General features: G+C 37.4%; 2 protein-coding genes and 1 long non-coding RNA gene across 9 annotated transcripts; 1 reads left to right on the forward strand and 2 right to left on the reverse strand.

Annotated features, from left to right (window-relative positions):
• Positions 1-18,716: 18,716 nt before the first annotated feature.
• LOC136240514 (uncharacterized) lies at positions 18,717-32,384 on the reverse strand. 3 transcript variants are annotated; one of them, XM_066031507.1, is made up of 7 exons: positions 32,332-32,384; positions 32,148-32,270; positions 31,991-32,094; positions 20,563-21,673; positions 19,815-20,368; positions 19,652-19,758; positions 18,717-19,585 (listed from the first exon to the last, which is right to left on the reverse strand). In XM_066031507.1, the coding sequence occupies exons 4-7, from the start codon at positions 21,660-21,662 to the stop codon at positions 18,863-18,865; spliced, it is 2,484 nt and encodes an 827-aa protein (XP_065887579.1). In that variant the 5' UTR covers positions 21,663-21,673; positions 31,991-32,094; positions 32,148-32,270; positions 32,332-32,384; the 3' UTR covers positions 18,717-18,862. The 3 variants fall into 3 exon arrangements, with proteins under 3 accessions (XP_065887579.1, XP_065887578.1, XP_065887577.1); XM_066031506.1 differs by lacking the exons at positions 31,991-32,094; positions 32,148-32,270; positions 32,332-32,384 and adding an exon at positions 21,980-23,272 and having other exon boundaries at positions 19,815-20,365; XM_066031505.1 differs by lacking the exons at positions 31,991-32,094; positions 32,148-32,270; positions 32,332-32,384 and adding an exon at positions 21,980-23,268.
• Positions 32,385-71,301: 38,917 nt separating this feature from the next.
• On the reverse strand, positions 71,302-117,793 carry LOC136240388 (uncharacterized). Of its 5 annotated transcripts, XM_066031352.1 has the most exons (13): positions 117,339-117,793; positions 108,833-108,887; positions 107,549-107,954; positions 87,356-87,520; positions 86,684-86,805; positions 82,432-82,545; positions 77,618-77,683; positions 77,501-77,569; positions 77,145-77,295; positions 73,408-73,501; positions 73,302-73,348; positions 73,145-73,246; positions 71,302-72,609 (listed from the first exon to the last, which is right to left on the reverse strand). In XM_066031352.1, exons 4-13 carry the CDS (start codon positions 87,468-87,470, stop codon positions 71,456-71,458), a joined length of 2,034 nt encoding a protein of 677 aa, XP_065887424.1. In that variant the 5' UTR covers positions 87,471-87,520; positions 107,549-107,954; positions 108,833-108,887; positions 117,339-117,793; the 3' UTR covers positions 71,302-71,455. The 5 variants fall into 5 exon arrangements, with proteins under 5 accessions (XP_065887424.1, XP_065887428.1, XP_065887425.1 ...); XM_066031356.1 differs by lacking the exons at positions 82,432-82,545; positions 117,339-117,793 and having other exon boundaries at positions 108,833-109,202; XM_066031353.1 differs by lacking the exons at positions 107,549-107,954; positions 108,833-108,887; positions 117,339-117,793 and adding an exon at positions 94,009-94,255.
• LOC136240389 (uncharacterized) lies at positions 78,896-81,301 on the forward strand. Its single transcript, XR_010693787.1, has 3 exons — positions 78,896-79,203; positions 80,434-80,504; positions 81,015-81,301. It is a non-coding gene; the product is annotated as an uncharacterized lncRNA (long non-coding RNA).
• Positions 117,794-121,896: the final 4,103 nt, after the last annotated feature.

A 121,896-nucleotide genomic window follows, 5' to 3' on the forward strand; every position in this document is an offset into this window, starting at 1 on the left:
TCTTGTAGAGAGTTCAGCTACAAAGAATCACCCTGCAAATAGTTCAGCTACAAACAAGTCATCCTGTAGAGAGATCAGCTAGAAGAAATGTAGAGAATTCAGCTACAAAGAAACCATCATGTGGAGAGTTCAGCTGCAAACAAATCACCCTGTAGAGAGGTCAGCTACGAACAGATCACCCTGTAGAGAGTTCAGATATAAACAATTCATGCTGTAGAGAGATCAGCTAGAAGAAGATACTGTATCTTGTAGAAAGTTCAGCTACAAACAGATTACTCTGTAGAGAGTTCAGCTATGAATAGATCACCCTATAAAGAGTTCAGCTACAAGCAATTCACCCTGTAGAGAGTTCAGCTACAAAGAAATCATCATGTAGAGAGTTCAGCTGCAAACAAATCACCCTGTAGAGTATTCAGCTACAAACAAACCGCCTTGTAGATAGACCAGCTAGAAACAAGTTACCCTGTAGATAGATCAGCTAGAAGAAGTTACCCTGTAGAGAGTTCAGCTGCAAACAAATCACCCTGTAAAGAGTTCAACTACAAACAGATAACCCTGTAGAGACTCCAGGTAGAGTCAAGTCACCCTGTAGAGAGAATCCTGTAAAGAGTTCATCTACGTACAAGCAAATCACCCTGTAGAGAGTTCAACTACATTTCAAGTCACCCACTAGAGAGATCAGCTGCAAATTATCCTGTGGGAATTAATTGACATGTAATAAATATATACATTATATACATAATTTGTACATTTACTGATCAAATCAGAATGAGTCAAAGTATTTATAAAATCTGCTTCATCTTTTTCTTTTTCCTGTGGTAAAGAAAAAAATGTATGTTAAAAAGCCCCAAAGCTGGCCATAGGCCGGCTTTGGGGTATACAAATACAAAAAGAAGTGAAATCTAATCGAAAACAGCCAAGTTGTAAAAAAAGGAGTGCGGCCCTTGAAAAGGCTATGGTGAAAAAAGATGTGATATCCAAGGTGGCGGCCAAGAAATGGCTGTGATGGTAGGTTAATGGTAAAAATTTTAAAACGACATTTCAGGTGAATTTGATGCCGCTTGGTCTTGGCACAAAATTCACCTGAATTGTCGTTGTTAAAATTTTTACCATTAACCTACTGTACCATCACAGCCATTTCTTGGCCGCCACCTTGGATTTCCCATTTTTTTTCACCATAGCCTTTTCAAGGGCCGCACTCCTTTCTTTACAGCTTGGCTGTTTTTGATTAGATTATATATACATAATGCATATATTTATTACATGTCCATTAATCCCCACAGTATAATTTGCAGCTGATCTCTCTACTGGGTGACTTGAAATGTAGCTGAACTCTCTACAGGGTGATTTGCTTGTACGTAGATGAACTCTTTACAGGATTCCCTCTACAGGGTGACTTGACTGACTCTAGCTGAACTCTCTGCAGGGTTATCCGTTTGTAGTTGAACTCTCTACAGGGTGATTTGTTTGCAGCTGAACTCTCTACAAGGTAACTTCTTCTAGCTGATCTGTCTACAGGGTGACTTGTTTCTAGCTGGTCTTTCTACAGGGTGATTTGTTTGTAGCTGAATTCTCTACAGAGTGATTTGTTTGCAGCTGAACTCTCTAAAAGGTGACTTCTTCTAGCTGAACTCTCTACAGGGTGATCTTTTCATAGCTGAACTCTCTACAGGATGATTTGTTTGCAGCTGAACTCTCTATAGAGTGATCTATTCATAGCTGCACTCTCTACAGAGTGATCTGCTTGTAGCTGAACTTTCTACAAGGTACAGTACCTTCTTCTAGCTGATCTCTCTCAGCATGAATTGTCTGTATCTGAACTCTCTACAGGGTGATCTTTTCATAGCTGACTTCTCTACAGGGTGATTTGTTTGCAGCTGAACTCTCTACATGATGGTTTCTTTGTAGCTGGACTCTACAAGGTAACTTCTTCTAGCTGATCTGTCTACAGGGTGACTTGTTTCTAACTGATCTGTCTACAGGGTTATTTGTTTGTAGCTGAACTCTCTACATGGTAGTTTCTTTGTAGCTGAACTCTCTACAAGGTGACTTCTTCTAGCTGAACTCTCTATAGGGTGATCTTTTCGTAGCTGAACTCTCTACAGGGTGATTTGTCTGCAGCTGAACTCTCTACATTTGGAGCTGAACTCTCTACATTTGGAGCTGAACTCTCTACAAGGCAAATTCTATTTTTTCTAGCTGATCTCTCTACAGGGTGATTTGTTTGCAGCTGAACTCTCTACATAGTGGTTTCTTTGTAGTTGAACTCTCTACAAGGCGACTTCTTCTAGTTGATCTCTCTACAGGGTGACTTGTTTCTAGCTGAATTGACTATAAGATTAACTGTTTGTAGCTGAACATCCTACAGAATAACTTGCAATGTAATATAATTCTTTAATGGAGTAAGTTATATACGTAGCTAAATGCTCTATTAGGGTGACTGTTCTATTAGAGTATCTCGATCTCGCATTTGCTACACGTAGTTGGCTTTCGAATCACAACTCAGTGGTTTGCAAACCGATTCTTCTGTACTACTACAAGGACGTTCTATGATGATTATTCCAGTTACACACCGATTTTCAGCTCATTGCTCGTAGCGGTTTACCCGGTAGACGTGAAAATTAATAGTGTTTTATTCGAAAAAATCGATTGCGTAATTATGACACAGGTTGAGTTTTGTGTCATATCTCTATGGTCTTTATTTCGATTCTTTTCAAACCACAAAAAGGCACTCCAACGATGGCTACTCCATCTACATAGCAATTTTCAGCTCATTCCTTCAAGGGGTTTACCCTGTGGGCGTGACAGACCTTCGACCTTATTTTACGAATAATCGATCATAACTCCGTGAATACTAATCGGATTCCTCCCAGAGTTTTTTATTTTTTTATTTTTTTTTACCCGGGCTTGATGGACTGCCCTTGCCTACCACCCCCAGCACATAAATGGCCTGTGCTGGACAAACCGGGACTTTCTTAGTCCACGGCAAACTGAGACTCTGCCCGAATCAGCTCCACAATTGGGGGAGTCTTAACATAGTGACCGATGGATGAGCGGGCTCCGCGGATGCATTGTATGGAGGACCGCAAGAGAGAAAAAGATAGACAGCACCTTAACCACCCCATGACAACAGAGTAATCATCGCCCCACTTGTTTGAAAGTTGATGAGCCAAGCGTTAATAAAAAACAGAAGCCTCATGAGCCAGACCACCAGAGGCAGACATTACCAGGGGGGTAAAAGAGGCATGCTCCTCCACACGAATTCTCTGAGCATACGCACGTTTCTTAATGTTCTCGTGCCTCCGATAACAGGAGGCCAGTGATGAGGACGCATTAGAAGCAGCCAGAGGGTTGAACACCCGCACATCCACAAAACATCTTTCACTTCTTCCACCCCAAAAACCATTCATGGCGATGTCAAGACGGGCACCATCTTGGATATTGGCAGAAGCAGGGTAGTCCTGCTGTGAAACCGGCTGGAGCTCTGGTTCAACAGCTACCTGAGAGCATACTTCAGTCAACAGGGTAGCAGTTAGATCTCTGATCTCATTGTGTCGGATAGAAGGTAAGCCACCCTTGGGACAGGATAAAGCATGCTCCACTGCAAAGGAAGTCCCACATGCACAGTGAGCAGGAGTCCGCTGAGGAGACCACCCATAACGTAGTGCCACGGCATCGTGAAACGCGAGTTGGTACTGAGATCAGCCTTAATGAGCCCTTCAAGTGTGCCAAATTTCAGCCCGATTGGAGCACACATTCGTGTTTTATGGCGGATTTTGCGAAGTGTGAGAAATGAAGAAGTAGAAGAAAAAAAACGAAGAAATTAAAACGAAATTTTGTTCGCTCGCATCTCGGAAATGGCCTGAGCGATTTTCTTCAAATTTGGTATGTAGACTCCCCTAACTGGCTGGCACCTCTCTAGCACATTTGGTTCCAATCGGATTTGGGATTAGGCCACTCCAAATAAATTCTCTGTTTCCCGTCCTAGACTCAAGCATATTTGCATGCGGGCGGGCGGTCCATTTCCATTATTTCATTATAAGATTGGCAGCTTTTCAAGCCAGTATTTGCCTGGTACAACCATAAAAAGCTGCATAAAAGCATGCTTAGGCTTGTTCCTTCCTTTTTAAATTGCAAAAATAACACAAACGTGAAGTTTGTGCTGACTTGATAGCACTGCTGACACGTGAGCTATATTGAGCCTGCCAGTATGCAAGAATAACCGGGAAATAATAGAAGAATACGGAATAATGGAATATTTAGAGCTGACAGTAATCAGATGCGGGCGGTGGACGGAAAACAGAGAATTTATTTGGAGTGGCCTTATAAAGTTACATAGGTGTGGAAATTGCGTTTTCTTTCTTCCTGTTAATATACTCACGGTGTGGCGCGCCGGCTTCTTGGGCCGCACGACATACTATCGTGTGTCTTGATATGCGCAGTGAATTTTCTCATAGCTGCACACTTACCCACATTGAACACTAATGCCGGTGACTGAAAAAACTGCAGCTAGCTAGCTATGTTGGGGTTTACTAACAGTGGTATGCAAGGTATAATAGAGTAACTCACCAAATACCGGACGGGCTCCAAAATCGGACGAGATTACTCGAGCTACAACAGGAATTTTTGAACAACTTATGTGTCTTTAGATAGTTCAAGGCTAGCTAGCTATCACGTAGCTGCTATAGCTAGATACTTGTCGGAATTGATGTTCGTGCCGGGGTTCTCAAAGGTGTTCAAGTTGATGTAGCTAGCAATCGGCTTCAAAGTCGAACCATGCACTCTCTAGACGAATCCTTTTTTCGTATATAGCTAGCGTCCATCAGGAGGTCAAGTTTATAAAGAGGAAATATCAGGAAATAAAACTTATCCTACAACTATGTAGTGACGTAACTGACTTTATATAGAATATGATGTAATCGTGATTGTAGTATCTACACGTGTATTGGTTGAAAGCGTCATTCCATCCAAGCCGTTTGCTGTAGTTGCACGATTGTTTATAGTTCAGTGACGGATGCAGGGGGTTGTAATGTTCGGTTGTAATGTTCAGCTGAAAACCCCCTCTGAAAATTAGGCTCGCGCCCGAAATCAGTTTACGGAGCAGGCGCGTTCCCAATATAATAGCTAACGACCTATTTTGATGCCATCCTAGCTAAGGGGCTCTTCATACGCTCCTAAAATATTATTGTTTTAATGGATTCTAAATGCATTTCTGGTGAGATTTAACAGTGAAACATTGCTGGAGAGTGATTATTTTGTAGCTAGCTACTACTGGGTACAGTTTTGAACCAAGTTGACTCTGTTCAGTATCTGGGTGTAATGATCCTACGTTATTGTGGTCTTTACACATTATCAATATAGGTCTATAGTTTCTAGAGTTAGATCCAGACTTTCATCCATCTTCTGTCAAGGAACATTGGCACCTACAATGCTTTGTCTGCTTTATTCAGCTTTTGTCTTAACATTGTTTGACTACGTATTGTGATGCTGTGTGGTGCCCCACTACAGCTAAGTTTACTGCGATGCTTGAAAGAGTGTACACTAAATTTGTTTAAAAATCACCATCATCGTATCATTGCAAGTTTTCTTTTACTTTGATGGAGTACTGCAAGTTTCATATATACAGCTGTACAGATTTTTAAATCTATTCATCGAAAATCACTTTCCTATCTTCATAACATCTTCTAGCAAGAGATATCACAAGTCACATTAGTCAATGGACTCTTTATTCCTAGAATAAATAACAATTTTGGAAAGTGAAGTTTCTTTTACAGAGGAGCTGTCATATGGAAGAGTTTAGCTACCACCAGCTGTGACTGAGGCAACCAACCTGTCGTCATTTAGGAAATTGTACTATGATAATGCTGATTTAATAATTGTGTAATGCATTTTGTACATACCCTTTTTATTGTCTGTGTGTTTGTCGCTTGTATGCAGGGCTCCACTGAAAATCAGTGTCTCACTGAGTGGAATCCCTGTTGATACATTGCAATTACAATTACAATTACTGAAGTAGCTATAGCTAGCTAGACTGAAGCTATGGGCAACCAGAGTGAAACCCTATCTTTGGAGTCTGGATCCGCCCCTGGTAACTATTCTGAAACATTCCCCAATACTTATTTCTATTGGTAGGCCTAGGAGAGCCTATGCCTATAACTCAGCCAATCCATAGTTGTCTGGATGCATGAAATCATACTATATATTAATTATAATATTATGCTGTACCCCACGCATTGCATAGCTATGTCATCAGTGGAGATTCATAACTGCCATTTCTTGAAACTGGTATTGAATAAAGAGCTTTCTTTCGACATGCATGATCACTTACAATGTCTGTTCAACAAAGTCAGCACCAAAATTAATAGGGTTAAAATGTCAAACGTTTCCTCTGTGTGTGGGAGGGAGGGGGGGCATTCAGTTAGTTTGTTAGCTTTGCCCTCTGAATGTCAGCTTTTAGAATTGCCACTGCTAGTGTTGGATAATAAAAATAACACCATTCAGAGTGTTTAAGTGTTACCAACTCCAATCTCAGAAGGATATAATTTTTCTAAATTTTCCTGTGGGAGTATGCCCCAGACCACCCTAGTTGGATAATGCTTTGCATGCTGTGAGTGATCCACTAAATGCTCACATAAAGATGTCTAGACCTGAAACTCTCTCTGAGAATTTCTAGATCCACCTCCTAGATCTGCCACTGTAGTTGATTATCAATCATTAATCTTTTTATTGTGAACTATATATACATGAGATACCACATTGGTGATGAGCATGGAATCCTGATGGCAGAAACCATCTAACCATGACTGTGACTATGAGTTTACCCTAGGAATGACTCAATTACAGCTTATGTTGAAAGAGTTAATCTCTATTTCACTGCCAATGAGATCGTTGAAGGGAAGAAGGTCAGTGTATTTTTTGAGTGTCATAGACCAAACACCTATTCTCCGGGGGACAAGGCTGACTAGCTATTTACAGTGGATATATTCCATGCTTAATGAAAAGCCTTTTACCATGCCAGGAGCTTGATACTGGTGCTACAGTCTTGATAATTTCAAATGCAACCGTTCAACAAGTTTTCCAAATGTTAATTTACAACCTTCTAGTGTAAAATTACATACTAAATTGGATAAGTTGCTGGGTCATCACAATGAGTTATTTGAACCAGCTGCAGGACATGGTAAGTTGAAAAACTTTTAAGCTAAAGTTTATGTGGATCCTCAAGACAAACCTAAATTTGTAAGGCTTGTTCTGTTCCCAATTCAATGAATGCCAAAATAGAGGAACAACTTTCACAATTGGAGAAAGATGATAATTATTTGATTGAACCTGCACAGTAATGTATGCAGCACCCATTGTGCCTGTCTCTTGATATTGCAATCTTATGAGTGCAGTGTCATTTTCCAATCAACCAGTATAATATAGGCAGGCCATCAAAGTAAGTGACACACTAAGACTTTCATCCTTGTAATCCTGGGATGACCACCATGCAATTCTGTCAAAACAGCACTTCATCCTTGAGGAAGGACGATGACATGGGCACCCCAGATAATACAACCAGCATGGGTAGAAATGTCATAATTTGTTTCAATAAGTTGTAAACTTACTCAGTGTCAATTTCATTTGGCCAGCCTAACAAACAATACAAGGTCTGTCTTGATCCAACTGACAATCTGAGTGGATGATACAGGAACATCATCTAATTTTCAATCAATAGGGGTGTTAATTCTGTTGGAACGGGTGTACTAACAGGTTTGTCAAGTAAATTAAGGTAAATGGCTCATTGCATCATCATTAGAATATGCTGGACAAGGATGTTGAAGATGTCATGAATCATTGTAATGACTTCAGCAGAACCGAGCCACACTGAGACACTTCATCTTTGGCATTGGCGCACACGCCCAAGACAGCACATTGATTTTGCTGGACCAATTTAAGGTTGTTAATTATCGTGGTGAAGCCTTTGCCATGGAGAAATGCTACCAGTACTGCTACCTTATAATTAGACAAGTTTTTGCTCTGTTTGGAATTTTTGAAACCATTGTATTGGACAATGTAACACACTTTGTTTCTGTAGAATTTCTGTCAACTGAATGGCCGCATCTGCCAAGTTTAAACAGCCCCATACTATCCATCATCTAATGGATTGGCCAAATGTGCTGTTCAAGTTGTAAAGCAAGGTAATTTGTAAGCAGACTTCTGAGTACATTGAATAATCATATATCCCGACTATTGTTTCAATATCTCATTACTCCCCACAGCACCACTGGGATATCTCCATGTGAATTGTTGATTGGTAGATGATTGAATTCCAGACTGAATCTCCTAAGCCTAATATAGAAGAGAGAGTTGTTGCCAAGCAACAGAAGCAAAAAGAGCTGTACGATAATATAGAGATTGTACTTTTCAGTGGAGAGAGTGTATGCCATGAAGAAGTGCCATTAGTAGTTCAAAGTTGTTAAGTCATTGCTAGCTATGTGGCTACATAACCTGCATTTGGTATAGCCTTTGGACACCATGTGGTGGTGGTGCTGCTATGTGGTAAACTATAAGGAAGCCTGATCTCATAGTCATCCATCAATATGTGGCATGATATAATTAAAGTCTCTGATTTCTTTTCAGCTGTAGGAAGTATGCACATGCGTGATATTTTCCAACAGATACCAGCCAAGAACTTGCTGACTTGGACTTTAGGGCATTTTTGTGTGCTTATGTATTTCATGTTGCACCTTTACCATATTTATCAGCCGGCTGTGCTCATGGTGGTTATGCACCTATCAATGTATTGCCCCACCACCCCCCCCCCCCCCCCCCCCCCCTACCTCGGGCGTAAGTGGGGCTTTACAGGGGGAATTGACACGAAACTGCTGCCCCACTATGGAGCATTTGACGATCGTTCAGTAAGTGCCCAAATATTTTTTGTTGTAACTTCCTTCGCTATGTCAAATCCCGAGTTAATCCCGCGTTGCAACTGGGGCCAACGGTGGGGATTTGACACGATAGGTTTGCCCTACTATGGGGCATTTGACATTCGGCTGTGTCAAATCCCCACTATAGCCCCATATATTCCCGAGGGGGGTAGTGGGGCAATACATTGATAGGTGCATTACAGCTACAAGACAGCTGACGTGCTAAGGTAGGGTCCGCAATCCGAAAATTCAACTTTTACAAATCGATCCCCCTACCATTGTGGGATGTTCATTGTGGTATCCCATTGCTAGATACACCATGAAACCGGAGGCACAATTGTTGTCTTCACAGAAATATCGATTTTAATATTTCGTGAGCCTAAAGCAAAAATTTTTTAAATTTCGTGCTCCACACAAAGAACAGGATAGAACTTGCTGCTTAGCTAGATATTATCTAGAGTTGATGTAGTTAAAAAGTACGCACAGTAATAAGCAAATAACTCACTGGGTTCCCGGTACAGGGTTGCTTTCTCTCAAAAAGCAGAAAACGAAACACAAACTTTCGAATTCAAACTGCCCTACCAGCCAAGACAAGAAAAGCCAACTCTTCCTCATAGTGATGTGATAAGGTTGGATGCATAGTCTGTCTGTGCTGTTAGTCTGAAAAGGATCTGAGACTTTATTTATTTATTTTTTAAAATTTATTTATTGATTAGCAAACACCCAACAGGGTTTTTACGCTAATGTACAAGGTACGTACACATAAGTGCCTAGTTTAAGTTACAATAACATAAGTGCCTATAATTTAGGTTACAGTAATGATTAGTACTAAGTTACAATAAGTGCTAGGCTACAATAGGTGCTAGGTTACAACTAGTGCTAAATTACAGTAAGTGGTAAGTTACAATAAGTGCTAGAATTACAATGAGTACTAAATTACAGTGAGTGCTAAGTTACAATAAATACAATAAGTGCTAAGCTACAGTTATAAAGTAGGAGTAGTTGATTGTTTAAATGTTTCAAGATCAATGGTAGATAGATTTGGGATACATAGATCGTTCCAATGGGGAATAGTTCTGGGTAGGAATGAATAGAGATACGTGTTTACTGAAGATTGTATACGATTACATTTCTGATCATGATGGGCTCTGGTAGCAGTTTGATTTAATGATGGCAGACAGCGATTTGGGACCAATAATAAATGATTAACTATCTTGTACAATAGGATGAGGCGTGCTTGCTTTCTGCGTTCTTGTAAAGATGGCCAATTTAGTTCATTTAACATGTCTGTGATACTGTCACGGTGGTGTCTGTTCCAAGGCTTATTTAAGACGAAACGAGCAGCTCGATGTTGAATCATTTCAAGTTTAGAAATGTCATTTTGGTGGTGTGGGTCCCAGATGGCACAACAATATTCGATAGATGGTAGCAGAAATTGTTTGTAGGCATATTCTTTGAAGTGTTTATGACAGGAATGTAAATTTCGCTTTAGGAAACCAAGTAATCGATTTGCTTTGTTGCATATGTAGTCAATGTGATCGTGCCATGAAAGTTTATTGTTCAAGTAAACTCCAAGATATTTAATCTTTTCTACTGATTTCAAGGGGCACTCCATTCATTAGTTATGTAAATGTTTTGGTGGTATGGTGTGTGGTAACTTGTAAGATGTTGCATTTAGATACATTAAAGTCCATCTGCCATTCATTTGCCCATTTTATAAGAGTAGTTAAGTCATCCTGCAGAATCTTCTGATCACTTGGTGAGTGTATAGGCCTATAAATTAAATTGTCATCTGCAAACAGTCGCAACTCGCTATGTATGTTTGTAGTTATGTCGTTGCTATATATTAGGAAAAGGGCAGGTCCAAGAACTGAGCCTTGGGGGACACCAGATGTTATGTCACAAGATATGGAATAACGGCCTTCTATTACTACTTGCTGTGTAGAAATGATTCAAACCATTCCAGCAAACTTCCTCTCACTCCATAATACTCCAGTTTGTTTAGAAGTCGAGCATGTGCAACCTTGTCAAAGGCCTTGGAGAAGTCTAGTACTGCCAAATCTACCTGTAGTTTATTGTTTATTGCTTTGGCTATATCATTGACAGTCACAAGCAGTTGTGATTCACAGGAGTGATGTTCTCTGAAGCCGAATTGATTTTCTGTTAAGATGTTGGTTGACTCTAGATGTTTCATTAATTGGCTGACAATGATGTGCTCCATGGTTTTGCAGATTACTGAAGTTAGTGATATTGGATGGTAGTTTTTGGGATCTGATTTGTCTCCTTTTTTATAAACTGGTGTGACATATGCATGCTTCCATTGAGTTGGTAATCTACTGTAGCTGAGAGACTGTTGGAAGATGTGGGTAAGCATAGGTAATATCTCTGCTGCTGTGGCTCTTGGGGCATAAGGGTGTAACTTGTCAGGACCTGGAGATTTGTTTGAATTACCTTCATTTAGTATATTGTAAACTCCTTGTGTGGTAATCTCAAAATGTGGCATAGATGGATACGGAGAATTGGACTTACGTAGAAGGAAAGTTATCAAATTGTTCTGTGGTAAATGTAGATTTAAAATGTTCATTTAAGATATTTGCTTTATCTATTGACTCTGTTATAGCTTCACCATCAGGACCTTTTAAGGTAGTAATTCCTGTAATATCTTGTTGTTTAGCTTTAATATATCTCCAGAACAATTTGTTATCGTTTGAGGATGAAATAATGTTAGTAATATAAGCCCTGTGCTTATGTCTTAACATTTGACGTACTTTACGTTGTAAATCTTTGTATTCTGACCAATCTGAGTCTCGCTTGTGAAGTTTAGCCCTCTTATATACTCGTTTCTTTTTTCTTATTAGGAGTGTGAGTTCGGCTGTCATCCAGGGCAGACGAGTATTTTTACGTAGTGTTTTAAAAGGGACATGATCATCTATAATGCTTTGGAAGTTTTCTTGAAAAAGGGACCAGTTTTCATCAACAGTTCTGACTGAGGTGCTGTTTAAATTAAAATATTCATATGACAGATCATATAGTCTACTTCGTATTATGTCCCAATTTGCTTATTTGTAAAGAGGTACTCTGTGTGGCTCTTGCTTTTGTTGATAAAATGAGACAGATAGACTGACCAATATGGCATCGTGGTCGCTAAAGCCAGGTATGGAGTTACAAGTGGAGATGATATTAGGGTGAGATGTAAAACACAGGTCTAGGATGTTTATGCCACGGGTTGGAAAGTTGACAATCTGGTTGAGATGAAAGTCTTGTAAAAATGTTAGAAGTTTTTCTCGGAGTAATCTAGATGTGTATGACTCTGCTGATAAGAAACCATGTTCCCAGTCTATTCCAGGACAATTGAAATCACCTCCAATAATAATCTTGGTGTGAGGATGTTTCTCCTTGATTTCACTAAAATTTTGCACTAAATCATCAAATACTGTTGGTGGAGAGTTTGGTGGACAGTAAAACGATCCAATTATAAGGTCATCTTAGTTTTTAATATGCACTTTGATCCAAACAATTTCCAAAGGCGACTCTAAAGTTATTTCTGAAGTTGAAAAAGTGTCTCTGATCAAGATAAATACACCACCACCATGCCTATTTCTATCCTTTCTGTATATATTGTAAGAATTTGGAAATATTTCACTATTTAGTATGGTGTTTTCAAGATGAGATTCTGATCCAAGCAGTATGTCAATATTATGTGTTGATAGGAAGGCTTCCAGTTCTGCCTGCTTATTGTAAACACTACAAAAGTTTGCAATCACTAGAGATATTTCATTACGATTTGAATGTTCTTGATTTGTTGCATTACAGTTGTGGTTAAGGTTAGTAGGTGCAGGATAATGATTTGGATTTGCTAGTCATGAGGTTTTTCCATTTTGATCCATTTCAGTTTCAACAGAAATGGATGATGCTGAGCTATTTTCAGTAGTGTTGACCTGTGGTCCATATCTTACAAAGTTTTGGTCGATGACTTTTCCATGAAGTAGTTTGCCCACAAAGATTTCATTTTTTCGAATAGTAATATATTTGCGATTTGTGCCTTGTTGTATAAGTCTCCAGCGTTCCTGTAAAAGCATGGATTCGATCTTTCTCTCATCCTTAGACATATCAGCTTTGATGATGACAGGTTTTTTAACTAGGTTTCTGTTTGATAAAATAGTACTGACATCAATCCTGCGAAGAAACTTCACTAAAATGGGTCTTGGTCGAGTTTGGCTTGGGTCAAATTTCCCCAGTCGATATAGATCTTTAATTGATGCATTCTGGATAGAAGAATCCACAGCATTTAGTACAGGAAGTAAGTTGAGTAGGTCATTTTTGGTTCTATCAGGCTTAGCGGTTTTAGGGGGAGATTCATTGATACCATACACAACAATATTCATGCTTCTGTCATCTACAGTTCTCTTTACTGGTATGTTAGTAGTGGCATCTGCTTCCTGAACAGATGTAGGAGTATATTTTGTGACAGAAGACTTTAATGATGTTATGGTTTCTGTCAGTGAAATGATGGCAGAGTTGAGAACCTTTATTATATTTGCGAGTTTGGATCCATCTGGGTGAAGAAGGTCAAAATTTTCGTGCGTCATTTCAAGGGATTCTCTCAATGGTACCAAAGTGCTTTCCAGTACTTCTGATGCCACACTGGTCACTTAATTTTGTTTAGAATGATGATAAATGATGGATCAAAACGTTTGGTAGTAGTAGTAGTTGGTGTTTCTGTGATTTCATATGATGCAGTATACCAGCAGTTCACCAGGAGCTCCACCCAGCTCGAATCAAAAATGAAAGATTTTGTGCTTTTTTCGGTTTGGTTTTGGATGTTTTGCAGCATAATGGTGATGTAGAATGATCTAGTAAAGATTTGAAGCTGCTGTGGAGTGTGAGAGGTGAAGTCAAATTTGGACGATTTTGCTGCCTCCTTGATGCATACCTTAGAGCGAAGCGTGGAAGCCGTGGATGAAATAATAATTGACAACTGCTGCTACCAAACGTTCAGGGACATCTTTTACCATAGTTTTAGTTTATAATTGATGGTTGCTGTGGCTGCAGAAGCGCTGGAAATGGCTAGAAAGCGCGGCATAATTCTTTGATGCTGCAGAAAATTTTGACGCTCGTCACCCAGATGGTGAGAAGTCTCAGATCTTTTCCAAACTAACAGCATAGACAGACTATGCACCCAACTGTATCAAAACACTATGAGGAAGAGTTGGCTTCTCTCGCCCTGGGTGGTAGGGCAGTTTGAATTCGAAACTTCGTATCTCTTTGTCTGTTTTTCAAAGAAAACAACCCTGTGCTGGGCACCCAGCAAATCATTTACTTATTTCTGTGCATACTTTTCAACTACATCATCTCTGGATACGATTTGGCTAAGTAGCAAGTTTCATCCGATCTTTTGTGTGGAGCACGAAATTTTAAAAATAAATTTTGCATCTTGCGAGATATTGAAAACAATCTTTCTGTGAAGACAACAATCGTGCCTCCGGTTTCATGGTGGATCAAGCAATGGGATACTACAATGAACATCCCACAATGGTAGGGGGATTGATTTGTAGAAGTTGATTTTTCGGATTGCGGACCCTAGCTAAGGTGAGTAATCCTCGCCAGCGTTAAAACCGGGTCACTACTGCTGACCCGGATGACCCACTGACCCGGATTAATAAAGGTACCTGCTAGGTACAGGGTAAAAGTCGCACTTATATTTCATTCAATTACAACAATATTTACAAATACATCGAAGGCTGCTTTAATTAGGGTAAATCTAGCCAAGAAGATGACATACAACGAGAGATTGTGCCGGTCATGCTGGGCGGATTAGCTACGCCAGTGTGGTGTGCCTGTGCGTCGGGATAACAATGGATTACCATGCGTGGACGATTAATCACGAAGGAAAACGTAAGCGAAACTAATTTGATGGACGATTAATCACGAAGGAAAACGTAAGCGAAACTAATTTGATGGTTGATGGGAAAAAGGAGGAATTTCACCCCTACCCACTCACTCCCAACTTACAGACACCATGTGTGTAGTTGCATGACTGTTTTTCAGGCTACAGAACTGTAGACCTTCAGCTTGTATGCTGTAAAACTTTAATAAATAAATAAAACTTTTACATTACGATAAAACACTGAACAGATCTGAGGGGCTTTAACAGGCCACAGTGGAATCTTTGTAGTGTTTTATTGATTGCAGTTGCTGCTTCAAGTGCCCTCTCCTATAACAAATTATGTGGTGCAATCAAGAGATTGATTTGTATTGCAAAAAAAAATAGTTTCACCCTATTTTAATCCTTGAAAATTTAATGCCACAAACATTTCTTGCCTTGTGGTACTTCTATTGGTAAGGTTATGTCAGCCATTGCTCAATAAATATGCATATTACATAGCAAACTGACAAAGTTGACCTTTTGTGGAGGACAAAATAGTAAAAATCAACTGTAAGAAACTACTGATCGGTGCTTCAAAAATGAACTAACAAGAGAATACCTTTTCTCCCCCAACCCTACAACTTTGCCTGTTAGTGTCCCTCTGCTTGCTAGAAAATACCGGACAGGCCTAAGGGAGTGTCTGTCACCCTTGTAAATACAACACTGGACAAGCCTTAAGGGAAATATGACACCACTCAATCGAGGCAATTGGATTTAGTAGAGATTAATGGCCACTCCATATTACCACTGCAATCGTGTGGTACTAAAGAACTGATGTATGGTATGGATGGTTCTCATGACTTGAGTAAGAATGGACAATAGTATTATGAAATATGACAACATTGATCATATTATGAGGGTAATAAAGAATATACTATAAATTTCTGGAGCCTACATATTTGATTTCATTACTATAATTCATTGGTCTTGTTAATAAGTCATGAAATACACCTAATATATTTGGGACCTGGCCCCTATAATATGGCACGTGGTTGTGAGGTCATGAAGTATGCCTTAGCTGCATATGTTTGGGACCTGGCTACTACATAGGTTCATTATAACATGTGCACATGGTCCTTGTAAAAGGGCAGTATGGCCACTAAGAAAGGTTTTACTCTAGCGAATCATATAAAATGCTTTAACCCCTTTCATTTTCCACAGTTTCCAATTGCCCTATTAATATATAATTCTATATCTAGGTTGATCACCTGATTTCAACCGACCATGTAGTTCAACATTGTTACATCTTAGTATTCAAAAGGACAGCCATGTCAGTGTGTCCCAGGGCTCATAACAGTACAATGTGCTGCTTTCCTAACTACTAAGCAAACTTTGACACCTGACACAATACTTGGTTTGCATAACCACATGTCTAGGGATGATGCATTACCAACCTCCTCCGGTATGTGCCACAAAGCACAATCAGTTTTAAAAGACTAAAATATTGGGCTCTTTACAAGGGGGTTTTATAGTGTATCCACTACCCATGCATGTGTCAAAGATTATGTGTAGGTTAGAGACTAGCACAAGGATCTTTAATTTGTGGATTTAGAAACCTAGACGAAGCCAAGGTTTTAAAAACATACATTCTAGGTACAGATTAAAGTTGTACTTATATATTGTGTACTTATTGCTACTGGTAATTCATATAGCCTTCCGTCCATGAATAAGTGACTCTGTAGCTAGCTAAGTCATTGGCAGGCAGGCCATTCTATAACCCAGTTTTCATCACAATCCCAGTGTCAACTTACATAGTCTCTCTCATGCATATAGCCATGCAGCTAATTAGTATAGCACTGCATTATAATTATGTAAATATGTAAAGTTAATTTTATTGACAACTTTTGTTGAATATTTATTATATATAATGATAAACTAAGTAATGTCTACATAACTTACAATCCCACTTAATACAGGGGTTGAATTACTACACATTCCAGTGCTTTGTAATACCACACAGTCATAGTGAGATCCATCCCAGTATAGCTCAAAGTGGTGTAGTATTGCAGCTCCAGGAAAGCCATCACCTTGGACATCACTTACAGATGGACATGTAAGGGGGTTTATTACCTCCCAGTGGTACAAGCTATCTTGCTTTCTACAGTAAAATACTGCAACGCTAAACATAGTAGCAACAGCTATAACTTCCACTTGTGTTGCCCAAGTATCAGGACGTTGCAGAAACCTAATGTGTTCTTGAAATGATGGCTTGTTGGCTGGTAGCATAAGAAATTTTGCCAACATATGTTCATTTCTTTGTTCAAATTTCAGTACTTCTGCTCGGACTGAGCAGTGCTTGTCTTCATCTCCAAGAATGTGAAATGATACTGCTCTGAAAAAGCAGTTGCCATCTGGTACAATCTGTTTGATGGTACGTCCAGACTTTTCAAGAAAGTTCAAAGGAGAGCTGTTGCTAACACTAGGTGTGGTTGGCTGTATATAGAATAAACATAAGACCTACATTATGCAATGTAGTTAACTGTACCTTACTATATAGTGTACTTCTATCATCTTTCATCACACATTTCCTTTTGCTACATCTCTGCTTTTTCTTTCCTGGGCCACCAAACTTAATCATGTCCTTACAAAATCTGTACAGGCCACAGTCAAGCAAGGAGCAGCCAGAACACTTGCACTTTCTGGAATTGACACCTATAGGTGTGCCAATTAAGTTTATGAGCATTTGTCACTATTTCTTTTGAGTATGTAAACAGTATATTATGTGACCAGGCCTGTGAAAATAGGACATGTGGGTACATAAAATTTCCCTACTTTTTCAAACTCCTTTTACACCTCATAACTTTATATCCCATTATGCTGTGGCCAGCATTTATTAAACATTTGGCTTTATAGATCAAGTTACAGAATGTAAATATTCTATCGTGTTTTTGAGATATGACCTGTTGCGGGATGAGGTGTAGTTTGTGCCAACATGCCCTAATTTTGCAGGCCCTGTTACATACTAGGCAGCTACTAACAAAGTAACAGACCTTTTCTGTTAGTGTCTTTTGTTTCTTTGTTCACACTATTCATCTAAAACAGAGCACAAGACAGTGACACCAGGCAAGGTAACTAACTACTGAATATAATACCTGACCAGAATATTGTTTTGTATAAGTGTCCCCTGTACAGTTCTCTTTACAATCCTATAATAAAATAAAGGTTCTATGAACACACAGCCATGTCCTTGATAACACTAATATAGACATGTATACAGTTCACCATACCCTCTTCGCCAAGATCTCTTTATCTTGAGTGGAGGTCTCCATTAAACTAGCCTTGATATCAAGCTGATGCTTTCTGATACTTAGAAGTGCCTCACTAGTTTCTTCACTAACTCGCATAGGAAAGTTCCACTTTTCTCTTCTTGGCCTCTTAAGTCTTGGGCGACCCAATGGATGTCTTTTGGTGGCCTCAAGGGAATCTTTCTTCATTGATTGGGGTTTGTTACCTATGCTTTGTAATGGTAATGCACTCTTCATCCCCACACATGTTCCACCCGTGTCAATGTCTGAAGATGTACTTCTGGGATTAATATCCGTCTGATCACTACCTTCTGTGCAATCCATCTGAGCATTGATATCAGTGTTTGCCTTTGTGTCGGCAGTTGAAACAAGTGGTAGAATATTTCCATTAAAACTTTGATCCTTGCTTAAAGGGTTAGATGGCTCTTTTACCTCCTTCTTTGAAGAAACACGTTGCTTCACTGGCTTGGTTTGACGACACAGTAATTTTGTTCGTTTCTTTGAGTTACTAGCAGAAGTCTGTGACAACACAGGAAAAATTGGCAAACTATTAGAGACATTTGATGAATCAGCAGATTCAACTAGCTCACGATAAATATTTTCAGCACTTTGAATGACACTTTCCAGAACTGAACAATCATCAGTCAGATAGCACACATCTTTACATTTGGTTAATATGGTGTGAGCATTCTTCTGAAGGATACGCAATCTGTGAGCTGATGTTTGTGCTGTTGGAATATGTTGAGCTGTTGCAGTAGTACTGCTGTCAGATTTTTCACCAATTTTCATTCTCTTCTCAAACTCCAGACAATCATCCAAAAAACACCACGGTCACCATCTAAGGTATCAGTCTCAAGTTCAAATGCAGCATCACTTTGTTGATCTTCAGTATTACCATCATCATTACTAGTAAATATTTCTTGTACCTGCACAATGGGAGTGACAGTATCTACTAAATCTTGCTCCAAAAGTGAAGTTTCTAAAGTCATGTAAGTACTGTCAGTCAACTGGCATGGAAGATCATACCAAGACCATTGGTCACAGAACAAAGCAAATATAGCAAACATATGCTTGCATGGTATCTTTGTTTTAATAAAGTATGGACATTCGCAACAGCCACCGGGAATGTCTACCAGATAAGACTTATCAGTGCTTTTCAAGGTAAACACTCCATTTCCATCTGTAGTAATATCAGAAGAAGCAAACTGCTTTGCTTTAGATATATTTGCCAAGCAAGCAGATTGCAAATTCCGTGGACGGTCAATCAGGTAACCTGGGATCTCATACCGTGGTCTACGATATCTCTCAGTTTGTTGAGCAACTGCAATTGTATACTCTTTTTGTTGCTCTGGAAACACAATGTTTAGCAATACTTCACACAGGTCTGTCACACTAGTATCTTGACGAAATTGCAAGTATCGAGACCTAAGTGTGTGGTTAAAAGCTTCTGTCAGATTATCTGTATCAATTTCAGCATGGAAGCTTTGGCGATACACATGTGACCAAAGCTACACAATAGAAGACAATAAATTATTAACACAAGTTCACATAAAGCATGTGTCAAGTCAACATACTGGTTTTGATGAAAGCCACTCTTCTCTAAGGTAATCTTGTAACAGTTTGTTACCAGTGTACCAAGGTTGAGACTGCATGTCAAGCAAAACTTCTTCAAACTTTTTATCTGAAATTGATGAAACACATGGCAAACATCCCTATCATTCATGCAGAATCACTTACCTGTTGATGCATATGCTAGCTTCTTGAAACAGTTTATCACAGTCTTCTTTGACTGGTTGGGAACTTCATGACATGACTTGTTCACCCACCTATCAAATGCTTGACTTCTGTGGAAGTCACATACAAACCGTATGCACGATGGAAAAACAATTCTAATTGCTTCAAGCTCTGCAGCACTCTTATCTGTCATAAAATACTGTGGCATCCACTGTGGATTCCAAGACTTGAGAATTTTAATGCCCTCAGATATCAAGTCTGCAGTTTCAAACTGGGGTATTATTGTCCCAACCACTCTTCCCACACCAATAGAGGTCTTCACAACTAAGAAAAAGCATGGAAATGCATATCTATTGGTTTTGTAAATGGCATCCATACACGTGACCACATTACCATACATTATGAGCCATTTTTGCTGCTGAGGTGTTTGAAATACCAAAAGAAATGGTTGGGAACTGACTTCAGGTGAAGATGATTCCAACAGAGAGTCACCTTCCAATGTACCAACTGCTTCATCAATTTGACCCATGAGCCCCTTTCCTTTTTGTTTCAAACTGCTAGAAGGGGAAGTACAACACAAATAAATGATTGATTGTTTATGACCACAAAACAGTTGGACAAAGCCACACTTCCCTGCCATAGGGACGGGCACACACACACACAACACACAGCAACATAAAGTACAACAAACAAACATACATAGAGATATATACTACGCAACAACCACAAATACATATTATATTTTCCTAACCAATCATTAGATGTGTTTGTCTTTAGACCTGACTGGCTGTACTGCTGAAGAGAATAATGCAGCCCACTGCATTTAGCTTGCTCTTTTAAGATTTTATTTAATGAATCTTGGTCAAACAAAGAATTCCTTCTTTTGACAATAGCACGGTGAGCTACATTGCGTAGATCTTTCTTTGTAGGAAAGTAAGCACGATTGTAAGGGTTAGGCAACTCATTTAAAATTCCATCTTGCAGTTGTTTTGGAATGAGTATTTTTGTTACCCAGTCATGCACAACAAGTTTTAAACTCACTAAGTTCAACCTTGTGTCCCTTACAAGTTCTTCGATTTTCTTCTCTATATCTTCAACAGGCTTGTTACAAAGCTGATCTGTAATTGACAGTGGATCATGATTTTTGTGGGCATTCCGCATCGGTAGCTGTACTTCTAAGATCTGTTGCTGAGTGCTCAGAGTTAAAAGGCGACAATAAATAGCTGCAGGGCATTCACAGCACCTGCTACCAGGTGCGCTTCGTCTCTTCAATGGATCATCCACTTCTGGTTTACATCGTCCATTCCCTGCTCTAATACAGTTGTACATCTGGGACCATTCAATTTTAAAGTTGTAACAATCTCCTTGAACTCGTATCATCCCATGTTGCTGTTTAGCGTTAATCTGTTTCCCAGTGTGAACAGAAAATCGTGTACTGGACTGCTGGCAAAATCTGTCAAGCCATTCTTCCCATTTGGAATCTGTGTATTCCATCAAAAATCCTGTAACAGAGGTAACATTCTCACTTCTTAAAACATTCATCTGAGTGGGCATATCAATAGGAGGTATGATATGCAAGCTCTCCAGTTGCAGACAGGACTTGGGAAGCTCCAATGAAGTACACGATATCATATGTTCAGAATCACAAATTCTAACTAAAACCATTTTGCTTCCATTTGGCTCCAAATGTTGCAGCTCCACTCTGCACTTAGATAAGCTGTAGTTGGCATTAAAACAGCTTAAGCAGCAAGAAGCTTTCCTCTCAGTGTGGGATTTTGCTACACGACAGTAGGTCACAGTCCTCTTGTTCCTCACACATCTACTGCATCTCCCAAGGATGCACACAGTCATAGAATCATCACCTGGCATTAATAACACCACTCAATTATTGCATGCATGTATGTTAGTACAGTAATCCATTATAAGATCCCTTTTTAAAAGTTTCACTCCCTAAAAGTTTATGTAAAACAGCCTATGTCTATTAAAAACTGAGTAACAAATTCATGGTAACAGTAAGCTGGTGTAACTATCTAGCCTTGCTTTATGTGGGGACTACCTCCTCTGACACGCCACAGTACTACTATCCCGTAACTATGGTTACGTACCCCTGAAATGAAGGCACAAGCACAACGCAAAGCAGCATTCATTTCATCCTATATAAGTCTTACTATCATCCATGCTTTCATCTTCTTTCTCAGCAAGTTCCGCTTCAAAATCCATGGTGAGTACGTTCGAAATTTCCAACCAACAGAAATTCCCGCCACCCGTGTGACTCCCCCGCACATATATGCACCTCACTAATTGCAGTAGCAACGTTAGCAAAACGTTATAACTAACAGCCATAATCGATACCACCGAGCTTCAATATAAAAGCAGCCAAGAAACGGTTATAACTATAATAGCCTATCAGGCTATAGGGCTCGCGCCTATGGAGGTCATAAGAAAGTCTCACGTGATCTCCGGATGCGACCTAGGATAGTGCGAAGTGACGTACTTTCCATCTTTGGTCGCATTATGGTGCGACTTTTACACTGTACCTAGCACGTACCATTAATAAAAGCCGAGGCGTGCGATAAGAGCTATATGTTTCAGCTAGCCTCAAGCGAGCGAGACTACGTTTTGAGCGTTCGATTCGTGTTGAGTAATATTGCAACTTCAGCCTAGCTGTAGGTTGAAGACCAAAAAAAAAAGGTCATCACCTACTGACAATAGCTACCCTTCACCATAGATACCCTCAGTTTCGTGCTACATACTACACTTACTAATAAATGGGCGTAGCTGAGCGTATGTTGGTAACGCGAAAAGTGGGCGTGGCTCACGAAAGAGCTACGCGATAGCGTTTATAAGTTTCCACGTCGTCAAATGAACAATTTCGTTTCTCACGTGATCCAATTCGGGTCAAACCCGGATAATTTGTAAACCGGGTCGTACCCGGATGACCCGGTTGACCCGACCCGGTTTCAACGCTGATCCTCACCTGAGAAGCCCAGCTACCGTTCTCCTCTTCCACACTGTTAATGGTAGCTACAGTATCCCAGTGCAACAAATCAGCATGTTTAGATGAGTACACCTTTGGCCATTGGAATGGTGTGCTAGATAATAGGAAGACAAGATCCCCCACTAAGTACCTATCTGTTTACAAGACTACTAGCTGGCTTGCCATCCGTCACTGGGCTTATGCTAACACCATGGGTAATGGCTACATGTTTTTCATACCATCAAATCATTGTAAAAATTGTTAAAGAAAGTAATTAATCAGGTGGTTGACCTCTGAACTTTGACCATAATTAGTTATGTCCTTTCATGTAGTGTCATTATTGTAGTTACCATAGTTGTGGATTGTTGCTGCCTTGTACTTGTCATTTGTCAAATGAGGCTTTAATCAACTATTCTGGATAATCGCTGTCAACAAAAGTAGACCATTAATGGATTCTGAGAATGGTAGCTATAAAACCCAACATATGTACCTAACCATAAAAGTACTGAAATAATTAAAGCAAATGCATGATGTAAGAGGGATATTTCACAGTCACATGCAAATTAATATAATTGTGTAGCTCAATTTTAAGAGCTGTAAAGGATGTAGCACATCCTTTACAGTTCTTACTACACCCTTTACAGCTCTTAAAATCTGAGCACTGTTAAAAGTATTATTATATCAATAGTTAAAAATACCAACTGCCATTGTTGGATAGAAATAAGGGAATTAATTGGAATAGTCATCATAATGTTGTGTTCACTTTAAAAGAAAAGACCATCTCAAATGGCATAAATTTCTCAGCTGTGAGGTAGCACATTCATATTCATTCCTCTCATTCTCAAATATCCGGCTTGTGCTTAGCATTATGACTCTATCACTCTTCTAGCTTAGTATGCCACATTGTTTCTGTCAATGGCGCTCTGTATATTATCTCTCTACAGCTAAATGCTATAAATGCGCAATAGCTGTATAATAAAAATGCTGATATATGAACATAAATGTACCGTGGTAACATGATACAGTATAATAGCTCTTTAAAGCCAGACTCTCCAATGCAATAGAAAAACCTCCATAACAGCTAGGGATTGGCAAATAGTTTGATCTCCATTGGTCTAGCAGTTACAGTACTAATGTTTACCCCCAAGAGAAAAACTAGTAAAAATTGGCCAAATTCGAAATTCTGTCTCATAGTGTCCATTGTAAAAAGGCTCAGAGCTACAGTACTTATGACACTCACACTGTAATCGTTAGTGAGATTAACACTCTACAAGCTATTGTAACCAACCACATTATGAGCCAAACGTATATGGGCAAGTTCAATCCACAGAAAGTTAACTATCTTAGTAAAACCACTGGCTGCAAAGAACCCCTCAGGAAAAAAAAATGAAAATAGATACTTACTCAAAGCTAAAAGGCTGGGTTTGGTAACATTTTAGTCACTAAAAACAACAGCAAATTTTACATTTTAGGTTTTTAGATCTGTCTTAAGGTATCTATCACAGGAAATTTTACATGTAATGGATTTTTATACTGCAAGATGAAATTTCAGACTCTCATACTGAATTGTAGACCATTTTTTGTGGACCATTTTTCTAGAAGGGGTCAGTTCTTCAGAGCCTAAAGAACCCCCCTGCCTACACTGTTAAAAATGAGGTGCTATATATAATTATGGTAGCACCTCTAGGTGCTATTTTTTGACTGGAGCAGTCAAAATTTAGCACATTTAGGTGCTACCATAGCACATCAGTTATAACAGTGATATGGGTCTGTAATAAGTGTTTTGATTTATTGTGCATGTGTCAAATTTCATTTGTAGTGTGTAGCTGTATACCAAACTAAAGTGGTTTACTGTACATACACATAATAATATTCAGTGTTGGGAGTAACGCATTACATAAGTAACGCTATAAAAATGGGTAATATAATGCAAGTTACTTTACTTACTAATGTAACACGTTACCTAAGTAATATATTTACTGTAACGAGTCTAATATTACGTAATAATATTACTACAAGTAACGAAGTTACTAATCTCGTTAGTTATCCTCTGAGTATCGCCTAGCCACAACAAAGTAACGAAGCACACTTATTCACCAGCTTCTTACTTATAACCAAGATTTGCACATTGTCCAACAACGCAATCATGTCACGTGATAAAGTGGTAGTTTCACACGTGACAACTTAAGGCTGTGGACACAAAGTAATATAATATGTAATAGTATTATAGTTACTTTATTTTATGGGTAACACTATGAAAAAAGAGGGATATAAGATGGTATTTCCAGTGGCTTATTGAATACAAAAAAGCTTGATATAATCTGTAGTATACTAACAATCTCATGTAAGGCTTTAGTTAATGTGTTAAACATACTGAACCATATATGTGATGGTATAGTGTGGGCATTATATTTGATATAAGCTATTTTAGGTATTGTGGTAAATAAACTGAAACCATATACCTAATAGTATAGTATGCATTATACTGAAGTATAACATGAGTATAATACAGGGTTTATATTAAGGCTTATTTGTATTCAATAAGCCACTGGAAATACCATCTTATATCCCACCTTTTTCACAGTGTAATATGTAACCAGCTGTAACTAAATAGTTGAGTTGCAAGTAATATGTAATATGTAACTAGTAGTTACTTTTACAAAGTAACTTGCCCAACACTGATAATATTCTCTGCCTCATAGCTAGTTGCTGTCACTAATGTAATCTGTGCACAATTCTGATTTCTATTGGCTACATACTATATCTATGCATGGTCTCTGGCTAACAACAAACCACTGCATGCTAGGAAGTACAAAAATTTGTGGATTTATAAATGTCACAAGTTTTATTATACAACCAAGTAGTAAGAATAATACGAAATGTGGTTAAAATTACGTCATTAATAATGATTGAATAATTATACAACCAAGTAGTAAGAATAATACGAAATGCGGTGGTCTCGCGGCGCCCGACCCTAAAAAGAGGGTCTGGTGAAACTGTGTACAAAAAGTTTGGCGCTGCTGGAATGTTGGAAGCTCCAATCAGATCGCTCCATTTCAAATTGATTATGTAATGCGTACATTTCAAAAGATCCGCGGCTTACGGTTAATTACATCCGGTGACTCTGCTGCTTAAACTCATTAATAATGAATGAAATAAATAAATAAATAAATAATAAATAATGTTTGAGAAAACTACGAGGCCTAGAGACATGAACTAAGCGGGGATAGATTCGCCTGTGAATGAAGGCACAACCGTATAATAAGTACGCCTGTTCGTGCTGATGACTTTACCGTATGTGTAATTCTATATAACGCCCGGCACCACGCCCTTGTTTAATTATGATTATGATTATGATTAAATACGGGTAAAGGCACAGCCTGCATACCCGATCAATGCAGTAATTATACAAAAATAACTCTCGAATCAATTAAATGACTTATACAAAAATAAACCTTGAATCAATTAAATGACTATCTAATATTAATAATGATTTAAAAGTGTTAATCGAAGAACTATTTACAACATAATTAGGCAAACTATTCCAATTGTTGGTGATTCTATTGATAAAGTAATTAGATCTACACAATAGTCTTGAGCGTTCCTTAAACAATTTGAATTGAAGCCCCCTGGTAATAGATCTTGAGTACGTATATATATCAGTAAAATCAAGAGTACATAATAAAAATAGGGAGGGAGAGTGTCTAACTAGGACACCTTCAGCCAAAATCACTGCGTATTATAGACAATCCACACATTGGTAGAGCAAAAGCTTTACATTATTCAACACTTATCAACAGCACTCAACACCTATCAACAGATCTCTATCATCAGTAAAAGTGTTAATTTGTTCAAAGATCATTGTCTATTCAATAATACGCAGTGATTTTGTACAGGCTGTATTGGCAGTTAGACACTCTCCCTCCTTATTTTTATTATGTACTCTTGGTAAAATCGGTGGTGAAATAATTGCTAAGAATTTTGAAAAGGAATATTAGATCACCTCTCAATCGTCTATAATGAAAAGATGGCAAATCTAGTTGTGTCAACCTCTCTGAGTAAGATTTGTCTTGAAGTTGTGGGATGAGACGAGTAGCCCTTCGTTGTATCTTCTTTACCTTTCTGTTGTCTAGAATGTAATGATTTACAGATTGCTCGAACGAGAAGATTAGTAAACGTCCGCGGAGAGGCCAGGCGCCACTTTACTGGTAAGCAACAACATTACAAGTATGTTTAAATGTTTGTAACTGTGTATTTTGTGTGCAGGATATGCGCTCCAGGCGTCATGCAGTGAAGGACTAGCTGATGACAAGTTGGGATACCAACTGATGACGCTCATAAACAACCAGCTGGAACAGCAAGGTAATGAGTAATGTAATACTTGTACCGGTAGTTGTATTATAGGTCTACATCTTCATCCTTCATCTGGCTTGCTAGCGGCTGGAATTATTTTCATTATACAGGCACCTTCATCTGGCTTGCTGGCGGCTGAAATTATTTTCCACTCGGCTTAACTACTAGTCTACTGCGAGTCTGTAATAGCTAAACAAGAAGCCGATGCAGTGCTGCATATACAACAATGTGTAACTATCTCCTGTATGTTGTGCATGGCTGTATGCATAATATTATAGACTGTGATCACTGTGCCAATGCCACACCGCTGATATACAGGTACATCACCAGTGGCCTCTAGTTACAACAGAGTCTGTTGTGCCATATTGGCTTGATTGAGATCAATTGCTAATTGTGCCTTCACCATATCCCTTATTCTGCATAGCCTCACTTCACTGCTGAGTCATCTTCAGAGACACGTCACACCTACAATATAATAGTTACTTTCAATATAGCTAACTTAACTTGGTTTTTTGTGTAGGTTGTGTTTTAGTATTGTGGTTTTCTGATGCCAGTTAAACTCCCTTGCCTGTGTACGTATGCATATGTATCATTTCCACAGGTACACGCACACTGCTCTGAGTGTTTCCTATGGCACTGTTTATACTTGCCCAATGGGTAGGTTGCAACGTTGGTGTATGTACTTGGTTGTATGTGACGCGGTCCTAGTAATAATAATAATAATAATAAAGAACTTTCTAAGAATATACATGCATATATATATATATATAGAAATACATACGATACATAAATGGGTTTGGTTATTTTTAGATCATCTGTTGGCACTAGCCCAACTGACACAAATATTAGTGCCCTCAAAATTAGTCAATCATGCACTTGTTCATAAAAGCATAAGGTTTTCTAGTACACCTCATGAAATGTATTTTTGTCATTGCAGATTTGACCTTTGGTGACCTTTGCGGCCACTTTTGTACAGAAATTTGACCATTTTTTGTTTTTATCTCCGTGAGGCATTACTTGACATGTTAAAACATGGTACCATAGTAAAAGTCGTGTTGAATGAAATAACTTGGTTTTTATTTGAAGTTAATAGGTAGTTCCATTTTGAAGTTATGATTGCTTTTATTATCTGCAAAATTCTTTGACTTTATTATTTATTATCTAATTTGTCTCAAAACATAGATACGGTTGCACCAAATTTATCTGCCCTTGGGGGTATAAATTACTCATGAGGAGGTAAATTATCATGGGTAATATCAAGAGCTTATAGGAGCGTCCATATCAGACAATTCAGTGTATTTTAATGTCATTCAGCTGCAGTATGAAAATGTACTGTTTGTTCAATTAGAATTTTAAAAATAAAACTGATTCTAAAAAAACCTGTTAATTTTAGCAACTTTTATATGCTCACCTGTATAGCACATATATCATATAGGGGGTGGGTGGGTAGGAGGGTGCGCAGGGGAGGGGTGGTGGGCCGCCCACGCACAAGAAGTGGTTGACAGTGAAAAAACAGTCTATAAGTATCATACAACTGTTTAAATATATACGTTCTTTGATATTGTATATGCATTAGTTTGCCAGTGATAGGTATAAACGGCGAAAAGAATGTAATGAATTGTCCGCCCACGCCCAATTTGCGCCTTCCTTAAAATGGCCTTGCTCAAAGACGATTAAATGTCTATGACAGTTTTCTGTATAAATACTTTGGTTTGTTTATCATGCTGTAATATTGTGCTGCTGTGTTATGCTATAATAATATTAATGCTTATATTATTTAATGATGTTTGTTTCTATTACTTTAGTGCACGGTGGGAGGTGGAAGCGTCCATGATGACGATTGGGCAATGTGCAAATAAGGTGAGTGTATGCTTTGTAAAAAGAAGCCCATGTAGCTGTGCAGGGCTCATCTTCTGTACAGATCAGCTTCTGTATAGTCTTTCATTATTTTATTTTTCCCGAGGGGTAGCCAACTCCCACGCAAAACACAGAAATGGTGTACCAGAGGGATTGCCAATGCCCACGCAAAGCACCCAAATGGTGTGTACGAGACTCCCAATCTTTATGTATTTTTAAAAGCATTTAGTGAGATTGCTAACTAGTAACTACCTGTACAGTTGTTGATCTACATCTTGTTCTAGTTATTCATGATCGATCATTGTCTACTTTCTCCATTATTTTTACATGATTTTGGATTTAGGATTTGGTTTCTAATATACTTGTGTATTTCTGATTGGATTTCTCACATAGCATACAAGAGTCCCAAGGCATTGGCTACCCCTCGCTTTTTACCAAAAGCCAGTTCATCTCTAGTTGACAAAGATAGTGTGACCATCTAATTATGATATTATTTCAATCTAAATTAAATTCTTGATCACAGATACACATTTCCCTTGTTGCTATATGTGGCGCACCACAAAATTAACCAATGTAAACAACCATTACCATACCTTGTAGTGTTTTATTTTTATGTGAATATGCATTGAAGTGTGTGTGTAGTGTGTATTTGTGTGTGTGTGTGTGTGTGTGTGTGTGTGTGTGTGTGTGTGTGTGTGTGTGTGTGTGTAGTGTGTGTGTGAGTGTGTGTAGTGTGTAGTGTGTGTGTGTAGTGTGTGTGTGTGTGTGAGTGTGTGTGTAGTGTGTGTGTGTGTGTGTGTGTAGTGTGTGTGAGTGTAGTGTGTGTGTGTGTGTGTAGTGTGTGTGTGAGTGTGTGTGTAGTGTGTGTGTGAGTGTGTGTGTAGTGTGTAGTGTGTGTGTGTGTGTGTGTGTGTGTGTGTGTGTGTGTGTGTGTAGTGTGTGTGTGTGTAGTGTGTGCGTGATAAAGATTTTTTAAATTCACTAATTTAAATGTGACTGTTTTTTCCACAGGTTTATATGTTGGAGAACTGCATGCAAACAACTAACTTGAAATTTTTATAATGACCATTTAAAAAAAATATTTATTTGATTACATGTACAAAATACAAAGATGTATCACGTGATCAAAACAGTTATTAGCATGATGTACAAGGACTATTGACCATTGAAAAGTTGATGAATTAAACATTCAAGAACGGAATGCTTCTCCATTGCAACTCGCCCACGCAATACAGCGCGCGCGTCACTAATAATCAGTGCTCAGCCTGGGTATGCGACTATTGGATTGAGATGGTGATTTTTATAAAATTATTTGTACCTTGTAAAACGTTCATCACGAACGGTATAGCTAGCTGAAGTATTCAAGAAAGGATAGCTCTAGCCTGGTATAACCTGGAATCGTTAAAAAGTTCGCGCCTGGATTGTTGGGGTGAGCAAATATTTTCATTGCCAATGGTTCTATGTGTAATGTTAAACCCCCTACTTTGTACCATGAAGAAGGCCGTATTAAGCTGTTACATTTTACGTGAAAGTAGATGTCAAGCTGGCCATTCCTGCTAGAACCTGGAAAAGGTTAAAAAGTTATCTGGCGCTCCATAACAGAGCCTTGAAAACCTGCTTCCAGTGTAGACGCGTGTTAGTCTGGCGGCGCCCGCCCCTTCGCATAGAGTAAGGGTCTGGTATGCTTAGTATCACCGAGTTGTTCTGGAAGAATTTAATTTGAATGTAATGACGTAACGAAAATGGCCTTAACGGAAGTGCCTCACCCAAAACTGTGGCAGAGATATTGAACTTTCTTCGCCTTTACACAGGCGAAAGTGGATTGGTCTACTTTTATAAGACACATGTCTCCCTACCTAGGAAATCAGAGCGTAACATGGTTTTTCGCATATCAAACAAGGCGAAAAGCCCTTCCCGATATAACACTTTCTTCTCTTTGTTCTTTATTAGCTAACTCCTTTTGTTTCTTCAGTACTGTTAGGGCATTTGATTCCTTCTTTTGACGTAACATACACAAAAATGCGCTGATTAAACGTGGAGCGTTCTGATTGGTTGCACCAGTTTTTGGTAATCCGGTACAACTCCACTATACTAAGCATACCAGACCCTTACTCTATGCGAAGGGGCGGGCGCCGCCAGACTAGACGCGTGTATCTTGTCAATAAAAATTTTTTTATTAAAAGTCGCTTAATTGTTTGATATGCATACTAGTGGTTCCAACATTTGAACCTCAGTCCATGTAGGGCATTCATCCTATATTCACTGCTGCTTAGTGGTTTATTGCATCATCACCGTCAAGCTGTTTATCTTCAAAGGAAGCCATGATGAGTCTACGTACTTGTGTGCTATTTGTAAACTAAAAGAGACTGAACAACTCTTAATAATGAACTAAGTAGCCATATGTTTTGTAAGCTCTCTGTGCTGTACTGAGGATCAGAAACAGAGCTGTGTTGAAATAATTCTTTTAATTACCCTACCAGTCACTACCAGATACAGTACATGAAATTTCCATGAAAATAACCATGAAATACCCATGAAAATACCTATGGTTTATCTCATGAATTTTAATGTTTCATGGGTACTGCACCCATGAAATCTCTGCAACACCATGAAAGTACCATGATAATCTGATCTGGAAACGCATTTCATGGTCCATGAAACAACCCATGGTATACCATGAATTGACTTTCATGGTACATTTCATAGGGGAAATTTAACATTTCATGAAAAAACCATAGATGTTTCATGGCATACTTCTCTGGTAGTGAGTATTACTGACACTCTATGGCTGCATATTAACTGCTAGCACCTGTTATCATAACCAAGCACAGCCCAGGAAATTACTGCTCTCTTTATAATATAGTTATACAACGGCCACGAGTGCTCTGCCTGATATAAACGCACGAGCCTGAGGGCCGTCAGGCCTGAAGGCAAGTGCGTTTATACAGGCAGAGCACGAGTGCACGTTGTATAACTGTTATGTACCACTCACCTAATAGGTGGGGAGAGTCTCACAAGACAGCTGTAACACTATAAAGGCCAGGTTTCTAACATCGATTGTGGGTAACCAAGCCAAACGTTGCAATGACGTTCCTTCTGCAACCACCCAAAATATTGAAAGCTAGTACACTATGGGTTATATCACTAACCTGCATTCGCTGTTCGAATCTCATCATGTAGTGCTCAGCATGTCAGCGTGATCACTCAATCGCCATATAGACTAAGCGGCAGACTAATCGCCATAGTGATTCTCTCGAGTGAAAAAAAAGCAGCTAAATAGACGGTTTAAGTAAACAAAACTTAACTACTAAACGATACTAGTCTAATTCTTACTATTCACACTGGCTAAACTCGAATCTGGTAGTATGACAAAACTGGTTACCACAATCGAACGTAAAGGTGAGTATTATCTAGAATATATTAGTTTATTGATTCATTGTCGAAGTGGACTACAGTTTAATCTGGGCTAGGATGGCACCAGACTAGTAAGGTGTATAAGCACGTTATATATATGTAGACTAGAGTTGTGGCCACCGCATTGGCTTTTTCGATCGCCATTGGCTGCTTGGTAAACATTATACGTATTGGTGACGTTATGGCCCACAATCGACCTTTACATGTCAGGCTATAAAGAATTCGAGTGATCTGTGAAGTGTCTTTCCACCTATTAGGTGAGGTGTCGTAGTGGTCTTGGCCACCGGCACTTGTGCTATGCAGCACAAAACCGCAGCCAGTGCAATATCTGTATATTGCACTGCGGTCAGTGCATTATAACTTATAATGCACTCGTTGCGGTCTACAAAACCACAACCAGTGCGTTATAAGTTATAATGCTCTACAGCAGTGCAATATACAAATTATGGCACTGGCGGTGCCTTTGAACTGCCCACGCAGAGTGGTACATAAGGACATATTCCATTAACAAAAGATAGAACACAGCTATACCCTGAGTGTTACGCTCCTTCATTCCTTCAGCGCTATATACCTTCGGCACTTATAAGCTCCTGGTAATATAAATGATCTTATGGAATCACCTATTAACTTCAAATAAAAACTAATTTGTTTTGTTCAACAAGATCTTTATATTGATACCATGTTTTTAATAACTTAATTACTGCCTCAGGGAGTTATATAAAGACAGAAATAATCAAATTTCTGGGCAAAAAAATTGCCATAAAGATCACCAAAGGTCAAATCTGTGATGGCATTATATTAAAGACTTTATGTCATGAGGAGTACTACTTATTTGGAAATTTTCATGCTTTAATAAAAAAAATTACATTATTTTTGTGTTGTGCCACTATACTCAGTTTATGGCAGTGATTAAGTACATGGTGACTGAGATGCAGTCATGCCGTATTATTAAATTTTTGTTTCAACCAACTGTGTATATGCATAGTTCAGCAATGGTCCACATGGTTGTAATGTAGGCACATATACATGTGTGCTGGTTACAATTTCATACTTACATTTGGTTGAAACGAAAATAACACAGCATGGCTGCATCTAGGATGCATGTACTTAATCATTTCCATATATGTGTTGGGATAGTGCCAACAGATGGTCTAAACATAACCAAACCCATATTATGTATATGCACTTACAAATGATGTCATATGTAGTTCTATATATACATGAGAAAACTTGTGACATGTACCCACACATTTTGTACTTGCTATCCTGTAGTAGTTTGTTGTTAAGTAGAGACCATAGTATGTAGCCAATGAAAACTACCATATATACAGTACAGAATTATGCACCCATGGCGGTTTACATATATTGGTGACAGGAACTATGAGGCAGAGAATAAACGTATATGTGTGCAGTTCAGTTTGGTACAGTAAAACAATGTAGTTACACACCACAAATGGGAGAGCAACCATACTCAACCGTAACTCTACATTCATTCATTCATGCTCTCCCTTGGTAGTGACCCAAGGGAGAGCATGCATATAGTGGCCCAGTAAATTTATAGCTATTGCATAACTATGGATAACCTCAATTATCAGTGGTGAATTTTAATTCATTTCTATAGCTTATCATACTGCTGTTATAATAATTTAGACTATTGCCAATAGTGTGTGGGGGTCATACTATCAGCTGTACATTAATGAAAATACTGGGAAAACTTAGCTAGTTGATGTAAGGGATGTGCAAACTGGTGATATCAGTTAGGAGGGATATACCCTGGGAAAAACAAACTGATATCATTACTATACTTGGAACTGTAAAGGAGACTGTATGCTTTAATTAAACCACTTCCAAGGGTGTGTAAGGAAATTACAGCAAGAGGGAGCATGTCTAGAAGCTAGCACAAGGCAAAGTTGGGTGCTGTATTAGCCTTGAGACACTGTTAGTGTAAGCATATAGGTGGAACTTGGTCTAATTGTATGGGCAAACGGAGTACACAGTTAAATATGTGAATAAATTGGCCATTGCTAGACTAGCAAATAGTATTAAAATGACCTCAGTATTTGAACAACTAATTTAAGAATTGCCTGTTTAATTACACCTATGAAATCACTTTGACCAAACAGTATAGACAGATGGGTTTAAGTAGTCACTGAAATATAGTCATTTTTCAATCACATTAATTTGTGACTCAATTTTGGAAAACCATCCTTAGGGCACATGCAAAATTTGCAGGAAAATTCAATTGAAAATTTCAGCAATATTTTTTAAATTAATTTTTTTACACATTTGGATAAAGCAACTAGTAAGCCTTCTTCCTGTGAAATTTCACATCCACAGCGTCTTTCTGCTAGGAGATATGGATGATTTTATCAGACCATGTAGTGATTTCACCATGCGTGGGACAACAATTAACTTACAATGGGGTAATTTGTTCAGGTGTTAGAATGGTTAAAACTATGTCTTAGGCAACGATACATGGAATTTAATTGAAGAAAAGGACCAGGAACACTTTATTTAACTATCAGAAATCTCTTTATGATATTTTTAGACAGTAGGAATGGAATTATTTGTAAACAAAGTGACTTGTCACAATTTGTCATGCTTGATCACTCACAGAATTCAATGCATTAAGATGAAAAGTTACTTTGTAATGTATTAGACAGTAAATTGACCATATATCTGGAACCCTTCAAGATATCAAGCTGAAATTTTGACACAAGATAGATAAACACCCAGTGCCTCAATTTAGCCACAAAAGAGAAAATTGACCAATGTGCCAAAAGGGATGGTTTTCCAAAATTGGGTCACATTTTATGTTTTAGTTAAGTTTACAGGTTTCCATAGAATACTGCAAAATAACAATTGTAAATGTATTAATGATACGTAGAGTTAACATCTACGTACATATGCTATGGTAAAATTGCACAGAATAACCATGAAAGAGCTTCTGTAGCTGAGAGAATTGAACAGTTAAACTGTCACTAAGTAAAAGGAGGAGGTTATTACACCATCTGTGCTCAGAAGAAAGTGTCACACAGTTGCTTTTAACAACTGCTTGCGCGTAATTGCTAAGCATGTGTCTCCTCACTGATTCTCCTGGCTATGGGAACTTTTCAGAATTTGTATATATCATTAGCCTATACCACTAGGGCAAAGGCTATTGGAATTCTGTAATTAAAGAAGTCAGAATTGTCATGTCAAAACTCTTCTTACACTATAAATATAAACCCTATTTAGTCCACAGTTATAGCTATAATAGGAAAATTCCTAAGGAGTCACACACAATTACTGGTATAAGCTGCATTCACCATAAACAGTGTGAGTTGTGGCTAATCAAAGAGCAAACTGAATCATAATAAATTTCAGAAAATGACAACTAAGAAGTTAATTCACAGTTTATTGTCAAATTAGAAAAAAAAGCGTAAGGATAGGCAGTCATTTTTTGTTTTTCATTGTGGGGACTGAAATGTGGTATCCTTCAGAAGTCATTACTGAGCTGCATTTCAGCTGATCTACTCTTTAAGCTTTATGATCCACATATATCCAAATATGATATAGCAATGGCCACTGCCATTTACAATTAACTATATAACCATTGTATAAGTAGCTTCAATGGAATATCACTGCTACTTGATTGCGTATGATATCACACAGAATCTCTTGAGGACTATAATACAATGAGAAAGTCTGGTAGTTAAAAGCCATATAGCTAGTACTCAGCACTCATATATCAGATGAAGCCACACTGTCTGTAAGGTAAATAATACATGTAGTAAGTCACAACATAGACTGTAGCTTTATTTACTCACATAGCTATCCATTAAGAATGCAACAACTAATTTGTCTTTCAATGCTTACAGTCTGACTCAGTTGTGCCGACTGTTTTATATGCGCATTTGACAGCTACATTAGAGTACCTTGATCTTACAAAGTGAAAGAGCTGATAATCATTCAACTATTCTGGATAATCGCTGTCAACAAAAGTAGACCATTAATGGATTCTGAGAATGGTAGCTATAAAACCCAACATATGTACCTAACCATAAAAGTACTGAAATAATTAAAGCAAATGCATGATGTAAGAGGGATATTTCACAGTCACATGCAAATTAATATAATTGTGTAGCTCAATTTTAAGAGCTGTAAAGGATGTAGCACATCCTTTACAGTTCTTACTACACCCTTTACAGCTCTTAAAATCTGAGCACTGTTAAAAGTATTATTATATCAACAGTTAAAAATACCAACTGCCATTGTTGGATAGAAATAAGGGAATTAATTGGAATAGTCATCATAATGTTGTGTTCACTTTAAAAGAAAAGACCATCTCAAATGGCATAAATTTCTCAGCTGTGAGGTAGCACATTCATATTCATTCCTCTCATTCTCAAATATCCGGCTTGTGCTTAGCATTATGACTCTATCACTCTTCTAGCTTAGTATGCCACATTGTTTCTGTCAATGGCGCTCTGTATATTATCTCTCTACAGCTAAATGCTATAAATGCGCAATAGCTGTATAATAAAAATGCTGATATATGAACATAAATGTACCGTGGTAACATGATACAGTATAATAGCTCTTTAAAGCCAGACTCTCCAATGCAATAGAAAAACCTCCATAACAGCTAGGGATTGGCAAATAGTTTGATCTCCATTGGTCTAGCAGTTACAGTACTAATGTTTACCCCCAAGAGAAAAACTAGTAAAAATTGGCCAAATTCGAAATTCTGTCTCATAGTGTCCATTGTAAAAAGGCTCAGAGCTACAGTACTTATGACACTCACACTGTAATCGTTAGTGAGATTAACACTCTACAAGCTATTGTAACCAACCACATTATGAGCCAAACGTATATGGGCAAGTTCAATCCACAGAAAGTTAACTATCTTAGTAAAACCACTGGCTGCAAAGAACCCCTCAGGAAAAAAAAATGAAAATAGATACTTACTCAAAGCTAAAAGGCTGGGTTTGGTAACATTTTAGTCACTAAAAACAACAGCAAATTTTACATTTTAGGTTTTTAGATCTGTCTTAAGGTATCTATCACAGGAAATTTTACATGTAATGGATTTTTATACTGCAAGATGAAATTTCAGACTCTCATACTGAATTGTAGACCATTTTTTGTGGACCATTTTTCTAGAAGGGGTCAGTTCTTCAGAGCCTAAAGAACCCCCCTGCCTACACTGTTAAAAATGAGGTGCTATATATAATTATGGTAGCACCTCTAGGTGCTATTTTTTGACTGGAGCAGTCAAAATTTAGCACATTTAGGTGCTACCATAGCACATCAGTTATAACAGTGATATGGGTCTGTAATAAGTGTTTTGATTTATTGTGCATGTGTCAAATTTCATTTGTAGTGTGTAGCTGTATACCAAACTAAAGTGGTTTACTGTACATACACATAATAATATTCAGTGTTGGGAGTAACGCATTACATAAGTAACGCTATAAAAATGGGTAATATAATGCAAGTTACTTTACTTACTAATGTAACACGTTACCTAAGTAATATATTTACTGTAACGAGTCTAATATTACGTAATAATATTACTACAAGTAACGAAGTTACTAATCTCGTTAGTTATCCTCTGAGTATCGCCTAGCCACAACAAAGTAACGAAGCACACTTATTCACCAGCTTCTTACTTATAACCAAGATTTGCACATTGTCCAACAACGCAATCATGTCACGTGATAAAGTGGTAGTTTCACACGTGACAACTTAAGGCTGTGGACACAAAGTAATATAATATGTAATAGTATTATAGTTACTTTATTTTATGGGTAACACTATGAAAAAAGAGGGATATAAGATGGTATTTCCAGTGGCTTATTGAATACAAAAAAGCTTGATATAATCTGTAGTATACTAACAATCTCATGTAAGGCTTTAGTTAATGTGTTAAACATACTGAACCATATATGTGATGGTATAGTGTGGGCATTATATTTGATATAAGCTATTTTAGGTATTGTGGTAAATAAACTGAAACCATATACCTAATAGTATAGTATGCATTATACTGAAGTATAACATGAGTATAATACAGGGTTTATATTAAGGCTTATTTGTATTCAATAAGCCACTGGAAATACCATCTTATATCCCACCTTTTTCACAGTGTAATATGTAACCAGCTGTAACTAAATAGTTGAGTTGCAAGTAATATGTAATATGTAACTAGTAGTTACTTTTACAAAGTAACTTGCCCAACACTGATAATATTCTCTGCCTCATAGCTAGTTGCTGTCACTAATGTAATCTGTGCACAATTCTGATTTCTATTGGCTACATACTATATCTATGCATGGTCTCTGGCTAACAACAAACCACTGCATGCTAGGAAGTACAAAAATTTGTGGATTTATAAATGTCACAAGTTTTATTATACAACCAAGTAGTAAGAATAATACGAAATGTGGTTAAAATTACGTCATTAATAATGATTGAATAATTATACAACCAAGTAGTAAGAATAATACGAAATGCGGTGGTCTCGCGGCGCCCGACCCTAAAAAGAGGGTCTGGTGAAACTGTGTACAAAAAGTTTGGCGCTGCTGGAATGTTGGAAGCTCCAATCAGATCGCTCCATTTCAAATTGATTATGTAATGCGTACATTTCAAAAGATCCGCGGCTTACGGTTAATTACATCCGGTGACTCTGCTGCTTAAACTCATTAATAATGAATGAAATAAATAAATAAATAAATAATAAATAATGTTTGAGAAAACTACGAGGCCTAGAGACATGAACTAAGCGGGGATAGATTCGCCTGTGAATGAAGGCACAACCGTATAATAAGTACGCCTGTTCGTGCTGATGACTTTACCGTATGTGTAATTCTATATAACGCCCGGCACCACGCCCTTGTTTAATTATGATTATGATTATGATTAAATACGGGTAAAGGCACAGCCTGCATACCCGATCAATGCAGTAATTATACAAAAATAACTCTCGAATCAATTAAATGACTTATACAAAAATAAACCTTGAATCAATTAAATGACTATCTAATATTAATAATGATTTAAAAGTGTTAATCGAAGAACTATTTACAACATAATTAGGCAAACTATTCCAATTGTTGGTGATTCTATTGATAAAGTAATTAGATCTACACAATAGTCTTGAGCGTTCCTTAAACAATTTGAATTGAAGCCCCCTGGTAATAGATCTTGAGTACGTATATATATCAGTAAAATCAAGAGTACATAATAAAAATAGGGAGGGAGAGTGTCTAACTAGGACACCTTCAGCCAAAATCACTGTGTATTATAGACAATCCACACATTGGTAGAGCAAAAGCTTTACATTATTCAACACTTATCAACAGCACTCAACACCTATCAACAGATCTCTATCATCAGTAAAAGTGTTAATTTGTTCAAAGATCATTGTCTATTCAATAATACGCAGTGATTTTGTACAGGCTGTATTGGCAGTTAGACACTCTCCCTCCTTATTTTTATTATGTACTCTTGGTAAAATCGGTGGTGAAATAATTGCTAAGAATTTTGAAAAGGAATATTAGATCACCTCTCAATCGTCTATAATGAAAAGATGGCAAATCTAGTTGTGTCAACCTCTCTGAGTAAGATTTGTCTTGAAGTTGTGGGATGAGACGAGTAGCCCTTCGTTGTATCTTCTTTACCTTTCTGTTGTCTAGAATGTAATGATTTACAGATTGCTCGAACGAGAAGATTAGTAAACGTCCGCGGAGAGGCCAGGCGCCACTTTACTGGTAAGCAACAACATTACAAGTATGTTTAAATGTTTGTAACTGTGTATTTTGTGTGCAGGATATGCGCTCCAGGCGTCATGCAGTGAAGGACTAGCTGATGACAAGTTGGGATACCAACTGATGACGCTCATAAACAACCAGCTGGAACAGCAAGGTAATGAGTAATGTAATACTTGTACCGGTAGTTGTATTATAGGTCTACATCTTCATCCTTCATCTGGCTTGCTAGCGGCTGGAATTATTTTCATTATACAGGCACCTTCATCTGGCTTGCTGGCGGCTGAAATTATTTTCCACTCGGCTTAACTACTAGTCTACTGCGAGTCTGTAATAGCTAAACAAGAAGCCGATGCAGTGCTGCATATACAACAATGTGTAACTATCTCCTGTATGTTGTGCATGGCTGTATGCATAATATTATAGACTGTGATCACTGTGCCAATGCCACACCGCTGATATACAGGTACATCACCAGTGGCCTCTAGTTACAACAGAGTCTGTTGTGCCATATTGGCTTGATTGAGATCAATTGCTAATTGTGCCTTCACCATATCCCTTATTCTGCATAGCCTCACTTCACTGCTGAGTCATCTTCAGAGACACGTCACACCTACAATATAATAGTTACTTTCAATATAGCTAACTTAACTTGGTTTTTTGTGTAGGTTGTGTTTTAGTATTGTGGTTTTCTGATGCCAGTTAAACTCCCTTGCCTGTGTACGTATGCATATGTATCATTTCCACAGGTACACGCACACTGCTCTGAGTGTTTCCTATGGCACTGTTTATACTTGCCCAATGGGTAGGTTGCAACGTTGGTGTATGTACTTGGTTGTATGTGACGCGGTCCTAGTAATAATAATAATAATAATAAAGAACTTTCTAAGAATATACATGCATATATATATATATATAGAAATACATACGATACATAAATGGGTTTGGTTATTTTTAGATCATCTGTTGGCACTAGCCCAACTGACACAAATATTAGTGCCCTCAAAATTAGTCAATCATGCACTTGTTCATAAAAGCATAAGGTTTTCTAGTACACCTCATGAAATGTATTTTTGTCATTGCAGATTTGACCTTTGGTGACCTTTGCGGCCACTTTTGTACAGAAATTTGACCATTTCTGTTTTTATCTCCGTGAGGCATTACTTGACATGTTAAAACATGGTACCATAGTAAAAGTCGTGTTGAATGAAATAACTTGGTTTTTATTTGAAGTTAATAGGTAGTTCCATTTTGAAGTTATGATTGCTTTTATTATCTGCAAAATTCTTTGACTTTATTATTTATTATCTAATTTGTCTCAAAACATAGATACGGTTGCACCAAATTTATCTGCCCTTGGGGGTATAAATTACTCATGAGGAGGTAAATTATCATGGGTAATATCAAGAGCTTATAGGAGCGTCCATATCAGACAATTCAGTGTATTTTAATGTCATTCAGCTGCAGTATGAAAATGTACTGTTTGTTCAATTAGAATTTTAAAAATAAAACTGATTCTAAAAAAACCTGTTAATTTTAGCAACTTTTATATGCTCACCTGTATAGCACATATATCATATAGGGGGTGGGTGGGTAGGAGGGTGCGCAGGGGAGGGGTGGTGGGCCGCCCACGCACAAGAAGTGGTTGACAGTGAAAAAACAGTCTATAAGTATCATACAACTGTTTAAATATATACGTTCTTTGATATTGTATATGCATTAGTTTGCCAGTGATAGGTATAAACGGCGAAAAGAATGTAATGAATTGTCCGCCCACGCCCAATTTGCGCCTTCCTTAAAATGGCCTTGCTCAAAGACGATTAAATGTCTATGACAGTTTTCTGTATAAATACTTTGGTTTGTTTATCATGCTGTAATATTGTGCTGCTGTGTTATGCTATAATAATATTAATGCTTATATTATTTAATGATGTTTGTTTCTATTACTTTAGTGCACGGTGGGAGGTGGAAGCGTCCATGATGACGATTGGGCAATGTGCAAATAAGGTGAGTGTATGCTTTGTAAAAAGAAGCCCATGTAGCTGTGCAGGGCTCATCTTCTGTACAGATCAGCTTCTGTATAGTCTTTCATTATTTTATTTTTCCCGAGGGGTAGCCAACTCCCACGCAAAACACAGAAATGGTGTACCAGAGGGATTGCCAATGCCCACGCAAAGCACCCAAATGGTGTGTACGAGACTCCCAATCTTTATGTATTTTTAAAAGCATTTAGTGAGATTGCTAACTAGTAACTACCTGTACAGTTGTTGATCTACATCTTGTTCTAGTTATTCATGATCGATCATTGTCTACTTTCTCCATTATTTTTACATGATTTTGGATTTAGGATTTGGTTTCTAATATACTTGTGTATTTCTGATTGGATTTCTCACATAGCATACAAGAGTCCCAAGGCATTGGCTACCCCTCGCTTTTTACCAAAAGCCAGTTCATCTCTAGTTGACAAAGATAGTGTGACCATCTAATTATGATATTATTTCAATCTAAATTAAATTCTTGATCACAGATACACATTTCCCTTGTTGCTATATGTGGCGCACCACAAAATTAACCAATGTAAACAACCATTACCATACCTTGTAGTGTTTTATTTTTATGTGAATATGCATTGAAGTGTGTGTGTAGTGTGTATTTGTGTGTGTGTGTGTGTGTGTGTGTGTGTGTGTGTGTGTGTGTGTGTGTGTAGTGTGTGTGTGAGTGTGTGTAGTGTGTAGTGTGTAGTGTGTGTGTGTGTGTGAGTGTGTGTGTAGTGTGTGTGTGTGTGTGTGTAGTGTGTGTGAGTGTAGTGTGTAGTGTGTGTGTGTGTGTGTAGTGTGTGTGTGAGTGTGTGTGTAGTGTGTGTGTGTGTGTGTGTAGTGTGTGTGAGTGTAGTGTGTGTGTGTGTGTGTAGTGTGTGTGTGAGTGTGTGTGTAGTGTGTGTGTGAGTGTGTGTGTAGTGTGTAGTGTGTGTGTGTGTGTGTGTGTGTGTGTGTGTGTGTGTGTGTAGTGTGTGTGTGAGTGTGTGTGTAGTGTGTAGTGTGTGTGTGTGTGTGTGTGTGTGTGCGTGTGTGTGTGTGTGTGTGTGTGTAGTGTGTGTGTGTGTAGTGTGTGCGTGATAAAGATTTTTTAAATTCACTAATTTAAATGTGACTGTTTTTTCCACAGGTTTATATGTTGGAGAACTGCATGCAAACAACTAACTTGAAATTTTTATAATGACCATTTAAAAAAAATATTTATTTGATTACATGTACAAAATACAAAGATGTATCACGTGATCAAAACAGTTATTAGCATGATGTACAAGGACTATTGACCATTGAAAAGTTGATGAATTAAACATTCAAGAACGGAATGCTTCTCCATTGCAACTCGCCCACGCAATACAGCGCGCGCGTCACTAATAATCAGTGCTCAGCCTGGGTATGCGACTATTGGATTGAGATGGTGATTTTTATAAAATTATTTGTACCTTGTAAAACGTTCATCACGAACGGTATAGCTAGCTGAAGTATTCAAGAAAGGATAGCTCTAGCCTGGTATAACCTGGAATCGTTAAAAAGTTCGCGCCTGGATTGTTGGGGTGAGCAAATATTTTCATTGCCAATGGTTCTATGTGTAATGTTAAACCCCCTACTTTGTACCATGAAGAAGGCCGTATTAAGCTGTTACATTTTACGTGAAAGTAGATGTCAAGCTGGCCATTCCTGCTAGAACCTGGAAAAGGTTAAAAAGTTATCTGGCGCTCCATAACAGAGCCTTGAAAACCTGCTTCCAGTGTAGACGCGTGTTAGTCTGGCGGCGCCCGCCCCTTCGCATAGAGTAAGGGTCTGGTATGCTTAGTATCACCGAGTTGTTCTGGAAGAATTTAATTTGAATGTAATGACGTAACGAAAATGGCCTTAACGGAAGTGCCTCACCCAAAACTGTGGCAGAGATATTGAACTTTCTTCGCCTTTACACAGGCGAAAGTGGATTGGTCTACTTTTATAAGACACATGTCTCCCTACCTAGGAAATCAGAGCGTAACATGGTTTTTCGCATATCAAACAAGGCGAAAAGCCCTTCCCGATATAACACTTTCTTCTCTTTGTTCTTTATTAGCTAACTCCTTTTGTTTCTTCAGTACTGTTAGGGCATTTGATTCCTTCTTTTGACGTAACATACACAAAAATGCGCTGATTAAACGTGGAGCGTTCTGATTGGTTGCACCAGTTTTTGGTAATCCGGTACAACTCCACTATACTAAGCATACCAGACCCTTACTCTATGCGAAGGGGCGGGCGCCGCCAGACTAGACGCGTGTATCTTGTCAATAAAAATTTTTTTATTAAAAGTCGCTTAATTGTTTGATATGCATACTAGTGGTTCCAACATTTGAACCTCAGTCCATGTAGGGCATTCATCCTATATTCACTGCTGCTTAGTGGTTTATTGCATCATCACCGTCAAGCTGTTTATCTTCAAAGGAAGCCATGATGAGTCTACGTACTTGTGTGCTATTTGTAAACTAAAAGAGACTGAACAACTCTTAATAATGAACTAAGTAGCCATATGTTTTGTAAGCTCTCTGTGCTGTACTGAGGATCAGAAACAGAGCTGTGTTGAAATAATTCTTTTAATTACCCTACCAGTCACTACCAGATACAGTACATGAAATTTCCATGAAAATAACCATGAAATACCCATGAAAATACCTATGGTTTATCTCATGAATTTTAATGTTTCATGGGTACTGCACCCATGAAATCTCTGCAACACCATGAAAGTACCATGATAATCTGATCTGGAAACGCATTTCATGGTCCATGAAACAACCCATGGTATACCATGAATTGACTTTCATGGTACATTTCATAGGGGAAATTTAACATTTCATGAAAAAACCATAGATGTTTCATGGCATACTTCTCTGGTAGTGAGTATTACTGACACTCTATGGCTGCATATTAACTGCTAGCACCTGTTATCATAACCAAGCACAGCCCAGGAAATTACTGCTCTCTTTATAATATAGTTATACAACGGCCACGAGTGCTCTGCCTGATATAAACGCACGAGCCTGAGGGCCGTCAGGCCTGAAGGCAAGTGCGTTTATACAGGCAGAGCACGAGTGCACGTTGTATAACTGTTATGTACCACTCACCTAATAGGTGGGGAGAGTCTCACAAGACAGCTGTAACACTATAAAGGCCAGGTTTCTAACATCGATTGTGGGTAATCAAGCCAAACGTTGCAATGACGTTCCTTCTGCAACCACCCAAAATATTGAAAGCTAGTACACTATGGGTTATATCACTAACCTGCATTCGCTGTTCGAATCTCATCATGTAGTGCTCAGCATGTCAGCGTGATCACTCAATCGCCATATAGACTAAGCGGCAGACTAATCGCCATAGTGATTCTCTCGAGTGAAAAAAAAGCAGCTAAATAGACGGTTTAAGTAAACAAAACTTAACTACTAAACGATACTAGTCTAATTCTTACTATTCACACTGGCTAAACTCGAATCTGGTAGTATGACAAAACTGGTTACCACAATCGAACGTAAAGGTGAGTATTATCTAGAATATATTAGTTTATTGATTCATTGTCGAAGTGGACTACAGTTTAATCTGGGCTAGGATGGCACCAGACTAGTAAGGTGTATAAGCACGTTATATATATGTAGACTAGAGTTGTGGCCACCGCATTGGCTTTTTCGATCGCCATTGGCTGCTTGGTAAACATTATACGTATTGGTGACGTTATGGCCCACAATCGACCTTTACATGTCAGGCTATAAAGAATTCGAGTGATCTGTGAAGTGTCTTTCCACCTATTAGGTGAGGTGTCGTAGTGGTCTTGGCCACCGGCACTTGTGCTATGCAGCACAAAACCGCAGCCAGTGCAATATCTGTATATTGCACTGCGGTCAGTGCATTATAACTTATAATGCACTCGTTGCGGTCTACAAAACCACAACCAGTGCGTTATAAGTTATAATGCTCTACAGCAGTGCAATATACAAATTATGGCACTGGCGGTGCCTTTGAACTGCCCACGCAGAGTGGTACATAAGGACATATTCCATTAACAAAAGATAGAACACAGCTATACCCTGAGTGTTACGCTCCTTCATTCCTTCAGCGCTATATACCTTCGGCACTTATAAGCTCCTGGTAATATAAATGATCTTATGGAATCACCTATTAACTTCAAATAAAAACTAATTTGTTTTGTTCAACAAGATCTTTATATTGATACCATGTTTTTAATAACTTAATTACTGCCTCAGGGAGTTATATAAAGACAGAAATAATCAAATTTCTGGGCAAAAAAATTGCCATAAAGATCACCAAAGGTCAAATCTGTGATGGCATTATATTAAAGACTTTATGTCATGAGGAGTACTACTTATTTGGAAATTTTCATGCTTTAATAAAAAAAATTACATTATTTTTGTGTTGTGCCACTATACTCAGTTTATGGCAGTGATTAAGTACATGGTGACTGAGATGCAGTCATGCCGTATTATTAAATTTTTGTTTCAACCAACTGTGTATATGCATAGTTCAGCAATGGTCCACATGGTTGTAATGTAGGCACATATACATGTGTGCTGGTTACAATTTCATACTTACATTTGGTTGAAACGAAAATAACACAGCATGGCTGCATCTAGGATGCATGTACTTAATCATTTCCATATATGTGTTGGGATAGTGCCAACAGATGGTCTAAACATAACCAAACCCATATTATGTATATGCACTTACAAATGATGTCATATGTAGTTCTATATATACATGAGAAAACTTGTGACATGTACCCACACATTTTGTACTTGCTATCCTGTAGTAGTTTGTTGTTAAGTAGAGACCATAGTATGTAGCCAATGAAAACTACCATATATACAGTACAGAATTATGCACCCATGGCGGTTTACATATATTGGTGACAGGAACTATGAGGCAGAGAATAAACGTATATGTGTGCAGTTCAGTTTGGTACAGTAAAACAATGTAGTTACACACCACAAATGGGAGAGCAACCATACTCAACCGTAACTCTACATTCATTCATTCATGCTCTCCCTTGGTAGTGACCCAAGGGAGAGCATGCATATAGTGGCCCAGTAAATTTATAGCTATTGCATAACTATGGATAACCTCAATTATCAGTGGTGAATTTTAATTCATTTCTATAGCTTATCATACTGCTGTTATAATAATTTAGACTATTGCCAATAGTGTGTGGGGGTCATACTATCAGCTGTACATTAATGAAAATACTGGGAAAACTTAGCTAGTTGATGTAAGGGATGTGCAAACTGGTGATATCAGTTAGGAGGGATATACCCTGGGAAAAACAAACTGATATCATTACTATACTTGGAACTGTAAAGGAGACTGTATGCTTTAATTAAACCACTTCCAAGGGTGTGTAAGGAAATTACAGCAAGAGGGAGCATGTCTAGAAGCTAGCACAAGGCAAAGTTGGGTGCTGTATTAGCCTTGAGACACTGTTAGTGTAAGCATATAGGTGGAACTTGGTCTAATTGTATGGGCAAACGGAGTACACAGTTAAATATGTGAATAAATTGGCCATTGCTAGACTAGCAAATAGTATTAAAATGACCTCAGTATTTGAACAACTAATTTAAGAATTGCCTGTTTAATTACACCTATGAAATCACTTTGACCAAACAGTATAGACAGATGGGTTTAAGTAGTCACTGAAATATAGTCATTTTTCAATCACATTAATTTGTGACTCAATTTTGGAAAACCATCCTTAGGGCACATGCAAAATTTGCAGGAAAATTCAATTGAAAATTTCAGCAATATTTTTTAAATTAATTTTTTTACACATTTGGATAAAGCAACTAGTAAGCCTTCTTCCTGTGAAATTTCACATCCACAGCGTCTTTCTGCTAGGAGATATGGATGATTTTATCAGACCATGTAGTGATTTCACCATGCGTGGGACAACAATTAACTTACAATGGGGTAATTTGTTCAGGTGTTAGAATGGTTAAAACTATGTCTTAGGCAACGATACATGGAATTTAATTGAAGAAAAGGACCAGGAACACTTTATTTAACTATCAGAAATCTCTTTATGATATTTTTAGACAGTAGGAATGGAATTATTTGTAAACAAAGTGACTTGTCACAATTTGTCATGCTTGATCACTCACAGAATTCAATGCATTAAGATGAAAAGTTACTTTGTAATGTATTAGACAGTAAATTGACCATATATCTGGAACCCTTCAAGATATCAAGCTGAAATTTTGACACAAGATAGATAAACACCCAGTGCCTCAATTTAGCCACAAAAGAGAAAATTGACCAATGTGCCAAAAGGGATGGTTTTCCAAAATTGGGTCACATTTTATGTTTTAGTTAAGTTTACAGGTTTCCATAGAATACTGCAAAATAACAATTGTAAATGTATTAATGATACGTAGAGTTAACATCTACGTACATATGCTATGGTAAAATTGCACAGAATAACCATGAAAGAGCTTCTGTAGCTGAGAGAATTGAACAGTTAAACTGTCACTAAGTAAAAGGAGGAGGTTATTACACCATCTGTGCTCAGAAGAAAGTGTCACACAGTTGCTTTTAACAACTGCTTGCGCGTAATTGCTAAGCATGTGTCTCCTCACTGATTCTCCTGGCTATGGGAACTTTTCAGAATTTGTATATATCATTAGCCTATACCACTAGGGCAAAGGCTATTGGAATTCTGTAATTAAAGAAGTCAGAATTGTCATGTCAAAACTCTTCTTACACTATAAATATAAACCCTATTTAGTCCACAGTTATAGCTATAATAGGAAAATTCCTAAGGAGTCACACACAATTACTGGTATAAGCTGCATTCACCATAAACAGTGTGAGTTGTGGCTAATCAAAGAGCAAACTGAATCATAATAAATTTCAGAAAATGACAACTAAGAAGTTAATTCACAGTTTATTGTCAAATTAGAAAAAAAAGCGTAAGGATAGGCAGTCATTTTTTGTTTTTCATTGTGGGGACTGAAATGTGGTATCCTTCAGAAGTCATTACTGAGCTGCATTTCAGCTGATCTACTCTTTAAGCTTTATGATCCACATATATCCAAATATGATATAGCAATGGCCACTGCCATTTACAATTAACTATATAACCATTGTATAAGTAGCTTCAATGGAATATCACTGCTACTTGATTGCGTATGATATCACACAGAATCTCTTGAGGACTATAATACAATGAGAAAGTCTGGTAGTTAAAAGCCATATAGCTAGTACTCAGCACTCATATATCAGATGAAGCCACACTGTCTGTAAGGTAAATAATACATGTAGTAAGTCACAACATAGACTGTAGCTTTATTTACTCACATAGCTATCCATTAAGAATGCAACAACTAATTTGTCTTTCAATGCTTACAGTCTGACTCAGTTGTGCCGACTGTTTTATATGCGCATTTGACAGCTACATTAGAGTACCTTGATCTTACAAAGTGAAAGAGCTGATAATCATGGGAGGTCAGCCTACACAACTACCTTTTCTACTCCTCTATAACATAAGTTGTATGCTAGCCCTATAATCGTGAGAATGTATACTGTACACAAAATTCAAGATATCATGTAACTGATAAAACAATGAATAAAAATTATGGGGCAATCTTGCAATACCATGCGAGCAGTGACATTATTATAGCTAATGTGAATAAAGACACACAAGAAAGCTGGCACACCACATAAGGGTATATAGTAACCAGTGGCGGATCTAGAAGGGTTTCTGGGGTTTCGACAGAAACCCCCTTTTAAATTTAGCTCAATGTTGTACTGACAATTTGTCAAAGCAAACAACTATATACCACTGTATTTCAGTAGCATGCATACAGTTGTACTTAACTAACACCATTGATAGCTATTAAACCCTCAGCAACACTTCACTTATCATCTCCCACTGCATTAAAACGATCGAGATACTCTAATAGAGCAGTCACGTAACTACTCAAATAGAGCAATCAAAGCTACAGTTTGTATATAGTCACCATATTTGCCCTATAGTTAGCTATAGTATTTACAGTTTAAAGCATTGAATTTATTTTAAATGCTAGCTAAAAATAGCCTAAAATCCCATCTCAAAACTTCTAAAATCTCAAATTTTTTTTGGAGAAATGTCATCAAATGCTTTATTCATCTATACCAACTTTACAGAAATCCCCTTTTAAAATCCTAGATCCGCCACTGTATAGACCATAAGAAACATTTTCACATATGCATAGCTTCGTGGTCCCTTCTTAAAAGCACACAATTTTTGCATTACCAGCCAACTTCAGCACTTCACATTCCAAATCTTTTTATTCTTACTTTACAAAAGCCAGTATGAAATGCAACTTTGGTGTACATTAAGGATGTATAGAGGTGGATTCAAGTTTGGTGCAAATCTGATGAATATTCATGAAGTTATGGATTATTTTGTATAACCAAGACTAATTTACTGTCACATATGCAGGGTAAACCACCAAAGGAAAAGGCTTGAAATTACATTTTGTGGTTTAAAATAAATTGCAGTGAGAGGTACAGGAAAAAACCAAAAGTAGTGGGGATCAAAATACTCCAATAGAACAGTCACTGAGTAGCATAAAGTGAACAAAACATTGACAAAACGTTGTTTAGGGACAAACCCTTAACCACTAAAGCATTGTTGTCAGCTGATCAGCTCACTTAATTTCTATCTTATAAATGAAAGTTCTAGTTTAATCTACACAATACTAAAAGTTCACAATATCATAGATATACCAATGGAAAATCTATGTGTGTTTTATTAGAAGGCCTCAAAAATTGTGCACTATATTAGGAAAAAAATAAATATCATCATAGTGCCTGTAGGTAAAATCAAGCCTTAAAACCAGTTTATGGCTGGGTTTTTAATTAGAAGAGCTACCAAATGCGTTCCAGAACTTTTTACTTATGTATGATTGTGTAGTCACCTTCAACCTTCCTTTGCTGTTGAATCGGAGAAAGTTTTTTGGCATGATTATGGTTTATAATAGTTTATATGAAAACGTTGGTCTATAACTAGCACTATTTTTGTCCAGCAATTGTCTAGTACAACAGGATAAAGTTATAATTATTCAAACCACATGCTCAAATTAGCAATTTCTTTTCTATAAGAACAACCAATGCTTGGAATCATCTCCCAATTGTAGTGTCTTCCAACTCTATCATTTCAAGATTATTAAATTTTGTATACAAGCAGGACTCAATGCCCTGTTATAATAATAATAATCAGTGGCATAGCTAGACCTCCAGAAATGGGTGGGTATACTTATCCAATGTTTCACCCATGCATGTAACTAACTAACACAAAATATGAGTCCATCCTTACTGACATACATTTGCTTAAAAACTGTTTAAAAAGTGCATAAATGTAGCTATATATCTACAGAGAGTTATGCTACTGATGAACCAAAATTTGACGAAAAGCAAGAAATCACAGATCTAAACACTGGCTTTTGAGGCGTTTATAGTATTTCACAATTTAAAAATTTGACGAATGTAAACAAATCATCAAATATTTCCTTCATCAAAATTTCCTGTTGTGTATACAGTATATGATAATGCTTAACTGTGTTAGGTACAGCTAAGGTCACTTATTGTTAATCTAATTTTTAGATCCCCATGGCCAGCCCACATTGCTATGTCTCACAACCTAAATTTGGTCATTATTGTGAGTTTTCACCATTATTTCATCATCTCCATGTTTAATGATTGTATAAAAGTTACATAAACAAACTTGCTTACATAACTAGGCATACAGAAAGGAAAGCTAGATTGGCTGAAGATCAGGAGAAGGGACTTTAATCGATAGATTTGATTTTAGTTTAACCTCACGGTAGTTGGCAAAAGCCATTCTTCCTTACCACTACACAAGCTTATTTTATAACTCTTTCACTTCTAATAAGTTAAGATAATTATTTTTTTTAAAAATCAAGATACTCTGATAGACCATTAGCTAACTCTAATAAAGCAATCAGGTGCATGTAGGACTGTAATTGTTATTAGCGCTTTACAGTGACCAGCACTGTAATGAACAATGAAAAATGAGCCAACCTCCTGCATTGGTTTAGGCTAACTTTCTGATATGAAATATAAAATTAACAATAAGTGACCTGAATAGTATAAGTAATGTTCATTACATGTTCTGACTCCCTGTGTTCACAAGCTTTAAGCCTTCTCAGTGGGATAACATTAAAATTCTTTCTAGTAGTAGTTAAACTTATATAAATACAAATGACTACCTGTCCTCATGCCATAGATTGTAAAGAAAGTACCTCTCTATAATCTATGCTCATGCTTATTTGAAAATCCCCTGACGATAAACTGTGGATCAATTTTTGGGTGTTTTACATGAATTAATTTTGCTCTGGTAGCTAGCTAAGAGAGGAAACCCTCTACGTAGCTACTATCTATGTATGGTCTACAGTGTAACTATTATACTATTATAACATCAAGTTTACTGTAACTCACATGACGTAAGAGACACTTTTTGCTGTGCTATAATTCAATCCCGTTTCCGAGTTGCAATTTTTCTTTACAGTGTAAGGTACAGTAGCACGCATGAAGAAATTATTATACAATATTAGAAGTGCAGGCATCATACTGTAGCTAACTGGCAGTAACTGCTGTGCCAAACCTTCAAGGTTAAACTAGGATCGGAGTTCTGCAGTTTCTGTTTTTCATAAACACTGCTTTCCATGATGCAATTGTATCTTGCTATTGGTTACCATTTGCCTATCCTTTAGCAGCTACATTCTGAAGTTGTAGCTAGTCCTCTTAATGTCCCCACACTTCCTTCTATGAGTCATAATGAAGCGTGGAGTACAACTGCCAACTTGCTGTCTGAGGTCTGTACTAAATAGCCCACAGTTGTCAGATACTCATCCGGCTCATAGTTCAAGTGCTTGGGTCACAAGTTTCAGCCTCTGTAGCTTCACTGCTAACTAGCTTGTCAAATCATGTAGCTATTATACAGTGAACATCTGTCATGCCAGTGGTACACAGATTGAATGGGTTCTTTTGAGGATTTGTGCATGGGCTGGTGTGCTAGTCAAGGTTGAATATCTACTTGCGTATATGCAAAGCTATAATAATGATAGCACAATGAGAGAGACTGCCACTCTCTCTAGAATCTCTTGAGACCAAGTACAGCCTTTCCTATTCCAGTGTGATGGGGTGTAGTTTTTCTTTGCTCTGTAATCTTGGTGCTTGTATGATTCTAAGGCTTCACAGCGAATTGCTATGCAGGTCACAGAAGCTCGCAATTGGGCTTCCTATATAGCAAGGGCGTCAGAGTAAAAGTGAAAGTGGTGAGGCTCAGTCTGGGGGCATGCCCTCAGGAAATTTTTAAAATTGTACATTTAGAGATGCCATTTAGAGGCACTCTTTGGTTGTAGTACTCTGTGCAAGTGTTCAATGGAGACTGACCAAAAAGCACCTCCATAATACTGTTTAACTCCTTACCTTATCATTTGAGTCTATAATAAACAGTAAGAATGTTTCCAAAGCAGCTACAAAGAGAAACAAAGCCAAAGCTAGTATAACTGTAATTATTTTAGAGGGGCCTAATACGGACAAAGTCTACATGAAGCTGTTCTGAGTGAAAGACAGGTTAGATTAGTGTTGTTTCTGTCCATTATTGCTATTAAATTGATGCCAAGTAGTACATGTTAACTAGACTACATTTAGTTTGGATTCATCAAGTTTAATTTAAAAAAATTTCACTGAGCCAAAAAGTGCCTCACTGGTACCGTACGCAAGGAAATTCTGACGTAAGAAAAATTTGACGAATTCAGACTGATTCAGCAGATTTGATGAATAAAATGTTTTTATTTTATTTAATTTAATTTATTTATTTAGCTTTACAGCATGCGTGTAAGTAAAATCAAAATTGCATGCTGAAGGTATGCCAGCAACAGGTGCTGACATCCAAGGTGAAAAAAAAAATTAATAAAACAATTTTAGTTACCGTTAATTACAGAATTATAGTTACAGTTCATTGAAGTTTACAGATATAGGCACACTGGAGCTTCTGACAATGAGTCCTCAATCTAATGTAGTAACTACATGCATATGCTCTTACTTCTATTATATTGTTTGGTTTCCAATAGTTACATTTGTAAATATAAACTGAGTTGTTGTTAGTCTGACAGTATTCCAGTTAAGGCTCTATCCTCAACTACTCAATGCTTGTACATGTTGAGTATTGTGTGTACTGATACATAATATTAAAACTTTTTTATTGTTTCTTGGTTGTAAAATATTAAAGCACAGTATAGCTATTGAATTGGACGGCCATTTCTATTCTTTTTGTGAAGACCCATATTGCATCTGTGGATGTATGCATATATGTACCTATCTTACAATCAGGGGTCATCCCAATACCAACAACAACAAGGCCATCTCAATCCCCATTGTAACTACATAGCTTTAGTGATCCATTTCTACAAGAAATTAGTGTCAATGTGTGGCAAAATATATGGATTTCTTTAAAGGATGTGACACCTTCCTTCTGGAAATGATGACTAATGACAAATACTTTTGACCATATCATTATTGTTAACATACTACCTTTGGTATACTACAAAGCTTTCTTAATCATAGCCATCATTCCTTTTTTCTCATACTTTTTGTGTATATACATACATGGTTACCCCTGCATGTGCAGAAAATTTCAGCCATTCATGTAATTTGGAAAGCGAAAACAAGTACGTTAACAAACAGAAATTCTATAACAAATTCTCTAAATACTATGCACAACTTCGAAAACAACAACAAGCTAAGCTACTTTATTCATCTTTACTTATTATAAACATTAGGTACATATCAAGTTTCATTGATGTATTGATAGCCAAAGACATGCTCCAGTTGTCTCAACAACACTTGGTACATAAACCATATGTGAAATACCAAATACAGGAATTAAATACTTTATGAGTCATCCTATTGTCAAAACAAATCACTGTACATCTGTCCATATGTGTGTAAGTCTTGTCCTGCAGTGCACTGGACATTTATGATCAGTAATGCAGATAAAATTCAGGACACACCCAATTGCACACATGGAAGATCTCATCTTATACACTTGTCATAGATGCATCCTTCATTGTGTAGGGTTCCAAAACTCTAAACTTTGTATATAAATACTGCTTAATTTACTTTTGAGCATTTATTATTGGCAAAAGAAAAGCTTATTTCCATTGGAAGCTAGCTCTGTGCAATCAATTATTGCAGCATCAAACATAATTACACCTAGCCGTGAGCTGAGCAGGCACCATGACAGTGGAGTAAATTTGCAGTGTCCCCATTAGAACACCAGGTGGTTGATACCAAAGAATTACGACCATGATGATCAAGTGGATTTAGTATGAAATTGTCACTACAAACATGCAGCTATATAAGTCAACGTTGAAACCGGGTCACTACTGCTGACCCGGATGACCCACTGACCCGGATAGCAATCCGGGTCAGACCTGGATAGCAATCCGAGTCAGACCCGGATTAATTAAAGCCGAGACGTGTTTCGGCTAGTCTCGAACGGGTCTACATTTTGAGCGTTCGATTCGTGTTGAGTAAATATTGCAACTTCAGCCTAGCTGTAGGTTGAAGACCAAAAAAAAAAGGTCTTGACCTACTGACAATAGCTACCCCTCACCATAGATACCCTCAGTTTCGTGCTACATACTACACGTACTAACAAATGGGCGTGGCTGAGCATATGTTGGTAATGCGATAAGTGGGCGTGGCTCACGAAAGAGCTACGCGATAGCGTTTATAAGTTTCCACGTCGTCAAACGAAACAATTTCGTTTCTCACGTGATCCAATCGGGGTCAGACCAGGATAAATTGTAAACTGGGTCAGACCCTGAGAAAATGTGACCCGGATGACCCGACCCGGTTTCAACGCTGATATAAGTATTTAAGAATAACTATCAAGCATCAGCACCAAAGGAGATTATATTTTCTATTTTTCAGTGACTCTAAGAAACCACTCTTATGTGCATGTACTGTCTAGGTAACGCTAGTAGTAATGGTTTCTCCTATTCTAGTCACAGTAAATCAAGTTTATCCTTGAGGTACAAACTGTTCCAGTCTTCATAGTTGAGTTCCATACAAGATATAATCTATATAGTTACATACAGAAAGTTCTTGTACTCATCATCAAAATGTGTTAAACAGTATTCCTTAATTTGAATTTGTCAAGTTTCTGTATGTATGTATGTAATGATATTACATACATAGTTAGGTACAAAAACAGTGAAATCTAATCCTATAGGACCAATACATTACCTCCACATTATAAGTCATTAATTTTGATCTGTTTATCAGAGTGCTTAATAAACACTGACTCTTGGCATAAAGAAATTTCCAAGTATTCAGATATATATTCATGATGGTACACATTTATAAACATACTCACAAAATGGTGGGAGTTATAAGCCCACTAAAGAATTGGTCATAAACAGATCATATATGGGTTCCTTCATATCAGGCTTATGTAAGGTGACATAATCTCCCATTACAGTGGAGGGCAATGAATGCATTAAGAACATGTATTAAGTACATGACAAAAGTAGGAACTTACTTTATGGACACATGATAAGACACAAGCCAAGTTAATTGTCTCAATACTTTTTCACAGTAAACAATGCTTGAGATAGTGAATAAGCTATGCAGAGTATACTGAATGTAGACAGGTATATGTGCAGGAGAGCCTTATCAACAACCCTGAGAGGCAAAGGGAATGAAATTCATCATAAGTGTACCATAGCCAATTCATTTGTCAGAAAATGCAGCAGCACATAACTGAACCAAAAACACACCAACATTTTCAAGTTGATAGGCTGCCCACAAAAACATCCAGGTTCAAGCCCAGTGTTGATATGTAGCTACCAATATTTTTGTGTAATGTATAAATTACTTAGCCCTCAGCTAGAAAAACCATGTATCATGTGGGATAGCTGAAACTATGTACAGTTTGTGCATTGCACAGGTTCAAATGACTAAAATTGTTTGTTTGGGAATCACAAGATATTTGATAATATGTGACCAACCTCCTCTGATCTTGATCTAGACCAAACCTCCTCTGATCTTGAGTGTCTCCAAATATTTGATACTATGTGACCACCCTCCTCTTATCTCTTGTTCTTGACCATTCTAGTTACCATATATAGGTGTTCATAGATTGACACACAAACATAATAGTAGACACACTAACACAGCCGTACATATACTAGGGTGATATTTCTATGATTTAAAAAACTGAACTATTGTTTCCCAAACATTTTCTAAATTCTTTACAAATAGTGATTATGATTAGTTTAATCTGCTAAGCATGTAAACTGACCAATAATTGGATGTTTCAACAAAACTGTACACATGTGGGACTGCAGCTTACCTGCGGCTTCTCTCCTTCTTTAACTCCACTAATGAATATGTACAAACCTTACACATCATGCTCTTGATAACATCATCACAGTCATAAAGATATTGTGACAACTGTCACCTGTGGTAGGGTTCATAGTTCAGCCACATCTATGTATACATACATGTAAATGTTAAGAATTGACAACCATGTGCTGTGTATGTAGTAAAGATAAATAAAATCAAATGATTCAAGTTTTTCTGCAAATCCGAAATCTGAAACTGCAACAAGTGTCCCACATAATCAGAAGTATTAAGTCCAGATCACAATTAATTTGTTACAATCATACAGTACAATAGCCTAATTACGTACATTTGTAAAATGAGTGGACTTTGTTCTTAGTATATGACTCAGCATGATAGATAATACAGCCAGGAAATCTCTATTTCATAATACATATATAGCTATGTGTATACACACTGTAAGATTATTGCTGAAGGACATGTTGTATCAACATTAGTATAATATTATTATATACCTTTATACCATAGAAATTTCAGGTGCTAATCTTAGGCTATGTATGCATATTGCATGGCTATTCCCTATAAATATATGTAACAAAAGAAATTGTGATAAGGAAATATCATGGAAACACTGTTTATGTTAAATTCATTTTCTTTCCATACCACAGTACACTTTTACCAAAACTATCAACAATAGACCATGCAGTATTGGTTGACTCAAAAACTCCTCCAAATTAGTCAATTTTCTGGTGACAACTCTCTAAGAAATGCACAAAACCTACATTCAGATTTCTAATACTGGACTATCTAATGGATTGACTGGCTGGCTGACTGACTGACTGGCTGGCTGGGTGATTGACTGACTGACTGACTGCCTGACTGACTGGCTGACTGACTAACTAAAGCCTTCAGACAAGTGTAATTCTTGTACTAATACGAGCGTGTGATATTTTTTTAAACTTTAACCATCTTTTTCAGGGCTTGGCATCTGCCATTAGCACACCACAAGAAGTACAACTCTTTTACAATAGAGCCAAACTCTTTTACAATAGAGCTAACTCATAGCCTATGATTATGTACATATATCACTCACTCATACCCACACACCACGAGCAGTACTATATACTGTAATTCAGTTTATTTTGTGCAAAAAATATGATAGAAATTTTATGCAAAATATTTTCGTATAATGTGACCGAATTTTGGAAAATCACCCATATGGGTACACGTGAAATAATAAGAATTTTCATGTTTAGTGAGTTACTATTAAGAGGAGGGTACAGTTTAAAAAATATTTCAAGAATTTTCTTGTAATTTAAGATAATCATAAATGATTGCTCTATTAGAGTATCTTGATTTCCAAAATGTTTTGTGCAAAATTTTGTTGCATGCAAAAATTATTTTACAATGAAAATAGTGGATTACATATATCCTTCACAACATTCAGTATAATTATGTAACTTACTCTATGAAAACCTACTGTGCTCAAGATACCATAATGGAAATGCACAGTAGGGATATAACACTTCAGTTCTTATAGTTTTACTGTGAATTAATGTCGTGCACTACTCCAGCTTGTTTCAGTGATGTGTTATGGTCCTACTCTAGTTAAAATTTCAAAATTTTCTGTGTACCCATTAGACTATATGAATCAAGGCTAAACTTTTTGCTGATAACCCCCAAAACTGCAAAATTTTTCCTCCTTGAAATATTTAGGCTATACATGGGTACAGTAGTTTGAGACTGAATTATTCATCTCAAAAGAGCTATTGCTTGTCAAAGTTGCATGTCAAAGTTGCATATGTCAATTGTTTAAAAATTAAAGAGGCTATACTTGAAAAGACTCTTTGTACACATAAGAGTAGTTTTTGCTGAGATAGTCATATTCACATACATGTCAAGATGTAGCTATTGCACTATTTTAGTCCACCCAGATTTCTTGTCTTCAACTTCCACGCAACAAGTTTTATACAATCTATTTATAACAGACAGTGTTGGACACTTTAGACACCAAAAACGTTTGTTGTAGCATGAAATTTGTTCATTCATTGCCTAACTAAAATCTTCTGTCACATGTACAGTGATTTTCACCGTGCATGCCATAACAAGTACTAATACCTCTACACTAACCTCTACTAATAATGCTGTACAGTTTAATTGACTATCAAGCAAATTTGCAAAATCTTTAGCTAGTTGACTTAAAAAAAATTAAAGTACCACATATCCATTTCTGATATGAAATCTTATGGATAGAACATGGCAGCAGCGATGACTATCACACAGTGGATAGCTATCAGAACTTCTGGTAGACTGACACCAAAATGTATGCTGTACATATATACAACAGTATGACTGACTTACAGTATTAATTTTTATAAAATACATCACTATTGTGGCACACATTCACACAATGCACACTCTCAAACACGAAGTCGACTCCAGAGCATGGATAACTGAGACGCCATTGTACTGTAAAATTCAGACTTACATACAACACCAATAGACCTACCAAAGAGAAAGAAGGGCCACCATTGTAAATGTCATTTTTGGTAAACTAAATTTGCAGTTGAAATTTTCATCTGGTGCCAGATGCAATTGTAAACCCTGAGGCCGTATCATGTTATTTCTCTTTTTGGAAGAAGTGATTTTCTAAGGCTCAAGAAACTTACCCTGAAATTAATTTATGTTTATGCTTGTGGCAGGAATAATGAATATCAAAGTTGGACTGAACAAGGTATAGAAAAAGTAGTGAAATAGACTTATACCCTAATAAAGCAGTCAGGTGTACTCCAATAGAATAGTGACAACCAGGATAAGCAAGGCAAATAACATACTGGGTATTACAGTTATAAAATGATTAGAACCCATATTTCAGTTTTCATTTTTATTTTTGAAGGAGTCCTACAGCTAAAAGCTGCCACGTATGCAGGCTTTCATACTAAGAGCACCAACATCTGCAAAGCCACCCATGAAATACATTCAGAATTATACACCAGACTTTAAAGTTAACAAACTTGAGTCTAGCTACCAACTCAATTTGGTAGGCAATCACACTGTAATTAGTACTAGAACCGTCCCTAATTTTGCCATTCCATTCGGTTTAGACTTTCATTTACACAGAATTTTTTTGATTGAAGGGGACCTACTGGTGGAATAACTTACCATCTTCCTTATAATATGCAACTCAACAGTTATTATGGTCTTAGAAGCAAATGTTACAGCATCTTTTGGAAAATAGCGGAATTTTGTCATTTAGAAATTTGTAATTTGGTTTGTAGTTTGTGTTGCGATTATTTATTTTGCTGTACTTATTATTACCTTTGTAGTATCTCTACATATGTTTGTTGTACTTTATCTTATGTGTATGTGTGCCCCTCTGGCAGGGAAGAGTGGCTCTGTTCAGAGAACATCAATTGATCAATCCAAGTACTATATATACAAAACTAAAATGTGCTTTTAAATAGGCTTTCTATAAGATCACTTGCATTTATAATAATAAGTATGTGGACTCCATTTATAAACTGGCGATTAGCTTCACTTGGTAATTATAATTATCTGAAAACATTCATTTTTGTCAATATAATATACTGAACTGTTTCTAAATACACAAGTGTATAACATTCACTCAGTTTATATCAAATCATAAACATAACATTTTAATGTCCAAAATCTGTCAGTTATCCCTAAACTTCCCAGATATGTGGCTCACTTCTGTAGCATCATGCTTGATGCTTTCCTTCCAATTACGTATGACAGAAATTATGTGACTCATGCATATAGATCATTAAGTAGATAAATCGTGACACTGGTCCGCCAAAGCACCCATGCGGCAGCATAGTAACGAATCACATAATCTATGGTTCAAGCGCCGCATAAAGATGACGCGCTGCGCTTTATATTGAAATACATAGTAAATGTACGGAAGAAAACGGAATAAGGACATCACGAAGGTATAAACGTTATGCCTGTGAAGTTTTATACCAACTTGTAGGGATAACCTTCATACCATATAGTATAAACTTCATACCATATAGTATAACCTTCATACCATATAGTATAACCTTCATACCATATAGTATAACCTTCATACCATATAGTATAACCTTCATACCATGTCTTTTTTATACCAACAAGGTAGGGGTAACCATCATACTTCATGGTATAACCTTCAAACTTCATTTTTAACAGTGTACTGTACTGCACTAACACATTCATGTACATTCACAAAAGTAAGAGATTGCAATAAATTATCCTATTTGAACCATGTGTTGAACATATAAATCATTGTAGGAGGCAAGAAATGAAGCAGTTACAACTCTGTTGAGATGATCACTAAAGTTTTAATGTGGGGTTGAAATGCTAATGATGGAGCATTTATTCTAGTCCATATTGCTGGGTACAAATTGTTCTTAATAATGCCACATAAACTTATTAAATATTAGACTTTTTATCCTCCCCTACATTGATGTTTCTGTATCGCATCATTATTTTTTGTACCAGTGGTTGGACTGGCGGCTGAGTGCAGCACTTAAGCAATCTTTTGAAAGTTAGTAACTAGAACAGAATAAGGCATAGCATTATGAGTCATAGGAGCTACATATCTAATTGAGCTACGTATGTATCTAAATAAAGCAAATAAACTGCCTGTCCATGTTCATATTTTGAACATGCATGGGTGAATGAGAAACTAGTAGTGGACTAAAACTATTATATATTGTACATGCATGTATATGCTTTTCGCCAGCCAATTCAGCCTATTGCAATAGTTCACTGTACAAAAGCTATGACTGTTACAGTAGGTATATAAATTTAATATGGCTCTCTTTAACATCACAATTAAAAATATTCAACCTTCGTCAACTGATGGCGGTTGTTTTGGTAGGTGTACAGGGTCCTTGATCTAGAGTTTTACTTTGTGACTCTAACTTTCATCATATCATTGTTACACTCATGCACTAAGCCAAACGGCTTTGGAGAACCCTAAGTTAAAGTAAACAACTAGATTTTTCACTTTCACAACTTGAAGCTCCCCCCACAGCATTCAGACTGGTGGTCTAGAATGTGCTGATATCTGCAAGGTGCAATGGCTAAAATGAGATACAGTAAATTATCATAGTAATGTCATATAGCTTACACACCAGTAGTCTAAGAATCCATGTACATCAGTTGATGCTGGCAAGGCACCTGGAAAATTTAGCCAGTTGGGATCTTGGTGTTCATAATATTCATATATTGCTTGAAATCAGTATACGTACCTTTCCACCTTAAAAGCATTTGAATATTGATGTTTAAAATTCCTGCATCTTTTGCAGAGCTCAATCCTAAAACTGTGTCTACATGTTGCATTTGCTGACATTCTGGAGGATGTTTGCAATGTAAGGTGTTGTCTAGTTAATGGAACATGATCAGAAGTAATAAAAGTAGACTAGGGTGAGCCGGGATCCCTAATAGTAGGGTAAGGTAAAAGAACCAAAACTGGACATATATCTGCATCCTGTCCCTCCCAAATAAAGGTCAACAAGGGTCTGTCTTGGACTCTTGATGGTGACTTTAACTACAGATGGTACTGTTGTAATGTCCATGGCTATATATCATCAATAGAGAGGTGCATTTCTGGATCATATTCTTGGATAGATGGCAAAGTGAACTCACTACAGCAAAAAAATCTGAAAAATGCAGTACAGCATACTGCCCACATCATAGCATAGTTATATGAATGTCAAAAGAGCTGCTTTGATCTGTCTCATCACTGTTGTGGTGGTTGGCAAACATGTTCTAGGTTACTTGGTTCTATAAGTTCAGCAACACTCACAAAACTAGGCACCGAAACCAGTTTAATTTTCCTTACAAGTGTACCCTTCTTTGTGGTTGCGGGTAACGTACTTACACTATAAGGTTATTAACTTCATACCCAGCATGAATTCCAACAGTCCATTTACCATTAACTTAGCATGTACATTATAGACAAGGTAGTGAATCTTTGATTGGTCATCTGTTAACATCATTAATTCTAATTTAAGAAGGTCACATCAATGCCAGAAAATTACTATTCAGAATACTAGATACTGTAAGTACGTTATGTAAGTACCTTACTCACACACTGATCTGTTTAGAAACTCTTAAAGCTATATGCAGCTGGTAGCTATATAGATACCTCCAATTCCAGAACTGCAAATATGTAGTCCACTCCGATGTACTAAGCATTAACTACTGTTAATAATGCAAGTAATGCTTTTTATAGTGGTTGAATTTAAATATGCAACAAATGTGTGAAATAGTATGTAAGAAACTCTATGTGCATTTATGGTTTTGGGTTTATGCAATGTGATTGGCAAACTGAGCTCAAAGTTGCCAGTGTGTTAAAAAATGTGCTAAGAATTTGGAGCCACTTGCTGATTTATGCCAGCCAATTTGTACTGCCAGTGTATGTAATTATAACTGCTATGCATAAATATGCAGTTATAAAGTTAACTGCTGCATACATGTTGTTTTTAATTCAAACATTTTTGCATGTATGATAAGTCATAATAGATCGGAATGATTACCGATGATAACATTGACGTGATTGCGCTTGTATAGTACCTGTTATGTATACACAATACATTTTTGTTTCTGCATGTCCTTACCCATCTACCATCGCATTCACAAGTTTCTATGGTACATTTACAACAAGCTGATTCCTAACAAAACAGTTGAAAAAGAAAAGTACATAGAAAGAGAAAAAAACATTGCAGCCAGCTATTGGTTAAAACGTGAAAAGCAAACATTTCAGTGTGGCTTGGCCGGCTCCATTTTATACAAGTTCAAATAAACTCTGCACCAACATTTGCACTTTTATGGTTTCCCTGTAGGAAATTTATGGTGAAAGCTTTGATTGGTCATTAATAAAGTATCAGACATTTGAATGAAAAGATTTTGAAATATTTTTAAGCAGGTCAAGCAGCACTATACAAACTAGCCAAATTAAATTCCAAGATCCTATTATGTAATTCTATATCCCCATGAGTTATTAAATTTTTTGAGGAATCATCAAAGTACTATAATTTTAATCACAGTGATACCAACATGATTCCCATGTTACCAGCCAATTTTCTTCTTAATTAAATTTTTGTAACACCCACATAATATGATCTAATCCAAAACAGCCAAGCTGTAAAAAAAGTGTGCGGCCCTCAGAAAGGCTATGGTGAAAAAAGATGTGAAATCCAAGGTGGCGGCCAAGAAATGGCTGTGATGGTAGGTTAATGGTAAAAATTTTAATAATGACAATTCAGGTAAATTTTGTGAAGCGGCACAAAAATTTGCCTGAATTGTCGTTATTAAAATTTTTACCATTAACCTACCATCACAGCCATTTCTTGGCCGCCACCTTGGATTTCACATCTTTTTTCACCATAGCCTTTCTGAGGGCCGCACACTTTTTTTACAGCTTGGCTGTTTTGGATTAGATTTCATTTCTTTTTGTATTTGCATACCCCAAAGCTGGCCTATGGCCAGCTTTGGGACTTTCTTAACCTATGTTTTTTTCTTTACTACAGGAAGAAGAAAAGATGAAGTAGATGTACTTTAAATATTTTATCAGTAAATGTACAAATTATATATATAATACATATGTGACCGGATTTGCAAAAAGGGGCCTTCCACGCATCCAATTTGCCAACTTTGACAATTGATAACTTCAGATTGGAAAGAGCTATTGCCTTGAAATTTGGGCAGTGGTGATTTCTTTGCAGCTGAACTCTCTACAAGGTAATTTCTTCTAGCTGATCTCTCTACAGGGAGATTTGTTTGTAGCTGAACTATCTACAAGGTAATTTCTTCTAGCTGATCTCTCTACAGGGTGATTTGTTCATAGCTGAATTCTGTACAGGTGATTTGTTTGCAGCTGAGCTCTTTACAAAATGGTTTCTTTGTAGCTGAACTCTCTACAAAGTAACTTCTTCTAACTGATCTTTCTACAGGGTGATTTGTTTGTAGCTGAACTATCTACAAGGTAATTTCTTCTAGCTGATCTCTCTACAGGGTGATTTGTTTGTAGCTGAATTCTGTACAGGTGATTTGTTTGCAGCTGAGCTCTTTACAGAATGGTTTCTTTGTAGCTGAACTCTCTACAAGGTAACTTTTCTAGCTGATGTCTCTACAAGGTGACTAGTTTGTAGCTGAACTCTCTACATGGTGGTTTCTTTGTAACTGAACTTTCTACAAGGTGACTTCTTCTAGCTGATCTTTCAATAGGGTGATTTGTTTGTAGCTTCACTCTCTACAAGGTAACTTCTTCTAGCTGATCTCTCTACAGGGAGATTTGTTTGTAGCTGAATTCTCTACAGTTGATTTGTTTTAAGCTGAACTTTCTAAATGATGGTTTCTTTGTAGCTGAACTCTCTACAAGTTAACTTCTTCTAGCTGATCTCTATACAGGGTGATTTGTTTGTAGCTGAATTCTCTACAGTTGATTTGTTTTAAGCTGAACTCTCTACATGGTGGTTTCTTTGTAGCTAAACTCTCTACAAGGTAATTTCTTCTAGCTGATCTCTCTACAGGGAGATCTGTTTGTAGCTGAACTATCTACAAGGTAACTTCTTCTAACTGATCTTTCTACAGGGTGATTTGTTTGTGGCAGAATTTTATACAGGGTGATTTCTTTGCAGCTGAACTCTCTGTATACATGGTGGTTTCTTTGTAGCTGAACTCTCTACAAAGTAATTTCTTCTAGCTGATCTCTCTACAGGGTGATTTGTTTGTAGCTGAATTCTGTACAGGTGATTTGTTTGCAGCTGAGCTCTTTACAGAATGGTTTCTTTGTAGCTGAACTCTCTACAAGGTAACTTCTTCTAACTGATGTTTCTACAGGGCAATTTGTTCGTGGCAGAATTTTATACATGGTTATTTCTTTGCAGCTGAACTCTCTACATGGTGGTTTCTTTGTAGCTGAACTCTCTACAAGGTAACTTCTTCTAGCTGATCTCTCTACAGGGTGATTTGTTTGTAGCTGAACGATCTACAAGGTAACTTCTTCTAGCTGATCTCTCTACACAATTGTGGCTATGCACTGTCCTGTTTAGCATTAAAACTAATAGCATAGAAATTAAGCACAATGCATGACTAAATATTGATACAATGCGATATTCCAGTCCCCTTAAAGTCAAAATTTCCTCATTTGGCGGCTGCATTAATAGTGATGCACTGATTAATCAGTAAATAATTGGCAATTGGTTTATTGGCAAAATTTCAGCAATATCGGTATCCATAATTATTAGCAGATTATTTAGCCAATTAATTTTACTGACCCCGATGTTATTATTTTCATAACAATAAGACTATTTAAAGTTTTACACAGCAATTTCATAAAGCATGCATGCATGAAATTTTGACAAACATCAGATCATTGTCAGTATCAGGCATTATGTGAATTTCAATATCAGATAATCAGCAAAATTGCTTATTAGTGCATCACTATGCATTAGGTATTAGGCAGGCTACTTTGTACACAGATACACACATTGCCTATTGCACTATGACCTGATTAGACAAGTTTCACAGTATTGTCCTTACTTTTTGTGACACATCCAATGTATCTGAATCTTTTATCTATGAAATTTTCACTAAAATATTTTGAAGTATATGATTCATACTGCATCATGGAGGAGTCAGGTAACCAAACATATACATCAACATGCCTTGCAATCACAAACTCTATAGCAATTTGTTCTCTGTAGCCACGTGCTGGTTTATATACATTGTGTGAACATTTGTTTTTGCAAGACATTGGAGTAGGTGGATCTGGCTGTAACACAGGTGGCAGGTATGTACTGTTTTCAGGTGCCTCTGTATCAAGACACACGGTAGTGTGTTGTGCGGCCCAAGAATCCGGCGCGCCACACCGTGAGTATATTGACAGGAAGAACGAAAATCAAGACACACAAAAAAGATTCAACAGTAAAAATAGAATGAGGAATCTTACCTTTTGCCAAGAACACTGTGCAGAACAAGTTATTAAAATATTACAACCAGTTGATAAACAAGAAGAATTATGCAATTAAACACTCCTGCTATTGCTAATACTATGGACGATATTCCAATGACAGTGGATTCAGCATATATTTATTGTTTTTTTTTTGTTTGTTGTTGTTGTTGCACATATGTCATAGATTGACTTCCTGTATACCTTGACTACAATGTGATGTATGCATCGATTGTCTGCATGCATGCTGTGAAATTTACATTGCATGCCTTGTTTGTCAATAAAATTTCATCCTTGGATTTTGTGATGGCCAGGGTTTACACTTGCAATGTAATATGTGGGGAAAATATCCTCACATTCAGGAGTAGATCTAGGATTTATAAAAGGGGGAGCTAACTCAAGGTACTAATCTCTTGGGTAGAGGTGTGTAAAGCACACCTCCCAGCATGCTTTGCATGCTGGAACTAGGGGGTCTGGGGGTATGCCCCCCCCCCGAAAACTTTTCATTCCTTTGAGTATATGGAGACCAGATGGCAGGGGCATATTCTAGTATAGGCCTAATCATGCTGCTATAACATCTTTAATACTAGTTGGACAGTGCTTAAGTTACGCTGGAGAAAACCTTTCACTTTGTTTGCTTTACTGGTAACAGTCTTAACATGATCATTCCATGTGAGATGTTCATCAATTGTTATGCAAAGATATTGAGCTGAGTACTGTGCTTAATTTCTTGTCCTTGAATATAATAATGCATTGATATAGGATTACACTTGTTGGATACCCTGAGGAATTCACACTTTGCTAGTATATTCCACTTTTTAGCCCACTGTTCAAGAGAATAAAGATCAGCCTGTAGTTTGTGGCAGTCATCTACTGTTCTGATGGTAGTGTAAAGCAAAACATCATCTGCATATAACTTAATCTTCTTACATCAAACATTGGTTGGTAAGTCATTAATAAAGCATAAGAAAAGTAAGGGCCCTAAAACAGAACCTTGTGGTACCCCAGAGGTTTACCACACTAGTTCGATCCATCTTAGAATACGGTAATGCCATTTGTTTTGGGGACCACTATTTACCCTCGATCAGAGAAAGGTTGAAAAGGTACAATGTAGAGCTACCCGTTTCCTCCCATCATTACATGACAAATCCTATACTGAGAGGCTGTCACTACTATCCTTACCATCACTGCTGTATAGACGCAGAGGGGTGATTTAAGTTTTCTATACAAAATTCTTAACGACTACTTCAGCTCTGACTTTACTAATCTATACACCTACTCCACTACTTCTACCAGGGGACACCAGTTTAAATTGTTCAAACAACGTTCAAGATTATTATGCAGATCAAAATTAGTTTATGAACAGAGTGATTAATGATTGGAACAGTTTACCTACCTCTGTTGTAGAAAGTACTTCAATCAACACATTTAAATCACTGTTGGATAATTATTTATTAGATTTTAGATCTAATTTTGTATAATGTTTTAATGCATTGATCAGGTATACAGACTTTGCCTTTACCCGTATCTAAACATAATCATACTGCCTTTAGATTATAGGTATGGCTCTCTAAAGCATTTTGTTAATGGAAACGTTTGGGTAGGTACTGACAACCAAACACATCACTTACCCTCTCACAATTGCACGACAATAGGTGCATGTTAGAATAATAATATTTAAAGTGGAAAATTTTGAAATTTGAATGATACGAGATTGAATCTGAGAGCATTTTCAATGGAAATTGTGTACCTGAATTAAGTATTGCCATACATATTAACTACACAAGTAGATGAATTAAGCCTTGTCAACAGACCAATGCACTTCATTGTATGTATAGGTGCAGGCAGATTTGGAAAAATTCTATAACAAAACCAACTATACTCTTCCTGTGAATGTTCTATTAGAGTAGTTAGGTGACTGCTCTATTAGAGTATCTCGATCTTGTACACCTCCAATGCTGATCCAGGTCCGTGTTACATAAACTTTAGCATAAATCCACTGATAATACCTTGGAAAGATGATTATAAGGTGGTTTAATGAATATCTGTTTTATTAGTGATCATACAATTATGTTAAGACAAAATTTCATTATAACCCTTAGCATATTGATCAAGTAAAGCCTAAAAGTGAAGGGGCTGAAGGACTTCAGTCCCCAAAGCCCCTCCCTTGGATCAGTCCCTGACATTGATTAAACAATTAATTTCACAAAATCAACAGTGTTATACAAGTGGATGATAGTAACTAAATGTGTTCAGAATAGAATTCAAACTTGAAACTGTCTCCATGTACTGTATAATGACAAATACTTAAAGCCAAACCGCCATAGCCTCTTTTGCACGGCAATTTGCATGCAGTTAAAAGAGGCCTTGAATGCAAAATAAAAGAAGAGTCAGTCAAGCACAAAAATACCTCAGAATGTAAGGCATGAAAAGAATCATTATATACATTCAAATTTACCTGCTTCCCAAAGCAGTGCACTCTGAGCAGTAAGTAAAGGCTGTAAAGTTTTAATTTCTATAGCTACTAAAGAAATGTCTAACAATTATAGTATCACTACATAGCAAATATTACTACAGTTACACACAGACAGTTGTGTAATATACTTTTTCACGCAAATAATTATAAAACTATTTTTGCAAAATATAGCTCACAACATTTCAAGGGCATTAGCCAAGTTGGATGTCAATAATACAGAAAGCAGCCTCTTTCTAGAGGGCCTGGGGGTATACTTAAATATTTCAATAGTGGCCTCCTGAAATCAATCCTGAAAGCAAATACTGTTATATTTGGGCAACTGACTGCTCTTAGAGATTATCCATCACAGTACTGTGGAATCTGTCTTAGTCTCTCCAAAAAGACCAACAACTTAAACTTACCCAGATGAAAAATTTTGCACCTAAAGCAGCAACCTGGCTATTGAGGCCAAAAAAGTTGGCCCAAAGGTGACAGCCTCAAGTTCCATGCAATGCATAAGTCAACAATCACCAAAGAAAATAAGATTGCAAAATTGAAGAGGCTGGCTCCCTGTTGCCTCGCACGCCCATTATAGATTGCTACCTATATAAGATTTTTATTTGCTACTGTTTTCACCATGTACAAAGTTTATCAAGATAAGTTATTATGCTGATACGACATTCCTTACGGACTAAATTATATAATTATATTTTTTAAAAATAGGTTTTTAAAATACAGCAATACTTGGATTTTACTTGAACCACTCACATATATATTCAGTTACAGACTTTTTACATTTATTGCTAAAATTACAAAATACCAGAAGATAATTAGCCATGCTACCCACCACAAAATAATGGTTATACACCCACAAACCTTCAGCAGACAGCTATATATGCAATGATTTCAGTAATGCAAAAGCATTCCTGCTGATTGTATGGCCATACTGTACATGGTAGGTGGCTAGCTAGTAGTGTTTTATCATTTCGATAATGTAAATACCCTTCTAAGTTGTTCAATTACCAAGCATGAAGCATGATCCATTCCCCTTGGATCAGCATCCAAATATGCTCTATATTTCATGGCATATCCTGCAATAATTTCCACCTAAAAATACAATGTACTGAGTTTAAAAATGATAATGACTAGTCAATCTATATAATAGTATCAGCAGGAGTAAATCTACATTTTTTTGTTCAAATCAAGAGTGATTCCTTCATGCCAGAACCATACATGCAGCCAGTCTCCCTAACTAATATAATTATAGTGAATTATATTCCTGGGCAGACTATTATAACAAAGAAGAAACAGCAAATAATAAATATGTATTCATAAATGTATACTGTACGTGCTAAACATTATGGCTATAAGAATTCAAGTTGTCACTACATATATACGTACAGTAATTATTCTTCGACCTTCTTAATGCTACTGCCATTCAGTGTTCTGACATTCCTGGTTGTGTTGGGAAAGTAGTGCCACTGTTATCAGAAAGCAGTTCTACAGAACTGCATAGTGAGCTACACTCAGAAGACATCTTGCTATCAAGGGATGCATCTTTCCCAAACAATAATTTTCTCTTATTGTCCCTTTTGAGTGGTACACCCACAGGCATTGTATGCTCATTTTGGCAATATCTTTTAAAAATCTCACTCAAAGATGGCTGGCTTAAGCTTTTTACTTTCCTTTCAGGGTATAAAGAATTTGCTATGAAGGAGTATACCTCTTCGTTGAGTGCTGCTAATGTATTCACTTGGTCCACACTGTGTGACTTCATGCTGAGCTGACTATCATCATTGCTGCTGGGGACATCCAAACTTAATGATTGATGAACTAGTTTGAGTCTGTTACTAATACCGCCGGAGAAATCTTCACATGAACGTGACAGCTGGGGCTTATGTTGTAATGATGCATTACCAGTAACACATAAGCTAACAACTGGGGATGAGTCTACATGTTTCTTAATTCTAACAAACTGATAATCTTTGTAATTGGAATCTCTTACTCTGTCTTCAGATGATGTATCTGTTTGCAGTTCTTCACTAACCAGTTCCTCATAGTCAGGAGAGAGTGTGTTTGGTGAAGAAGGCTCCCGTGGTGATGAAGTATCAACTGGAGGAAGACTGTCAACTTTATGTTCTGGTGAACGTGGAAAGGAGGCATGATGGGAATATCTGCTAGCTGCAGCTGGAAGTTGGAGAGAATTATACCCAATGGAGACTTCTTGTACTTGTGTACAGTCACTTTCATTAGTGTAGTGCAAGTATGAATCAGGATGACTCTGAGTCATCCCTGAGGTATAATCAGCTCTTTCTGTGTCTGCTAGGATGGTAACATAGTCTGATTGTGGGTTACTTGTTTGAATTTGAAGGCTATGAGTTTTAGACTGTTTTCTTTCAAATTCTATTTTGTCGTAATGACTAGAATCTTTCCTTTTGTATGATCCTATGCTTACATGTAAATTTTCTTGGTCTTCAGAATCTGGCATGTATTTTTGAGATGGAAACCAATCTTCCACACTCTTATAAGGTTCTGTTACCTTCTTTTGAATGGTTTGTGTTGCAGCTGCATTGATAGTCGGCTTCATTGAGGCTAAAATTTGAAGAAAATAAGCATTGTTGACATTGATACACCAGTGAATATTTGGTATTATCAGTGGGGCAGAAATTTAGCCTATAACAATGCATTTTTTTACTGCACTTCAATTAGCTGTACTGCACTATATTTTCAACATGAGTGTGGACTGTGGGTGTGAAATTGTTTGTATGTACAATACGGGTTTGTCAATGATGCTGGCATAATTCAAGCATTCAATAGCAATCATAAAACTTTCAAGATGCAATTTTCACTAGGTAATTGAAAATTCTAATAGAGCAGTCATGCTTACTCACACATTTGAAATGAGATACTCTTATGTAGCAACCAGTTATAAGATTTAGAAGACTGTTTAAAGCCAAGGCATCAATGTAGATGGTCTAATACAAATGTTATTGACCAAAGATGGTGGCATAACTTTAGAATTTCTCCTACGCATAATAAAAGTATAACAATGATCAGTTTTATAAGTGTAACAACCTTATGTCTTAATTATACAGTATATATCTAACTGTGTAGGATACAAACTCACCAGATCGTTTCCTATTTGGAGTAATGTATATTGGTTCACATAGTGATTCAGAAATGTTTAAAGACTGGGAACTCCTTGGGGGAGCTGGTAGCTTAATTTTGCCTACATCATATATTACATGTGTATACTCATTCATGTTGAATATTACATCACATACCTCTGGGTGCATGTGAAATTGTTGCTGCTCTAGATCTGGCAGGAACACTGTGATGTAAATATATATAAGTTAATGCAATGCTTTAAGGTAGTAGTGTACAACGTACGGATTTGCTGTATCACTCCTTTCTTTATGTGGTAGCACTAATCCTAACTTCTTACTCAGTGAGTCAACAAGCTTAGAGATATTCTCAAAAAATACTAGAAATATAGTATTACTGTATGTTATACACAGTATGAAAATACATTTACATATACGATGTCTTGGATACATGATAGACTGTACCTATTGGGCTAACATACATACATTAGCCACAATGTAATGTATTATCTAAACAAAACAGCAAAGCTATAAAAATAGAGTGCGGCCCCCAGAAAGGCCAGGATGAAAAAAGATGCGAAATCCAAGGTGGCAGCCAAGAAATGGCTGTATGGTAGGTTAATGGCAAAAATTTTAATTACGACAATTCAGGTGAATTTGCGTTGCCTCCTCCATTAGGATTCGGCACCAAATTCACCTGAATTGTCATAATTAAAATTTTTGCCATTACCTACCATCACAGCCATTTCTTGGCCACCACCTTGGGCTTACATCTTTTTTTCATTCTGCCTTTTTGAGGGCTGCACTCTTTTTTTACAGCTTGGTTGTTTTGGTTTAGATATCACTTCTTTTTGTATTACAAGCCACAAAGCCAGCCATACTGGCTTTGATGCTTCCTACTAATTTGTTTTTTCTTTTCTGCAGGAATTGTGGAACAAAGGAAGAAATTTTGTGTACAGCTTTTATGTCTGATTAAAAATATTTGTATATGTACACTGTAACAATGAAAGATAATCACATACTGTAGGTAATAAGGTGACCTCTTATACATAACTGAACTGTAGCTGAAATTCCCATTGTTTGTAGCTGAACTCTTTTCAGAGTGACTTGTTTCTAGCTGAACTCTCTACATGGTGATTTGTTTCCAACATGTATTTCTACAGGGTGATCTGATCCCTATAGGGTAACATGTAACTAGCTGATATCTCTACAGGGTGAATTGTTTGTAGCTGATCTCTCTACAGGGTGATTTGTTTGTAGCTGAATTCTCTACAGGGTGATTTGTTTGCAGCTGAACTCTCTACATAGTGGTTTTTTTGTAGCTGAACTCTCTACAAGGTGACTTCTTCTAGTTTAACTCTCTACACTGTGATCTTTTGTAGCTGAACTCTCTACAGGGTGATTTGTTTGCAGCTGAGCTCTCTACATGATGGTTTCTTTGTAGCTGAACTCTCTACAAGGTATCTTCTTCTAGCTGATAGCTCTACATGGTGACTTGTTTGTAGCTGAACTTTATACATGATGGTTTCTTTGTAGCTGAACTCTCTACAATGTAATTTCTTCAAGCTGATCTTTCTACAGGGCGATTTATTTGTAGCTGAATTTTCTACAGGGTGATTTGTTTGCAGCTGAACTCTCTACATGGTGGTTTCTTTGTAGCTGAACTCTCTACAAGGTGGCTTCTTATAGCTGAACTCTCTACACAGTGATCTTTTCATAGTTGAACTCTCTACAGAGTGATTTGTTTGTAGCTGAACTCTCTACATGATGGTTTCTTTGTAGCTGAACTCTCTACAAGGTAACTTCTTCTAGCTGATCTCTCTACAGGGTGATTTGTTTGTAGCTGAATTCTCTACAGGGTGATTTGTTTGCAGCTGAACTCTCTACATAATGGTTTCTTTGTAGCCGAAGTCTATGCAGGGTGATGTGGTTGTAGCTGAACTCTCTACTGGGTGGCTTGTGTCTAGTTGTACACTCTACAAGATGATTTGTTTGTAGCTGAATACTCTACAGGGTGAATTTTTGTAACCAAACTCTCTGCAGGGTGATTTGTTTGTAGCTGAACTCTCTACAGGATGGTTTTTTGTAGCTGATCTCTCTACAGGTGACTTGTTTCTAGCTGATCTCTTTACAGGATGGTTTCTCTGTAGCTGAACTCTCTACAGGATGGTTTCTCTGTAGCTGAACTCTCTACAGGGTGATTTTTTTTCTAGCTGAACTCTCTGTAGGGTGATCACTTCACAGCTGAATCCTCTACAAGGTGGCTTCTTCTATCTGATCTCTCTACAGTGATTTGTTTGTAGCTGAACTCTCTACAAGGTGACATTTTCTAGCTGAGCTCTCTCTTGTTTCTAGCTGATCTCTCTACAGAGTAACTTGTTAGTAAAGCTGAACTCTTTACACGGTGGATTTTGGTTGTTAAACTCTCTGCATGAAGACTTGGTTGTAGCAGAATTTCTACAGAGTGAATTGTTTGTAGCTGAACTCACTACAGGGTGCATGACTTGTTGATAGCTGAACTCTCTTCAGTGTGACTTGTTATAATTATACAGCAATATATTTGTAGCTGAACTCTCTACAGGGTGACTTGCTTGTAGCTGAACTGTCTACAATATTTAACTGGTTGCTGCTGAATTCCCTACAGCATAACTTGCAATGTAATAGAAATCTATAATGGAGTAAGTCATGAACTAGCTGAATGCTCTATTAGGGTGACTGTTCTATTAGAGTATCTCGATCTCGCATTTGCTACATGCATGGAGTTGGCTTTGGAATCATAAATCAGTGGTTTGTACACCGATTGCTCTGTACTACTGCAAGGACTTTCTACGATGACTATTCCAGCTACATACCCATTTTCAGCTCACTGCTCTAAGCGGTTTGCCTAGTAGGCCTGAAAATTATTGGTATTTTTTTGTATTCACAAATCTCGATTGCGCACCTTCGGTTTCGTGTCATATCTTAATCTTTATTTTTCGATTGCTTTCAAACCACCAAAAGGCACTCTTACATAGTCTCGCGTGGCCAGACCCACTCTTTGCGCGGCGCTTATCGATTGATAATTATAAGCGCCTAGCTTCGAGAGGGTCTGGTATAGTTCGAATAGTAAAGTTGTTCTGGCACCCTGAGCTTTTTCAGGGTGATAATGAAACACCTGGTTAACTTTCATCACGCCATGTCATACTGCGGAGTAGTGGCTTAACTGTCAACAGAGAAAGGAATTTGCTAACAACCCACAATATGATGTGGTGAGATGAAAGTTAACCGGGTGTTTCATTATCACCCTGAAAAAGCTCAGGGTGTCAGAACAACTTTACCATTCGAAGTTTCGAACTATACCAGACCCTCTCGCAGCTAGGTGCTTATAATTATCAATCGATAAGTGCCGCGCGAAGAGTGGGTCTGGCCACGCGAGACTAACTCTTACAATGGTTGATCTATCCACAAAACGATTTTCAACTCACTCCATGAAGCGGTTTACCCTGTAGGCATGACAACAAATCGATCTTGTTTTACGCGAATAATTGGTCATAAATCCTCAACTGTTCATCCGATTTACACCAAATTTGATACTATGATTCGCCTTTGGACTCCCTTTCTGTGTGCCAAATTTCAAGGCAATCGGAGTACGCGTTTGCGTTTTATAGTAATTTTTGCAAGTGTGCAAAAAGACGAAGAAGAATAAGAAAGAAAAAAAACTGAAACTTTGGATTCTCGTATCTAGGAAATGGCTTGAGCGGTTCCTTCAAATTTGGAATGTGGACTCCCCTGGCTGGCAGGAAACTCTGCAGCAAAGTCGGTTCCAATCGGATAAGGTATCACCGAGATACAAAGGTGTAAAAATGACGTTTTCTTTCTTCCTGTCAATATACCGACAGTGTAGCGCACCGGCTTCTTGGGCCGCACGACACACTATCGTGTGTCTTGATATCCATGTAGTTCTGTGCCATATCTGAATTCAGTGTCAGTATGTATATACAATTGGATCATAAGAACATTTTGAGAACCAAGAACAAAACTCACCATGTTGATTTGATAGTAAGGCACTTTTATGAGTTTGAACTGGGATGATTTCTGCCACAGCTCGTTGTGCAGTAAAGATAGCCTGACATTTTCTTGCCATGTTTACATAGGCATTAGCTTGCTCTTTCAATGCTGCCTTCACAGATGTTACCTGTTGAGAAAATTACATCCAATAATATAAGTCATTTTGTGATAATAATAATTCTGCTTTTAGTTATACATACAGAGAATGGTATTGTGCACTTTTTTCTTGTAAAGATGACAGTGAATGCCGCACATGGTGATGTTATACTGTTTATAGTATGGATAGTAATCTTAATGTATATGTCATGTGAACTATTTAGCTATGTATGTACTTTGGTATGTTCCAATTTGCTGATGATACCTGCTACTTTCTCCTGCATTGAAGTGTATTGTGATATCATCTAAAGGACAATTTTTAGACACAAGGCAAACAATAAGATTAACTAAACTGTTTTCAATTCATCATCTCGTGTTGTGATGCATGCTGCATCACCCTTCTTTTTGGCTGCTTCAAACTACACAGAAATAATTGTAAACTTAAATCCCATCCAAAAACAGCTTATAGCTGTAAAAAAAGTGCACGTCCAAGTAAAGCAGAGTTAACTGCGACAAAAAGTAATGATATCATAATGCGGCCATGTGCGAGGTGTGCAAGTTGTAAAATTAATATTAGCTAATCAGATAATACAATGTTATTGTTAAAGTGTTAATGAGAACTATGTGATGCTGCTATTTTTAAGTGTGTGAGCATCTTCATAAATGCCACACAAATTTAATTCTCAATAAAGCAATGTATATAGATTCTCTGATAGCAATAAATAGTTTGAGTTTGGCCACCTTTCCTTTGTTCGTAGCATTGCCGTATACAGGAAAGACGTCCAAACTCAAACTATTTATTGCTATCAGAGAATCTATACACATTGCTTTATTGAGAATTAAATTTATCTGGCATTTATGAAGATGCTCACACACTTAAAAATAGCAGCATCACATAGTTCTCATTAACACTTTAACAATAACATTGTATTATCTGATTAGCTAATATTAATTTTACAACTTGCACACCTCGCACATGGCCACATTATGATATCATTACTTTTTGTCGCAGTTAACTCTGCTTTACTTGGACGCGCACTTTTTTTACAGCTATAAGCTGTTTTTGGATGGGATTTCAATACTTTTTGTTAGAATAAGCAACGCACTGTTGATAACAGTAGGTGAGTTTCCATGGTTTTGACAGAAAACCCAGATTACAGTGACAGAATATTAAAATATAACTGTAATTTTAGTGGCCAGGGTCGCCCACATGGGGTGGGGGGGAGGGGGGGGGGGGGCAACTGGGGTATTTTTCCCCCTGCCCCAGCCCGAAAGGGGCCCCTTGAATACCTGTTTAAAGAAAGATCGATATACTCTAATAGAGCAGTCAGGATCTAGACCCTTCCTTGCCACTGGGCCCCTCTTTAACTCTTTTCCCTGGGCTCTCTAATTTCTCTGGACGGCCCTGTTAGTGGCATGCAACTGCAGTCAGCTACCACCCATTTTAACTAGTAAACCCTTAATAACACTTTGCCTTTCATCTTGTACTGCATTAAAACGATCAAGATACTCTATTAGAGCAGTCACAAAACAGCTGTAACACAGCAATCAATATTTAGCATAGTTACAACTTCTGCTTAGCATCGGATTGTATAGTTTAAATTACTAGTTACTTACAGACTTACAATATAAAAATATGGCACTTGTAGAAATGTGACTGTTCTATTAGAGTATCTCGATCTACTTCAAGCATTGACTAGTTCAAGCGAAGAAGCTATGCCCCTGCCAAGAGATCTTGTGAAATGAAATGAGAATAGTAAAGAAAAGGCAAGTATGTACAGAGACAATAGAAGGGCGCGTAATTATGTCCTGTTGTAAATAAACGCCTTTAAAATTTATATTACTACTAAATAAGCGCACCGGAATAGGCTTGAGGCTGTTGTCTCCATGGTTGTCTCATTACTTGTCTTTTCGTGTTGAAGGGATTTAGTCACAATTGGTGAGTTTAACTATACATGTATTTGTGTTGTAAAACTTAATTGTAAAAAGGCGATTAGCACATATCATGAAAACATGTATTTGTCACAGTAGAGTCTCTCACGATTATTACGAGACACTGGACCAGGGTAAAAAATTTACTGCTATATTTAGAGGTTGTAGCGTTTGTATATCTTAGTATCTTAATAAATAATTCTCCATGATCACTAATCACTAATAGTACAGTGAAAACTGGTCATTATTCAGGCCGTAGAAGCATGCTGTTCTAACTGGCTATAGAGATAGATTTAGTGTGTGACAGCGTATGAGACAGTGAGTGCTGGCAGCAAGGGGGCAGCCAATCTGTTAGAGCACCAAAGGCACTGCTTCAGACTTAGGCAGTTGGCTGTCAGCCCAAAGTGTAAAAGTTTCACTATTGGTCCTTATAAGCTCCTGATGAAGAAAGTGATGAAGTCATTATCCATAGGATATATTTTTCAGAGTATCCATTTCAGTTCTACAATATAGTAGCCAAGCATAAGATGAACATAACACAGCATTCCGGTGGTTTAGTGGTGACCACAACACTGCCTGAGGTAAACTGTGGTGAGATTTGAGACTACTGGAAGCTCTGGAATGCCTTCAACACATGAAATACCAAATATCTAATGCCTGGCTTTCATCCACAGTGGACCTGTCTTGGTGGCCACTTGTACAGAAGGAAAACAGCTGCCACACAGTCTTTCGAGCGAACAGCTAGTTTCCACACCTCTTAATTATCAATTTGTAAAATCTTGAGCAAAATTGTGTGTGCAAGCAAGTGTGATGTTGGTGCCGTGTATATGGTTGCTGCCTAGCATTGACACATCACAAGTATTGAAGTCACAATGTGTTACTGTATCATCCATCTAAATACAATCTCTGAATGTGTCATTTAGTGTAGAGAGCAATCTTCCACAAGAAGTGACCTGCAGGTTTCAGTGTATATTGTTAACCATTAATATTGTTCACCATTGTGATTGTGAACTGTATGTACAGTGAAACCTCACTTAGTGGCCACCTCTTTAATAAGACCACCTCATTATATTGGCCACCTCTAGTAGATCCCAAATATAGCTAAGCAGTACTTTATGACCTCATTAATAAGGCCACCTTGTTATTCAGGCCAAATTTTGTGGTTCCACAGCTGGCCATATTAATGAGGTTTCATTGTACTTATGTGAATTTTTATTTTTCGTAACTTTTCTTCAAGTTTACTGATGGGCACTGTGAAGCATTGTTGGCTGGTCCGTACATAATGTGGTGACTTGAAATGCTAAAACAGTACGTAGCATGTCTTGTATGTACATGTAATGTGTTGTAATGTGTCCACACATCCACACATCTTAGAAATAAATATAGTTGTATTCTCTATACTCAGTTCCATTGTGCCACTGGGTCATAAGTGGGTTGAGTATGGATCATCTAGGACATTTGAGTCACATTTTGTCCTGGCCAAGTGGATCTCATCCACTGACAGAATATACAGGATCAGATCACGTGTATAAATTACGGTGGAACTTGTTTATTGCCATCTTCACTCAATAAGCAGGTAATAGTGTATAAATTCTCAATTGGAATTGGCTTTTCAAGAGAGGTTGTCTTTCTATACTGGTGGCCATTAAGACAGGTTGTACTGATAGTGTGTACATACTAGAGATGCAACAATATCCTCCACTTAGTGTCGTTTGATAGTGATACAATGGAGACTATGTATTGTTGCATTTAAATACTATACTATTATATTGCAACTCTAGCACGTATTTATAACAGGAATGTTTGTTAACTGTTTAGACATACTGGAGCAACACCCACTCATCTGGATTCTACAAATGGAGTCATATTAACTTGTCATCGTACTTACTTGTTACTCCCATTGTGCTTGGATGAATATACATGCCGTCATGTGAGACTTGTTACCATGGCGGGCCACTGGAAAACATTTTCATAGCAGTTATATTACAGTCATTATTGTACAATTCTTACATTATTGTTGTGAAAAGTGTTTGGTATTCATGTGTCCTCTGTATGTTGTAATTACATGTGTAATTTTTGTGTGGGGGTGTTATAAAATGCAATAATGTGTGGTGACAATTGGCTAGCTACATGTGCTAATTACTCGCAGCTTGTGTCAACAACTGGTAACCGCAGTTGTACTCTGTGTCATTCTTTAAGCCGCGCCCTTAGAGGACAAATTACGTCACGGTAGGGGCGACTAAATTTAAAAACGAACGATGGTATGCAGCACCATAGATTATATCTGTGGACTATAATCTATGGCAGCACACTTCTTTGTGGCTATATGCACTGATTAACTACATAGAGCGCCAGTTCATCAATACCCAGTGACCGCAGTTGTGCTCTGCGTCATTCTTTAAATTCCGTGTAAAATTCTTAGATAGTAAATTACGTGGGGGCGACTAAATTCAAATTTCAAACTAGTCATTCTCGAAAACATGTTTCATTCTGAACGAAACTTTTAGAACAGTTTAAAGATACATTGCCCTACATGCCAAGCGAGTATTGCGGAAAACAACAATCTGGGATTTGTATTTGGCCTCTAGGTCGACTGAGGACGACTGAAACTTCGTTTGGTGCTGAAATTACGGCTGTAGGGTAATCATGTATGGTGAAATCGATGATGTGAATCTTGAGGCGATTGAGTGAATACTGAAGCGATAGCAGGGCAATCAATGTTTGGAATGCACAAAGGAATGCAAGGCATACACCTGTGGTTGCGTCTAACCGCATGCGATAAAAAAAAAAGAATGAAACTTCCCCTTTGATGTCGGCAATCTCGATCACGAAACAATCGGCATGGATTTGCTTCACCGCTTGTGTGGTAGTTACTAATGACACGATGAGTTCAACTCTAGAGTTTCAGAGGGATAGCGTAAGTGGCGGGTGAGTTACAGGAAGGCCGAATTTGACAACGTTCGTTCCTGTAAAATCCTCACGTAGTGGTCGCGTCATTTATTGTCTGCGGCGCGCGTTTCTGCTTTACTGGCCGCGCGACTCACTACCGTGAGTCTTGATACAGCATAAAGCAAGTAATTCAGATTAGTATCCAACATTTTACAGTATACAGGTACATATGTGAAGTTTTAAACAGTTACTTCTAGACAATCGCAAGCAGAAAAACATATTCATGGAACAAGTGCTCTGAATTTTGTCCAATACTAATGTGTTAAGTGCAGTATTATGTATGTACCTGATGTTTAGCTTTAGTCATTTTAGAATAACAAGTCATTAATTCCTCATTGTGCTCATCCATCTCTTTTTCAGTTTTAAATAGCATCTTAAGATAGTGCTGATAACTGGAGTACTGTGAACAAAGAGGATATTAATCAAATTGTAGTCAGACATATACCATGTAATGATACACACTGACCAGTCCTCAAACAATTCATTTCAATACTAATACCATACCTGTTTCACTGTCCATACAAATGTCTCAATAGTAGCAGTGAAATTTATCCCGTATTTCACTGGTAGCAGTGAAAAAGTTGTAATTGCAATTTCATTGGCTAGAATTTATGTTAACAGTGTAGCGCCAATTAGTGTTTACGCGTGTTTAGTACATAGCGACAAATTGCGTACATAGCAATGCTAATGCACACCATGCGTATATGCAGTGTATATGCAGCGAGTATCAAGACACACGGTAGTGTGTCGTGCGGCCCAAGAAGCCGGCGCGCAACCCCGTGAGTATATTGACAGGAAGAAAGAAAACGCAATTTTCGCACCTTCGTAGCTCTGTGCTGCCTTGATGAAACAAGACAAATTTTGCTGTGTACATTCCCTTTAACTTCAGTACTCCACATTCCAAATTTGGGCGAAATCGCTTCAGGCATTCCTGAGATATGCGACTTCAAAAATTGGCTTAGTTTCTTCGTTTTTTTTTCTTCTTATTTTTCTTCCTCTTTTCGCACACTTACAAAAACTGCTATAAAACGCGAACGCGTTATCCTATTGCCTTGAAATTTGGCACACAGAAGGGGGGTATAAAGGCGCATCTCGGTACCAACTATGGCTGGAATACCATAAACAGGCAAAGAGTTATGAGCGATTATGCACGAAAAATAACACCAATATGTTGTCACGCCTACAGGGTAAACCGCGTATGGGAAGAAGCTGAAAATCGGTGGGTGAATAGGTTAACTATTGAACCTCAAACCTTTTGTGGTTTGAAAGAAATCGAGCTAAAAACCAGGAAGATACAGCGCAAAAATCAACAGTGTGTAACAATTACGCAATTGAGATTAGCTAATTTTTAATTTTTTAATTTAATTTTTATTATTATTATTATGCTTGCCACGCCTACCAGATAAACCTCTTGGGGTAATGCTTTGAAAATCGCTGTACAGATGGAGTTATCATCTTAGGAAGGCTCTTCAATGGTGTAGAAGAATCAGACTTAAAGCCACGGAGTTATAACACGAAATCCAACTTGGTGTTGTAGCAAGTGCAAGATCGAGATACTCTAATAGAGCAGTCATCCTAATAGAGCAGTCACCCTGAACAGAATTCAAGAGATCAGTTAGAAATAAGTAACCTGTATAGAGATCAGCTACAAACAAATCACCCTGTAGAGAGTTCAGCTACAAGCAATTCACCCTGTTCAGACATCAGTTAGAAGAAGTTTTCTTGTAGAGAGTTCAGTTACAAACAAATCACCCTGTTGAAAGATCAGCTAGAAGATGTCACCTTGTAGATAGTTCAGTTACAAAGAAACCACCATGTAGAGAATTCAGCTACAAACTAGTGACCCTGTAGATACATCAGCTAGAAGAAGTTACCTTGTAGAGAGTTCAGCTAGAAAGAAACCATTCTGTAAAGAGCTCAGCTGCAAACAAATCACCTATACAGAATTCAGCTACAAACAAATCACCCTGTAGAGAGATCAGCTAGAAGAAGTTACCTTGTAGATAGTTCAGCTACAAACAAATCATGCTGTAGAGAGATCAGCTAGAAGAAGTTACCTTGCAGATAGTTCAGCTACAAACAATTCACCCTGTACAGAGCTCAGTTAAAAGAGGTTTCCTTGTAGAAAGTTCAGCTACAAACAAATCACCCTGTAGAGAGATAAGTAAGAAGAAGTTACCTTGTAGATCGTTCAGCTACAAACAATTCACCCTGTAAAGAGATCAGCTAGAAGAAGTTACCTTGTAGAGAGTTCAGCTACAAACAAATCACCCAGTAGAGAGTTCAGCTACAAAGAAACCATTCTGTAAAGAGCTCAGCTGCAAACAAATCACTTGTACAGAATTCAGCTACAAACAAATTACCCTGTAGAGAGTTCAGCTAGAAGAAGTCACATTGTAGAGAGTTCAGCTCCAAAGAAACCACCATTTAGAGAGTTCAGCTGCAAACAAATCACCCAGTAGAAAGTTCAGCTATGAACAGATCACCCTGTTGAGAGTTCAGTTAGAAACAAGGAATCCTGTAGAGAGATCACCTAGAAGTATCGCCTTGTAGAGAGTTCAGCTACAAACAAATCACCTGTAGAGAGTTCAGCTACAAACAAATCACCCTGTAGAGAGATCAGCTAGAAGAAGTTACCTTGTAGGGATTTCAGCTACAAACAAATCACCCAGTAGAGAGTTCAGCTACAAAGAAACCATTCTGTAAAGAGCTCAGCTGCAAACAAATCACTTGTACAGAATTCAGCTACAAACAAATCACCCTGTAGAGAGATCAGCTAGAAGAAATTCCCTTGTAGATAGTTCAGCTACAAACAAATCACCCTGTAGAAAGATCAGTTAGAAGAAGTTACCTTGGAGAAAGTTCAGCTACAAAGAAACCATTTTGTAAAGAGCTCAGCTGCAAACAAATCACCTGTACAGAATTCAACTACGAACAAATCACCCTGTAGAGAGATCAGCTATAAGAAGTTACCTTGTAGATAGTTCAGCTACAAACAAATCTCCCTGTAGAGAGATCAGCTAGAAGAAATTACCTTGTAGAGAGTTCAGCTACAAAGAAACCACCATGTAGAGAGTTCAGCTGCAAAGAAATCACCCTCTAGAAAATTCTGCCAGAAACAAATTGCCCTGTAGAAAGATCAGTTAGAAGAAGTTACCTTTTAGAGAGTTCAGCTACAAAGAAACCATTCTGTAAAGAGCTCAGCTGCAAACAAATCACCTATACAAAATTCAGCTACAAACACATCACCCTGTAGAGAGATCAGCTAGAAGAAGTTACCTTGTAGATCGTTCAGCTACAAACAATTCACCCTGTAGAGAGAGCAATTAGAAGAAGTCACCTTGTAGAGTGTTCAGTTACAAAGAAAGCACCATGGAGATTTCTGTAATCAATATATGTGACCGGATTTGCGAAAAGGGGTCTTCCACACACATTCAATTCCGTAAACGTTGGAGACCATAACTCAGTGTTCAAGTAACATATTAACCTGAAAATTTCACCATGTATTCAGCTATAGTGGTGCTCACCACTGCCCAAATATCAAGGCAATAGCTCTTTCCAATCTGAAGTTATCAATTGTCAAAGTTGGCAAATTGGATGTGTGTGGAAGACCCCTTTTCGCAAATCCGGTCACATATGTATTATACAGTATATATAATTTGTACATTTACTGGTAAAATATTTAAAGTACATCTACTTCATCTTTTCTTCTTCCTGTAGTAAAGAAAAAACATAGGTTAAAAAAAGTCCCAAAGCTGGCCATAGGCCAGCTTTGGGGTATGCAAATACAAAAAGAAATGAAATCTAATCCAAAACAGCCAAGCTGTAAAGAAAGTGTGCGGCCCTCAGAAAGGCTATGGTGAAAAAAGATGTGAAATCCAAGGTGGCGGCCAAGAAATGGCTGTGATGGTAGGTTAATGGTAAAAATTTTAATAATGACAATTTAGGTAAATTTTGTGAAGCGGCACAAAAATTCACCTGAATTGTCGTTATTAAAATTTTTACCATTAACCTACCATCACAGCCATTTCTTGGCCGCCACCTTGGATTTCACATCTTTTTTCACCATAGCCTTTCTGAGGGCCGCACACTTTTTTTACAGCTTGGCTGTTTTGGATTAGGTAGTATTAACTGGGAATAGCATGGGTATAGCAGTGAAATTTAGGATAAATACCACTCTTGTTGTATTGGAAGTACCATTTCCAATACAACACTCATGGTATTTATCCCAAATTTCACTGCTACCCATGCTATTGCTAGTATACTAACATGATTTTATGAAATACATACACAGTAAAGTGTATAGATACATAGTTAGGAAGGCAAGTGGATGCTCATTCACTAAATTTGCCACCAAACCAGCGTAGCTATTTTGCAGTTTCTATACAGAAGACAGAAATTTGAGATACCATAATTATATTAAATACTATATATCCCACTAGGGACCTGTGATAAGGCTAAAGCCTGCGAATACAGGGAACCAGAAATGCATGCTATAGTCTTATTCTATTAAAACACAAGTACACATTAGCCCATACCTGTTCAACAAATTTTTCAATGGTTTTCTCCCACATCCAGTTTAGTTCAGCAATTTTCCCAAATATCTGACCAAACACTTGGTTCTGCTCTCCCTTGCTCCATTGCAACAAACTACTCATTGCTATACATAAATAAAAAACAGTTATTCTACCCTAACAATGACATTTTCTACTGTTCAGTCTAATTTTTGTAAAAGTTCTAATTAAAGTAAACTTATTGATCAATAATTAATATATGCTAAACAATGGCCTAGGATCTTGGATTGTAGCTACATATCATCAATGGCATTTAGTTTGCCGATGCACTGGAGTCTTCTTGTTGGTAAAGAAACTTGGAGTCAGTTGCATGGAAGAGATTTGTGGCTAACCATGCCAATCAACAAACAAATCACACCCACTATTTTATTTGAGTTCAGTAGGTAACTACCATTTTACAGCCAGTGTTAAAGTGATGAATAAAGCCTTGGCTCCAGCCTTGCATCATTCTAACAAGTCACCACAGTGAGTTGTTTATGCTGATTTCCCAGTGTCTTTCCTTACTATATGCAATATGCAGTATTTTCACTGTAAAGAATGAAGTGTGCTTTGCACACAAAATGTGCTCTGTGACACCAAAACAGCATACCTTGGTGTCACAGTGCACACTTCATTTTTACAGTGTTTCTGTCATACCATTGCTTTTAGTAGTGGCAAAATTTGTAGCTGATTTTTGTAGGTCTTTCTCTACTTTCATTGCAAACCAGAGGGATGAGCTATTGCCACTCCAAGACTTGAGCTTACTAGTCATCTCTTTGAATGCAGTGGTAGTTGTTCCACTGTTCCACTCTATGATTTGACCTGCATTAGAGCAAAAAATGACACACAGAATGACCAGTAGCAGATCTATCATTCAAGGGATACAACTTTTGTCCTAGTTAATTGCAAAGTTTTAATGTATTGTATTTACTATGATTGTAAACTGAAAGTAGTCCTAAATTCATTTTCAGAATTACTAAAGTTTCAAGGGTAAGTCCCCAGACTCCTTTCCTTAGCTTTAAATTTTATAGTGTAACATCATATAAATTTCAGAGAACTCTTTTATAAATTTGCCATTCGAACACACATATGTACATGATGGAATGATTTACAAAACCCTAACCTAACCTCAGCTGTTATCAAGGGTTTTGAATCTGTGATCAAAGATTTCACCCTATCACCAACAAGTTAATAACTGAAGTACATACAACACACGTTTGTGAAATGACATATAAAACCCAACTACTAAGTGTTCTTAATAAATTGACTACTATACTTATAGTGTGGATGTCGTATACTTATAAACTTCCGCAAAGCATTTGATTCCATCCCACATGTGTGTGTGAGATTGTTAAATAAATTGTGCTCATATGGCTTTATAGGGAGACTACTTCAGTGGATCTATGCTTATTTGACTGATAGAAGACAATGTGTGATGAGGTTTTTGATAGGACAGCAGTTACTATTGATGCCCCCAATGGTTTTTCTTAAGCTCCCTGCTTTTCCTCATCTTATCTACTCAATGTTGATAGAAATCAACTGTTGTTCGCTGGCTGTTTGCTAGAATTGCTGATCATGTCAGATAGTAGTCTGGTTTAAATAGTTTGCTTGGATTGACACTTTCTTGGCAATAATACTATTTAAACTACATACCAAAGTGTACGGTCATGTACATAGGTAAACATAATCCTCAATTCAGCTACATACATAATTGATGGCCAGCAACTAGAGGAAGTCAAAGATTCGGGAGTCCTGTTTAACTGACATTTCATTCTTATGTATCTGATTACCAGTAACTACCTCAAAAGCTAATCAGAGTTTTAGGAATGATAAAGAAATGTTTTGTTGTTTGCCTTAAAATACTAGCAATCAAATAAAACCATTAAGAGTTAGTTAGCGCAGGAATTTATCAACATTGCTTGTTGCTACGTATCTTAATTCAGTCAATGACTCATACATAATATACAGTATCAATAACACAGACCACTTACTTTAAGCAATTTAATTAATGTCTGGAGTACATACTTTTAAACCACATATTGTTTCCCATACAAATTAGTATGTTTTTAAAAGGCCTCATGGTTCTTGGAACTACAAATTGGCGTAGACAGCCAGAGTAAAAATTGTATATTCATTGGTGAAGATAATATGGCTTCAAGAATGTTGTACATGTTGTAGTAAGAATGAGCCTCCTGTTAATATCCTAATGTATCGGTATCAGTAACCAGTCCTACAAGGTGAAGCAGTGGTGTAGTTAGACTCAGACATCGAGCCACTTTGTCCCCAGAATAACGTGGGCTGATGAACAGTTGTTTCTAACATCCACAACAACAACTTATGCGACACTAAAATCAATATCAACATTTTTCCAATGCCTTTCTTTCCAATTAGCCAATGGCAAACAGATGGGTTTTAAGGAGTCTTCCCTATGAGTAACTCAATTCACGAATGAGCCTGAAGTGTAGTCAAAACCCAAAAAGAGTCGAGCAAGCATAGAAAATACAAGCACCAGTCCAACTACATGGTGGATAGCTACTGTTTAGATTGTTAGTTCAAATGGTACGAAGTATACTTGTTTTTGTTTTCTTTCTTTTCTGTTTGCAAACTGACAACTCTATAGTCTAAGTCATCATGTGATAGAATACTACAAGTAGACGAAAAAATTTGTAATTTTCAACTAGAGTATGGACCGTAGCACATCGATAAAAAGTACTGAAACAAGTTGGAGTAGTCCATGATATTAAACCACCGTAAAACAATAAGAAGTGTTATATCCCTGCTGTGCATTTCCATTATGGTGTCTTGAGCACAGTAGGGATATAACACTTCTTATTGTTTTCAAGTTACGGTGGTTTAATATCATGGACTACTCCAACTTGTTCAGTATTTTTTATCGATGTGCGATGGTCCCTACTCTAGTTGAAAATTACAAATTTTTTCGTGTACTTGTTTGTTAACTTTTTTTGTAAATAATTTTATTATGACTATGCATACCACATCTCAAATGGCATCGCGCACCCCAGCTATATCAATTATCGTCTGAAAAGTGAAGTATCCATTACGCTTCGTTGTCAGCTATGTTCAATCCGTTACACAGCATTTCGAATCAAGAACTGTTCATAAAGCACCTCTACAATCCACGCATACCAAAAGAAAGATATACACTGTTAAAATGAAGAGTAACCACAACCCTCAAGGAGTTCCCAGTGTAGGGAGGATTTAACACCCCTGGAGAGTAACCATTACTCTAAAGGAGTAACTGGGGAGTAGCACATGCTCTGAAGGTGGTGTCACTTACTCTTCAGAGTAATGGTTGTTCTCTTCAGAGTGTTGGTTACTCTCCATGAGGTGTTAAATCCTCCCTACACTGGGAACTCTTCAGAGTGGTGGTTACTCTTTATTTTTAACAGTGTAGTACCGCGCGCCACAATTATATCTGAAAAGTGAAGTATCTACGCTTCGCTGTTGGCTATGTTCAACCCGTTACACAGCAGTACGAAACAAGAACTGTTTGAAAAGCACCTCTGCAATCAAAATAGAATACGGACGATTTATGTTATGAAGGGAAGCCATCACGTGCTACCACCAAATCCGGACACCTTTCGCTGTCAGCAGCCGAGATGAATAGGACACAAAGGAGGAAGGAGGACACTGGTAAGCCCATGAAGAATGCATTGTACGTACTGCGGTATGCCAAAAGGCACCTGCATGTCGGGCCAAAGCGACGTCGAACAGTGAAAAATCAAGCCCGTAGCCTTAGCCGTTATCGAGTTAGCTATGCTTGTCTGAAGGCATCAATCAGTCAGTCAGTTAGCTACTTACTCAGTCAGTAGAAAATTCCGTCGAATAATTTTTTTTTAAAAATTCCGTAGCAACTTGTTGAAAGCATTTCGGGTCGATCTGAAAGCTCGTTTGGGCTTTGGTTTACCTAACCAATACTGTCGTCAGGGGAAATCGAGGCTGTTTTTTGGGTGATGTTATTTTGTGGGCCACGCCTACTCCTTTGTGGTCCCTACTATACAGTTACTATTGTACTGTATAAGTGCCTCATACTTTCAAGTTCAGTTCAACCTAGTTGGATGTAAAGACATACATTGCTGCAGTTTGTATAAAGAAGACACACTGTAAAAATTTAGGTGCTACCACGACACCTATAACTTTCTAAAAATCAAGAGGGTGTTGTTGCAGCACCCCTGAAACCGCCTTAAGAGGTTTATAGTCACACTTATTGGGTGTTGACACCCTTAATTGTTCATTGGAAACCCCAAACAGAGTCTAACACTTCATGATAGAGTTTAATATTATGACTGTAATTGCATACAATTACTAGCACTCTTATAGAAGTGAGGCAGAAACACTTGAATGCAATTTATTTATGGGTCAAGTGATTTATCGGCCCTCATGATAACAGCACATGCCCTGAATTATCATGCAAGATAAATGCCTGCAGTTTAAAGTGAATATAATTGTAGCTATTAACAGTATCAGATTTTACAAAACTGATACAAATTGCACATCAGACAAAATCAAATGCCACCAGAGGGTAGCCACACTATCATACTAGTTCATGGTTTTGAGCTCAAACTACTTGAGGCTGGCTTTAATGGTGCAGGTGGTGTGAAAAGCTTAATGGCAATTTCTGGCCTTGGTAAGGTTGACCGTCTTGGGTTGACAAGAATTGGAAGATGGCCTATTTTAGTTGTCCAACATAATTTTCTGTGTTGATAATAGATTTTGCTGCATATATACCAGGCACTAAGGAGCCAGCACAGCTCTGCAACCTCATGCATGTCTGGATTTCAATTATGGTCTATATTTCCCACTCCCCTTCCACCCCTTTGTGAGCAGCCGTAATTCTACAATAAAAAGTGTCATGTGTATGGGATATGCTCTAAAAATATTGTACATAGTGTGAACTCCTGTAGTGTATGTGATGTGTAGGAGATGATAGTTCACATTTGCCTCATTAAATAGCAAATATGTATTGTTATTACTTACCCCAACTAAGTACATTTCATGCATATCACATTTACAGCTCATCACATATGCACAAATATGAATTTTATTATAGTGAGCTAGCTAGCTCATTAAAGTCATCTGATTTTCTTTCTTATTTGGCAGGAACCCTACAGGTATCTGAAAGGTAATAAATTGATGCATATCTGGTGTAAATTTCATGTGTGCCTTGGAAAGTTACAATAGTTTTAAATCTAAACCATTTATCTCAAATTAAAACTTCTATATAAATAATATTAAATTAAATAAATATGTGACCGAATTTGACAAACAAGCTAGGCTTCCACACACATCCAATTTTCCGACTATAACCAGCTATAACTTGACTACATACTCAGCAAGCTATTGGCTTAAAATTTGCACAAAGTCCTTCAATAGCATAGTATAATATACCAGGTCAAAGCTTGAAACTATAACAGCATATTCCTACATAATGATTGAGTTGTCATAATGGTAGTGGATGTGTGTGGAAGCCTTGTTTTGTCAAATCCAGTCACTAATGTGGATTGGTTTTCCAAACAATAGTTGCATAAATGCATTTCCATTGTGCTAAAGAAAACTTGTTTACTATGCATGAAGTGCTGCACTTCTGAATATAGACGACATTGATAATCAATGCAACTACATTTCATTGATGAGGTGTAATGGGAACACCCTTTGCACCTACAAGGGTGTTTCTGTGAATGAAATCCCACAATTACAAGTTTCTTTGGTAGTTACGTTATAAGTACAAATTGCAACTTACATATAGAGTGTAGAAAGATAAGCAAGTAAGTGTAGTTGTAATCATGTTGAATTACTGCTATTTCACAGGTCATAATAATTATGTGTTTCCTAAATAAACTATCAATGAAAACGAGGGGATAGGAGGAGTCCCACCCCCCATGAAAGTGTCGGAAATTAACAGTGTACCCCACCACACACCCTGGATTTACACCTCTTGTAGCACTTTTACACTATGGTGTTATATTTCTTGCAGCACCTTAGCACTCTTCTTTCACACCCTCCAAGTGTCATCACACCACCCTTTTCTAACACCTGAAGAGAGTTGTTTTTAAACATGCAACTGGACACCCCTAAAGGTGCTTTGGTTACACCTGAATTTTAACAGTGCAGAGCACGACGACGAATAGATTCATTCACCGCAGCATGCCGAGGAATACGGCCGGCTCCACTACGCCTGCAAGACAAACCGTGAGTTCCAAAAACATCAACTTTACTGCCACAAACACACGTATGCCCTACAACGATGGGAACACCAAGACGTAGACCAAGAACTATCCTTAAATATTCATTATCCAGCTTAGTGCCCAAGCCGGAAGGTACAGCACAGAGCACCAAGCCACGCACCAGACTCTGAGGAGAAAGCTGACAATAGACGAACCTTTGTTATAGCATCAGAAGCAGAGCCCAAAAGAGATGAAAAATGGTGTTCGTTCGTCCCAACCATGTTGAAGATGTTTGCGGTCTTCAGGGGGCATAGGATACTCAGCAGATTTTTATTTACCTGTTTCTGTACTTTAGCGCTGGTGCACTCCGTTGCAGTTTGGGGTTCTCCTTGCTTCACTCCTCCATCATGTGCATCCGTGGTTCTCGATCACGGTCTAAGCGTCCTGGTGGGCGCAAAAAGGAAAGGCCCATAAAGTTGGTACCTTGCTAGAGCAGTCTATAAGAAAACTGCATTCTGAGTCACTTTAGGTGGCTAAGTCAGCTACCTAGCTAGTAAAAATAAAATAAAAGTCCACCTTCCCGCACTGACATTTTGAACATAGGATGAGAAACTAATAATTAAATTTATGCAGCCTAAACTGGGGATATTTAGAAAGTACCCACAAGACAATGTTATACACCTGTGCGTTATAATCTGTATTGATTGCTGCACAATAGATGAGTTGTTCTACAAAGTGAAGATATAAAACTGTTGATCGAATGTAAGTGTGATTTGTAAACTATTGGTGTCCGTGAATCGACTTTTTTCCCGGATTATACGTATTAATTGGAAAAATGACTTTGCAGGTCTGCTGCCACCAGACAAAGAAGCCGAGGAAGCTGATACCTGGTGTGCAAAGTCCCACAGCCTTGAACTATCTAAAGACATATAAGTTTTTCAAAAACTCCTGTTGTAGCTCGAGTAATCTCGTCCGATTTTGGAGCCCGGCCGATATTAGGTGAGTTACTCTAGGTAGCTGATCACTCAGCTCTGTGCATTCCCGGATCCACGTGTACCAAACCATAAATTGCACATGCAACTACGTATCATACATGCTATGGTTGCTCTATGTACGTATACAAACCTCTGTTGTTTGGTGTTTTCGCTGGTGTCGTCTTGACTACTCACTGAATTTCTTTATGAAGCTAGCTAGCTAGCTATCACGTAGCTGTTATAGCTAGATACTTGTCGGAATTGATATTCGTGCCGGGGTTCTCAAAGGTGTTCAAGATGATGTAGCTAGCAATCGGCCTCAAAGTCGAACCATGCACTCTCTAGACGAATCTTTTTTAGTATATAACTAGCTACCATCAGGAGGTCAAGTTTATAAAGAGGAAATATCAGGAAATAAAACTAGATATCCTACAACTATTTAGTGACGTAACTGACTTTATATAGTATATGATGTAATTGTGATTGTAGTGTGCGTGGTATTGGTTGAAAGTGTCATTCCATCCAAGCCGTTTGCTGTAGTTATACGATTGTTTACAGTTCAGTGGCAGGTACAGGGGATTGCAATGGTTTCAGTTGAAATCCCCCTGTAAAAATTAGGCACGCGCAGTTTACGGAGCAGGCGCGTTCCCCATATAATCGCTAACGACCTATTTTGATGCCACCCTAGCTAAGGGGAGGGAGGCGGGCTCTTCATACGCCTCTAAAATAATTACTGTTTTAATGGAATTCTAAATGCATTTTTCTGGTGAAATTTAACTGTGAAACATTGCTGGAGAGTGATTATTTTGTAGCTAGCTAGCTAGCTACTACTTAATGTAAAAAGGGGTTCTTACATAAACACTTTTTGGGGTGTTATATCTGCCATTATAACTGGGCTCCCCACAGGTGTTCAGTTACACCCTTATGGGGTGTTCCATTACACTCATAGGGTTTTTTCTTTCTTTTTTTTACATGAGATATTTACAAGGTATACAACCACAAAGATAATAATATAACATATGGAAACAATTTTGCGACATCAGTGAATGTTCTGTTAGAGTATGTAAATACACTCTTCATGGATTTCGTTGATATACATTTAAGTTATGGGATCTGGTACTTACCAGATTACCTTTAGTGCAATTGTATACAAACTCACTTTTATTGTTGTACAACCATGTACACCTGTAACATTGCACTATAAAGCTAATAATTGAATGAATTGAATTGAAAAAAAATACATAACACATTCAGAATGTTTGTGTGTATAGACACTTTGTAAAGTGCTATATACATATGGACCAATGAATTTGCTTTAATAATGAATAACATTTAAGAAACCAAATATGTCATACCTGTCTCATTGAGTAGTATTAATATACTTAACAGTTGTAAGGATTTCATTACCTGAATAAGTAAGTAGCTGACCACTAAAGAAGGCAATACAGAGCAACTGACTTTAAGTACAATTGTTTCTGATATACAATAACAATTATTTTTGAAGTTCTCTAATAAAGCAGTCGGCCAGGTTTGGATTTAATTTGTTTACAGTAAACAGTGATCACTTGAAGAAAAATTGAAGGGTTTGCCTTGAAGACAATTATTATGTGCACTGTATGAGCTAATGAATTCCCTTCAATAATGAATCATGTTAAAGAAAATTAATGCGACATAGAAAAGGCTTACTTCTAATAAAGCAGTCTGTCATTTTTTTGTATTGAATTCTTCCATATGAAACACTTAAACAGTGGGCAGAGAGGCAAACTCTGCCCAGCCCTGGGATGATGGTATTGTTACTATTACAGAAGCAGCATTGCCACGTTGAACATCAATGGCAACTTTCTGAATCAAAAATTGGGTGGCCCTATTATCACCAGACTGTTCCATTACCCGGAAACCTATCCGCCTCACTAATGAGCGTGCACATGGTCCCCAAGCACCCAGAGTCTCAACACATAAAGGGGAGAAGTGAAATGATGGAATCAGCTTTCTGTACACCCATAAGGTGTTTAAAAACACCTTTTTTAAAAAAAAGAACTTCACTGAATGCTCTATGCCACACAGTTCTTGGATAATACTATGTGAGAACTGTACACCACAGCAAACATAGATCTGCAGCTGACTCAGTACAATGCATGAAGTGTGTAATCAAACAGTACGGTAATACTGTTTAAGTTTAAGTAAGGTTTGCATCAAAAGTGATGCGCGCCACCAAAAATACCGCCTTTAAAAACCAGCTTAGAAACTTTTTACTCGACGAAAATCACCTTTACAGTATAATATTAGTCCATCTAACATCAAATGTAGCATTAAAAACAAGAAAACGCCTACTGGCAGCAGGATATAAATTTTTTTTAACAAAGTTGCCAGCAGCCGGAAATATTTTTTCAGTGCTATTGTTCCGGCAGTCCACTAGATTTCTCACTATCAAGCACACTAGTTGTATGCTATGCCCCAAGTATTCGACTTTAGGGCACACATCTAGTAGGTTGCCCTGAGTATTCGACTTAAGGGAACGCATCTAAAGCTTTTTGCAACATGTAAACTCCAAAGTTAAGACACGCCCCAGCATTACTGAATTGATCCGTTCTGATGACACTGTGACATGCTCTGATTTTGAAATCGCTACCTTGTTTAATAATTATTTTTCCACTGTTTTTACTAATGAAAATATCGCTTCTACCCCTGCAATAGACCCTAATGGTTCCCTTCCCATATCTGAGTCGATAGATTTCACCCCGGATATTGTTTTAGATAAAATTATGAACATGCATAACAATAAGTCTCCAGGACGAGATGGCTGGCCAATTTCTATAATAAAATCTGTGGGTGAATTTATTGCTATCCCATTGTCCATTATCTCCAGCGAATCATTTAATAGTGGAACCTTACCACATGACTGGAAAAATTCCCAAGTGACACCCATTCACAAGAAAGGTGCTAGAAACAATGTTAGTAACTACCGTCCAGTCAGTCTTACGTCCATTTTTGGTAAGTTAATGGAGACTATAGTTAAAGATCATTTAATAAGTAATTTAATATCAAACAATTTGCTCTCAGCTTACCAATTTGGATTTGTACCTGACAGATCGTGTACTACTCAATTACTACATGTACTTGATTATTTCACTAAACACTTAGACGAAGGTTACTCTGTTGATGTGATATATCTAGATTTTCAAAAAGCCTTTGACACAGTTCCCCACCAACGCTTGATTCAAAAAATTGTCTTCTCAGTTTTGGGATACATGGTAAGATGCTACAGTGGATAAAAGATTTTCTTAAGGACAGAACACAAGAAGTAGTGCTTAATGGAAAGAAATATAATTCCATTCTTGTTACAAGTGGAGTCCCACAGGGTTCAGTGTTGGGTCCCATCTTATTCACGATGTTTGTCAAGACTTACCTTCGGTTGTATCAAGTCCCATGTATATGTTTGCTGACGACACTAAGATTTTCCGTGTTGTACGAACTAGTGAGGATTATTCAGTACTACAACATGATTTGGACTTACTTTATGAATGGTCAATTCATTGGCAACTTAAGTTCAATATCTTGAAGTGCAAGCATATGCACCTTGGACCGATGCATCACTATGGGCTATATTATTCGGATGGAACAGTTACTGACAATATTGATTCTTACAAAGACTTGGGAATTATCTTGGACCACCAACGTAAGTTCCACCTGCATACCACAGAGGTTGCTGTAAAAGCTAATCGATTACTAGGATTAATTAAGAAATCTTTTGATTATTTAGATTCTGATATGTTGACTAAATTATTTACAGCTTTCGTACGTCCAACACTTGAATATAGTAATGCAGTATGAAGGCCTTTCTTTGTTCTTGATCAAAGAAAAGTGGAGAAAGTCCAACGTAGGGCTACACGTTTATTGCCATCATTAAGAGATAAGAGAGACTAACAGATCTACAGCTACCATCCCTGGCTCACAGGCATCATAGAGGTGAGATACTATTTTATAAGATTATCAATAACTATTTCAATTCAGATTTTTCCACTCTATACACCTACTCCGATACCACCATTACAAGGGGGCATCAGTTTAAGCTTTTCAACTGTCACTCAAGATTAACTGTCGATCAAAATATTTTTTAAATAGATTAATTAATGATTGGAACGCTTTGTCTGCAGTTGTAGTTAACGTAAATTCTGTAAATAATTTTAAATCCTTATTAGATAATCACTTATTTGATTCGAGATTTAATGGTTAATTGTACTATTGTGTGCAGATCCGGTAGACAGGCTGTGCCTTTACTGGTACTTTAATCATAATCATAATCATAGTCTAGTAGGTTGCCCCAGCATTCAACTTTAGGGAACGCGTATAGTAGGTTGCCCCGACCATTCAACTTTAGGGGACGCGAAAAGTAGTTCTAGTGTTAGGATCGGGTTCAGCTTTAGTTTCTTCTTCACCTTCAATATATATTATATAGAAGTTACTCCACTCGGAGACATATACGGTAGAAACTAAGGGAGTTAGGTAGCTGGGAACCACGTAGCACAATGGGTAGGACATTGGGCTCAAGTGCTGGAGGTCCCGGGCTTGATTCCCGCTCAAGGAAAGTTCTTTTTTTTTCGTTTGAGGACCTTTTGTCTAAGTTTTATTTTTATTCACGTGACTGTCGGAACAATAGCAACAGCCTTTTTTAATCGTCAAAACTCGAAATTTCGTCTCACTCACTCACTGCCTGACCCCAATCGCAAGCCTAGAGCCCAAACGAAGCAGCGCACGCCACCATTTTACGCCACAACACTGAACAAACTCACCGGTGGGATGTGCCCTTTGGGGTTCCGACGAGTGTGCGCCTTGTCTTTTCTTTTATCTTCAATCAGGCTGCTTGTCTTCTTCATCCAACGAAACCATATCGAGGCGTTAATTTTCCATATCAACACTTTCTTTCAAGCAGCATAATATACGCCACAAAATTATTTAAGGCGCTTAGACTACGCTACTGTACGGAGGTACCAGTACTCCACGATAGGTCACAAGATCACGCCCATTCTTTATTCTACTATTATCGATCTATCGATCGAGACCACGATAATCACGCCCCTTTTATGCTAGCTGTATTTGTGACCAATCAATCCAGTATTTTCCGTAATGACTGGATTGATTGCAGGAAAAAAAAAATTGTGACCACACACCTTCAAGTTGTAGACTAAATAGTAAAAAGCTTTATAGTGTAATGCTTTATTATTTGCTTTACAGCATACATACAACAAGATACGTACAGTATAAACATTAGTAGTCCTTAATTTAAATCTATAGTGTGTGCTGAAGGTCCACTGGCATCCAGTGCCAGTGGCCAGGAGTAAGTAGTTATTAAGATTAGTTATAGTTACTTATAATTTATTATATAAAACTCATTTAAAGCAAGGGTTACAGGTGATCAAAGGTGGGAGGTTCGGGGGACTTATTACAATTACAACAGGGACAAACAAAAGAAAAAGTGCATGCATTGTCAGGATCAAAATTTAGATCAAAATGATTCCATAGAAAGTTTGTAAGTTTGTACTTGATAGTAGGTAGGCTAAGATTGTAATCTATTATTGGTAAAACATTCCATATACGAGGGAGTCTGTTGAAATAGAAGTTGCTGCTGGAAACATTGGTATTTCTTATGTGTTGCGGTTTATAGCTAGATCCTCATTGTGTGTTTCCTGAAGTGAATTTAATATAGTCAGTGACATTAAATGCATTTGTAGGGGCTTTAAGGCTTTTGATAAAAAACATTATGTCACAGATGTCCAAAACATACATTAAGGGTAAAATTTTGAGCTCAAGTAATCGAGATTTATAGTTGCTGGTGTAGTCATTCAATATGTACTTTGTTGCACGGCACTGAAGCTGTTCTAGTTGTCTGATATCTTTTATACATAATATATTATGGTTTCCATAGTGTTGAACAAAACATTAATCGGGATCTGACTATCGATATATATAGATGTTTCTTGGATATAGCAGTTATGTTTGTTGAAAAGGAACATCATAATAAGCCTAACATCCGATAAGCCTTTGATATTATGTGTTGGTGGTGGGGTCCCCAGTCTAAATCTGATGAGATAATGATACCTAGATCTCTATGAGTAGTCACTTTGGATATAACATTGTTGCCTATAGAGTAGGATGTCAAAAATACATAATGATACAAACAGTGGTTATAGCTGCATGAGCAAGTTGTACTAAAGGAATCTGGTAACAAGTACCAGACCCTGAAGTTATGTACTTAATTACTTATAATAACTAACTTTTCTAGTATAATAATCGATCGAAACCACGATGACCACACCCCTTTTTTGGGTAAGCGCACATCTTTGCAGGCTGACTCGAGATACTCAAATACAGCAGTCACCCTAATAAAACAGTCACATGTTTATAACTAACTGTATGCTTTAACAAAAATAACTAAACAAACTAGTATATTAAAAATTATAAATTTAAAAATGAAGTAGGGATCCAAGCAACAAAAAGTAGTGAAACAAGAGATGAACAATGGTAGCTATTACAGCATAGCTCAGTGTTAAATTCCTGCTTTGGCATGGTATAACAATTATTTTGTGTTCAATGTCAAAGTAGAGATTTAATTTCCCACTGAGCTATGCTGTAATAGCTACCATTGTTCATCTCTTGTTTCACTACTTTTTATTGCTTGGATCCCTACTTCATTTTTAAATTGTATAATTTTTAATATATTAGTACCATATAACTTACTTATTACAATTCTCTCCAGCGATGACTTCCTTGTCTTTTAAAGATTCTGGATTTGTATAAATAACGTAACCAACAAATGCCACTTTTGATTGTGGGTTTACATATAGGAAGGCAATTTTACTGAAGGAGTGAAGTAACACAAATAATGTCATAAGGAGCATAATTCCCACATTATGTTTACTGTTATCTCACAATAAGTAACACCAAAGTGTATGAGGGCCTACTTCAGCATGGTGAAGCATTACAACCTATAGCTAACAGTGCCTATTAAATGACTCCTGTAGGACACATTTTACAAAACGTCCTTGGGTGTAACTAAACACTCTGTGGGTGTACACAAGCACCTTTGGAGGTGTGGGTGTATAATATATAACGCCTCCGGTGAGGTGTAATGGAAAACCACATTTTTACAGTGTACTGGGTACAGTTTTGAACCAAGTTGACTCTGTTCAGTATCTGGGTGTTATAATTGACCCTACATTAGGCCACTACATTGAGATAACTTCTCGTCAGCTACTTCTCATAGAATCACACATGCAAATGGGTGGTTATCTCATTATTTTTAAGTCATATAAATTGCAGAAGTTTATTGTAGTATAACTACACTAGAGAATCTATGACAAAACCAATAATAAATTATATACCTTTTTATATTAGAATTTTAGGTTTAGCATCCAGTTCAATTCAAATAAACAGCTTCTTCAGCACAACAATATTAAAGGCTTTCTAATTCAGAGAGTCCCTTTAAGAGAACTCCACAATAGTTAGTATCTTCACCATGCAGTCTTGGGGTCATGTACCACACCCTTCGCAGAATGGCATTCAGCAAGTAGCTGCAGCTGCCGATGCCATGTTAGCTAGCATCTGCAGGCTGATCAGTCTATTATGGGAGGGGCTGCTGCAAGCTTGTGACTAAACAACACTTGAGCTACTATGACTCTTAATTGGAGACGATAACCCACTTGTAGGGAATTTTAAGGTATGCTAATATTCTTATATAGCACTCACTGATGGTGCCTCAGTGGTTGTTGATGCTAGAAAGCATTGGAACCAACATAGAAGTAAAAACTCATGAGTAGTGTCTGCATCTGCAATAATGAGTCTGCATGTGCACAAGAAAATTTTGATGCAGGCAATTCATGAGAAACAAGTTATCTAGCTCATTGCAGTGGCCTTATTGTGGTCTTTACACATTACCAATAGGTCTATAGTTTCTAGAGTTAGTTCAAGACTTTCAACCATCTTCCGTGTCAAGGAACATTGGCACCTACAATACTTTGTCTGCTTTATTCAGCTTTTGTCTTAACATTGTTTGACTATTGTGATGCTGTGTGGTGCCCCACTACAGCTAAAATTACTGCAGTGCTTGAAAGAGTGTACACTAAATTTGTTTAAAAATTACCATCATCGTATCATTGCAAGTTTTCTTTTACTTTGATGGAGCACCGCAGGTTTTCATATATACAGCTGTACAGATTTTTAATCTATTCATCGAAAATCACCTTCCTATCTTCATAACATCTGCTACTCAAAAGATATCACAGGTCATATTAGTATAATCATCAATAGACTCTTTATTCCTAGAATAAATAACAATTTTGGAAAGCAAAGTTTCTTTTACAAAGGAGCTGTTATATGTAATAGTTTACCACCAGCTGTGACTGAGGCAACCAACCTGTTTTAGGAAATTGTACTATGATAATGTTGATTAATAATTGTGTATATAATGTATTTTGTATATACCCTTTTTATTGTCTGTATGTATGTATGTATTTGTCACTTGTATGCAGGGCTCCACTGAAAATCAGTGTCTCACTAAGTGGAATCCCTGTTGATACATTGCAACTACAATTACAATTACTGATTCAGAAGTAGCTATACCTAGCTAGACTGAAGCTATTGGCAATCAGAGTGAAACCTTGTTTTTGAAAGTCTGGATTTGCCCCTGGTAACTATTCTGAAACATTCTCCAATACATATTTCTATTGGTAGGCCTAGGAGAACCTATGCCTATACACTCAGTCAATCCAGAATTGTCTGGATGTATGAAATCATACTGTACATTAATTATAATATTATGTTGTGCCCCATGCATTGCATAGCTATGTCATCAGTGGAGATTCATAACTGCTATTTCTAGAGACTGATATTGAATAAAGAGCTTTCTTTCAACATATGTGATCACTTACAATGTCAAAGTCAGCACCAAAATTAATAAGGTTAAAATGTCAAAATTTTCCTCTGCAAGTGTGTGTGTGTGGGGGGGGATTAAATTAGTTTGTTAGCTTTGTCCTCTGAATGTCAGCTTTTAGAATTGCCACTGCTATAGTGTTGGATAATAAAAATAAACCATTCAGAGTGTTTAAGTGTTACTAAATTCGATCTCAGAAGGATATAATTTTTCAAAATTTTCCTGTGGGGATATGCCCCCAGACCCCCTAGTTGGAGCATGCTTTGCATCCTGAGTGTGCTTTACACACTTGTTGAGTGATCCATACCATTAAATGCCCACAAAAAGATGTCTAGACCTGAAATCCCCTCTAAGAATTTCTAGATCCGTCTCCTAGATTTCCACTGTAGTTGATTATCAATCATTAATCTTTTTTATTGTGAACTATACACGAGATACCACATTGGTGATGAGCATGGAATCCTGATGGCAGAAACCATCCAACCATGACTGTGACTGGCTAACCGAGTTTATCCTAGGAACAACTCAATTACAGCTTATGTTGAAAAAGTTAATCTCTATTTCACTGCCAACGATGTTGTTGACAGGAAGAAGTTTTGAGTGTCATAGACTAAACAAGGACAAGGCAGACAAACTATTTACAATGGATATATGCCATGCTTAATGAAAAGCCTTTTCCAATGGAGCTTGATACTGGTGCCACGGTCTCAATAATTTCAAATGCAACAGTTCAACAAGTTTTCCAAATGTCAGTTTACAACCTTCTATAGTGTAAAATTACATACTATGTTGGATAAGTTACTGGATCATCACAATGAACTATTTGAACCAGGACATGGTAAGTTGAAAAACTTTTAAGGAAAAGTTTATGTGGATTCTCAAGCCAAATCTAAATTTGTAAGGCTCGTTCTGTTCCCAATTCAATGAATGCCAAAATAAAGGAACAACTTTCACAATTGGAGAAAGATAATATTTGATTGGACCTGCACAGTAATGTATGCAGATTGGGCAGCACCCATTGTGCCTGTCTCTTGATGTTGCAATCTTATGAGTGCAGTGTCGTTTTCCTATCAACCAGTATGATATAGGCAATCTATAATTCACCTGACAAACCTGTTAGTACACCCGTTCCAGCAGAATTAGCACTAATGATTGAGAAATTGGATGATACTCCTATGTCATCCACTCATATTATTTTATTTATTTATTATTATTGTGTCAACTTCATAAGCGAAGACTATACACCGAGGTGGGGTGGGGGGCATTTATGCAATTTCAATTGATTAATTTGATTTTTAAATTGTTCAATAGAGGTAATTTGGATCAAGACAGATCCTGTATTGTTTGTTAGGCTGGCCAAATAAAATTTACACTAAGCTTACAACTTATTGGAACAGATACGACCTTTCTACCCAAGTTGGTTGTAGTATCTGGGGTGTCCATGTCATCATCCCTCCTCAAGGACGAAGTGCTGTTTGACAGAATTTCGTAGTGGCCATCCCAGGATTACAGGGATGAAAGCCTTAGCGTGTCACTTAATTTGGTGGCCTAAGCTGGACAAGTATGTTGAAGATGTCATGAATCATTGTAATGAAAAAAGCAGAACCAAGCCACACTGAGACATTTCATCCTTGGCAATGGCCCACACGTCCAAGACAGCACGTTAATTTTGCTGGACCAATTTATGCACATGGTTGTTAACTATTGTGGTGAAGCCTTTGCCATGGAGAAATGCTACCAGTACTACTACCTTAGACAAGTTTTTGCTCTGTTTGGAATTCTTGAAACTATCATATTGGACAATGAAACACACTTAGTTTCTGTAGAATTCTGTCAACTGAATCAGCCCCGTACTATCCATCATCTAATAGATTGGCCAAATGTGCTGTTAAAGTTGTAAAGCAATGTATTTGTAGCAGTCTTCTGGGTAGATTGAATAATTGTATATCCCGACTATTGTTTCAATATCGCATTACTCCCCACAGCACCACTGGGATCTCTTTATGTGAATTGTTGATTGTTAGACGATTGCATTCCAGACTGAATCCCCTAAGCCTATTACGGAAGAGAGAGTTGTTGCCAAGCAACACAAGCAGAAAGAGTTGTATGATAAACATTGTATATAGAAATTGTATTTTTTCAGTGGGAGTAAGTGTATGCTAAGAATAACTACAAACAACAGAGATGGTCATCTGATTCAATTATAGACAAGACTGGTCCTGTTTATTTCAAAGTCAAACTTCAAGATGATAAGGTCATTCGTTGTCACCAAGATCAACTTAGACTACGTTACACTATTGATTCAGAGTTACCAGTACTAAATGATGATGACATTAATATGTTTCTAGTGCTCAAGAGTCTCATATTCCCAATGATGAAGACTCTACTGATATTACAACTAAACATCATGATCAGAATTCACAGACCTCCTACTTGCCACATAAAAGAGTCTGACATTTAAGGAGAGAGGAGATATAGTGATACAACTGACTTTATTATAGTGTATGATGTAATTGTGATTAGTGCACGTGCATTGGTTGTAAGTGTCATTCTGTCCAAGCTGCTGTTTGCTGTAGTTGTTATTGTTATTAGAGCTTTACAGTGACAAGCACTGAAGCAACATGTGCTGCAGCCTTTGGATTACTTAACCTAACAAACTGGAACTATAGACTTAAACAATACTTACCTTGCAGTAGCTACAATAAGGTGAAACAGAAAATGGGACAAATAAAGGAAAAAATCTCTCCTATCCCAGGATTCGAACTTTTGTGTGATTGTTTACAGCTGATTATCAATCATTAATTATACACGAGATACCACAAACTATCTAGACATAACCATATAATATCATGTCATAGTCAGAGGTGGGTTTCTGTGGCTTAAACAGAAACCCAATGGAAGTATCTATGTAAGCTCTATTAGGACAATTTATTATGGAAAAAAACCTACCATATTTCAGTAGTATACATGTAATTGCATTAAAAACATTATTATAGCAATCTCGATAGTGATTAATCCTTCAGAATCACTTTCCTTTTCACCTCATGCTTTATTAACAATGATTGAAATGCTATAATAGAGCAATCAAATAAAATTTAATAGAGCAATCAAAGCTACAGCTTAGTCACAACTTTTGCCCTACAATAATTAGTTTGCATAAGGCCACATAAACCTAATTATTAGTTTCTCATCCACGTCCGCACTGCCATTTTTCTTACCTCATCAAGGATTTTTTACCCCACTGGTGGCTGAGTGCAGCCATCCAGCACCTTTAAAAGTTGGCAGGGGTGTCAGAGTAAAAGTGAAAGTGGTAAGGCTCACTCTAGGGGAATGCCCCCAGGAAAAATTTAAAATTACACATTTTGAGATGCTATTTGGAGGCACTCTTTGGACTGTAGTACTGTGTGTAAGGTGCTAGTTAGCTAGCTATCTGCTGACAGGTGGATATAATAAACTGACCAAAAAGCACCTCCATAATATTCTTTAAACTCTTAAACCTAATCATTTGAGTTTGTCAACTAAAAGATAAACTGTAATGAATGCTTCCAAAGCAGCTACAAAGAGAAACAAAGCCAATGCTAGTATAATGGTAATTGTTTATAGAGGCACTAAAATGAATGAAGTCAATGTGAAGCTGTTCTGAGCAAAAGACAGGTTAGATAAGTGTTGTTTTTTCCATTATTAAATGCCAAGTATTGCTTGTTAGCTACTTTTAGTTTTGGCTTCATCAAATTTAATTTTATTTAAAGATTTCAGCCAAAAAGTGGTGAGGCTCTGGCCTCACTGGTCACACCTACTCTGACACCCTTGAAAGTTGGTACTTAAATAATAATAATAATCTAGTTAATAAAAGAAATCCACCCTCCTGCACTGACATTTTGAACACAGGCGGATGAGAAACTAATAATTAAGTTTACGTGGCCTAATATTCCAGTTTAAAGCATTGAAAATAAGTTAAATAAAAGAATCAACTGAAAATCCTATTTTAATATTATCCTTAAAATTTCTGGAGGTAGCTAGCAGATACCTTATTTTATTTCTTATTCATAATTATATCCATATTAATTTTCAGAAGCTAGCCTCCTTTGAAAATCCTATAACCACCACTGCAATTCTACGTGGGTAATGAATTTCACATGCATGTATAGGTACTGTATGTGTGTTGTAGTGTGAACAAATAACCTTACAAGTACTAATAATTTATCAGATGATGGCAGTTACATAGTTCCTACATAGCTTTTGACTTCACTGTATTGTGTTAGAGTGTACTGCAAGTGTACAAATGCACATGGCATAATTTAATAATTTTACTGAAGTGTTTCAGTCAACACGCAGTGTAGTAAAGTGTGTGTGTGTGTGTGTGTGTGTGTGTGTGTGTGTGTGTGTGTGTGTGTGTGTGTGTGTGTGTGTGTGTGTGTGTGTGTGTGTGTGTGTGTGTTACTCTTCTGCATACATTTTCCATTTCTGTAACAACTTTAAACAGGCTGTAGGACCAGGTGTGACCTCATATCCAACAATTAAGCGACTTTTAATAAAAAAAATTTTTATTAGCAAGATACACGCGTCTACACTGGAAGCAGGTTTTCAAGGCTCTGTTATGGATCGTCAGATAACCTTTAAACCCTTTCCAGGTTCTAGCAGGAATGGCCAGCATGACATCTACTTTCACGTAAAATGTAACAGCTTAATACGGCCTTCTTCATGGTACAAAGTAGGGGGTTTAACATTACACATAGAACCATTGGCCATGAAAATATTGGCTCACCTCAACAATCCAGGCGCGAATTTTTTAACGATTCCAGGTTATACCAGGCTAGATCTATCCTTTCTTGAATACTTCAGCTAGCTATACCGTTCGTGACGAACGTTTTACACGGTACAAATAATTTTATAAAAATCACTATCTCAATCCAATAGTCGCATACCCTGGCTGAGCACTGATTATTAATGACGCGCGCGCTATATTGCGTGGGCGAGTTGCAATGGAGAAGTATTACGTTCTTGAAAGTTTAATTCATCAACTTTTCAATGGTCAATAGTCCTTGTACATCATGCTTTTTTTGATCACGTGATACATCTTTGTATTTTGTACATGTAATCAAATAAATATTTTGAAAAATGGTCATTATAAAAATTTCAAGTTACTTGTTGCAGTTCTCCAACGTATAAACCTGTGGAAAAACAGTAACATTTAAATTGGTGAATTTAAAAAAATCTTTATCACGCACACACTACACACACACACACTACACACACACACTACACACACACACACACACTACACACACACACACACTACACACACACACACACACTACACACACTACACACACACACTACACACACACACACACACACACACACACACACACACACACACACACACACACACACACTACACACACACACACACTACACACACACTTCACTACATATTCACATAAAAATAAAACACTACACGGTATGGTAATGGTTGTTTACATTGGTTAATTTTGTGGTGTGCCACATATAGCAACAAGGGAAATGTGTATCTGTGATCAAGAATTTAATTTAGTTTGTAATATCAATCTTTGTCAACTAGAGATGAACTGGCTATTGGTAAAAAGCGAGGGGTAGCCAATGCCTTGGGAATCTTGTATGCTATGTGAGAAATCCAATCAGAAATACACAAATATATTAGAAACCAAATCCTAAATCCAAAATCATGTAAAAATAAAGGAGAAAGTGAGTTTAACAAAGTAGACAATGATCGATCATGAATAACTAGAACAAGATGTAGATCAACAACTGTACAGGTAGTTACTAGTTAGCAATATCACTAAATGCTTTTAAAAATACATAAAGATTGGGAATCTCGTATACGCCAGTTTGGTGCTTTGCTTGGGCATTGGCAACCCCTCTGGTACACCATTTCTGTGTTTTGCGTGGGCGTTGGCTACCCCTCGGGAAAAATAAAAATTTATAATGAAAGACTATACAGAAGCTGATCTGTACAGAAGATGAGCCCTGCACAGCTACGTGGGCTTCTTTTTACAAAGCATACACTCACCTTATTTGCACATTGCCCAATCATCATCATGGACGCTTCCACCTCCCACCGTGCACTAAAGTAATAGAAACAAACATCATTAAATAATATAAGCATTAATATTATTATAGCATAACACAGCAGCACAATATTACAGCATGATAAACAAACCAAAGTATTTATACAGAAAACTATGTCATAGACATTTAATCGTCTTTGAGCAAGGCCATTTTAACGAAGGCGCAAATTGGGCGTGGGCGGGCAATTCATTACATTCTTTTCGCCGTTTATAACTATCACTGGCAAACTAATGCATATACTATATCAAAGAACGTATATATTTAAACAGTTGTATGATACTTATAGACTGTTTTTTCACTGTCAACCACTTCTTGCGCGGCGGCCCACCACCCCTCCCCTCCCCTCCGCACCCTCCCACCCACCTACCCCCTATATGATATACGTGCTATACAGCTGAGCATATAAAAGTTGCTAAAATTAACAGGTTTTTGTAGAATCAATTTTATTTTTAAAATTCTAATTGAACAAACAGTACATTTTCATACTGTAGCTGAATGACATTAAAATACATTGAATTGTCTGATATGTTCAGTACTTGTGCTGTAAAGCCTTAATAAATAAATTTCTTTGGCAGAATAATTCAAATTTGTTATAAACTTTACAATTGCACGTGAGAGTCACAAATTCATCCCAAAGTCAAAATCTGTCTTTCTTCTAGCAACACTGACCACACCCCTAATCCTGTAGTTTAAAGTTGTAGTCACTGCTAGCTACTGTATGTGGCTACATAACCTGCATTTGGTATAACCTTTGTACACCACATGGTGGTGGTGGTGGTGCTGGTACTGCTGCTGCTACATGGTAAACTATAAGGAAACCAGATTTCATAGTCATCCATGCAATCAATGTAATACATAGCATGAAGTCTCTGATTACTTTTCAGCTATAGGAAGTATGCACATGCATGGCCAGCTGGGGATATTTTTGAGTAGCACCAAGAGGTCATAATATTATATATATATTTAGGAGAGTATCCAATGCTCTATTGCCTTTTCAAAATGCATTGCACAACAATGTTATGCAATAGTCATCATCACCAAAGGTGTTAACTTGCTTCAAAAGCTATGAAGATCTTGAAGTGCTTGCAGGTCTTCACCTTGGTATATCAACGCCTATCAATAAGTCTTTCATAGCAAAGCCATGTGTTGGAGTTTACTGAAAATATTTGGATATGTTGCACAATGTTGTACAAATATCACACAGTGCACTTTGAAGGGGCAATACAGGCTTTGAAGGGGAAATACAGGCTTGGATACTCTCCTAAATATATTATGAATTCTTGGTAGCACCAATAGAAACCAGCCAAGAACTTGTTGACTTGGCATTACTTAGCAACATCTGTTGTAACTTAATCTCTTTGTGTGCTTGTGTATTTCATGTTGCACCTTTACCATATTTATCAGCTGTGCTCATGGTGATTACAGCTAGACAACTGATGTGCTAAGGTGAGTCATCCTCACCTGAAAAGCCCAGCTACCATTCTCCTCTTCCACACTGTTAATGGTAGCTACAGTATCCCAGTGCAACAAATCAGCATGTTTAGATGAGTACACCTTTGGCCATTGGAATGGTGTGCTAGATAATAGGAAGACTACTAACTGGCTTGCCATCCGTCACTGGACTTATGCAAACACCATCGGTAATGGCACCACGTTTTTCATAACATCAAATCATAGTAAATATTGTTAAAGAAAGTAATTTATCAGGTGTTGAACTCTGAACTTTGACCCTAATTAGTTATGCCCTTTCATGTAGTGTCAGTCATTATTGTAGTTACCATAGTTGCGGATTGTTGCTGCCTTGTACTTGTTATTTGTCAAGTGAGGCTTTAACTTAATGACCCCTTCACCGCTGCATTTCTGGGAGATTCCAATCTGAATGTTTTAAGAGACTATATCTCACAAAACATACGACATAATCCCTTAAAACTATATATAATATTAATCACCATTAAACAGCGAATCCCACTGTGGTATTACGGTTTACTTAACGGTAACCCCTATACAGTTATATAACCACAAATAAAAAAATCGGCTAACAATCCTTAACCAGCAAATTAACACACGTAATATCTGAAGTGATATACTGGAGTCTGGTTTTTCAGACGTTTGAGCAACTACGCATGCGCATAAACCCACGAAGCTATTAATCTGTGAAGTGAAAACCACTCAGTAGTGTTAAAACGTGTCTAATCTATCTCCTCACCATTTCCTTTCATTTCTAAAACCAGGAGCACTTCAAAGTGTCCACCAGAACGGCTATTACACACGACCACAAATCCATTGATTACGTAACATTACGCGCATTAGTGAGCGAGGGACCCGTTTATTTCTTTATTTAAACTTTATGGTAGAGAACTTCCAAGGGTCTGCTAGTAACTTATACCAGCAGCCTAGCAAGACTTACGTACATACATACATTACAATTAGACTGATCGGTTAAATTAGCTACAAAAATTCAGGAATCTCAGTGGGATAGTCAGTTAGCCACTGGAAGAGTCCATTGGATTGAGCTGATGAGACTGAGATAGGACAAAAGTTGAATTTATAACTTGGCCATGAAGTTTCTTGTGTACAAATATTTTATTGCTTGGAATTTTGATGACCTTGCGATCAATACTGTTTTGAATTAATGACCAGTAGAAGAAGACACTCAACAAGCCTATCAGCTTGAGACATGTCCGGTTTTATTCTAATGTTTTTTTTGGTAGAGATCTTGCTTTTAACAACAGTGCTGATAAATCAATGGATTGGTTGAGTTTGACAAGTAGTGGATGAGGTTGCTTCAATTACACATGGTATTTTCCAAGTCTTACAAGGTCATGGATGGATAAAGGACTAATACTATTTTCTCCTTTAGTGATGATGGATGTGACTTTGTCTAGATCATGATTGAGTTATTTGTTCTTTGGAGTCCCTTATCCCTGTTCCTGTTTGTGTAGGGGCGTGACCACCTTAGAATAAGTGCATTAGCTGGTAGAAGAAACAATGAAAACCTCAGAGTGCCTAAATATTAACACTAGGAGCATTTATAGAGCCAATGGACCATATGGCATCTACAGCAGTGAATGGGTTAATCAACTATTCTGTATAATTGCTGTCAACAAAATTAGATCATTAATGCATTCTGAGAATGGCAGCTACCATGAAGCCATAGATACTATAGTATCTATGATAAAGCCCAACATATGTAGCTAACTATAAAAAATACTGAAATAATTAAAGCACATGCATGATGTAAGAGGGATATTGGGGTACTTTGTGATAATAAGTTACTCTCTAGAGTTCCTTGGATACATTGACAAGGAGAAAACATCCTGACCACCTGGCATACTCCTGTAAGTGTGCGAGCATTAATCAGATGGATGCAGGTTCGAGGTCCAGTCATGGATTTTTTTCTCCTTTCTCCACCTCTTCAAACACACTTTCTGTAACAACTTTAAACAGGCTGTAAGACCAGGTGTCCTAGAGACTTTCAGCACTTGTACTGTAAAGCCTTAATAAATATTTCACAGTCACGTGCAATTATGTACATCTTTTACAGCTCTTAAAATCTGGGCACTGTTAAAACTATATATCGACAGTTAAAAGTACCAACAGCCACTGTGTAGCCTTATTATTAAGACTACCCTATTCCTTAACTGGTGGATAGAAATAAGGGATTTAAATTCACATATTGTAACCAACCACATTATGAGCCAAATGCATGGGTAACTTCAATCCACAGAAGGTTAACTGGCTGCAAAGAACCCCTCATTGAAAATAGATACTTACTCAAAGCTAAAAAGATGGATTTGGTAATGTTTTAGCCACTAAAAACAACAGAAAATTTTACGTTTTAGGTTTTTACATCTGTCTTAAGATACAGTGTATTTATCACAGACAATTTTACATGTAATGGATTTTTGTATTGAAATTTCAGACTATCATACTGAATTGTATAGACCACTTTTTGTGGACCTTTTTTCTACAAGGGGTCAGTTCTTCAGAGCCTATAGAACCCCCCTACCTGTGGATCTGTAATAAGTATTTTGTTTTATTGTGTGTCAAATTTCATTTGTAGCGTATAGCTGTATGTTGGTATGTAATGGTGTGATTACTCCATCCTTGATCATTAGTAATGTTCAAATTTAAGTGTATTCACACAATAGCACATAACAATAATGTCTTAGTATCAAACACATTTTGCGTGGGTAAATATAGAAGTACATACGATACATATATTGGTTGTTTTAAGATCATCTACCCTCAAAATTAATTAGCCAAATTGTGCACTTGTTCATAAAAGCATAAAACTTTCTAGTATACCTAGCTCATGAAATGTATTTTTGCCATTGCAGATTTGACTTTTGGTGACCTTTGTGGCCACTTTTGTACAGAAATTTGACCATTTCCATCTTTATCTCCCTGAGGCATTAATTGACATGTTAAAACATGCTACCAAAGTAAAGGTCTTGTTGAATGAAACAACTTGGTTTCTGTTTGAAGTTAATAGGTAATTCCATTTTGAAGTTATGATCACTTTTATTTTCTGCAGACTTTATTTATTATCTAATTTGTCTCAAAAGATAGGGTTGCACCAAATTTATCTGCCCTTGAGGGTGTAAATTACCCATGAGTAGATAAATTAAATTACCCATGAGGAGGTAAATTATCTCAAAATTCATGGGTAATATTAACGATCTTATGAAATCACCTATTAATTTCAAATAAAACTTATTTTTTTTGTTCAACAAGAGCTTTATATTGGTACCATGTTTTAACAACTTAATTACTGCTTCAGGGGAATAAAGACGGGAATGATCAAATTTCTGGGCAAAAATTTCCATAAAGGTCACCAAAGGTCAAATCTGCGATGGCATCATTTCATGTCATGAGGAGTACTACTTATGTGGAAAGTTTCATGCTTTAATAAAAAAGTGATGATTTTTGTGTTGTGCCACTATACTATATGACAGTGATTAAATACATGGTGACTGAGATGGAGTCATGTCGTGCTATTTTTGTTTTGACTAACTGTAAATATGCAGTATGTATGCACAGCAGTAATGGTCCACATGGTTGTAATGTATGCACATATACTGAATACAATTTCCGGTCTGCATATTTATATTTGGTTGAAATAATAAAATAATGCAGCATGGCTGCATCTAGGATACATGTACTTAACCATTTCCATATATGTGTTGGGATAGTACCAACAGATGGTCTAAACATAACCAAACCCACATATGTATATGCACTTACAAATGATGTTATATAGTTCTATATATACAAGTACACAGAAAAATTTGGAATTTTCAACTAGAGTAGGGACCATAGCACATCGGTAAAAGTACTGAAACAAGCTGGAGTAGTGCACGATATTAAAGTAAAACAACATGAAGTGTTATATCCCTACTGTGCATTTCCATTATGATATCTTGAGCACAGTAGGGATATAACACTTCTTATTATTTTACTGTGATTTAATATCGTGCACTACTCCAACTTGTTTCAGCACTTTTTATTGATGTGCTATGGTCCCTACTCTAGTTGAAAATTCCAATTTTTTCTGTGTACTTGTTTGTTAACTTTTTTGTAAATAATTATTATGACTGGTGAACCCACACATACCGCATCTGAAAATGGCGCTGCATGCCCCAATTATCATCTGAAAAGTAAAGTATGGGTAGCACTAATTTCACAACGCTTGATGCCTTTTGTGACTTTAACTTGAAACTTATTAATAAATGTGAAAATTCTGAGCTCAATCCTGGGACGTTTCATAATGAATCAGAACCATAACCACTGTATCACCGCTGCCAGCTGCCGGAACCCTGAATTTTAGACATACTTAAGGCCGTGCAAAGTTAATTATATGTTTCTGGTCCTACCAATTCCCCAAAATTGAAGAGGTAACCAGACTTGTTTTTTTATTATTATTATTATTATTTTTTTTTTACATTTGACATATTATAGCAGTACATGGAATTAAGGCCAGGCAAACTTGAGTACTTGTTTCTCATCTACAAAAAAAAAAACCTGAGGTGGTGTCAATAATTACCTGTGCCTCGGTAATTATTGATGTCACCTCAGGTTTTTAAATCCTCGAAGATGCCTATCACAAGTGTCTAACTAATACCAAGACACTAAGTCCAAGATCATTAATTTAACAATTTAACTCTTAAATCATGCACAATTCACGAGAAATCCATTATCAAATCCAGTATCAGCAGAGTAAATTATGCATGCAATTGCTCCATTTTCATTTGTGACATGACCATGGACTTTAGGTCTTGGAATGGTAAGATAGTACATCCTTTTGTACAATCCTGCAGCTGTCATTTTAACTTTTAAGTACTGATTGATTGATACTTTATTACATTATGAGTACACCATGGCCATACTTGTTGGACCTACTTGACATAACTACTATAATGAAGTGGTCTTATTAGAGGTGGTCTTATTATAAAGTGGTTTTATTACAGAGGTGGTATTTGTTAAGAGGTACCTGTTAGTATGAAGTTCTGACCAATTTTAGCTTTTCAGTTTCAGTTTCAGTTTTCAGTTTCAGTTTTCAATTTCAGCTGTTTCCAATGTCCCTAATGAATCTCATCCAAAAAGGTAGTACACCTAGCCATACAAGTGCTAAACCCTCACAAGAGTGAAGTGGAATTATGTAATTACTCAGGGAATGTACATTGATAGTGAGCAATTATTCTCACTTCTTATTACAATGCTTTGGATTATGATGACTACACGCGCTACATGCTTGCCTTGTTGTTAAGTGTCCTGTCGGTACATATATACTTGGTTGTATACGAACTGGTGCTTCATTTTATTATGTACATATAGACAGGCTACTTAAGCCAAACAGAAGACTTTAAACTACCTAAATGCTTGCCAACAGTGTGCTGCTAGCCCATTGTAACATCATTAATTAACTGCTTAGAACAAGTTCTTGTCAACAATACAGTCATGACAACATCTAAAATTTGTACCAGCTGCTTATCACTTATATGGCTTGGCATACTGTCACTCCCTGTAGTTTCTTGAGTAGCTACAGATCTTGGCCTTCATGAAGATGTGTTTCGCTTCACAACTACTCTGTATATGTTCACTAACTTTACTACAATTCAGAACAGATATGGCTGATTACACTGATTCATGAGTGTTCACATACAGGTTATCACTTTCGAGTAATAAATAGTTCGCAACTTGCACTTGGGAGAAGCATCCACAAATAACTGAATTACCAAACTTTTTGCATTCCATACTGTAGTTGAAGATAGTTTTACAAAATCAACCATTAACATTATGAAGTCCAATTTGATTATATGTCTAGCAGTTGTCAGCAGTTACAGTGCCAACAAGTGCTGGGGATTGAAGCAAGGACAATGGTGGGTGCTACTGTGTTCCTAAGTTAAGTCAGTCTCCATTTGCATTACAACTGATTGATAAATAACTTTAGAGTTAATCTAACAGTTTATTACTAGTTTCATCAGTTAACAATTAATATTGATAGCTAATGTAGCTAATTTACAGTGACACTGCATGACACATACTTTTGGTTTGGTCTCACTCCTGTTCCCTCACTTTTATATTTTTTCCACCAAGTTTATAACTTAAAACAAGGCTGTAGTGCACTAGTTCTTGATTAGCTTTCTTTGCAATCTTAGGAGCCCTCCTCCTACCGACACCCTCTAAAGTCCTTGAATCCCTGTGGGTGAATTCTACATAATTTCTCCTTTGGAACTCTTCAAGATGACTCTTTGTACGATAAAAACTCGTCACCAACAACAAAAGTCCCAGACTCCGCCATAAAAATCATAAATCCCAACAAGCTGAATGCCAGGTAGAACATCAATGTCCAAGCTGTAGCACGCTTTCCAATTGTGTCCACTCATGTGCACAAACAGGAAGTGCCGGATGGATATAAAACAGAAATGGCGTCTGGCTGCCGGATGAATATCCACTGCGAAGTTTGTTTGGGGTTAGTTTTACCTAACCAATACTGCCTCATTGTCGTCAGGGGAAATTGAGGCTGTTTTTTGGGTGATATTTTGTGGGCTATTCCTACATCCCTACTATACAGTACTATTGTACTGTATGATATGTAGCTATGCTCTTATAAATGTACCCACAAATTTTGTACTTTGTATCCTGTAGTAGTTTGTTGTTAAACAGAGACCATAGTATGTAGCCAAAAAATGTACAGTACAGATTTATGCATTCACGGTGGTTTACATGTAATAGTGACAGGAACTATGAGGCAGAGAATAAACCTATATAATAGTTAGACGTCAAGAACCAGGGTTCTACGGGATTTAGAAAACTCGAAGGCCCTGGGCTGTAGCGCCTGAGCGCAGCGAGGGCGCTACTAAGGGCCTGAGGGTTTTCTAAATCCCGTAGAACCCAGTGGTTCTTGACTTCTAACTTATTTAGACTACAACTCGTTATTGTACCTTGAGTTGACAGCTGCTTGTAAATAGGAAATGTATGGCTAATTACTAGAAACAAGCCCTCTACACCTCCCGACATGGCGGGACCTCAGCGTGGCTGTTGCTACCCGTTTAAACGCCCATGCGTTGCCAATGTTACAGGCGCGTGCTATGTATCGAAGTACTGGACTCAGCGAGTGGACTACAACTCATTGTTGCTGTTGTTGTGCCTCGACAGCTGCTTGTAAGCAAGTAATGTAGTGTTGATTAGTACAAACAATCCCATTACACCTCCCTCTAATTCAGTACGGCTGTTACTAGCCATTTAAATGCCCATGCGTTGCCAATGTTACAGGCGCGTAATTATCGTGTTTCGTATCGCCTCAGAGCGTGGTCTCTATTGGACATGACCGTGGCTCTACGAGATTTAGAGACCACGTTTTCAGCCAATCAAATTTCAGTATCAAACTTGTTGTAGTCTAAATATATGTGTGTGTGCAGTTTAGTTTTGTACGGTAAAACAATATAGTTACACACCACAAATGGGAGAGCAACCATACTCAACCGTAACTCTACATTCATTCATGCTCTCCCTTGGTGGTGACCCAATGGAGAGCATGTTTATTGTGGCCCCAGTAAATTTATAGCCATTGCATAACTGTGGATAACCTCAAATATCAGTGGTGAATTTTAATTCATTTATATAGCTTGTCAGGCTGCTGTTATAATAATTTAGCTAGTTGATGTAAGGGATGTACAGACTGGTGATCTCAGTTAGGAGGGATATACCTTGGGATATATCATTACTATACTTGGAACTGTAAAGGAGACTGTATGCTATAATTAAACTAGAGCCGTACTGATAATCCATCCGTAGAAGTCGATAATTAGCTGCTTTTACCTTAATCAGAAATTGGTTGTAACGGGCTGTGGCCAGCAGATTATTAGCCTATTCAGTTTTGGCAGCTGCAGTACCACTGGAGGGCTGCTGTCAAGCACTCTGGCATGTACGTAGGTAATTTGTTTATGTTTTGTGGTAACCACAAAGATAAACAGTGGTGGTTCACACCCTAGCCCACTTGTCTGACTAGCAACTTTGAGTTAAGTGTACAATTTCACAACATTGGCTTTACTAGCTGTACTTTTAGCGGAGCATGTACAGGTATAACGGGATGGAATATTTTCATTCTGTCGCTTGTATTGTAAAGCCATCTAACTGTTTAATATGTGCTGAAACATTCATGGTCACAGAGGCATGGAGTACAAAGTTATAACACATCAAAGTTTGAAAAAGTAGGAAATTTTTATGTGCCCACATGCCCTATTTTTTGCAGGCCTGGTCACATATATGTATACATACCATTACTAAATAGACCTATACTTATCAGAATTTTAAGTCTTAGAAGGCACCAAACCCACCACAATTAGTTGATAATGGTGTAAAACACTTGAGTTACAGGGAGAATGAGATGGAATACAATATGTTGTACAGTTTCTTAAAGGCCTTTATAAATACTTTGTGTATACTAATACTGCCTCACATTATCAGTACATATTTCATATTTCTAAAGTGATTATGCATATTCAATGTGCCAGCTTCCACTGTCTTACTGTATTAGACAATGGTAGATGGTAGTAATAGCCACAAGTCTCTTAATGGCTGATCCAGCTGTGTACTGTCCTTAGTAGACTAGTAGGACTAATGCACACAACACAATACGCCAAGAAGTAATTTGAATCACTATCATTGGAAAACTCTCAAAAATACAGATTAAAACTACATTTATATACATGCAAGCAATTACTTAATTTTAGATTACATCATACTCATAATAAATTTGTCCAGTCACTACATCTCCTCTACCCTTAAAAAGTCCATTTATCAGGGGGTTTCCTTGTCCAGGAGGGGTTTCACCGAGGTTCTGTAGCCGAAACACTAACAGGGGCAGCACTATAGTTTCTGTGCTTGTATTTGGCCATGCATATTACAATTACAATAACACTTTCTTCTTCCTCTTCCCCCTCCTCAGTGGAGTGAGATGTAGGTGAAATGTTACTTGCATTAAAATCAGTTGAATGTCAGCAGGGGCGGTTTTAGGGGGGTTTCAGAAACCCCCTCTGAAATAGCGCGCCCCCCTATGATTCGTCTGTGTGATAAAATTACAAACAGTTATACATACTGTATTATATTATGGCTTTATCTATTGGCAAAACTTCATACTTTTGCCTTTGAAATCACCTTCACAGCGTTCAAAACCTTGTAGTAACTTTTTTTTTGTTTTTGGTCTTCAACTTGCAGCTAGGCTGAAGTTGCAATTCTAGAGAACCAGAAACTCCCTCTGAAAATTTCTAGATCCGCCCCTGATGCAACACATTTGTGTTGGATTGCTGTGAATAGCAGACTCTTAGTTGATCAATGTGTCTCTTCCATGTAAAAGTCATGTAAAGTAACTGTAACTTTGAAATTTCGAGGTCTTAAGCAATCCACAATCTTACCATTGATCCAACGTGGTCCTTGTCCATAATTTCTAACATAAACAATATCACCAGGTTGAAATGATCTCTGTTTTGCACATTTGTCATGACTATCTTTCTGCATAGCCATAGCAGTATCAACTCTGTCATTCAAAGTAGGGTTTAACAAGTCTAACACAAATCTAAGTTTTCTACCCATAAGTAATTCAGAGGGAGCAACACCATTTGTAAATTGGGGTGTTCTACGATAACTAAACAAAAAACAAGCTAATTTCTGTTTCAATGAACCTAAATTCAGACATTTTCTTTGTACCATCTTTAAAAACTCTTACTGCTCTTTCGGCTAAGCCGTTTGTCGCAGGATGATATGGAGCTGAGGTTGTATGTCTGATACCATTTTGCTTCAGAAAATATATAAATTCAGAACTTACAGAATTTGGAGCATTGTCTGTCACAATTCTTTCTGGGAGTCCAAATCTTGCAAAAACTTCTCGTAAACATTGAGCGGTTCCAGTAGACGTAGTAGAGGACATCAGAAAAACTTCTAACCACTTTGAATGTGCATCAATGATTACTAACCACATTTGGCCTAGGAACGGACCTGCATAGTCAATATGTAATCTTGACCATGGACGTGTTAAGGAATAAGTGGAGATGTGGCAGGGTTGTCTTATTGACTTGGCAAGAGGAACATGAACGAACCATAATTTCAATTTCATCATTTATTTAGGCCACCAGACAATTCCACAGGCTAAACTTTTCATTCGAGTAATTCCCAGGTGTCCACTATGCAATTCATGAAGAACTGTGGTTCTGCCTTGTAGGGGTACAATTACTCTATTTCCCCATAGAATATTCGGTTCTACGATTCCAGTAAGGTTTGAGAGTATCATCTTTCACAAAGTTTGGCCAGCCATGCAGTATAAAGTTAAGTACTTTAGAAAGGCATGGATCTCTAGAGGTGTAATGTCTAACTTGTTGAGCAGCAAAAGGTCCATCGTCAATTTGTTCTGGTAACAAAACAGGTTCAGGTACTGCAGGTACATCTGAAGGAACAACAACTAATGGAAGGCGGCTTAAAGTATCTGCATTTGAATGAGCTGCTGTAGGACAGAGCTGATGTATATTCATAGGCAGCTAAGGTGAGCACCCAACACTGTATACTTCCAGCTATGTCTCTCTCTCTCTCTCTCTCTCTCTCTCTCTCTCACACACACACACACACACACACACGCACACACACACACACACACACACACACACACACACACACACACACACATGCACACACACATGCATGCATACAGTGCATAACATCACAGTACAGCACACAGCAGCACATACTGCAAAAGCAACACAGTTGTCAGTATACAAGTAAATACTTAATTTATTACTTAATTTAAATCCATGGTTAATTGTATATGCCATCACTACTGAAGGCACCAGACATGACAATAATACCAGCAAAATTAGAAAGAGACACACAGATAATGATTATGCCAAGTGTGCGTTATATTAGAGTGTTTTGTAAACCTTTAACCATATCCCTTGCTGTACACCCAAAGTTGGTAATGTACCACTTTTAATGTCAATGAAATCTTACTTTCTACTAATTTGGCTACACAGTAGAGTGCTGGGGAGAAGCAGTTTTTCAGTGATAAATGAGTTATGCAATAATTATCCCCTTGTGTGATGATCTGATTATGGCTTCATCAGGTTCCAATACTGAATTTGGAGATCTAGTGAAAAGGGTCTGGTGAGCATCGTCGTTGGCCTGTCCCAAGATTGTTTATATATGCATGTATAGAACTTTACATGGGTGAGATCAAAGGGAAAGGTGTATTTTAAATTTCATAAAGTACACTTCAGGGCAAACAGTGCTTTATTGCCCAAAGAGTGCTTTATTGTACGATTAAAGCACTCTTTGCAGTGCAATAGAGCACTCTTTTTGGGTAATGAAGCACAGTTGTCCATGTGCTCTAGTGCAGGCTAATAGCCCATGGTGCTCATGCCAGTATGAATAATCACCCAAGTGCATCTGTCTGCTTAGGCACCAGCCTATTATGCTGGCATAATTTTGAGCATAATAGTTGCCTGAAAGCATCAA

Source organism: Dysidea avara, chromosome 12 (genome assembly GCF_963678975.1).
Source record: "Dysidea avara chromosome 12, odDysAvar1.4, whole genome shotgun sequence".
Lineage (NCBI taxonomy): Eukaryota > Metazoa > Porifera > Demospongiae > Dictyoceratida > Dysideidae > Dysidea > Dysidea avara.

Excerpts from the sequence above, each read along its gene's own strand:
- LOC136240514 (XM_066031505.1), bottom strand. The coding sequence starts at position 22,154 with ATGGCTGTTAGTTATAACGTTTTGCTAACGTTGCTACTGCAATTAGTG. Across the intron at positions 21,674-21,979 it reads AGATGAAAGCATGGATGATA|GTGATGATTCTATGACTGTG; the intron begins GTAAGACTTATA and ends TATTAATGCCAG. Across the intron at positions 20,369-20,562 it reads ACAAACACATCTAATGATTG|CAGTTTGAAACAAAAAGGAA; the intron begins GTTAGGAAAATA and ends TTCCCCTTCTAG.
- LOC136240388 (XM_066031352.1), bottom strand. The coding sequence starts at position 87,470 with ATGACTAGTAAGCTCAAGTCTTGGAGTGGCAATAGCTCATCCCTCTGG. Across the intron at positions 86,806-87,355 it reads TGCCACTACTAAAAGCAATG|CAATGAGTAGTTTGTTGCAA; the intron begins GTATGACAGAAA and ends ATTTATGTATAG. Across the intron at positions 77,296-77,500 it reads GCAAATTGGAACATACCAAA|GTAACATCTGTGAAGGCAGC; the intron begins GTACATACATAG and ends TTTTCTCAACAG.